This window comes from Myxocyprinus asiaticus, chromosome 40 (assembly GCF_019703515.2).
Source record: "Myxocyprinus asiaticus isolate MX2 ecotype Aquarium Trade chromosome 40, UBuf_Myxa_2, whole genome shotgun sequence".
Classification (NCBI taxonomy): Eukaryota; Metazoa; Chordata; class Actinopteri; order Cypriniformes; family Catostomidae; genus Myxocyprinus; species Myxocyprinus asiaticus.
Genome location: NC_059383.1, coordinates 26,931,883 through 27,076,061, shown reverse-complemented (window position 1 = coordinate 27,076,061; position 144,179 = coordinate 26,931,883). Strand labels below are relative to the sequence as shown.

The window sequence follows — 144,179 nt, the reverse complement described above, 5'->3', positions numbered from 1 at the left end:
TCTGTTTACAGTCAGGGACTATATCTTGTAGCGGAAGAATGGTAATTATTGATTTTACTTTAAAAAAAAAATTAATAAACATTTGTGTCCTTAATATTTTTTATTATATGGTAACCATATTATAAAATCAATAAGGCACTCGAAGCTGTGCCATATTGTAAATTAGTCATGGCTGCTGCTGAAGGGGTATGCACAACATAGCACAGCCTCTCATACCTTACAAAACATACAAAAGTGTCAAATGTATCTGAGAATCAGTCAATTAAAAACCCATTGATCACTTCTGAATACTGGCAGGGACATGTCCACCTTAATATATCTATAGTGGTTAAGACCCTGCTTGTTTGAGCTAAATCTAGAAAAATTGGGCATATGTTGCATGCATTTGCCCCCACCTCCAACCCCCCAATTTTCATATCCCAGGATTCTGTTCTGATGAAAATGCAAGCCAGTCAATAAAATCCTAATTATCATAGTCTCATTCTCTTCTTGCAGTAACAGATGTGGAATGGGATTATTTTTATTTTTGGGTGAACTATCTTATTATTTACTCAACCTCATGCCATACCAGATTCTTTCTTGTGTAGTCAAAAAAGGACTTACATTTTTATCTGTTTCTCACCCACACCTATTATATTGCTTCTGAAGATATTGATTTAATCACTGGAGTCTTATGGATTACTTCTGTTTCCTTTATGTGATTTTTGGGGCTATAAAGTTCTGATCACCATTCACATGTATTGTATGGACTTACAGAGATGAGATATTCTTCTAAAAATCTTCATTTGTGTTCTGCTGAAGAAAAATTAAAATCTAGGATGGCATGAGGGTGAGTAAATGAAAGAATTTTCATTTTTCGGTGAACTATCCATTTAAATGTGGCTCACTGTGTGGTTCTGCTAATCATGGCTTTAACCTTGTACTCACTCACATCATGCTGAATAGAGATATTGACAGCATGAGTAGCTGATGACTCCCCTACAGCTTAAGTTAGCAATTACTGTCAGTTCACAGAGGAGAGATGTTCGTTGATTAGGGAAGTAAGAGGCATTTAAGGAGACCCACATGCTCAAGCATCCAATTAGTAAACACATTAATTGCCAAGCCAAATTCTGTGAATGGTATTGAGAGTTTTCATACCATACCCACAAAGAAGTTTTTGTAACTAGCCTAGCTGCTGGTAGATACCTGTAATAAACAAAAGCACATACTCAGTGAAGATAGTATAGGGAATCGCTAACGCTAACAGAGCATTTCTATTGCAGGGAAATTAAGCCTCTCTCCATTTGCACTCAGTGCCACATCTTTGCCGTCATTTTAGCGTATTCACCAGGCTGATTGCCATGACCTGTGTCTTACCGCTAATGTCAGGTGATTAACATTTATCAGTCTCTGGGTAAGACCTTTCTCCTGAGGAGACGTTTCAAATGGCCTGCTCTTTTCTTGCATCCTTTGACAGTGTCTCTCTCATTACTGGTCTCAACCCTGTTAAGAAGAGCAGCTAACCGACTCATGCACATATTAGGGAAACTAGATGCCAGTGTCTGTGATGCTTGCTGCAGCTTATTATTCAAATAGACAGTTGCGTGAATCTTTTCTGCTGTAATAGGATCAGAGTTTTATGGGAGCAACTGCTGTGTGAGATTTAAGTCAACATGAAAAAAAAAATCCTATTTACTTTCTTACTGTACTACATGTTCCTGGTCTTATTGTGCATGATTCCTCAGTGCATGTTATTCAAAAAAAAAAAAAAAAAGGAAAAAAAAAGGAAAAAAAAAGTTTTTGTAATCTTTCATCAAAATGTAATAACTTACTCCGCTTCCCCTACAAAGACAAGCTTTATTCAGGTCCATACTGTTTAATCTTGGTTTGGTGCTAGTCTAGCTGGTGGACCAAAATTGCAATGTTAAGAATATCTAAGCTGGTTTACAAAATAAAACAATTGTCCTTTTCATATTCAACTGCAAGCTCACATTTAGGCCTTGCTCCATTCAGGTATAAAATGTTCAATTTTCACGATCCAGTCTTGACGGATAAATTCAAATGGATAAAATCTTGTTGAATGTTGTCTCACACTTAGATATGTATGGGGTTATTTTTGTTTCATATTAACATACAAATGGAAAGAGATTTACAAATAAAAAGTTGGTTCACAAATAAATTGAACCAGATCCACAAATAAAAGGAGTTTCACAAAAATTAAATGAATTAACAAATAAAAAGAATGAGATTTGCAAATTATTATTTTTTTATTTACAAATGTATTTTTTAACTCACAAACACAACTCTGTCTAGCATTCATTTGTGAATCGCGCGCATTTATTTGTGGATCGCTTCTTGTGCATTTGCGGATCACTACATGCATTTGTCGATTTTGAAACAAATCTAGCGTCAAAACGTGCACACAAATCTACAAATAGGTGGACTCCATCCATCATCTACTCAAGCCAATCAGATAACGGCCACATTACTCTGACCAATCGTAGCACGTTCTATCTTCAACCAATCACGCTTCATTTTACTATCAGGGCGGGACCAGAGTCACAGCGCTCTCATGAGCATGGAATCAGTTACATACAGATAAGCTCCAAGGCCGCAAATGATAAATGATACAAACCTTAAATCACAGTATTCCTCCGATGGTGTCTGTTTCTTTAAAAGTTTGCGGCCTTGGAGCGTATCTGTATGTGCTTGATTTCATGCATATGAGAGCACTGTGACTCTGGTCCCGCCCTATGATTGGTCTGAGTAATGTGGCCATTATCTGATTGGCTTGAGTAGATGATGGGTGGAGTCCATCTATTTGTAGATATGTGAGCACGTCTTGATGCTAGATTTGTTTCAAAATCAACAAATTCCAGTAGCGATCCACAAATGCACAGGAAGCGATCCACAAATAAATGCGCGCAATTCACAAATGAATGCTAGACAGAGTTATGTTTGAGTTAAAAAATATATTTGTAAATAAATTTTTTCATTTGCAAATCTCATTATATTTATTTATGAATTCACTTTATTTTTGTGAAACTCCTAACATATGTTTGTAAATCTCATTCTTCCTATTTGTGAATTCATTTCATATTTGTGGATCTCATTCAATTTATTTGTGAGTCAACTTTCTAATTGCAAATCTCTTTCTATTTGTATGTTAATATGCAACAATTCTATCTCCATAGATATGTCACAATACAGAAGTAAAATAGACTTTAAATACCGTTTCATGTTTAAAAGTGGTTTAAAGTAGTGAATGTGTTTAATATGCAATACAGAGCATGAGAGTAGTAGGGAATTTGTGCACTATTCTTCTCTAGATTGGAGTTTTTCTAGACGGATGTACAAAGGGTCAGACTGACATTTTTAGTACCTGTGACACTGAGGTCAAAGAACAGTAGTAATGTACTATTTTAGAATAGAATAGTATGCTTTACTGAAGAAGAAGAGGAAGAAGAAAAAAGAAATAGAATTAGGAAGTGGCTGACTTAGAGTGCAGGTTCAATTTTTAGTGTCTTGTTTGAGTATTGTTTTACTGGTTACATTTAATTGGAAGGTTTTTTTTTTTTTTTTTTGTCTTTTAATAATTTTGCATGTGAATATATTAATATATTTATATATATATATTCATATTAATATTGAATATATTGAATATTTAGGCTGTGTAAACAATGCTTTTCTGTGACTGCATGTATTTAACATACAATACTAGCCACCTGCAATGGGATTGGAAGAAACATCTGTGCCATTGTGATATCATAATTATAACAGGTGTTTCTTGTCACTTAGCCATCAATTTTAACATCCACAGCAATCGGTCAAATTTCCCTTGGGTGTCAGTTAATTGACGGAACGAAGCTCAAAGAATTATTTGAGATTTCTGTGTCGGCTAGCATATTAATCTGTTTATTTTATTAGTGTACTGTAAAAATAGATAACCTTGATGACAGAAGCTAATTAATGTGGTCATTTATTCAAGGTTTAATACACACATGACTGCCTAAAGACACTCATTTTGTCTCAGAAGTTGTACAAGCCAATTATTGTGATGCCTCTGGGAACAGTTTAAGACCCCAAATTACAAGACACGTACTATTATAATTAACAGTTCAAAGGAGTTTATGTTCTCTGTTTATTACATTCTATGTCAACAACGCATTCAGTGTCTGTATTATGTTGGTAAAACATGAACGTATTAACTAAAGATCATAAACATTAGATCACATAAATGGGCGTAAAAAATAATAATAATAATAATAATATTATTTAACTTCACAAGTCACCCCTCTGCACAAAGAATTATACCAATCTGGATAAAAAGAAAGTCAGTAACTCTAATTTCTAAATCAATGGCAATTTGTATTATTATTTTTATTTATTTATTTATTTTTTAATTATTATTATTATTTTATTATTATTATTTATTTGTGAGAGTTTGGTGCATTGGTAAGGATAGTTCACCCAAAAATGAAAAAAATCTGTCATCATTTACTCACCCTCATGTTGTTCCAAACTTATGATTTTTTTGATTCTGTGGGACATAAAATATGTTATTTCAGTAACCATTCACTTTCATTGTGTGGAAAAAAAGAGCATCATCATCATTGTTCAGTATTTCTCCTTTTGTGTTCAACAGAAGAAATGAAGTCATACAGGTTTGGAATGACGTGAGGGTGAGTAAACAATTACAACATTTTCATTTTTGAGAATACTCTTTAATTAACTTTTGCATCAGACCTATTTCAGTGCTTTAAAAGGATAGTTCACCCAAAATGAAAATATTATAAACATTTACTCACTCTCATGTTGTTCCAAACCTGCATTACTTTCTTTCATCCAAAGGAACACAAAAGGAGATGTTAAGCAGAATTTTAATCACACAGTTAATATTCAGTTTCATTGCATCTTTTGTCCATACAGTGAAAGTGGCATGAATGTGCATAAATTATTTTAAAAAAAATTGTAATTTTTTTTTTTTTTTGGGTGAACTGTTAAGTGGCCCGTTAAACTGGATTGCAAGTGGTTAGTGAATAGAACAGAACAGTTTTTTGAGCTGAAATAGCACCTGCAAAATTGGTGCAACTGTTTAGGGAATTGAGATTTTTTAACCGACCCATTAGACATATCACATTTTACCCATTTGACAAATCGCTCAACGACTTTTGGGCCGATTTCACTTCCCAGCCCGCCCCTGCTTTCTTTCTTATTGCGGTATTAAGAGAGTGGATTACTGTTCTCCACTATGAACTACTGGCACTGTGAGCCACAAAAGCTTTTCACCCATGGGCTAAACAATCTTTCTCAAAAGTAACCAAGATGGACAAAAATAGATTGCATTGTGCCCCTTGTAGCCCTGAAACCTTAAAATCTCTCCTTGCTAACCTAATCAGTGGCACTTAGAGGTAGAAAGCAGGCATCCGTGAAAATATATTGGTTGATGTCAATCAGGCATTTAAATGGGTGGAACTTTAAAACCAAAAGGAAAATTATTTTCCTGGTGCATAATCTGGGAACTTTTTCTGAATATTAACCAATGAGAAAACAAAAACGAAGATAAACTCAGCCAGTTATTTTCAATTTAAAGTGTATTATTGAATTAACAACTGTTAGTTTGGTCCTCTAATCTGATTGGACAAGTTCCAAGAATTCAGATTATTTATTATAACAGTATTGGGACAGTTTCATGACAACTTGTAATAATAATTTACACGAGATGGTGAAATCATCAGATATTGTTTGACTTGGCTCAAATGAAGAGGTACAACTTTTATTTCCATATAGAGACCACCCAATCAAGAAGAGAGTTTTTATTATGCAATACAAATGAATGATATATGTCAGTATTTTGTAGTACATTTCCCTCATCTCATTCCAAACCCCTAATGTTTTCTTTCTTCCGTGGTAACACAAAAGTTATTTTCCTTTTAAAATTGTGATTAAGTTTAGTTTGGGTAAGGGGTTACACTTTAAGGTTAGGTTTAGGTTTGGGGTTCGGGTAAGGGGTTACACGTTGTGATAACATTGTTCGTATATGCGTTTATTTCTCAAAGTGGAGTAAAAGTTGTACGTTTTTGTACGACCCAACATGTAAGAGACCCAACAGGCCCTGATTTTGCATCTCATACTGTTGTAAAGACTTGTCATGATACCAAAGCGCAACAGTTGATACTTCTTTAGCTTCGTTTGCAACTATGCATATGAGGGGCAAAAATAAAGGAAAAATTCTACCTTTTTTATTTTCTTTGTGTAACTGTATCATATAACTGTTAGCAACATCACACTCACAATCGTGCTGTTGAACAGAATGTTAGTACGGCTATGATATTGCTAAATTAGATTTTGAATGAGATTTTTCTACTGATTTTCCCTGAATATTAATGCATACTTAAAAACCACAGCAACAAACCCCACAGCAAACTTCATTAGAACTATGTATCCTTAATCGGAAACTTGGTGTAGATGAAGTGTTTACCCATTGGTCCTGGCCTCTGTCAGCGTGAAATATGAAAGTGCTTTACCCCTGTGAGCTTAGGGAATTGCAGGCAGCCCAACGGGTGTTGAATTGCAGGGGTTGCATGTTTATAATGAGCAGAGCAAACTGCTGCAGAGCATAAAGAAGGAAGTCTGTTGCACATTAAGAGGCTGAATGTTTTACAGAGGGTAATAAACTCCTGCCTGGCTAATCAAATTTGCAGAGAAAATACCATCCTTCAAGTCTTCAGAAGACCAAGTTTAGTATTTTCTCTCTTATTCTTCAACGGCATATTCTTTATTGCGAGTCAATGCAGCAACACAATTTACCTGATTACAAAATGCATCTTCTTGCTGATTTTCTAAACAATTTAGCAAAGTTTAATGGATTACCCAGATTGCCCTGGTGTGCTATTCTGCTGAATTAGAATTATGATTTGGTGATGTTCCTTATTCTCGGGTTTGTAAACATGACAGGAGCTGTAAAAGCATTAGAGGAAATGAATAGGAATTGTGATAATTAACAGATAAACACTTCTTTGTTTCTAGTTCTGTATTTCATATAGGAAGTTCTGATTTATCATGTCTGACATTTAACATTTGTCCCATGTGAGCAGCACTGCGTTTATCATATTTGTTCACATGCACCAATAATAGCCTTATCACTATTAGAAATGGTGAGGTAATCACACTTATTGTTCAAATGTCTACAGATGTCCACTCAATGCATGATTTAGTGAATCTTATGATTAATTTGGTTCATAAGCTTGCGTGTAATTAAGGTTTCAATTCATTGCAGGGAACATCCCTTCCACTGAAAGACAAGAGAAGGCCTTGGCGAAAATGATAATGCACCATTCAGAATGGAGTTTGCATGCAAATAAAATCCATCTTTTAATAACTGTTCATTTTTACATTGGACTGTTTTCTTCAAGGGTTTCTATTTTTCTTTGAAGTCTCTGTCAGTGAGCCTAGACAATTTCCAGAAGTACTGTACTCATCCTCCCAGTAAAAAGTAATTTAAAGGGATAGTTCACCCAAAAATTAAAATTCGTTCATTATTTACTCAAATCATGCCATCCCAGATGTGTATGACTTTCCTTCTTCTGCAGAGCACAAACAGAGATTTTAAGAAGGATATTTAATCTCCTCAGTCCTCACAATGCAAATGAATGGAGACCAGAACTCAGAAGGTTCAAAAAGGACATAAAGGCAGCATAAAAGTAATCCATATGACTCTAGTGGTTAAATCCATATCTTCTGAAGTGATATGATATGTGTGGGTGAGAAACATATCAATATTAAAGTCCTTTTTTATTATCAATCTCCACCTTGGCTAGCCCCAACCAGTAGGTGACTGAATGTGAAAGTGCAAGTCACTTCCACATAGCATTGCAATGGTATGAGATTTTCACGGAACGATAACCGTCTCAGAAAATATCACGGTTTCATGGTATACGGTATTGCACAATTATTATTATTATTATCAGTTGCAATGACCCTTATAGGAATGAAAATAAGAAGGTTTTTTTTTTTTTTTTTGGTTGAACAAACACTTTATTATAATTGAAACTTGAAACAATTTTTTATTTTTAATGGATGTGTAAAAAAAGTCTCCCTTTCGAAAATAAATAGAATAAATAAGAAAGCTAACAGAATGATAATAATAAACTGAATTATAAACATGATAAAAAAATAGCATGTAACTATAATGTATGTTAGTTTACGTGTTCGCATAGCATGTCAGATTAACTACTAAATGAAAAATAACATCAGCTGTGTGAGCTTTTAAAGTAATGTCCTATTATTATTAACAATTAACATATACTGTAGGTGCACGACAGCACAGCCAGACTGCTCCTGTCTGTACCTTTAACTCACACACACACATACTTAGTTATGTCATTTTTTGCAAACTGGATAGCAGTCCTTGAGGACAACCCCCTGTTCATTTTTGGTATATCCAAAGTAATCCCACGCTGCTGATTTTAAGTTCTTTTTCAGCGGGGGATGGAGATTGGTGACATCAGCCTCGTTTCTCTCTGACATTTTCTCAACTGTAATTGTGTGTGTGGCGCAAGTTGACGAGCCTGACAGGTAGTCGAGGAGGAAAAGAGAAGCGCACGCGCAGGTGAGATTCTCCGTCCAGTTGCATTTTTTTTACAGTAGATAAGCAAATGTACATGGTATAATAACCATCAATTTTTAAACCATGGTATACAGTGAAACTGGTTTACCGCTGCAACCCTACTTCCACACTTGAATATTGAAGTGAATGTGAAAGTGTAGATTTACAGTAAAACAGAAAGACTTAAAAATGTATCTGTTTCTCACCCACGCTTTTCATATTTCTTCTGCAGACATGGATTAAACCACTGGAGTCTTATGGATTACTTTTATGCTGTCTTTATTTCCTTTTTGGAGCTTCAAACTGTTGGTCACCATTCACTTGCATTAATTGGACCTACAGAGCTGAGATAGTTTGTGAGTAAATGATGAGATAATTTTCATTTTTGGGTGAACTATCCCTTTAATGTTTTAATGAATTTATGGAATGTACAAATGATAATAAAAGAATTATTGTGTGGTCCACAACTATGCATGAAATTGAAACTCTCCAGTTCACTAACCAAATCCTCTTGTAAAAAAACAGCCAATATTCAGACCTATCAAACTGCTGAGTTAATATGAATTAATCCATGCCTGTGGCTCCACTGTGAATTTGCAGATTCAGCTCATAAACGTTAAATGGACAGGCACCATCTTTATACGTCCTCTTCATCTCACACTCGATTAAAACAAAGGATTAAAGGTGAGTTAAGAAGTGAGTTAAATGTAATTGTGAAGGAATCCTTTTATTGCAATACATTTCTTGAATTATAATATGAATGTAACTGTCATAAATTGTGAAAAGGTATTAAGTAAAAAGCAAAATATTCAATATCAGATTGAGCCAACATGATCTGATAACATCTTAGTACATTTATAATTCTAATTCTGTGATGCAGTTACTGATATGATATGTATTAATTATTTGTTTTTAGATTTCTTTGTTTTGCTGCTCTATTTTTTAAGAGCTTTTCATGAACTAACTTTAAACTTGAATTAACTAGTTTTTAATTTGGTATGTCATCAGTATGTTTTTAGGATCCCAACTTAAATAGCAAAGAAATTTGTATTTCTAGAATGTTTTTAATAGCTTAGACCCAGTAATTTTAGGGTTGATATTGTGTAAATATAAAGCTGGCATCAGACTTTACTGGTGTTTCCATGAAGATGTACACTTGAATTTTGTTTTCTCAGTCATAAATCATGTTAATTTGCTAGTTAGTGTTAGTGTGATCATCAGGCAGAAATTTAAGCTGACATAAGAGACAGAGTGAATGAGGTGGTTATTTTAGAGGCAGCTCTCCGTGATGAGTTGCTGATATGATATAGGATAATTTAGCAGCATCCTATCATGCCATAACTCTGTCTGCGCCTTTTAGAATTGCATATGAGGAGACACTGCAAGCAAAAAAGAAGCTCATTTTATAGTAAAGAAATAGGTCACTGTAAAGAGGAGGCGAGAAGCAGTTTTCCTGGTTCAGGTAAGGGTTTATTTTCTCTCTGTAGTACAATTGCAGTCTCAGAGTCTTTACTTTATTCACTAAGTTAATCTATAGTCTCACACCGCTTCACAAAAATAAACTCTCATCATTTATACTACAAAAATTTCTTTGCTTCTTAATCGGGTCTGTGGTGCCCAGGCTCTCTCTCTTCTACTTGCGGTGTGGCTCTATTTATGCCGCTCTCCCCGTGCTCACTGAAATTAGAGACAGGTGTTAGACATAATTTAGCTCAGGTGTAAGCGCCCTTACCGCTTTCTCTCTCTCCGGAGAGATGCTTGACCACGCCCCCGCTGCCACAGTCACCTAAACATGGAAATACTAACATTTATTCACCCTCATATTGTTCCAAACATGTTTTTCGTAGCTTGACTGCAGCTTATCATTGTCTACTGTTGTTATTTTGGTTATCTGCAAAATATCTCTTCCATGGAAGAAAGAAAGTAATTCGTGTTTGGAACATCAAGAGGGTGAGCAAATGATGACATTTTTTTTCATATTGTGTGAGAATTATTCCTTGCTGATACTGACCTAATTTGAAGTACATTTTATTAGTGTGTGAATTACATATGCTGATGGGGCATGATGTAACAAAAGGACAAAAGGTCGTTTGTTAAGTGAACTGTATCTTTTTTTCAGGTAAATGTCTATGCAGAAGCTGACTTTCAGAAATTTTAACCTACCCTAAAAAATATTCAGTAAAAAGTGTAACAGTTAGTCCTGTTGTGCACTATTTATGCAAGTATGTTTGTGTGCATGTGCTGTGTGAACAGTGTTGGGTGAGTTACTCAAACATAGTAATCTGCTAGAAATCTATTACAAATTACATTTCAAATTTGTAATCAGATTACTTTACTGATTATGTCATGGGAAAAGTAATTATGTTGTGTCTTCAGCTGTCACAGAAACATAGACATATGTATATAATTCACATTTTAAATGTGTTCTAAACAAGCAATATTATTTTTGAGATCTGTATCCCATGTTATGCACTTTAAAGTAGTAAAATTAATCAAAAATCAGTAACTGTAATCTGATTACAAGAATTTAAATTGAATTTAAAATAGATTGGCTTAATCAATTGTAGTCAGATTTCACCCAACACTGTGTGAAACAGAGGACATCTGAAAATTACAATCACTGAGCTTAAAGCTACCGCAAATAAAATAAAAATTGTCCACCATTTGCCACAATTACCCAGGGAGAGCATCTTATCTGTGGCCTCATGTCCCTCATCCCCTCTTTCCTCAGCACTGGCAGCAAGAGGGGGCTGGAGCCACGAAATCCATCATTCCACTTTATCTGTAGCACTCTCCCTTTCTGATCAATGATAGCGCTAATAATAACTGCCACATAGTCACCTCCAGCTCGCTGTCTGTCCGGCACAGCCCTGGGCCCCCCCATCCAGATTGCCTGGTCCGATTAGGCGCCCATTACAGGGGCTGTTTACTCATAATGTCCGTCAAACCTGGTCCGGCTTTGTTTGCCTGTCTAGAGATCCAAAGCTGACGAGATGACTTTCTGAAACTTCAAAAGGTATTTTTTTCTCAGACACTTTCAGGTCCCTTATTTTGTCAGTGATTATCATTGACAGGGGACATCACTGAAATGTAAATAAGAAAATGAATATCACCTAAGATAATATTGTTGACTTTCAACTAAAATGTTTGCATAGATTGCAGTTTTCATGAAAATGGTAAGACATGATCAAAAAGATTACTCTCGATATTTGTCTGTAAGTCAAAGTCAAAATATTTTTTCCACATTTTACAAGAATTTCACATTTAAATTTGCTCCAAGACTTTTGCTCCACTACCGTCACCTAATAGAATTGCACTGTTTTGATAGTGACATAGAGCAGTGTTTACACTTTTCTAGGGAATCAACTTACAATTTACTTTATTTTTGTTTCTGCTGCTGAGATCAGAAAAAGTATTAACATAAAATAAATTACAAACTTCAGCTTTAAGTTGCAGTCACTGGAAGTGTGGATGTCCATTAGTATTTCTGCCACTTTTGATTTATCATCATACGGACATATGGCTGAAGTTGGTTTTCACTGAGCGTACAGTCCTGCCCTCACCTAGCCAAGGGCCAAAGACTTTAAATCAAATACACTGTGACATCTGACCCCATTACAGCACTCAGCTAAAGTAATCATTTGAAAGAGAAGATGGACTGCCTCTGCCTGCCCTGTCCCAGACCTCTTCTGTCCCATTTGATCCACATTACCAATCTCCCACCCACTCCTTTAAATGAGCAACAGAGAGGAACAAATATTTAATTTCTCTTGTTAGCTTTAGTGATTTATTTATTCACAAGGAAAGTGTTTTTTTTTTCCTTCAGATTTTAAATATTTTCTTTGACTTAATTTTTCTTGATTTGTTTGTTTGTTGAACAATATTTCCATTGCATCTCATAAATGTAGGAATATTGTGAATTGACAGTTATCATAAATCAGCCAGACATGGTAAAACATGCATTTCATTGACTCACTGTCATTGCTGTTGAGAATAGATTGTTGTGTCATCTCATTTTGATGCGATTATTGCAGTGAACCATGATTGGACAGATAAAATGGTTGACTGCTCTTTCATCAAAGCATTTCATACATTATTGATATTTTTCACATGTGCCAGATTGCAAGGGAGTAAGCAAGGTAAATATGATTTAAAATGTGCCAGAATATTATCAATGTAAAAATCACAAACTTCAATGTACTATATTGTACAATCCTATATAAAACTATACTATAAATTCAATACAAATACATACTATAACATCAGATTATAACTTCTTATATGCATGATTACATTGTGTCAGATTTCCATAAAGGGGCAACATTTGCCCCCTGGAGGTTTTAGAAGCATTTTTTGCCACCTTGTCGATGGTACATTTTTTCAATTCAGTTATTTACTCAGTCCAGATAATTAGACTATTCCCTAAATATTGAAATCAACATCCACTCATATTGTATGTCATAATATGTATAACTAGCAGCAGTATTTAAGAAATGTTTCAGATTTTATAAAAGTGAAAGAAAGTAATTCTGGCAACACATTTTAAATTTTTGAGTAATTTTTGTCACCTTCAGTGACATTTCGCTCGAATGCCCAATTACTTTATGACCCTGTGGTGCACCTCTAGAAACATAATTTGTTTTTTGTTTTTTTTAAATGACTTGGGAGAACTCAGGGCCATTTTTCAAGCTCTTTCCACATTATTTCACCATAATCCTGTTTGTTCTGATAAGAGATAAAAAAAAAAAAAAAAAAAAGATATATATTTTGGTCCATGTTTTCATTTACAAGCCCTCCTTCCTAGTCAAATCCTTTAGGGTATTCAGTGCTAGCCAACATCTGGCATTATATGCCAGCTGCATTTTGACTGAACAGAAGAAAGGTCCGTTTCCACACCTAGGGAATGATAACGCCACACACAGAGTTGAGGAAATGGCTCCAGCTTTACAGAATTGCTTTTTTGTATTTATTTGGTAATTTTAGAGCTCTTTTTGCTGGATGGGTGGGCCATAAACATGCTGTGCTCTGCCACTTTATACAAATTGCTGTTTGAAATAAGCCAGAATTCTGAAAATAGGGGGTTGAACTGATTTCAAGAACACACTTTTCAATAAAAATGTTGATTGCTACTGTATTGCCTCTTGTTGGTTTGTTTGTTTTTTCATCATAACAACATTTTATTTTTATGGAGAGGATAGCATTACATAAAGCGGACCTCTTTTCCAAGTCAGTTGTTTATTTGTTGTTGGCTGCTTCTCAAAATCAAGAAAATTATAGAGATCAAATGTTTATCTTGTGAAGACTGAAATTTGTGGTGATTTTAAATTTAAGCCACCTGTTGTACTAAGAAATTTAAGCCACCTGTTGTACTAAGAAATTTAAGCCACCTGTTGTACTAAGAAACTGAACCCAGCAAACTACAGTATTAAAAATCCATGAATGCATGGCTTGGGTACTACATTGGATGTAAAAACCCATGACAGCCTAAATCTTGATTTGATACAAAATAAAGATATTACAGTACACACACACACACACACACACACACACACACACACACACACACACATATATATATATATATATATATATATATACAGGTGCATCTCAATAAATTAGAATGTCGTGGAAAAGTTCATTTATTTCAGTAATTCAACTCAAATTGTGAAACTCGTGTATTAAATAAATTCAATGCACACAGACTGAAGTAGTTTAAGTCTTTGGTTCTTTTAATTGTGATGATTTTGGCTCACATTTAACAAAAACCCACCAATTCACTATCTCAAAAAATTAGAATATGGTGACATGCCAATCAGCTAATCAACTCAAAACACCTGCAAAGGATTCCTGAGCCTTCAAAATGGTCTCTCAGTTTGGTTCACTAGGCTACACAATCATGGGGAAGACTGCTGATCTGACAGTTGTCCAGAAGACAATCATTGACACCCTTCACAAGGAGGGTAAGCCACAAACATTCATTGCCAAAGAAGCTGGCTGTTCACAGAGTGCTGTATCCAAGCATGTAAACAGAAAGTTGAGTGGAAGGAAAAAGTGTGGAAGAAAAAGATGCACAACCAACCGAGAGAACCGCAGCCTTATGAGGATTGTCAAGCAAAATCGATTCAAGAATTTGGGTGAACTTCACAAGGAATGGACTGAGGCTGGGGTCAAGGCATCAACCACACACAGACATGTCAAGGAATTTGGCTACAGTTGTTGTATTCCTCTTGTTAAGCCACTCCTGAACCACAGACAACGTCAGAGGGGTCTTACCTGGGCTAAGGAGAAGAAGAACTGGACTGTTGCCCAGTGGTCCAAAGTCCTCTTTTCAGATGAGAGCAAGATTTGTATTTCATTTGGAAACCAAGGTCCTAGAGTCTGGAGGAAGGGTGGAGAAGCTCATAGCCCAAGTTGCTTGAAGTCCAGTGTTAAGTTTCCACAGTCTGTGATGATTTGGGGTGCAATGTCATCTGCTGGTGTTGGTCCATTGTGTTTTTTGAAAACCAAAGTCGCTGCACCCGTTTACCAAGAAATTTTGGAGCACTTCATGCTTCCTTCTGCTGACCAGCTTTTTAAAGATGCTGATTTCATTTTCCAGCAGGATTTGGCACCTGCCCACACTGCCAAAAGCACCAAAAGTTGGTTAAATGACCATGGTGTTGGTGTGCTTGACTGGCCAGCAAACTCACCAGACCTGAACCCCATAGAGAATCTGTGGGGTACTGTCAAGAGGAAAATGAGAAACAAGAGACCAAAAAATGCAGATGAGCTGAAGGCCACTGTCAAAGAAACCTGGGCTTCCATACCACCTCAGCAGTGCCACAAACTGATCACCTCCATGCCACGCCGAACTGAGGCAGTAATTAAAGCAAAAGGAGCCCCTACCAAGTATTGAGTACATATACAGTAAATGAACATACTTTCCAGAAGGCCAACAATTCACTAAAAATGTTTTTTTTATTGGTCTTATGATGTATTCTAATTTGTTGAGATAGTGAATTGGTGGGTTTTTGTTAAATGTGAGCCAAAATCATCACAATTAAAAGAACCAAAGACTTAAACTACTTCAGTCTGTGTGCATTGAATTTATTTAATACACAAGTTTCACAATTTGAGTTGAATTACTGAAATAAATGAACTTTTCCACGACATTCTAATTTATTGAGATGCACCTGTGTATATATATATATATAGTATATATTCTGTACAAAGTTGCAAAGGCAAAATGTGAAAGGATGGTTCTTCAAATATGGGTCACATTGGTGGATAAAGATACCCAGATATTCTTGACTATGTTACAAATTATTTATTTACTTTAAGAAGAGCTAAAATGACCTGAAGACATTAGACCAGTTAAAGTTGAATGTATGACAGTAATTATGATAAAGAATACAAACATAAGTCATCCTTTTCTTTTCTCCAAAGACCTTTGATGGTTCTTTTGTGGGATGTAATTTAGATAGCATAATTGCATTGAGTCGTTTATTATGACATGATCAATGGCATTTTGTCATTGCTGACACAATTCAGCTGTTTTATTTGTGTGCTTTTGAAGATTATTTTGTCACATCTCCATCAGAAGAGAAAACCAAGGGCATAAATTATAAATAAACAATTTTAGTAAGAACCACATTTTTATTAAAACAGGAGTCCTCACTTTACTTGCTGTATTTGCTGCTCTCCATTCGGAATGGCTTTCTTGGTCTATTTGCATTGACCTGTATAAGATGAAGTTGAAGAAGACAGAGAACAGCCCTGATTACTAGCTCCCAACGTGACTTTACACCAGGTGATCTGGTCAGTCAAGGGTCAAGGGGTTTACATCCATCAGCCCAGCTACGAAAAAATTTCCTCATGCCAGGTTCTTCTCTTTCTAGCTAGAGAGTGATGACGGCCTTGTTCCAGATAAGAGGCCCGATCCATTGGCCTGATTTGTGGCCAGCAGAGCAATTTCAATACCCGTCTTTGCATTGATAGATGAGGCGTGCCTTTGATAAAGGGCCAATTTACCTTAGGGGCAATTGGGATGAAACTGCAGCAGTTGCCTATATTTGTCTTCTTCACAATTCAGAGTGAGGAAAAAAAGAGGGAAAAAAAGAGAAAAAAATTATGTAAAAAGTCAGGGTGAGAAAAAAGGTTAGATGGCAGAAGTTTTTATTACTATCCAATACAAAGATGTCAAGTGTTTTGTTGGATGAGAATTTCTCAAATACAGCTCTTAGTTTGGAAGGAACACACATATAAAAAGTGTAGGTTGAGTAAAAGTACAGTACAATTACTTTTTGTGTCCTATTTAATCCAATGTAGTTTTTCACTGTACTGCATGGTAAATTAATTAACTGTGGACCAATTAACAGGGTTTTACTGTGGTATTTTTTTATTTTATTTTATTTTTTTAATGTTGCAATTATGTTCTCACACAACGGACATCTCGCAGGATCAAGATGGCAAAGGTCCAGTCGATAGTGACAGCGAGCTTCATGACGTAGGTCGGGATATCTCAAAGATTATGCAGCGCTGACAAAAATCTCGGCCGACATGGAGGGCCTCGCAGAGATACGTCGAGCAATCACATCTATGGAGACGAAACTTTCCATCCTGATTACAAGAATGGACGAAAGCAACCCGCTGAAAAATGGGCTGAGTTTCTGGAGTCGCTCAAAAGAGAGCTACAGGCTAACCCGCCTGCTTCCAAGGCTGATGTGGAACGGGTGTGGGAAAAACTAGAGGATATGGAAAATCGGAGCAGGCATAATAATGCTCCTTTCATTGGAATCCCAGAGGGAAAGGAAGGTCGACAAGATATGGTGAAGTTTTTGGACCGTCTTATTTGATTTACACAGCAGACCCCCAGCTCAAAATTGAGCGCGCCCACAGAGTTTTCGGTCAGCTTTCTGGGGCGGGTGATCTACCCTGGCAAGATTCTTGCAGTCGGCTGACAGAGACTTTACTCTGAAAGTGGTGAGGAATAAAGGCATGTTGTGCTTGGAGGACCACAACATTATGTTTTTTTTCCAGACTTTGCTAGATTGACTCAAGCGAAGCGGTACGGATTCAAAGAGTATAAAAAATTGCTGCACCAACAGAAGGTAAGCTTCACACTGCTCTATCCGGCTAAGCTGAGAATTGACTGCAAGGATGGACGTAAGGCTTTTACATGCCCACGACAAGCTATGGCCTTCATTAAATCAATGGTGTGAGTGGGTAATTTTGCCTGCACTTGATCAGCAATACAGACTACACATCGTGCATTTTGCTGATGCAGCCAGAGAGGGTTTGTTTTTCTGATGTCTGCCCACTGACCCCTGCCTGACTTTCTATTTTTTTCCTTTCTTTTTTTTTTCTCCCTTTATTAACTTGCTGTAGGGCACATTTGCTCACATTGTGGGTTCGATGTTATTGTTTACTGGGGCCTATTTTATTTTTCATTTTATTGAACATATTAATGTACAATTTAATGGCAAATTTTATGTTAAGAAAAAAGGAAAGAAACATATATACAGTATATATATATATATATATATATATATATATATATATATATATATATATATATATATATATATATATATATATATACACAATATATTGTATATATGCTGTATATAAATGAGCGATCTGGTAGCAATAGTGTCGCGGAAAGTCTTGTGAGCGTGCATGGACCATCAGATTTCCGAGTGTTGGATACCAGTTGGGACTGTTATGCATGAGGTTGAAGCACTTTTTTTTATTATTATTCTTTTTCTGTGGGTTATTATGGATATTATGGTTCCATGGTTATTTTTTAAATGTTTATTCCACTACAGATTACAGAATACATACTGTAAAATATAATTTGTAATGTATTCCGTTAGATTACTCAAGGTCAGTAACATATCCCCAAATTCAATTATTTACTACTGTCTCTGCCTCTAGAAGTTCCTCTTTCTTATTTTAAACAATTTGATAGAATCAAGTCTTTTATTTGGAATGGTAAATGACCTCATGGTTGCATTTCAGTAAGTTACATCCTCCTCAAAATTGGTTTTTATTACTATGCTTTTAAGCTCTGACACCTAGCCCATTGGTCTCTTCCACCTGAGAGAGCCCATCCCTGGTACAACATTGAATGGGCAGTGCTTACTCCAATCTCACCATTGCAAAGTCTTTCTATCAAATTGCCTAGAGAAGTAAAAATGCATCCCATTATTTCACACTTACATACAGTATGGACAAAGGTTTCTTGTGTTTAATTTTGATACTTACCTATGCTTCCTCAAGCATATGGCTGAACCCCAAATTATGTATTAACAAGTCCCCTTTTTGCTGGAAAGAATGGATTGAGAGGGGTGTTGCTACACCTTTATGAAAATGGAGCTTTGAGATCATTTCAAAATATAACCCAGCAATTTGGGATTTCTAGGTCTCAATTTTTCAGGTGTTTACAGTTGCACCATCTACTTTGTGGTAGTACACAGCCCCCTAAAGCTGCAGACACTCTCTGTGTGGTGCTCACAGCTTTTGGAAAGGGGCATGAATCGTCAGTGTATTATTCCTTGTTGATTCAGAGTCTTGGTGACGGGGCCTTAACTGCTCTTAAGAGGTTGTGGGAAAGAGATTTGAACTTGGTATTGGAGGATGGGGAGTGGGAAAGGATTTTAAAAAATATTAAAGGGATGCAATGGTATGCCTTATTTTTTATTGGACTCCCTCTGGATTGTTTAGGCTTGGTTTAAAAGACACACCTACCTGCTGGCGATGGCACTTGGAGGATGGAAACATGGCCCATGACGTAGTTATGCACTAAGATTCAAGGATTCTGGGTAAGAGTCCAGAATTTTATCTGTGAGGTTTTAGATACTCCAATTTTATTCTGCCTCAGACTATGTATATTGGGTGATGGGGAGGTCATTAAAGTAGGTGACAAATTTACAAAAAGCTGGGTCCAAACTAGTGTAATGATTGGCAGACAGATAATTCTTAGAGGATGGAAGTCAATTGGTGTTCCCTCATTTCAAGGATGGTTCACCGAATTGGGTAGGGTGGTGGCAGTTGAAAAGATGTCATATAAACAGCTTGGCAAAATAGACTTGTATGGTAAAAAAAAAATGGGATAGGTATTTGGCACATCTGGAGGGTTCTCAGTGAGGACCATGTGAAGAGAAACAGAATTCTGGTGGTAATTGTAAATTATATTCTTTGTGGAATTTCTTTTCTCTTTGTTTGTTGATTTTTATATTCTCAGATATTTTCTTTTGTTTGCTTGTTTGTGTGCATGATGTAATTTAGGCTTTGACCACAAGGATATTTGTTGAGGAACAGGGTGGGGTTGGGGATATAATGGGAGTTAAGTTGATTCTGTCTATTCCATATTTCACTTAAGAATCAATAAAAATGTTGCAAATGTAGCAAGACAATGAAAACTTAGGGAAAGACAAATATCAAACCATCAAATATACCTATCATTGAGTTTGAGTGAGAATGGGGAGAGATCAGAAAGCTGTTTCTAATACACAACATTTTGAATATTTTCCCTTTGCTACTCCAAAAGCAATCCTCACTTGAGATGATTAACAGATTCTGCTCAAACAATAATAGATGAAAACAGAGTGAGATACAACTTACATATTTCCCCCATCAGAGACATTGTTTCAATATAGACCTCATTCTTATTTTGTTTTATTTCAAATGCAAGAAGAGCCTTATGTAACGTTGGGTACGTAGTGTGGAAGAGGCAGGAGTAGAAACTTTAAATCTTTTAATAATAATCGCTGGAGTGGAACAAGCTATAAAGTTATACATCAAACTAACACCACAACGTAACATTTCAAGGAATGACAAAGTGAAGCTGGAGGCTCGGAGTGACGAAGCGTAGCTGAAGGACTGGAGAGCTGAGGCGGAGCCAGGTGACCAACTGACCAAGGCGGAGCTGGAGGGACGAGGGACCCCACAGAAGCCGATTGGCTGAAGGACCACGATGGAGACAAAGGGAAAGAGCCAAGGTGGGACAGAGGGAACGAAGGGCCAAGGTCCAGGGCTCAGAGGGTTTGAGATTCTCCTTGACTATGGTTTCACAGGGAGCAAAGGTCGAGCCGGTGATGTGGGAGGAGCTGGCTGACCAGGAGGAGGAGCAAATGTCTTGAGTGGAGCCAGTGGATAAAGGGACAGGGCACTGGCCGGAACAAGGGTTGTCCATTATGCTTTCTGGAACCAGCAGAGGATGAAGGGTAGTTAGGGTGGGAACTAGGGCGGGGAGCAAGTCCAGGTCTATTAACCTGGCAAGAGCTGGCTCAGGGGCGATCGAAACCACGGGCGCTGGGGCGGTCGAGGTCACTGGTGCTGGCTCATTGATCGTGGCATGTGTGGGTTCGTTGACCGTGGAGCAAGGAGCCGTGGAAGGCGTGGAGCAAGGAGGTGGCACGGGGTTCCCACCATAACCCACAGTGTGAGGGGAGAAAACTGGGAGAGAGTCAACTTCTGTCATACATGTCGATGCAGGCGAGGGGTAATGGAGGTTCAGCATGGCTCAGACGTATTCCAAAAAGTGAAGATTCTCCACTTGCGGAAGAGCTATAGGACGATGAAAGTTCAAACCCATTCCGTAGATGGCACAGTGGTAGGGGTCCGAGATAGTGGTGGAAGTGACGAGTTGATAGAACTTGATGGTATATTCAGGGAGAGGAAGGTGTTGTTTGAATAAATCCATAAATAAACTGGTAAACTCCATGATTCAGGTGAAAGTGGTGGGTGCTAAGTCCGTTTGTAGGTCACTCCTTCTGTAAAATTGGGTAGGTGGAGTGGAAGAGAGGCAGGAGTAGAAACTTTAAATCTTTTAATAATAATCACTGGAGTAGAACAAACACTGGAGTGGAAGCAAACATTAAAGCTCAACAATAGTATTCACTGGAGTGGAAAGAAACAATAAAGCTCAACAATAATATTCGCTGGAGTGGAACAAACTCTGGAGTAGAACAAACTATAAAGCTATACATCACAAACTAACAACACAATGTAACACTTTAAGGACTGACAAATGAATGGGCAAAACTAAAGGATATTTCTACAAAAGGGACGTGAACTATGGGAGATGTAGTCCATGGGATAACTTCAAAATAAGAGTCCTTGAAGAACACGAGGGAGACAGACTGTGACATATAAAGCAATTACTAACCACACTCAATAATTAGGCTACATACATAGCTGTTTTCTATATTAGAAATGAGAGGAGGGTCATGGTTCTTTGTTATGTTTGTATTTTGCAGGAGCACTATTAACATTTATTCCAAAACTGAAATAAATTTGAGAGCTAATGTAATACAATATTTGTAGATTAAAGAAACTGACTGATTATTGCTTTTCTTATTCTGCTCTAACTTACCCAGATTGCCATTATATGTTACCTGTTATGTGAAAAAATTCTTATCCAAACTGAATAAATGCAGACATTAAGTCGAGAGTGTTTCGATTTTATCTGCAACAATTCTTAAGGCTGTTGGACATAATACACATATTTCATGTGTTGTGTTGTTTGTGCTATCAGTGTTACACTGCCTCAGGCACTTTTTGAATTCTATGCTTGGTGACAAATGATTTCCATAGATTTACCTTTATTTCTTTTTTCTTTTCTTTTTTGGCTAACATTCTCATGCTCCCACCCTGGGCTTGTTGTCCCTCATTCAGCACATTTTACTCAGATATATTTAATAAAATATTTATATTTAAAGGTTTTGCCAATTCGGTTATGCAAGATGCATAATTTAAATGCCAAATTTTAGAAGTAGAATAACAGTATTATGTCAGAAGTGCCTTCACCAGCAGGGCTTTTGCGAATTGGATGAAATGTGGGAACGATTCTAGAGGCCAACAGAACCAGTTTATTCGAAGTCATAACAGACATAACAAAATTGTCTTTTAACAATATATTTTCACTATATTGTATATATATATATATATATATATATATTATTATTATTATTATTATTATTATTATTTAGAGTGCATTCATAAAGAATTCAGACCCCTTCATTTTTTCACATTTTGTTATGTTGCAGCCTTATGCTAAAATGCTTTCAATTATTTATTTTTTTCACATCAGTCTACACTCCATACCACATAATGACAAAGCAAATAACTGATTTTTGATAATTTTGCAAATGTATTTAAAAGAAAATAACTGAAATATCACATTGACTTAAGTATTCAGACCCTTTGCTATGACACTTGAAATTTAGCTCAGGTGCACCCATTTCTCTGGATCATCTTTGAGATGTTTCTAAACTTTTATTGGAGTCCACCTGTGGCAAATTCAATTGATTGGACATGATTTGGAAAGGCACACCGGTCTCACAGCTGAAAATGCATATCAGAGCAAAAATCAAGCTATCAAAGGAACTGCCTGCAGAGCTCAAAGGCAGGACTGTATCGAGTGGCCACCATAATTGTTAAATGGAAGAAGTTTGGAACAACCAGGACTCTTCCTAGAGCTGGCCGCCCGGCCAAACTGAGCAATAGGGGGAGAAGGGCCTTGGTAAGAGAGGTGACCAAGAACCCGATGGTCACTCTGGTTGAGCTCCAGAGATAGTGTGGAGATGAGAGAAACTTGCAGAAGGACAACCATCACTGCAACACTCCACCGATCTGGGCTTTATGGCAGAGTGGCCAGACGGAAGCCTCTCCTCAGCGCAAGACACAGCCCGCTTGGAATTTGCAAAAAAGCACCTAAAGGACTCTCAGAATATGAGAAACAAGATTCTCTGGTCTGATATAACAAAGATTGAACTGTTTTGCCTCAATTCCAAGTGTCATGTCTTGAGGAAACCAGGCACCGCTCATCACTTGCGCAATACCATCCCAACGGTGAAGCATGGTGGTGGTAGCGTCATGCCGTGGGGGTGTTTTTCAGCGGCAGGGACTGGGGGACTGGACAGGGTTGAAGGAAAGCTGAACGCAACAAAATACAGAGATATCCTTAATGAAAACCTGGTCCAGAGTGCTCAGGACCTCATCCAACCTAACAAAGCTTGAGAGGATCTGCAGAGAAGAATGGCAGAAAATCCCCAAATCCAGGTGAGCAAAGCTTCTCGCATCATACCCAAAAAGACTTAAGGCTCTAATTGCTGCTAAAGGTGCTTAAACTAAGTACTGAGTTAAGGGTCTGAATACTTATGTCAATGTAATATTTCAGTTTTTTCTTTTTAATAAATTTGAAAAGTCATCAATAACCTGTTTTTTCCTTTGTCATTATGGGGTATGGAGTGTAGATTGATGTGACTTTTTTTTATTATTTTTTTTATTATTATTTAAAGCATTTTAGCATAAGGCTGCAACATAAAATAATGAAGGGGTCTGAAAACTTCATGAATGCACTGTATATATTTTTACCATACATATAGTTCATATATTGTATACATTGCAGTTCATTGTACAACAGTAGCCTACTTTTCATTTTATTTACATGTTTGTCACTGGCTTGGCTGCTATAATGACTAGCATCTTCAAGATCACAGGTAGTAGCCAAGGACATGATGTAATATGCAATATAAAAATGTAATATGCAGCCATCTATCTTCATAAAATAATTAAGTATTATTGTATTAATAATTGTGAAAGTATTATGTTGTGGTTAGTTGTGTTCTGATTTGTTCCACTGAACAAATCAGTCTTAAACCAAAGTAGGGCTGAAAATTAGTCGACATTATAAAAAATTACTATAAAAAAATTGTCGACAAAAATGTTTGTTGTTGAATAGTCCTTTGATCTAATTTAACTTAACATGAGATCATATTAAACTCTAATGATGGTGCATGAGAGGAGCACTTCAATTTGCGCCTTATTGAGGAGAGGAAGAACATAGCTCACAGTCCAGACTTTCCAAACAGATTCAGGTGATGTAGATCACAAAGTATTAGGACATTATACAAAAATACAAAATAAGTAAATACAGAAGCACTCTCATTTAGAAATAAAGTGGAGCCGGAGCTGCCGTTCCACTTCAGCAAAATTAGAATGTCAGAGCATCTTTAAAGGAAACACCTCGCCTTTATATCTTTAATGCATCCTTTATTAAAAGTTCAAATAATAAGGAAGCAGGTCATATAAATCAGTACAAACTCCGAAACTGGCATTTCTCTGTGCGGTCAGTGCTGCTTCTATGATTCGCGTGAAGTGACCCGATCTAAGGGGGAGAGACTGAAACTGCACCTGGCTGATGCACAATTTGACGCAGTGATGCTCATCCCTCGCGCGTGCGCTTGATGCAGCTAGATGAAAACGTGATGGCTTGCGACATATCGAATCATAATATATGTGTCATGGTGTGTGTCTTATCATAAAGAAAACTGACAGTAGAACAAAGAGTTTTTTTTTTTTTTGTGAGTTAAAGATGAGGTGAGAGAGGGTAGTCTTCGCCCCGTTATACACTGCAACAAAATACGTTTTTGATTTGTTTTTGTTTTGGCTTGTTTTCCAATAGGCTATAAATATCTAAAACTCATTTATAACAATGTACATTTACTTTAGGAGCTATACTGCAGAAGAAAAAATTGTTATCTGAGAATGTTGAATATAATATTACATATTTTAATATTTTAAAATATTTAAAATTCCTTAAAACAACATACATTTAGGCTACATAAGCAACATATTACATAACATCATATGAGATATTTAGACTTGCTTTCAGAGAATATATCTTGAATATAAGTATATTTTTACTTTTCTTCGCTGACAGAAGTATAAACAAGTTAAATAATACACTTATATACTAAATACACTTATATTCAAGATACATTCTCTGGAAGCAATTCTTAATATCTTATATGTTGCTTCTCAAGTAAATGTATCTTGTTTTAAGGATTTTTAGATATTTTTAAATGGAAAGCAAGACAAAAACCCTTGATAACAATATAGTTGTTTGCAGTGATTTTTTTACTGAATTAAACTTAATAAAAATCTTTTTTCTTTAATTCAGTGAATATCATTTAGAGGTATTTAGAAAATATGATTTGATCCTTTTAATTGTTAGTAAGCACGTTTAATGCAACATTTTAAGTCAATGCACAAGCTGAATAGTCGATTAAGAGCTAATGATTAATCATTGCAATAATCATCCGAATAGTCTAATAATCATTCTTATAATCGTTAGATTAGTCGATTATCAAAATAATCATATATTGCAGCCCTAAACCAAAGTGAGGGACTGTAGGGATTGGATAGGATGGGACGATATACAGACTTATAGGGAAAAAATCATCAATATCTACTGGATTACAGTGTGACAGCAATAAAAACCTAAAATGTACAAAAATCATTACAATCTGGAATGGATTTAGATATTCTACATTTTTGAATAAAAAAATATAAATAAAAAAAAAGATTACCAGTCAAAATAACAAATTTGGATTTGATGTCAATATTTATATTCCCATTAACTAAACAATATTTTTAACAGTCAGTGCTAGAGTAAATAATTTTTCTCAAAAAGGATTTCTATAATGTCTGTGTATTTGAAAACCATAAAACAAATAACAACAACTCTTTGCTAGTTGTACAAAAATAATATTATTTTATAGAATCTGCAATGTTATAAAGCAAATTCTCTGTGGAGTTGCTACTAAAATATTTTAATGCATTTATCTTGCTTTATTTGAAATTCAAAACCTGTAGGGCAAAAAGACCTTCCAGTAATATAGTTAAGACTGGACACTGGTTATACATATAAAAAAATATTTCAGTCTGTTTTTAAGATTTTTGCATTAATTGTATGACAAATTTATATAACAAACTGAATAGAGTATCTTTAACCAAATGTTGGTAGGCTTATATATTGCAGCATGAATTAAGTATGTGTGAAGTATTTAATTAAACATAAATATTCCGCATCATCTACTTGTATGCTTCATTTATAACAATGTAGATTAGATGAAGATTACTCAATTCAGTTTGATGGAAATGTGTCTTACAACTGAAATGGGTAAATCTAAAAAGTAGACTGAAATATTATAACAATGAGATTTACATGAACATTTACACAAAAGCACTGTAAAATTCCAAACATAAGTTACATTACTTATGTATCAAATGGTTGCTGACATGAGACATAGGATCTATTTGCAGGCCTTAAATATGACAGTGAAACAAAACGGGAACACAAAACAACAAGAACTGACAAAAGAATGCAAAAACTAAAGGGTATTTATACAAACAAAAGCTAATGAGGGAATGGAACACTTGAGAACAATCAGGAACAGATGGCAGTGATGAGGGCAGTGCATACTGGGTAACGTAGTCCGGGGGAAATGCTTCAAAATAAGAGTCCTAGGAAACACAAGGGAGACAGACTGTGACATAACCCCCCTACCTGGTGCCCCAAAGATGGCTGATGGGGTAGGAAGATGACCAGGGAGGAGACCCCAGGGTAAGGATTGGGTCTAGAGGTCTGGGAGGCGGCCACAGGGCAGGGACTGGGTCAGGAGGCCTGGGAGGCGGCCACAGGGTAGGGACCGGGTCAGGTGGCAGAGCCACTGGAGGAGGTGCGTGTGGAACCGCTGTAAGAGGAGTCTCTGGGGGAGCAGGCGGAGCTGTGGAAGGCTCTGAGGGCAGAGCCAGGAGAGGCCCTGTGGGCGGAGCCAGGAGAGGCTCGACGAGAGATGGAAGGTGTCCTTTTCCTTCTCCTTTTCCGGACAGTTGGGAGCGTAGTTACAGGAGTGGTCGAGGCCACAGGCGTTGGCTCTGGGATGGTCAAGGCCACAGGCTTGGAGCAAGGAGCCGAAGATGCAGGTTTTGGCCCAGGGTTCCCACCATAATCCACTGTGAAAGGGGAACCGCAAAGTTCCAGAACCTTCTCAACATATTCACAGAGCGTCCAGTGAGGATCAGCCGGAGGGATTAGTTCCTTCAGTGCACTACTCAGATCGGTCCGGAAGAAAACCACCAGAGAGTGGTCTGGATAGTGCACCAAATTCGCTAGTTCTAAGAACTCACGGACGTGATCCTCAACTGGACGGTCCCCTTGCTTGAGAAGCAGAATTTGGACAGCCGCTAGATCCATGTTGGGTCAGTTCTTCTGTATCGAATGGTTGCAGAGATGAGACAGGAGACATAGGATCTATTTGCAGGTTTTAATAAAAATTATGACAGTGAAACAACAAACGGGAACTCAAAACAACAACAAACAAGAACTGACAAAGGTATGCAAAACCTAAAGGATATTTATACAAACAAAAGCTAATGAGGGAATGGAAAACAGGTGAGAACAATCAGGAACAGATGGGTAGTGCATACTGAGTAACTTAGTCTGGGGAAACACTTCAAAATAAGAGTCCTAGGAAACATGAGGGAGACAGACTGTGACAACTTAAAGGGGATTTGTGAACATATTAACATAGTACCTTGCAAAAGCTTTTTATTTTTTTATTTATTTTTTTATCCCCTTTTTCTCCCAATTTGGAATGCCCAATTCCCACTACTTAGTAGGTCCTCGTGGTGGTGTGGTTACTCACCTCAATCCGGGTGGTGGAGAACAAGTCTCAGTTGCTTCCACTTCTGAGACAGTGAATCTGCGGCTCTTATCACGTAGCTCGTTGTGCATGACACCGCAGAGACTCACAGCATGTGGAGACTCATGCTACTCTCCGCAATCCACGCACAATTTACCATGTGACTCTACTCTCCCTAGCAACCGGGCCAATTTGGTTGCTTAGGAGACCTGGCTGGAGTCACTCAGCACGCCCTGGATTCGAACTCATGACTTCAGGGTTGGTAGTCAGCCTCAATACTCGCTGAGCTACCCAGGCCCCGATTTTGTTTTGTTTTTTGTCTTGAAAACTAAAAAAAACAAAAAAAAAAAAAAGTCTAATTCCACAATTAAAATACAGACAGTTGGGGATACCTGTACACATTCTGCTTATGAATATAAAATTTAGCTAACAAAATAAATAGGTTGACAATAAATTCATGATCCTTATCTTCCTTATTTACATTTAATAAAATTATTTCACCGTAACCTCCGTTCTCTTTCACCCTCACGCCTTTCCACTGCTGTCTCTACCTCTCCTCATACACTAAATGTATTTTCCAAGCTTGATGTAAACACTCCCACAGACACACTAAGCTCTACTTTAACAACCTGTCTAGACAACATCTGTCCTATCTCCTCTAGGCCAGCACGTACTACACCACCCAGCCCCTGGCTGTCTGACGTCCTTCGTGAACATCGGACTGACCTCAGGGCAGCTGAGAGGAGATAGCAGAAATCTAAAGATCCAGCAGATCTAGGTAAATATCAGTCTCTGCTTGCAACTTTTTCAGATAACGTTAAATCTGCAAAAACCTCCTATTACCAGAACAAGATCAACAGCACCACAGACACTCACAGCTTGTTTAGAACATTCAACACACTTCTCTACCCTCCCCCTCCACCACCTGACACATCACTGACAGCAGATGTCTTCACCACATTTTTTTCAAACATCTGTCCCCTGTATGCAACTCTTCTGTCTCTATGTTCTCTCCTCTGAGTGACACTGAGGTCTCTAAACTCCTCCTCTCCAACCACCCCACCACCTGTTCCTTTGACCCCATTCCTTCTCACCTTCTCCTGGCCATCTCTCCATCCATCCTACCTGCACTCACACATATAATTAACACATCTCTACTTACAGGCACTTTTCCCACTACATTTAAGCAGGCTCGAGTAACCCCGCTGCTGAAGAAATCCGCACTTAACCCCACACAAATAGAACACTACAGACCAGTCTCTCTCATCCCATTCATGGCAAAAACACTTGAAAGGGCAGTTTTCAATCAAATCTCTGCCTATCTCTCACAGAACAAGCTGCTGGATGACAATCATTCAGGCTTCAAAAGTGGACACTCTACTGAGACTGCCCTGCTGTCTGTCACTGAGTCGCTGAGACAGGCGAAAGCTGAATCGAGATCATCCATCCTGATTCTGCTGGACCTTTCTGCAGCTTTTGACAATCAACCATCAGATCTTACTCTCTACCCTCTCCGCGCTGGGCATCACAGGAACTGTGCTTGACTGGTTTAACTCAGGTAGGTCCTTCAAGGTAGCCTGGAGAAGTGAGGTATCCAAGCCACATCAGCTACTTACTGGGGTACCTCAGGGATCAGTGTTTGGGCCACTTCTCTTCTCTATATACACAACATCACTGGGACCCATCATTCAGGCACATGGTTTCTCTTACCACTGCTACGTTGATGACACACAACTCTACTTGTCTTTCCAGCCCAATGACACCACAGTAACTGATTGAATTTCAGCCTGCCTGGCAGACATCGGCCTGGATGAAGGAACACCACCTGCAATTCAACCCAGCCAAGACTGAACTTCTCTTTCCAGCCAACCCTGCTGTTGAACACAACATTACTGTGCAGCTGGGTGCAACTACAGTAACGCCTTGTAAAACGGTCAGAAATCTAGGGGTAACCATCGACAACAGACTAAATTTCACAGACCACATCTCATTGACCGCAAGATCATGTAGATTTACACTCTACAATATCTGGAAGATAAGATCCTTCCTCTCTCAACATGCCGCACAACTGCTTGTCCAGTCACTTGTCATAACTAGACTGGACTACTGTAATGCTCTCATTGCAGGCCTCCTTGCATGTGCAATTAGACCCCTGCAAATGATCCAGATTGCAGAAGCACGTCTGGTCTTTAATGAACCAAAGAGAGCGTATGTTACACCACTCCTTGTCTCTCTCCATTGGCTGCCAGTTGATGCACGTATCAAATTCAATGCTCTGATGCTGGCATACAGAACAGTCACTGGGTCTGCTCCAGCATACCTAAAATCATTTATGCAGAGCTATGCGCCCACTAGAAGCCTGCAGTCGGCTAAGGAACGTCACCTTGTTGTACCAACAAAAAGAGGCACCAAAACACTTTCCCGGACATTCAGCTTCATCATACCACGATGGTGGAATGACCTTCCCAACTCCATCCGTGAAGATGACTCATTCTCTGTCTTCAAACAACGACTAAAAACACATCTTTTCCATGAGCACTTAACCAGTCATTAATAATAAAAATAAAAATAAAAAAATAAAATAAATTTTTGCACTTTAATCTGTTTTGAATACTATTCTGATGCTAGTGAAACTTTGTAGTATGGCACTTTTCATACCACTGTCTCCTTAAGATGATTCGCTTTTGTTTTCCTCTTTTAAGTCGCTTTGGATAAAAGCGTCTGCCAAATGAATAAATGTAAATGTAAAATTATGTCTTTCCATGTAAAATAATAATTAGCATTCACCGTACTAAATAAAAATTTTGCCATTTAAATAAAAAAAATAAAAAATTAACAAACATTAACAAACATACAGTCAAAAAAGGAACGTGTCAAAGATTTTTTCTCATTATTGCAAAAAGTAAAAATGTAATCAATTTCAGTGTATTTTGCAATTAAAGACCCAACAGGGTAGATGGTAGCCTCTGTACAATTTTTAACTGTATTTTCTTTACTTTATTTGTAATGCAGTACTTAAAAGGAAGTAACCATGCACTCTTCCATGTAACATTAGCAAATAAAGAATTACTGTTTTGGAAAACTGTTCCGAACATGTTTGTTATTTTAAAAATTAAAAAAGAATCCAGTGAAGTCAATACCATTTTACATCAATTTGTAGTAGGCTAATAACTGTTGAGAGATTATAACATAGATTACTTTATATAAGTTGAATAAGGCCTGATGGAATAGGTTTAGTAAGCAAATTAAACTCCTAAAAATGTACAGGGAAACTGTGAATGATCATAAATTGTTCATATGTTTGTAAGTTTAAATTTTTATCAAACATATCCATTAGATGAATTAGACTAACGTCATCCTCGGCTCTCAGCCTTTAGATGGCGCTGTTACATTGCTGGGCGGAAATGATAGTATAACTCTTGATTCTTGTTAGATGTAAGCGCGGTCTATTGGAATTTAACAGACGAGAAATTTTATTTTTCCATCTTGCGTGTGAGGTATTGTTACTAAAACTTACTTTTATTTTGTCTTATGTGATTAAGACGCTGACACTGTCGTTAGTTCTTTTGTAGAGCAAACTCAATGTACTGTGCAAGCTGCACAGTTAGCTGACAGTTGAGCTAGCTGGCTAAACTCAAGCCTGCGTATAAACGGAAATATTAGAGAAATATATATTTAATTCCATTAAAATATTGTGTTTACGGAGACAGTGACTTGTAAAGAAGGCATGTGTGACATACATTACTATTCTTTCCTGTTTTCAGTAGCACTTCAGGGAGTCTTAGTTGAACTTTACTTGGTGTGCTACACACAGTTTTTATTGCAGTAAAATGTCATTTTATAAATTGTTCTGGCATTAAATTATTTCAGGTTTGGTGTTGATCTGTGGACTGATCTGCAGTTTGAGAGCATTGTTTTCATGGCTGCGCCTGCTCTACAACAGCCCAGTTACCTTCTGGTAAGAACTTATGTTAAGACTTTACATATTTTATCTGCTAATGCTGATGTGCCTTTTCTAATCTGTATGTCTTTATGACTGCAGGCCAATTTAAAGGCAGACTGGACCAATAAACCTCTTTATCAGAGATGTCACGAGTTGGTCAAAATTATAGATGAGTACCCTGCTAAGGTACATATCTCTGATTTCATGCATGTGAGAATGTTGAAATGCCACTCATGCTCATAATTAACACAGTTGTTATTGAAATATAGTATTTAAAGTCTTACATTGTACATTGTACTTGTAGCCACAGGTATTCCCATAGTCATGGAAAACCTGGTAATATGTGGGGATTTTCATTTCAATACCAGGTAAAAATTAGGGAAATGAATGGAATCTTTAAAAGTCATGGAAATATATACACTCACCGAGTACTTTATTAGCAACACTATGGTCCCAATAAAGTGCCCAACATGGTCTTCTGCTGTTGTAGCCCATCCACCTCAATGTTGGTGTGGTGCATTCTGAGATGCTATTCTGCTCACTACAGTTGTACAGAGCGGTTATCTGAGTTACCGTAGCCTGCATAACCTGTCTGGCCATGCTCCTTTGACCTCTCTCATTTTTTATTTCACTGCCCTTTTCTCCCCAATTTGGAAGGCCCAATTCCCAATGTGCTCTAAGTCCTCGTGGTGGCGTAGAGACTAGCCTCAATCTGGGTGGCGGAGGACGAATCTCAGTTGCCTCTGTGTCTGAGACCGTCAATCCGTGTATCTTATCACATGGCTTGTTGAGCACGTTACAGCGTAGACGTAACACGTGTCGAGGCTTCACGCTATTCTCCGCGGCATCCACACACAACTCGCCACGCGCCCCACCGAGAGCGAGAACCACACATTATAGCGACCACGAGGAGGTTACTCCCAAAGCAGCCGGGCCAACTTGGTTGCTTAGGAGACCTGGCTGGAGTCACTCAGCACGGGTGGTAGTCAGGGTCTTTACTTGCTGAGCCCCCCCTCCCCGTTGACCTCTCTCGTTAACAAGGCGTTTCCATCCACAGAATTGCCGCTCGCTGGATGTTTTTTGCTTTTTGCACCATTCTGAGTAAACTCTAGAGATTGTTGTGTGTGAAAATCCCAGGAGATCAACAGTTAAATAAATAAATAAACCAGCCCATCTGGCACCAACAATCATGCCACGGTCCAAATCACTGAGATCACATTTTTCCCCATTCTGAAGGTTGATGTGAATATTAACTGAAGCTTCCTGACCTGTATCTGCATGATTTTATGCATTTCACTGCTGCCACACGATTGGCTGATTAAATAATCACATGAATAAGTACATGTGTTCCAAATAAAGTGCTCGTGAGTGTATATAAATACACGCAATATGTTTCGCTGTAAATATTTTACTGGCTTGAAATTACTCGTTGTGATTGCAATTTATAAAAAATGATTATTAAAAACCAAACATATCCAGTACTCACAAATGACTGAAAGTCATTAATCAATAGCAGATTTATCCAAAATGTATTTTACACCCATGACAGTCACAGTACAGGAGTTTTTTTGTTAGGTTGGTCAGAGTTGAAGCGTAATCCATTGAGGCAGCTGCACTGTTGCCCATGTATTAAAGATTTAAGGAAGTGTCATCTGCTTGGCACGTGGCATGGTACCAGCTGCTGTCCTGCTGGTGCCACTTTACCCTCTTCTTGACTGAACTCTGTGCTGTCTGAATGGATTATTTTTATTCTGTCCTGAACTTGGCTGTGACGCTGTTTGTGTGGGCTGTATATTTCTACGCTCTTGCTTTATTTGTCCACCAAGTCACTTTTGAATTCCTTGGTTTACATGGATTAGTTAATTTGAGGGTGACATACAGTATGTGCCACCTAAAGGAAGTTATGAAGGAACTAAATTCTGTTGATGTTCATGTCAAATTCAAATGTTTGATTAGGAGCTGCATGCAATCTTTCCCTGGTTGGTGGAGAGTGTGTTCGGAAGCCTGGATGGAATCCTTGCTGGCTGGAATCTTCGATTTTTGCAGGCCCGCTCAACTGAATACAACATCGTCATGGACTTCCTGGATCCAAGGTTGACAGTCCTTTTGTTGTTTAAATGTGTGATATCGTGTGTGTGTTTTATGTGTAGTTTATAGAGCTCTTCCTCCTGTGGTTCGTCATATGGGGGTTCTAGGCTAGCCATAGTGAGTAATGCCAGCTACAGAATTTCCGAATCTGCTTGTTAATTCATTAAACTGCAGAAAAGATAAGAATGCGCACAAAAGGGGGGCCTGGGTAGCTCAGCGAGTATTGACGCTGACTACCACCCCTGGAGTCGAATCCAGGGTGTGCTGAGTGACTCCAGCCAGGTCTCCCAAGCAACCAAATTAGCCCGGTTGCTACGGAGGGTGGAGTCACATGGGGTAACCTCCTCGTGGTCGCGATTAGTGGTTCTCGCTCTCAATGGGGCGCGTGGTAAGTTGTGCGTGGATTGCGGAGAGTAGCATAAGCCTCCACATGCAGAGTCTCCACGGTGTCATGCATGACGAGCCATGTAATAAGATGCGCGTATTGACTGTCTCAGAAACGGAGGCAACTGAGACTTGTCCTCCGCCACTCGGATTGAGGTGAGTAACCCCACCACCACGAGGACCTACTAAGTAGTAGGAATTGGGCATTCCAAATTTGGAGAAAAGGGGATAAAGGAAAGAATGCACGCGTCAAAACAAGGATCTAAACTGTCCATGCATAATTTTAGGGAAAAGAAAAGTTTGTATTGATTGTATTGGCATTGCCCTAGTCATTTGTGTATTATGACCACAGTTCATCAGAGAATGGCTACATCTGATATAAATATGAAAAGTTTCATTGCTCTTTTGTGATTAATTTGAAATGCTTATTCAACAGTGGCCCGATGATGAAATTAGTGTACAAGCTACAAGCTGAGGAGTACAAATATGAGTTTCCAGTCAGTTATCTGCCGGTAAGAACTCTGTAGTTTCAAAAGTTGATTTCCTATTTCAAAATTTCACTGAAATGTATCTTTAATTGTATTCTATCCTTCACAGGGGCCTATAAAGTCATCCATTCAGGCTGGAGTTCTTCCTGATTGTCCTCTGTTTCATAATAAAATTCAGTTCCCCACGTCAGGCCTTCTATTGCTCAGTACGTGTCCATTATATACAGTGCTGTGAAAAAATATTTCTGTTTTTGTGTATAACTCATACTAAATTGTTTCGAAAATTCAAACACAATCTAACATAAAACAAAGGCAATCTGAGTAAACACAAAATATAGTTTTTAAATGATAATGTTATTTATTGAAGCAAAAAAGTTATCCAATACCAACTGGGTATGTGTGATAAAGTATTTGTTACTAAATCCCCATAGTGGGGTTTGGCTGGACTAGACACACACAGGCCTGATTACTGCCAGCCCTGTTCAATCAAATCAGCACCTAAATAGAACTTTTTCAGCAGCATTAATTTGGCTAAAAGGTCTCACCCAGTAGCACACTATGCCAAGGTCGAAAGAAACTCCAGAAATGATAAGGAAAAAGATGATTGAAATATATCAATCTGGGAAGGGTTACAGAGCTATTTCAAAGGCTCTGGGAGTCCAAAGAACCACAGTGAGAGCCATTATCTCCAAATGGAGAAAACTTGGCACTAGTTTTGTCAAAAGTACCGGTACTTTGGTACCAAGTTGGTACTAAAATAAAAAAGATGTAATGATACCAGTGTTTCTGCAGTACCGATAGTACCGAGCACGAACTCTATCCGGTGCCAGCGCGCAGTATGACTGACACACGATAGCATTAAAATGCTCACATGCTTATTTTGAATGCGTGCTCTGTTAATCCTTGTACACTGAAATGGACAATTAATCAAATTAAAATCGTGACATGTCCAAGTGTGATTTATTAAACCGCTGAAGGTTGCAGTCTTGGCGTGGATGAGCTGCGTACTTTAAATAAATTCGACCGCTCGTCCACTAGAAACTCCAAAGACATTGAGAATCATTCATGTTGTATCAGATGACACAGCAGAGCACTTATCCATTGTGAACCACGCAGCACATGTAAAATATATATTCATAAAATTAAATCACAGCATTTGTGCTTTAACCTCAGCTCAACTTTATTTATATAGCATTTAAAACAACAGAGTTGACCAAAGTGCTTCACAGTAATAACATTTAAAACATAACATTTTAAAATGACCACAAATACCAGTAATCTAAAATACAAACACTCCAAATCTGTGTCCTACATTTCATTTGGCAGACTTGAAGGCCAGACGTGAATTAAGTCGCAAACTGTTTATCCGGAAAAGTAAAGCTTTTGGCAAAAAACACACGTCATAATAAAAGCACAATTCAAAATAAAAGCTAGATGCCTGAAATTGAAGAAATTAAATATTACAACTGTATAGTAAAATGTAATATTCACTGTAATAATAACAATAATAATAATAATAATCAAAATATCTCAAGCAGTACAGCTGTTGAATAAGTTTGGCAAAAAAAATGCAGACATGTTGAAAAGTTATATTTTCACTTGTTATAAAGTTTTAAGAATTTATTGATTAGACACCATTTTTATGATGAAATTCAACTTAAATGTTCTGTAAAGTTCTGGCAAATAATTATTATAATAATTATTAAATAATTAAAAATAACTAAAATGGTGTGTTCAGTAGCACATTATCATATTTTTGCTGAGGTATCGGAATTGGTATCGAGAACTGTTTAATTTCACTGATATCGGTACTGACTACTGAAATGTTGGTACCGTGACAACACTACTTCGCACAGTAGTGAGCCTTCCCAGAAGTGGCCAACCTTCCATAATTCCTCCAAAAGCACAGCGACGACTCTTCCAGGAAGTCTCAAAAAAGCCAAGGACAACATCCAAGGAACTGCAGGCCTCACTCGCATCAATAAAGGTCACAGTTCATGACTCCACTATCAGAATGACACTGGCCAAAAATGCCATCCAGAAGAACATTAAGGCTCGTCTGAATTTTGCCAAAACACACCTTGATAATCCTCAAAGCTTTTGGGAGAATGTTCTGTGGACTGATGAGTCAAAAGTGGAACTGTTTGGAAGACGTTACATCTGGTGTAAATCAAACACAGAATTCCACAAAAAGAACATCATACCTACAGTCAAGCATAGTGGTAGTAGTGTGATGGTGTGGGGATGCTTTGCTGCTTCAGGGCCAGGGTGACTTGCAGTATTGAGGGAAACAAGAATTCTGCTCTCTACCAGAAAATCGTAGAGAACGTCCGGTCATCAGTCCGTGAGTTGAAGCTCCAGCACAACTGGATTATGCAGCAAGACAATGATCCAAACCATAGGAGTAACTCCACCTCTGAATTGCTCAAAAGAAGCAGAATTAAAGTTTTGGAGTGGTCTAGTCAAAGTCCTGACTTGAGATGTGGTGGCAGGACCTTAAACGGGCAGTTCATGCTCAAACCCTCCAATGTGGTTATCTCGTTTGAAGGTCTAAAACAATTTAGTATGAAAAATACACAAAAATAGAAGAAACTGTAATAAGTCTCTATTATATAACTTATTACTGTTACAAGACTATTTCATCACTCTATATCTTTCACATAATTATGTTTTTAATCCTCTCAGATCCTTTTGAATATTATATGTTCAACTTTGCCTCCAGTCTCACTGCACCAAAGGTAAGAGCTCATCTGATGTCAAAGGGGAATGTGTTTTTCAAGAACAAATATATCATAGGTGGTATTGGATTTTTCGAACCCCGATTTCAACATTACAGAACTTTATTGGCTCTTTGTTACAAATGTTTAATCATCTTTTCAGAACTACCCCCCAGGGCCACATGGCTGTTGCTCAGACAGTGCATACTTTGTGCTTGTTGACATCTACCTCAAGTACTTCCTCCCTACAGAGGGCAATGTGTCTCCATCACCTTTCTCAGACACCAGGGGCACTGTGGCCTCTCCTGTTCCAAGGTATCATACTGTAATGAAACTGCTTGTATAAATGAAAATTATTTTCTCTGTAATAAGCAATTAATCATAAATAACACTTTTAAATAGGATTTAAAGCAAGTTCATATGCTGCTTTCCCAGGTCTTCTAATGTGCCTTATGTTGGATATGGTAGTCACAGCAGCAGTCTATTGAAGCGTCATATAACCCATCAGCCCTCAGTCAACGCTGACCCTGCTGCTCAGGAGATCTGGAGATCAGAGACGCTTCTACAGGTAGGACAATACAATAGGTCCATGTACAATAAATCAGCTTTTATTAGGTTACTGATGTGTCTAGATTCTTCCTCTCATGTGAGTGAACATGATTTTAAACATTTTTCAAATTTACTCATTTCTTTAGGGGTACAATTTTTATTGAGGAACAAATTACTGAGTGAATCTTTAAAAGTAAAACACATAAGATCAGCTTATTTATTTTCTTTTTGTGTTAACACCCTACTCGTGTGTGCCTCTAAAGGTGTTTGTGGAAATGTGGCTCCATCACTATTCTCTGGAGATGTACCAGAAGCTGCAGTCTCCTCAGGTGAAGGTAAGAGCCTGGCACAGGCCTTCAGAACAACACACTCCCTTCCTCCTCCGCACGGCTGGCTGGCTGAACACCACCACCCTCCAACTCTTCACCCCTGCATTGCATAGGGACTGCTGCACGACACCCACCCTGACTCATGCACTCCCTCTCTTTCTGTGAATGGCATACATGCACAGTGCACTCTGTTTACGGAGTTCCCTTTTGTCTTTCATTTACACAAAATTGTGAATCTTTTTTGAGTTTCTAAGACAATAGCTTTTAATTTTAACTGACCCAATATCAAGCTTTGGACCAAAGGGTGTACACATTCAGAACTCTGGGTTCAATTCACATTGCACATCACCTCTGTCTTTCAAAACATGCACACAACTTATTATCTTGATCTGTTAGTCCGACTTCACAAAAAAACTAAAGCGTTTGCGTGACAATTTAAGATGATTAATTATTGTGACTTGTAGTCAGACTGAAATCAAACTTTCAAAATGCACAATGAATGAATGATATGAGTGATAGTTGACAATCTGAGGCAAAATAAGGTTACGAATGTGGGTGATGGGACAAAGTTGAGTTTATGCAAATGAGCAGTGACGTGGTGACTACCAATCGGAGTGAAGACAGTAGAGCTCACATAATCAGCCTCCTGATACAGTTAGATATTGCAGTCTGTTAGGAGCGCCTACTTGCTTCCAACAGTACTGCGACTTGCAGACCTCCAGCAATGAATTTTTGCTGGGATTGAACACATTTCCATGTATTTGCTACTATGCATTTTGCCAAACATTATTACAAATTTTCTAAACATTTTCAAGACAATAAGAAAATAAAAGAATAGAATATATTCAGATTTTTATGTTTTATCTTTCATGTATCAAAGAGATGATGCAACAAATATAAAACTTCTTACAGAGTAAAATTTAATGTGACGCAGCTGGCTGTCAAACACACATTGAGCAACAAAGAAATATATCCTGCGATAGTAAACTTATGTAGATATGAAATAATCATAAAAATATGATTTATGGAAGTGTTAAAAAAGCGACACTATTTAATATCTCTGGTCTTTAATGAACCCATACACCTTTGGTAATTAAGCAGTTATAAATAAATAATAGTTTGTTTTTTTGCAATTTTGCCATTTTTTGCTACACTATTCGGAAGAGAAGGGTTGAGGAATACTAAAGAGGTGAAAGCATAAAGGCCGATTTATACTTCTGTGTCGTACCTACTGCGGTAATGGCGTACGCTACGCCATAGCCTGACGTGTACCTCTTCAAAAATGTGATTGTGCGTTGCGTCGACGCAGACCACAACAGTTGTGATTGGTCCACTTTAACCAGAGACCACCCCCCAGGATGACGATAAGGATATCTGAGGTAGCGTCGCATTTTATCCAAGTTTATTTGAATATCTATGCATTATATTACATAGTATTTGGACTCTGGACCGTTAAAGCAATTGTCTCAATCGGGAGCATCTGCTGTTTTTTTTTTTATTTTATTTATTTATTTTTTATTCTGTTTGTATTTCATGAAGTTACGAGTGAAACGTGACAAAAGATATCTGTTTTCAGATTATAAACTCTGGAAGCTTTTTTTTTTCTCCGGGCCTTTACTTGATAACTATTTTAAATGTTAGTGAAATAATATGTTTTGTATTCTACTCGCAAACTTTCCGATCGGAACGATGATTTGACCGTATGTTTGACAGTACAGTAAATAATCATATTTCATTAATTATCAAAACGGAATACGTCTAATTTGTCAGCAAATTAAACAGCACCTGGTAAGAGTTGTTATATTGCCTTTATGCATTGTCAAGTCTTTAAAACGACACCCATTTTGTGTTATTTAGGCGAGTAGTTATTAATTTGATTTCTTTTTCATCACTGAACATCAAAAGTAGCCTATGACAAAATACTTAGGCCTATGTATTATTATTTAAGCGACTCAAAGAGCAAGCATACAGTAATTTCCTCATTTTATGCCTGCAAAGGCAACATGTATAATAAATATGTACCTAAATTCCATGTTCACATACTTTGAGCTCATTTTTGATGCTACAGTAATTTAATAAATATTTTTAAATCCAGAAATTACATTGCTTGCATTGCTTTTGTTTATTTACATATAACATATAGTTAACATTTTGGCTGTGTACTAACAGAACGACGCAGAACTATAAATGCAAACCAATGTGTTGGCCACTACACAGAGCCAATGCCGTAGGTTCGACACAGAAGTATAAATCAGCCTTAACTCCAAAAAATGAATGAGCTACAGGGGGTGGAATGAGGTTGCCGCATCAGTAAAGACCCAAGGTATGCATTAAAGGCTTAAGCATGTTGTTGGTAGTTCACATTCTTTTAGTCATCTTGTGCAACCCTCAGAAAGATTGCTGTGGCCCCCTAGTGGTTTGTGGCCCCTGTGGCTGAGAACTACAGTTGTAAAACAAGAATTTCCCTTGTATTGTTTTTTCCTCAAAGACTTACATGTTAAAGGAGGCATAATCAAGCCAAAGATATGATCACTGGAAGTAGCTAGGAAAAAGGGGGAACATACACCTTTTAAATAATGTCTGTTTCATTTGTTGTCAGTTTTTTTGGTCATGTGAGCAAAAGCACAATTAGCACACTGTAACAGTTTGGCATGCGAAGTGGTAGAGCTTTTGCTTCCTTCATGCATGTCTGCAATGCATAACGCAGCCAGATGGCTCTTTGATATTTCTTCTGTCTTTGTTCTTCAGCTGTGGGGTATACAGTTGAAGTCAGAAGTTTACATACACTTAGGTTGAAGTCATTAAAACTAATTTTTTAACCACTCCACAGATTTAATATTAGCTAACTATAGTTTTGGCAAGTCGTTTAGGACATCTACTTTGTGCATGACACAAGCAATTTTTCCAACAATTGTTTACAGACAGATAGTTTCACTTTTAATTGACTTTATCACAATTCCAGTAGGTCCAAAGTTTACATACACTAAGTTAACTGTGCCTTTAAGCAGCTTGGAAAATTCCAGAAAATGATGTCAAGCCTTTAGACAGTTAGCCAATTAGCTTCTGATAGGAGGTGTACTGAATTGGAGGTGTACCTGTGGATGTATTTTAAGGCCTAGCTTCAAACTCAGTGCCTCTTTGCTTGACATCATGGGAAAATCAAAAGAAGTCAGCCAAGACCTCAGAAAAAGAAATTGTGGACCTCCACAAGTCTGGTTCATCCTTGGGAGCAATTTCCAAATGCATGAAGGTATCACATTCATCTGTACAAACAATAGTATGCAAGTATAAACACCATGGGACCTCGCAGCCATCATACCGCTCAGGAAGGAGATGCATTCTGTCACCTAGAGATTAAAGTAATTTGGTGCGAAAAGTGCAAATCAATCCCAGAACAACAGCAAAGGACCTTGTGAAGATGCTGGAGGAAACAGGTAGACAAGTATCTGTGTCCACAGTAAAACAAGCCTTATATAGACATAACCTGAAAGACTTCTAAGCAAGGAAGAAGCCACTGCTAAAAAAGCTAGACTACAGTTTGCAAGTGCACGTGGGGACAAAGATCTTATTTTTTGGAGAAATGTCCTCTGGTCTAATGAAACAAAAATTGAACTGTTTGGCCATAATGACCATCATTATGTTTGGAGGAAAAAGGGTGAGGCTTGCAAGCCAAAGAACACCATTCCAACTGTGAAGCATGGGGGTGGCAGCATCATGTTGTGGGGTGCTTTGCTGCAGGAGGGACTGGTGCACTTCACAAAATAGATGGCATCATGAGGAAAGAAAATTATGTGTATATATTTAAGCAACATCTCAAGACATCAGTCAGAAAGTTAAAGCTCGGTCGCAAATGAGTCTTCCAAATGGACAATGACCCCAAGCGTATCTCCAAAGTTGTGGCAAAATGGCTTAAGGACAACAAAGTTAAGGTATTGGAGTGGCCAACACAAAGCCCTCAATCCGACAGAAAATTTGTGGACAGAACTGAAAAAGTGTGTGTGAGCAAGGAGGCCTACAAACCTGACACAGTTACACCAGTTCTGTCTGGAGGAATTGGCCAAAATTCCAATTTAAAATTAACAATTTAAAGGCAATGCTACCAAATACTAACAAAGTGTATGTAAACATCTGACCCACTGGAAATGTGATGAAATAGAAATAAAAGCTGAAATACATCATTCTCTCTACTATTATTCTGACATTTCACATTCTTAAAATAAAGTAGTGATCTTAACTGACCTAAGACAGGGAATGTTTTCTACGATTAAATGTCAGGAATTGTGAAAAACTGAGTTTAAATGTATTTGGCTAAGGTGTATGTAAACTTCTGACTTCAACTGTATGTAAGCTTTGGGAATCTCTGGCTTATGACTCTATTTCTCTGTCCATGTTACTGCTATTACATTCAGTATATCAGTGCAAATCTCCCTCCAGTCAGCCCAGAGCATTTGCGTGGCACCATTTATTTAATGTACATCTTGTTATTGTGGGGATTGTGAAATGGAAGTCACCAGTTTACTGAGAATTACACTCTAGTGTCGTGATGAAAATCCACCTTGCAATTATAGAATTGCATGTGTATCGACTGAATTTGTTTAGCGAAAATATCAATACTTTGAAGATTAAATTGGTGACTCCTTTATATTTCATTGTTAAGACTTAACGATGCAGTTTCTTTTCTTTCATAAGCTCTTGAAATATTTTGGTTTAATTTGAAAAAACATACAGAGATTGGACAGTACTCCAAAGCCAAAGGTAGTTTATCTACTTTCTTAAACAGACATCTCTCTTTGGAATCAAGGCCAATGTTTTTAATAATATTCCTTGGTTTCCTTGACTTAATTCTCCATACTTGCCAGAAGGGCAAACTATTCCACTAATTACCATACATTTAGTAGTTAGAATCTTCAGTCCCAAAGTTCACAAAGTAGGCAGTAGTAATTCAAAGCTGTTAGACACCCCTTTCTCTTTAATTTTATTTAGATTGGACCCTAACAGTGGCGAAATTTCAACGTGCATATAATTAGATCATCCGAGTCACTCTGTTTTAAATGTCACTTACTCTTAGTAGCATTACAAGAGGTTTGGCTTAGGTTGTGAAAAGGACTACTGCATCATCTTCATGTTCATTGCATTTGTGTCTTTTGTGGTCAATATCGATTTGTCTCTTTCTTTTCTTTTGTACACCCCCATTTCCGTCCTTACTATGTCCAACTATTTTTCTTGGATTGCACTGTCCTTTTTCCTTTCTATTCTCATATTCACTTCCCTGCTCCTTTCCCCTTTTTTCTTCCTTTCTCTCTCCCCACTGTGTTCCTCTTTTCCCCACCCTCCCCTCCACCCATTTTTGATGGGTCCTTCAGCTGGCGTTGTTGCAGTACCGCCTCAGTATGTCCAGCATGCTGTGCCAACCCCCTGCCCCACCAGGCTCTGGGACCCTCCACACATACCAAGTACTTTAACCTTTTCATTACGTTCCACGGGCTTCCTGGAGGTAACCTGAGATTAGATATGGGTTAGACTAGGGGTTGGTTTTAACTAATCTTTTAGGCAAATCTTTTAGGCAAATCTTTAAGTCCGTGTCTCCCAAGGTTGGGAGATTTGGTCTGATTATTATAATGTGTGATTTGAATTAATATGACTTATTATTTGTCTCATGATCTCCTAAAACTGTTAGGTGATATTGTGATGCTGACGGCTTATAAATGTGAGATTTGTTTTTGTGTGTGTGTGTTTGAAGCATGCCTGTTTACACAGTGATTTTAACACATTTTGGTGTTGATTTTTCAAATTTCTCTTTTTTTTTTTAATTAGGCCTATTTTTTTTCTTTTTTGGGGGGTGGCTGTTCTTGTCCTTCAACTATGCAAACACTTCGACACTAAACTGAATATCCAGACCAAATTGCCCAGAAATCTTTTTGTGGCATTGTATTTGTAAACACCAAAGTTGTTTCAAAGAACTTTATTTAAAGCCGCATGTATGATGGCTTCACTTAAAAGCTTTGCACTGTAGATGCTGCATAAGGAGTTTGTTTGCTTCATATATGATAGGATTAGGGCTGGGTAAAAAAAATTTATTTTCCAATTAGTCGTGGTCTGCATTTGAACGATCCTGATGTCAATTCATAAAGTTACAAGATTGATCTTTTACTCCACTCTTGCGGAGTTGTGGTAATGTGGATGTGTGCGTAAACTGTAAAATACATTTCAAAATTCTGTGAAAATGCCCGTCTTGGTGAGATATTAATGTAAATACAGTAATTTATGGCTAAAGAAAACGTAAACAGTGGGACAAAAAGCGGATTTGAATCAATATGTAAATACAGCCTAATAGACCTAACCCTGGCTAGTAGCCTATGATATTATTATTAATCAAATAACAAGAAACTGCTCTTGGCTGGATAAATTTAGTTCCTTTAAAAAGTATTAAAGGAATATTCCGGGTTCAATACAAGTGTGGCTCAATCTACATTATTTGTGACAAATTGATAACCTCAATTTATTTTGACTTGCCTCTTTTTTTTTTTTTTTTTTTTTTTTTTTTTAAGAAAAAAGCAAAAATCTGGGTTGCAGTGAGGCACTTACGATGGAAGTGACTGAGGCCAATCCGTAAATGTTAAAATACTCACTATTTCATAAGTATAGTTACAAGACAAACAATATGCATGTAAACATGATTTTAGAGTGAGACAAACACTTACTAACCTTTTCTGTGTAAAGTTATAACCAATTTTACAACTTCATTGCCATGACAATGTAATGTCAACAAACCCTAAAATGACTGTAAAAATTTCAATTTTAACAACTTTACAGCTCAAATAATACATGAGTTTTAACATAAGAATTAATGTAATTGATTTTATAAAATTATAAGCTTCACATTTCTGCCTTTTAAATCCTCCAAAAATTGGCCCCATTCACTTCCATTGTAAGTGCCCCGCTGTATCCTCGATTTTTGCTTTTTTTTTTTAAAGAAAAGATGGGACAAGTCTAAATTTATTTTTGTGGTAATCAACATTATGCCACAAATGCTGCTGACTGAGCTTAACCCGGAATATTCCTTTAACAGTATTATAATCATAGAATGAAGATCAGCTATTTAAGTAGTTTGTTGCATTTCATTCATTTTTCAATATCTAAAGGTTTACTTAAATACTTAATCTTTTTGAATAATTGTTTTTATTTGTTCTATTGCTTGTAATTTGTTTCTTTGTTCTTATTTTATTACTGTTTATTACTGATTGTTTACTTGTCTTAATTATGTGAGAAATTAAAATAGTTTACTCATATTAGTTAGTATTTTGTTGTATCAGTAATTGGTATCGAGAATCATCATATTGCTTTCATATGTAAACAAAATGGACATTATAACTGAAATATACCCAAATTTATCAGAATCGAATCGGGTAATCTGTATCGATACCCAGCCCTAACTGCTATTAAATAATCCAGAGCACTGTCTGACTTTGTTGTTGTGTGTTGGGACAATATTTCAGGAGCCCTACATGCCTTCGGAAGAGCACGTCCTTGTTGTCCGTCTCCTGGTCAAGCATCTACACACCTTCTCCAGCAGCCTGAAGCAGGAGCCAATCTCCTCCTCGCCCTCCACCCACTCCCACAGCAGTCCCCTGGAGGAGCTCAAATGGTGGGTTTTTACAGCCTGAAAGCATCTGTCAACTTATCCAGCAGATCACACTATATTGCTAAAACACGTCTGTAAATCTAAGGTGGCAAGTCGTAAAGAGATGCGTTCTACCCGATCAGGCCCCGGTGGCTTGATTGAGCTGTCTTCTGTTTTACTGCTCTGTCAATATGGCTTCACTCTCTGTCTCCCACAGTGTGGTGGTGCAGAGGTTTGTCCAGCAGAAGCTGTATGTCTTCTTACAACACTGCTTCGGTCACTGGCCTTTGGACACCTCTTTCAGAGCGGTAAATGTCTTTGAATGTTAGTGGGGCTCTTCAGTGCGCACAGTGACTTTTGCATTCTACATTACTTAACGTTTTTTTGGAGCAATTAATTATAAAAGCTCTCAAGTAAAAAAATGATGGTAAAGAATGTAATCTTATTAATTCTAACCCAATGGTTTTGATAAATTTGTCTTTTTAGGTATTAGAGACATGGCTTAGTTACATTCAACCCTGGAGATACACTGGAGAAAAAAACAATCTGCAAGCAGATGGCCAGAACAAAACTGTTCCTGATAAATGGTATTTCACATATTGGGTGTATTAAATCTGTGGTTTCGAGGAGATCATTTAATGTTCTTTGACACTTTGTGACCATCGTAGCAAGATGTACCACAAGGGTTTTTATCATTCACAGGGCATCATTTGTCCAGGAGAATCTGCTTATGTACACCAAGCTTTTCCAGGGCTTTTTGAACCGAGCCATGCGGACAGACTTGGTCAATGCCAAAAATGCCCTGATGGTCTTTAGGGTAGCCAAAGTCTTTGTTCAACCAAACCTAGCAGAGATGATCCAGAAAGGTATGTGAGAAAAGCTGTCTTGAGTTTTTTAACTGTAAGGGGAGAAATTCATATTATTCTCACAAAAGGTGACCCTATTTTGCATACATCAGGTTCTTTTAAATGGTTATCTTTCAAGGGCTTCTGGGAGAGTAAATATTGTATATCACAATAATCTTGCTAAGACCATGTTTTGGTTAATTAAGAGCAAATGGTTAAAAGGTTTTATGACTCCAGGAGAGCAGCTGTTCTTGGAGCCAGAGCATGCTATCCTGCAACGTCAGAACCGTATCTTCCTAACACCTTCACATGGCGGCAGCTTCCTTTCTTCCCGCCAGCCAATAGGGACAGACGTTGTCTTTAAGGTCAAAAGTCATGTGTACAGCCTTGAGGGGCAGGACTGCCAATACAAGCTGATGTTTGGCCCTGAGCTACGAAATACCGTAAGCTATGATGACTACTTGTGCCACATATGCCTTGAATTGAGGCGAGATGTGCTAACTCTTGGAATTTTTATTGTCGGAAGCATGTGATGAGCTGGGATCAAGGGATAGTTCACCCAAAAATCAAAATTTTCACCCTCATGTTGTTTCAAACCTGGTTGACTTATACCATGAACATATGTCTTTCATGGAACACAAAAGTTGATGTTAGTCAGAATGTTAGCCTCAGTCAGTCACCATTCATTGGATTGCTTGGATAATTTTTTCCATACAATGAAAGTGAAGGGTGATTGAGGCTGTCATTTAGCATTTTTTGGGTGAACTATCCCTTAAAAAAGAGAGAGATAATATAAATGTATTACTTAATTTGTCCAAATTCCAGGTATTAAAGCTGATCCAGATTATTGCCCAAGCCAGACAGACAGGTAAACGAATATCAGATCACTCTACAGAGATGGCTGCAAACAACTCTTTTCTCTCGTGGTTTGGTGTTGGCTCCTCAGATCATAACACCTTTACTGGTGGAGAGATGGATGATATGGGAGAGGGTGTGAAAAAGACTCACGAGTTCCTAGACAAAGCCCTGGAGTACCTCTGTCAAATATTCCGGGTCAGTCTAGATCATTTCTGTTATATAAAGGATGCACATCATATTTGCACTTGTATTTAAATGTACTGTATTGTTGTCCTGAGAAATCCAGTTTATATAAATTAACATATTTAAAAGACCTATTTATCAATAGGACTCAATTTTATGTTGTATAGTTGAATGCAGGACAGCTGTCTCAGCTGATGGCTAATGTGGCATCAGTAGATGATAATGGGGGGTCTAAACAACTTCCAGACTGCATGCCGAGTGAGAATGGCCTTGTGTTAACAGACTTGGGCAGGTTGCAGGTGAGCTTTAGTATGGCGGTCTTCAACATATCCATTTTTCAAATCACAATGATGATATTCTACATGTATAATTTATGTCTTCATCTCATGTTTTGCAGATCATCAATGGTCTTCGCAGGTTTGAAATTGAATATCAAGGAGATCCAGAACTTCAGCCTATAAGGAGCTATGAAAATGCTTTTTTGGTACGACTGCTGTTCCAGATATCATCTTTTATCAATGCAAGGGTAAGCATATTGTTTAAGCCTACAATGTTAGACAAAAATAAGTCAGTAATTAAAATGCATTAGCGACCGAACACATTGAAAAAGTGGCAACACGGCACAACGGTCAACATTTATTTGGCCGTATGCAAAAACATTTTCAGTGTGAACACCCATTTTTTGATCCAGTTGCATGTGGGAGTCATTTCATCCAAATGGACAATTGTATTGTTTGTATTCTGTGTTCAAAAGTTTGGAGACCACATGGAGGCGCTGTGTTCTCGGAAGGACTTCCTGGGCAGTGTAGGAAGACACTATTTGACCAGTTCCTCAGCTGTGGCAGAGCAACGGCGGAGGAGCCCGGTGACGGGTCAGATGAGAGGACATCCACAGCGACCCTGGCTCAGCCTGCGGGTACTGGCCAGCTATCGCACACTCCTCCTGCTTCTCCTGCTCTACATTGTGTTTGCACTACTCTCTTTTGGTGTTTTCTCCAGCACTGGACTCATTCTCATTGTTAGCTTTCTATACGAGCTCATGTTGAATTTCCTCTGTGAAAAACTAAAGACTCAGTAGTTCACTTTGTTTGCTGCCTTTTATTTGCTCTTTTTTTTATGTCAATACAAAACTCCCAGTGTCCTGTTGTTAAAGGTTTTTTTTTTTTTTTAAATGCAAGTGCGATTTGGTACTTTTAAGGACAAAAACAGAACAGGAGCTTGGTATTAAGGGAATACTTTAATTCACAGTATCTGTAGGTATATTTTAAACCATACTAAAGTGGTTAAATTCAGCTTTTTTGACATTGTTCTTTTAAAATTGCATTGCTTTAAGAACAATCCAAAATTTGCACTGCAACTGATTGTATTTCATTAAACAGACATAATGAATGTCTAATGTGTAATTACTGGATTTGCATGATTGGAAATCGACAAACATGGATATCTATCAAATCTCCAGGTAAGGTCAAACTGAGAGTGGATTTAGTGTGTTAAAGGAATAGTTCACCCAAAAAATGAAAATGTATTTCATTTACTCACCCTCATGTCATCCCAGATGTGTACGACTTTCTTTCTGGTCCATACAATGCAAGTGAATGGTGACAAAAATTTTGAATCTCCAAAAAGCACAAAGTCAACATAAAAGTAATCCATATGACTCCAGTGGTTTAATACATGTCTTCAGAAGAGATCCTATTGGTTTTGGGTGAGAACAGACCAGAAAGTAAATCCTTTTTCACTATATACATTGCCATTGTAGTCTCTAGGCACGATTATGATTTCAAGCTTGATTGCACTTCCTAGCGCTTGATGCATACACAGAGCGCTAGATGGTGCTACGAAGTGTAATTAAGCTTGAATGTCAAGATTTAAAGTTAAAAAGGAGTTCCAGAGGGGGTCTGGGTAGCTCAGCAAGTACTGACACTGACTACCACTACTGGAGTCGCAAGTTCGAATACAGGGTGTGTTGAGTGACTCCAGCCAGGTCTCCTAAGCAACCAAATTGGCCCAGCTGCTAGAGAGGGTAGAGTCACTTGGGGTAACCACCTCGTGGTCGCAATTAGTGGTTCTCGCTCTCAATGGGGCGCTGGTAATTTGTGCGTGGATCGCGGAGAGTAGCATGAGTCTCTGTGATGTCATGCACTACGAGCCACATGATAAGATACGTGGATTGACTGTCTTAGAAGCGGGGGCAACTGAGGCTTGTCCTACGCCACCCAGATTGAGGCGAGTAACCGCTCCACTACGGGTACCTACTAAGTAGTGGGAACTGGGCATTCCAAATTGGGGAGAAAAGGGGATAAACACACACACACACATATATATATATATATATATAAATAACGTTACATTTTAGTCTGGGCTCATCTGCAGTCGATTAGATCGCTTTTGAAGACATGGATTAAACCACAAGTCATGTGGAAAACTTTTATGCTGCATTTGTACTTTTTGGAGCTTCAAACTTTTGGTCACCATTCACTAACATTGAATGGGCCAACAGAGCTGAGATATTCTTTTAAAAATATTAATTTGTGTTCTGCAGAAGAAGGAAAGTCACATCTGGTATAGCATGAGGATGAGTAAATGAGAGCATTTTCAATTTTGGGTGAACTATTCCTTTAAATCAGCTCTGCTGTCAAGGAAGTAGTGCAGCTGTTACCATAGCAACCTCTGTAAGGTTAAAAGTAGATGTAGGAAGGTGTACACTGTATTCTGTGATGACAAATAAGCTCGATGCACAGAAATGCTGTTAATAAACGAAAGTCTGTTTTGGCGGAAATGGGATAACGATCTAAACACGTATTATGATGCAAACATAGTGAAACGTCATCAGCTTGAGTGAACAGATGCATGACGTAACGAACAGTTCGTTTGAAGTCTTGGAAGGGAACATGTTTCACAGCGAAAAGGATACGCAAGTCGTCTCGCTGCAGAGGAATATTGACTGATAAAAGCAGCACGGAGAAACGCTGGAGAAGTTACATGACGAAATAGAGCGTTTAAAACGGGAAAATAAAGGTAAATTGATCACCAAAAAAAAGTTCTGATATTTAAAATACACTGTCCATGTAGTTTTCTTATTTGTGTCTTATAATGTACAATACATTTCAGTGGTGGGACAAAAAAATGTGCATTAATTATCAGTTGTGTGATATGGTTTCCTTAGTTATTTTATGCTTTTCTTATGATTTAAGCTTTAGACATTACTTCCAAAAATACTTGTAATTTATGTTTTTTTCCTGAAAAGTTCCTATAATTCCTATGCTGCAATTAAAATCTCTCTGCTTGCAATAATATATGTGTTAATGAGGATGGGGCAACTGTTGACAGGTGTAACAGGTGATACTCTGGTTGCCTGGTGACCGAGAGTTGCTGAATGAGGAAAATGAAAGACTGGCCTATGCAACCTCTGTGGGTGGCATAGTATCAATTTACAGAAGACAAACGTTTTAGTGTTTTGTTTGTGACTGAAAATCATTGTAAAGTGCAAATTAATTACTTATAAACGACCGTGTGAAAGAAATGCATGAGATTATAAATTATATTCTATCCTCTAATACATACTCCAATATCATCATAATTGTGTAATAGCTGTTGGGTTGGGTAATACAACTTTTGATTAAAAAAATAATAATAAATATTATTTGGTGAAATTAACTAAGATTAATAAATGCTGTAAAATGATTGTTCATTGTTAGTTCATGTTAACTTATGTTGTTAAAGGAACAGTTCACCCAAAATGAAAAATTATCTAATCATTTACTCACCCTCATGCCATCCCAGATGTGTATGGCTTTCTTTCTTCTGCTGAACACAATTTAAGATTTTTAGAAGAATATTTCTGCTCTGTAGGTCCATACAATGCAAGTGAATAGGTGCCAAAATGTTGATGCTTAAAATAAATAAATAAATAAAATCACAAAGGCAGCATAAAAGTAATCCATATGACTCCAATGGTTAAATCCATATCTTCAGAAGTGATATGATAGGTGTGGGTGAGAATCAGATCAATATGTAAGTACATTTTTGTAGAAATTATCCTCCCTGCCCAGTATTCATGCAGAATGTGAATTGCCAAAAACACAAGAAGAATGTGAAAGTGAACGTTAAAGTGGAGATTGACTGAGCAGGGAGGAGAATCTATAGTAAAAATTGACTTAAATATTTATCTTTTTCTCACCCACACCTATCAAATAAATTCTGGAGACATTGATTCAATCTCTGGATTCAAATGGAATACTTTTATGCTGACTTGTGTGATTTTTGGAGCTTCAAAATTTTGGCACCATTCAATTGCATTGTATGGAACAAAAGAGCTGATAAATTCTTCAAAAAATTGTAATTTGTGTTCTGAAGAAAAAAAGTCACACTTCTGGGACAGCATAGGGGTGAGGAAATTGTAATTTCTGGGTGAACTATTTCTTTAACAAATGTTAACAAATCAAACCTAATTGTAAAGTGTTGTCATTTTAAAACAAGTGTAGTGGAAGATAATTATTTTTTAAAACTTTAGATAGTCTTCCATATTTCAAACAAATCCTATTGTGACAACGTACCCCATATAGTGTGGCAGCATGCCCCATTAAGGGTATGTTGTCACAAAGGTTCAGTGTGTGTTAAATGAACAGTAGCCTATCTTTTTTTTTTTTCCTAGGCAATAACAGTCTTCAAAAGCTTTTTTGTAGTCAAGACTTCTGTCTATTCAGAAACTGACTTTCAAAAATCAACCCTGAGAAATATTCACTGGGGTTAAAAAATGACAACTAACCCCAATCTCCCCTCATGAATTAAACATCATGATTAAGTTCTCTTTTTTTCAATAAATTGGTTACAGAGTTGCAGTTCAAACTGATCACGGAGCCTCCAACGTCAATCAGTAAAGGTTGTCATAATTCTGTTCTACTTCATCTTTTCTTCATCAAAACTAATTATAGTCCTGTCATTCAAGTGAAGGTTTACTCACAGCATAACCCTGTGACCATGCAGTGTCCAGCCACAGAATCCAGAGGCATAAAACAGAGAGCCACATGTTCCAGACAGATAGAAGGAACTACCTGGAGCAAATACTGGAAAAAACATGTCTACTACAAAGCACAGAACTCAGGTAAGTACAAATATACCTGTGTGTGTGTGTGTGTGTGTTCAGGTTTCAGTATATTTGTGAGTGTCAAATTGAAATACTAATATAGAGAAACTTGTTGAAAATCCACTAGTGAGAACATTTTAGGTGGTCCTCACTAGTAAAAATCATGTTTAGCTTTAAATGATGTGCACAGGTTTCTGTGAGGGTTAGGTTTAGGGGATAGAAAATAGCATTAGCCTGCTATGAAATCAATGGAAGTCTATGAGATGTCCTCATAATGAAACAAACCTCTGTATATATATGGCAACTTTTTTAGGTACACCTGTACATCTACTTATTCATGTGATTATCTAATCAGCCAATCGTGTGGCAGCAGTGTAATGTATAAAATCACACAGATATGGAGCAGGAGCTTCAGTTAATGTTCACATCAACAATCAGAATGGGGAAAAAATGTGATCTCAGTGATTCTGACCATGGCATGATTGTTGGTGCCAGACGTGCTGGTTTGAGTATTTCTGTAACTGCTGATCTCCTGGGATTTTCCAGCGCAACAGTCTCTAGAGTGTGTAGAGAACAGTGCGAAAAACAAAAAACAACCAGTGAGCGCAAGTTCTGTGGGCAAAAATGCCTTGTTGATGAGAGGTCAACGGAGAATGGCCAGACTGGTTCGAGCTGACAGAAAGGCTATGGTAACTCAGATTACCCCTCTGTACAATTGTAGTGAGCAGAATAGCAGCTCAGAATGCACAACATATCAAACCTTGAGGCGGATGGACTACAACAGCAGAAGAACACATTGGGTTCCACTTCTGTCAGCCAAGAACAGAAAACTAAGGCTGCAGTAGGCCTACCATTTGTGTACCTCAGCAGAAATACAGATTTGTCAGACCAGGTGATGTTTTTCCAATCGTCTACTGTCCAGTTTTGGTGAGCCTGTGCCCACTGCAGCTTCAGTTTCCTGTTCTAAGCTGACAGTAGTGGTACCTGGAGGGTCCTTCTGCTGCTGTAGCCCATCTGCCTCAGTGTTCGACGTGTTGTATTTTCAGAAATGCTTTTCTTCATAGCACTGTTGTAGCATGTGGTTATTTAGGTTACTGTCACCTTCCTTTCAGCTTGGACCAGTCTGGCCATTCTCCTCTGACCTCTGTCATTAACAAACTGTTTTCGCCCACAGAACTGCCGCTCGCTAGATGTTTTTTGTTTTTCTCACCATTCTCTTTACACTCTGGAGACTGTTGTGCGTGAAAATCCCCGGAGATCAGCAGTTACAGAAGTACTCAAACCAGCCCATCTGGCACCAACAATCATGCCATTTTCGAAATCACTGAGATCACATTTTTTCCCCATTCTGATGGTTGATATGAACATTAACTGAAGCTCCTGACCCATATCTGCATGACTGTATACATTACACTGCTGCCACATGATTGGCTGATTAGATAGTCACATGAATAAGTAGATGTACAGGTGTACCTAATAAGGTGGCTGGTGAGTAAAAATATACACCGATCAGCCACAACATTAAAACCACCTGCCTAATATTGTGTAGGTCCCCCTTGTGCCACCAAGCAGCACCAACCCGCATCTCAGAATAGCATTCTGAGATGCTTTTCTTCTCACCACAATTGTACAGAGTGGTTATCTGAGTTACCATAGACTTTGTAAGTTCTAACCAGTCTAGCCATTCTCTGATGACCTCTCTGATCAACAAGGCATTTCCATCCACAGAACTGGCGCTCACTGGATGTTTTTTGTTTTTGGCACCATTTGGAGTAAATTCTAGAGACTGTTGCGTGTGAAAATCCCAGGAGATCAGCAGTTACAGAAATACTTAAACCAGCCCGTCTGGCACCAACAATCATGCCATGGTCCAAATCATTGAGATCACATTTTTTCCCCATTCTGATGGTTGATGTGAACAGTAACTGAAGGTCCTGACCCGTATCTGCATGATTTTATGCACTACAGCCACACGATTGGCTGATTAGATAATCGCATGGATGATTGTTGGTGCCTGACTGGCTGGTTTGAGTATTAATGTAACTGCTAATCTCCTGGGATTTTCACACACAACAGTCTCTTGAATTTACTCAGAATGGTGCCAAAAACAATAAAAATAATTGCGGGTTGGCACCGTTTTGGTGGCACAATGGGGACCTACACAATATTAGGCAGGTGTTTTTAATGTTGTGGCTGATCGGTGAATAAATATACAGTATATAAACAGTATATATTAGTATTTTGGCAGCTAGAAATGTAACATTCTCTTAATATCCCCCAACAGTCTTATAAAGTGTAATGAAACCAGATCAAATTCTTCTGGGACGCCCACAGCAGACAGGATAGGTGTTCCTTCAGAAGTCAAATCAGGGTTCATCACTTCTCTAGAGCCTCTAATGATCCAGTGCAGTCCCTCTCTGCCCCCACGACCTCCCACCCTGCAGGAGTGCGAGATCATCATACGTCAGCTGTACAATGCTAATGGCCTGCAGTACCAGGAGGTGAGATTACACAGTACATTTCTAAATATCTAACAATATACAAGAATGCTATTACAACGTACACTCACCGAGAACTTTATTAGGAACACTATGGTCCTGATAAAGTGCCCAACATGGTCTTCTGCTGTTGTAGTCCATCTGCCTCAAGGCTTGATGTGTTGTGCACTCTGAGATGCTATTTTGCTCACTACAATTGTACAGAGGGGTTATCCGAGTTACCGTAGCCTTTGTTAGCTCAAACCAGTCTGGCCATTCTCAGTTGTTCCTGTCCGCAGAACTGCCGGTCACTGGATGTTTTTGGCACCATTCTGAGTAAACTCTAGAGACTGTTGTGCATGAAAATCCCAGGAGATCAGCTGTTACAGGAATACTCAAACCAGCTTGTCTGGCATCAGTAATCATGCCACAGTCAAAATCACTGAGATCACATTTTTTTCCCCCATTCTGATGGTTGATGTGAATATTAACTGCAGCTTCTGACCCATATCTGCATGATTTTATGCATTGCACAGCTGCCACAGGATTGGCTGATTTGATAATCGATAATGATTGACAATGAATAAGCAGGTGCACCTAATAAAGTGCTCAGTGAGTGTATTTTAATTTGCATCTCAGATCCTTCGAGTGAAAGCTGTTCTCCAAGACATTGTTCTCAACAAGAAAATCACTGCAGAGAACTACATTTTGAGCAAGGCTTATCTCACTGATGGTAAAAGGTAATTTATTTTGCTACATTTCCATCTGATGCCTGATAATGTCCCAGTCAAATTTCACCCCAGAATAAATAAAGTATTATATTTTGCATAAAGTCAATAAAGCCTGTACTTGGGACAATTACGTTTTTTTTTTTTTTTGCATTGTGAAATTATATAACAAATACTACCATGTACAAATACCTAATTTAATATTTTTTTCCACATTACAATTTTCATATTTGTCATGAAAATATTGTCACAAGGCAAAAAATGTAAAGGTCCTTTGGCTTCATTTCATTAGACTTTAAAGTGAAATATTGAACGGGATATTTTCTTGACAAGTTTCGTGAGATTCACAAACATAGTCTTAAACAGTTCACCTTTTATTTTTTGGCCAGAACTGAGGATTCAGAGACATTTCCTCAGCTTTCTCTCCAAACACTGCCTAGAGGATTGTAAGCCTTTGCTTTTGAATGGCCGATATATATGTATTATTTTTTTACCAACATGCAACATATCAGTTATGGAGACATCAACCTTTTCTCTGTTACTGTTGGAACAGACCTGTGTCACAGGCGCGTAAAGCCGAAAAGGTGATTCTCCCTGCCCTCAAACAGAGCCTGAACAACAACGTAGCAGAGAGACACTGGAGAACTCAGGCTGTGCAGAGAAGACGTCTAAAGTGGACTTTGCACTGAAGGGCCAGTGTGTATAAATTTGTACATATATATAGACTGTTATAATCAAAGGACTAAAGAATATTATCTGTCCATTTTCATAATGAATTCTGTGCCACTTTGTAAAACAGTTTAGAATGGATCAGCATTCAAGATGACTTTATTGATAAAGCAATGCACAAACTTTAAGGCTTAAGTGTATTGGACTAAACAAAATGGTAAATAAAAAAGACAAAGAAACACAAAAACAAATCATTCATATATTGCCATTGTGCCAAGGAGGTGCATGGATTATATTGGGCTGATGATGATGATCAGGAAACGTATCTCTTAAGCAGCTGAAAGGCAAGCCTGCCTGACGCTTTGAGCCCAGGTGTTCAGCAGAGCCGTCACTGAGTGCTTATCTGGAAGCTGAAGAAGCTTAGAGGTCATGTTCTTATGCACAGTCTGCAAGAACTGGTTGGCCTCTGAAAACACAGAGAGGACGCTAAAAATTTAGAACATGCACATTTTATAATCTATGGATTTTCAATTAAATTGGTCCTTAAGAGGGTTTACATTTTAAAATACAGCCTAAGATTACATGCTGACATATAATGGAAAAAAATAAGCTTAGACTCACCATACTGCTGGCCATCATCTTCCCAGTGGGGGCTCTGATCAGGGTAGTCTGCTGGAATGCTCAGTTGAAGAGGTGGAACACTGGGAAGATTTTTATCATCTAGATGTTGAGAATACCAAAAGTGAATAGTGGGTTTATACACACATATATAAAATGTATAATGTACATTTATAAACAAACTCTTATCTTAAAAACATACATATACAGATAGATCACAGCTGTGGAGCACTGCGCTTCGCACATTGTTCAGGAGGACATATAAGAGCTGTTGGCTCACGGGAACCCAGGTTTGAATCAGGCCTGGGTTATGTCCCAATCCCATTACCTCTTTCTTACCCCTACTGTCCTGTCTACACTCTACTTTCCTATAAATAGAGGCAAAAAGCCCCAAAATAAAATACATTTAAAAAAAAGTTTGCTCTAAATGCATGACATTAGTTTTGTAAACAAATATAAATTATGCCGAAATATGAATTTTTATACAAGACTATTTTTTTTCCTTCCTTTTATGAATAAGTTTAAATGAAAGCAGCCAACAAGTGCTTAGCATACATAGGAACTCCCTCATTACTGTTTAAAAAGCATCCGATTTCATGAAGTTGGCTGAGAGAAGTTCGCAGAGCTGCAATCTAGGCAAAGAGTTGCCACAGTTTCTGAACTCACCTAGTTTGCATATGAGATGTACAGTTCCATTGTTGCTGCAGAAGGATGGGTCCAAATTTACCAGGAATTGGGAATTAAGCCGAGCCACCTCCCCTTGAAGTATGTTGGGGATGGTCTGGCGGTTGTCATCCTCAAACTTCCGTTTAAGGGAAGGAATTGAGGGACCGCTGTAATAAGAATAATATCTCATTTTTAATATGTTAAAGTTAGATCACTGATTACCATAGAGGGAATTTATTAAGGATCCAAAATGTATTGCTTAATTCACGTTATCCATTTTCGGGGTTGAATGAGAAAAAATGTATCTTTGCAGTTGGACTTACGTGATTGGTGGTCCATGAATTGCTGTCATGGCAGGAGCAAAGGTGCGGTAAAGTGAATGGTTGAAAACCGGGGAGCGAATGTTGGCCATGACGGCATCCAGCAGCGGTTGGCACAGGTACTGCTTTTTGGTACATTGCACTGGAGGCGGCGGAGGAGTGGGCTGGAAACCAAAAAGTCAGGTGTTATTTAAGACTTTTGTTCAAATTGTACTGCACCAAAATGACAAAATATAACACAATTTTGACTCCCAAGCTTAAAGAATGCAACATTAGTAACTCACCACGGCCATGTCATTCTTCAGTTTCTCCAACGCTATTTCACACTTCTGTAGAGTCTTAAGAGGACACCTAGTGGAAAAAAGTGGTAATGCAAAATTAAAGACAAGCTGAAAATGGAGAGACCAGAGACAATATTAAACCTGCCTTTTTGCCTACCTTGTGTTTGGGTCAGTCAGAATATTAAGCAAACTCTTCATTTTGCTCAGATCCTTCTTCCTATCTGTAAAAACAAAACACAAAACATAAGTACTACGGTGAAGTTTAAGCAAGTAAATCAGCACCAAGAGGGGGAAAAAAAATCTCTAGTACCTTCATTTTTGTCAATTTTGTTAATCATCCTGCGCAGTGGCTCAATATATTTCGACAGCTGCTTTAGTTTGTCCATGTATAGCTGGTCCTCAGACTGGGAGGCTCCTGCTGGGCTCATCACAGAGCTTGGATTGCCTGTAGTCCAAAAACACTTGTGTGTTACAGATGTATTACTTCTGATACAGTTACTGCAAATTTAATTCCTTCTTTAGAATTCACTTATCTCTGCTGATCCTCAATAACTGACATTCATTAAAGGGGTCATGTTGATATTTTGACATAAGTGGTCACTGTACTATAAAAACATACTTTAAATTACAGAACTCAAAACTTTCCTACTCGCTTAAAGATTTTAATGAAATAAGTGTCCTGAGATATCTCACCGGTCTCTGCAACAGCTGTAGACTTTGTAAAGAGCAAACAAAAATGTGTCCTCAGACCGCAGACATTGATGCTTTTCACCTGTCAATAATTTTGCTCGTTTTCATAGAGTTGTATTTGAAGCAGATCATATTGTTTGTCAGTTGAGGGCACTAGTGTGCCACTGTTGAATTTGACAGCCACAGGAACAAACAATGCTGCTCTTTTGTTCGGTTTTGGTCTCAAAATTATCTTTGGAGGGCAGGGTTTTGGAATGAGGGGGTGTGGCTAATTCAACAGCTCTGTCACGTGGAAGCTTCAGAATGCTAAAATCGCTCACAGCACCTTTAATCCCCAATGCAATAAAATAATTTATTTAAATCAAGCTGCAAAAATGCCTTGTTCTCTACCTCAGCTTCTTCCCAACGTCACTAGGGGGCTCATTAATTCATGATTGCCTCTACAGCAACAACATCAATGCCTATTTTAAATCATCACATCCCTTGGCCCCGCCCACTGGTGCTCAGTTCGTAAACAGAGAGAGAGGGAGCAGGACAGACAGGCCTAGTGTGGCCTTCTAACTATTCCTAAACACAAACAGGGAAATAGACAGGACCCTTTGTGCCCATCTGGACTATTTTGAATTATTTCTGTACATAAACATGCACTAGACAGACGTCTTTGGCCATTGTCATGTATCTCGCGCCGCTTTTAAAATACGTTGTGTCAAGTTATAACTTTTAAAGCAGACCCCATTCAGTTTCATTCAGCTGCTCTGCATCTTGCTGTTTTGAGCAAAAGAAAAAAGAATCCTGGATGTGTTCTTGTGCCCATGTGTGCTATTTTTAATTGTTGGTTTATGTAAGCATGCACTAGATGGACATCTTGATTGTTCTGATGTGTTTTCAGCGATGTGCATCGCATTTTAAGAGCGGTACAAGTGCCTTGTAAAAACATGTCTGTTCTGCTCCATTTCACTGGTACTGCTGGCAAAGAGCCTGCATGCCTTCCTGTGTGTTAACAGACAAGGGAGATGCGACCTGTCGCGCCTGTGAAGACCAGTGTCTCTGCTTTGGCCTGTTGATGCACCCCAACATCAAGAAAAGAGCAAGTGAAGGTTAACAGTTCCTGATTGCGTCAGTGCAGGATTGTGTGTGTGTGTGTGTTTCACCATGGCTTGTATTACATTTGTGTGTTTAGAACATTTCAGCGTAGATTGTAAATGTTATCAGCGTGGACTGTATGTGTTTTTGACTGGTATCAGTGTGGATTGCTGGTGAACCAGTCACAACAGGATTCAAGATTTGCAAAGAAACTTATTGAAAGATGGGGCAGTTAAAATCACTACTGAACTCAACCGCAAAACTAAGTAACCAGTTTCATTCTTTAATGTTTCAAATTTCATGACTGTTTGATATTTATAGCTTATGGTGCTGCTGTGCTTGAGTGAACAGTTTAATACATTCAGATGCAATGTGTTGCGTGTGCGTAAAGTGTAAACCCTGAAATTTTGTTTTATAATGTTGTGGAGCTTTTTCATTATCTTCCGACTGAGTTTCAAATATGGCTACATTGGAGGGCCTGCACGATGCTAGCCAATCATAACAGTGGGCATTAACACTGAAGTCATTAAAGGCTAGTGTTTCAGACAGAGGGCCAGAGACAGGGTGGAAAATGATCATATATTACTAAATTATGACTGTTTTGTTAAAAAAAAAACACAAAAACAAAACAACAACAAAATATTTACTAACATAAGTTTACCTCAGGGAAAATAATACAATTATATATTACAAAAATGTCATGACCCCTTTAAAGGTAAAATATTGTTTGATGATTTGTATATTATTTCTTAAAAACGACTGTGATAGTGAAGAAGCTACTCCTAAAGAGAGTTCATTCAAAAATGAAAATTCTGTCATAATTTACTCACTCTCATGTTGTTCCAAACACGTATGACTTTCCTTTTTCCATGGAACACAAAAAGGAAATGTTAGACACAAGTCACCATTCACTTCCATTGCATGGAAAAAAATATGCAATAAAAGTGAAAGGTGGCTGAGGCTGTCAGTCTGTCTAACATCTCCTTTTCTGTTCCACAAAAGGAAATAAAGGGTTAAAACAAAAAATTAATAAACGCAGAATTCATGTTTTGGTAAACTAAAAATCCTTTAAGTATCATGATAATAAAGCTGAAAATGGCTAAGGTCATTTCTCTTTCTCCTAGCCCCCTTGTTTCCTGTCACTTTCAGTGCTCTCAAATTCAAGGGAAAAAAAATAATAATAATAAAAAGCTGCTCTGTACCTGGGGTGTTGAGAGGTCCAGGTGAGGGTACCTGTAGGGGGTAACTCTGAGGGGTGCGGGAAGAAGCGGGACTCTGAGAAGGCTGTGGAGAGGGACTGGGTTGGAAACCTCCTGGGGAAGGAGTTGGACCAGAACTACAGAAACAAAACAAAAATTTTAATTCACCTCCTGCAATTATGATAGTAAACCTTTACAGTAGAAAAACTGAACTATAGCAGATCTTATTATAGCCTACCTTTGTGTTCATATTCAGATCAGCCCATATGCATATTTATTTTGATTGTTTATAGATGTAACAAAGACATTAAATAAGGATTAACAAAGGCCTTTGCAGGTGTTTTTACCTGACAGAGTTCGGTTGAGAGGAGGGAGGCTGGGGGGATGGCTGAGGCTGTGGGGGAGGCGGCATTGACTGGGGCGTCTGCACCTGAACTGGAGAGGGTGATGACATCATTTGCTGACCCTTTGAAAAAACCAGGAGAGAGGGAAAATCTAAATAGGTTAAAAAAAACATCAGTGGAGGAGAGTTGGCACTGCACTAATGAAGCCAGTAGTCCCAAGATAAAAGAAATTCAGTCAAGATCAGTTTGTTTTGACTGTACCACACCAGTAGATGGTGCTATATAACCAGCTGATGGTTGCTTCATAGTAGCTGCCTTGTATTTAGTGGCTGCATTCAAAAGTTGAAAAATGCTGCCTTCGCAGGCTGTGACAGTTTTATGTCCAATGTTTACATCACAACACATCTACTAATGCATCTACTACTACATGCCTTCATCTGGTCAGTTTATTAAGGCAGCATCTATGTGTCCCGTTCTATTTAATTTTTTTCAACTCATGACTCTATTGAAAAAAATAAGCATTGTAGTTTCTAAATATTTGTTTGGTTGTCTAAATCTCACTTGAAATTGTTTGAGATCATTAGACATGATGTTACATTGCCTTTTACACTGTTGAGAAGAAAATTCTCTCATCACTTACTCAGCCTCATGCCATCCCAGATGTGTATGACTTTATTTCTTTTGCAGAACACAAAGATTTTAGAGGAATATCTCAGCTCTGTAGGTCCATACAATGCAAGTGAATGTTGACCAAAACTGTGAAGCTCCAAAAGCACAAAGGTAGCATAAAAGTAATCCATACCACTCTAGTGGTTTAATCAATGTCTTCTTAGGCAATCCAATCGGTTTTGGATGAGAACAGACCAAAATATAACCCATTTTAAATTTTATATCTTTCCATTGCAGTCGCTAGACACAATCGTGATTTCGAGCTCTATTACACGTGTTTGGTGCATGCACACAGCGCTAGATGGTGCTAGGAACTGTAATAAAGCTTGAAATCATGATCCCCAAGGAGACTGCTTAGATTTATAGTGAAAAAGGAGTTATAGTTTGGTCTGTTCTCACCCAAAACCATTTGATCGCTTCAGAAAACATGGATGAAACTACTGGAGTTATATGGATTACTTTTATGCTGCCTTTGTGCTTTTAGGAGCTTCAAAATTCTGGCCACCATTCACTTGCATTGTAATGACCAACAGAGCTGAGATTTTCTTAAAAATATTGTTTTCTGCTAAATAAATTAAGTCATACACATCTGGTATAGCATGAGGATGAGTAAATGATAAGAGAATTTAAATTTTTGTGTGAACTATACCTTTAAAAGTACATTTCACCCAAAAATTAAAATTCTGTCATAATTTACTTACCATTATGTCATTCCAAACCTGTCAGATTTTCTTTCTTGAACAGAACACAAAAGGAGATGCTTTAATTAACATACCGGTCCATCTTTTCAATGCAGTTGCCATTGATAGTACCCCACTTTAAGTCTTCTGATGTCATATGGTAGGTTTTAATTAGGGCCCAAGCACTGAAAGTGAGGAGGTCCTATTGTTCTTCTAAGGATTATTATTATTATTAGGGCCCAAGCACTGAAAGTGCGGCGACCCTATTGTTCTTCTATGGATTATTATTAGGGCCAAAGCACTGAAAGTGTGGAGGCCCTATTGTTGTTCTAAGGATTATTTTTAATTTTTTTTTCAAGGTTTCAGTGGCTTTTGGGGCAATTAACATGCTCAAAAACTCATGAAATTTTGCACACGTGTCAGAATTGTCGGCCATTAGGGCTTGGCAAAAGTTCATATATGGGCGTGTAGAGGGGGGGCTCTGTAGCGCCACCTCATCAAGCCAGACAACTTTCATGCTGTCATAAGCTCCACCCAACAGGAAGTCGGCCATTTGGATTGCTTGAAAAATGCATGCTCTGCAATTTGAAATACTCCTAGGGGATTCATGTTACAGGTAACAAATGTGGGCGACATCATGCCAAGACATTGACGATGTTAAATTGCGAACTGATTTTTGATATATCAACCGGTGTTGCCATGGTGACGTGATAAAGTAACGGAAAAAAAAGGGAAATAGGAAGTGTCTCATATCTTCTGCGTGCATCGTGTGATTTACATCAATATTGAACCGTATGTTTGGCCTTACGGGCTGATCACATTGATGTGGATATTGTGGGTCACGGACGTAGCACCACCAACTGGAGGAAGTGTGGCACTTTTAACACTTTGAAATATCCCTCTTATGTTTACCTGAATTGCTTAATTTTTTTAGAATAATGTCAAGACAGTGCGGATATAAAATTCTGAAGGGATTCTTGATATTTTAAATAGTATTGCCATGGCAACTCATTAAATGTCATTATTCTTTTTTATGTATATTCATATGTTTTTGAGGTACTTGGCATGCTTGAATATTCATGATATTTTTAACACACATCAGAGTTGTCGGCCATTAGGCCTGGACAAAAGTTAACACATGGGCGTGGCTGGGGAGCATCTTTTGACAAAAGTGGTGGGGTCAGTTTCTTCTACGGTAACCAAACTTGCTACATATATTGTTCTCATCATGCCGGACAACATTCAAAATTACAGTCATTAGCTCCACCCAACAGGAAGTCAGCCATTTTGGATTGAATGTGCAATTTTTGAAAATTGCACGCCCTGAACTTTTGAATACTATTCGTAGGGGATTCATGTCATCGTCACCAAATTTAGGCAATATTATGCCAAAACATTGAAGATGCTAAATCATATCTTCTGTGTGCATTGTTTGATTTAGATCAAAATGTATCTGTATGTTTGGTCTCGGGGGCTGATCGCATGGACTGTGGGTCACGGTCAGAGTGGCACCAACTGAAATGTGGCACTTACAACAGACTTTGAAATAATCCTTTTACATTTACCCAAATCGCTTCAAAATTGTTTAATGTCAGAACACCGCTGATTAAAATGTTTCGAGGGATTCCAGATATATTAGTGTAAATACTATTATTTTCTTTGTATATTCTTGCACTTGTCTTGCTTAACCCTTGTATTCTCTATGTTTTACTTTAAAAGGTATTGGGGGTCAATTTTGACTCCACACACCAACAGTGTGATTGTACCGAAATGAGGAATTTTTTTTAAACAAATATTTTATCACTCTAAAAACTCTAAATTTGTGCTGTTGTTTTTTTTGCCAGATTTACCTCAAAATTACTAAACTATACAATTATTTTGCATATAAAATAAGACATTTATGTTAATCATGTTAAATTCACTTCAGTGAACTTCTATATTACTCAAATATACATATATGTTGATTTTGCCATGTGTATCTTCTGTGTGCATTGTATGATTTTGATGAAAATTCAGCTGTATGTTTGGTAATGGGGCCGATCACATTTATGCGGCTATTATGGGTCACGGTCATAGCGCCATCAACTTGCAGCAGGAAGTATGGCACTTTTAACAGACTTTGAAATAGCCCTCTTATGTTTACATGAATTGCTTCAAAATTATTTACAATAATGTCAAGACACATTAATTGTTATTATTCCTTTTTTCCTATTCACCTTTTCACAGGCAGCAAAATTACCCATTATGCTTAGCGTGTTCTTCCAATGTGGATGCTACAGACTTCCGCTTTACTTAACGTAAATCCCTTTCTCACTAAAGGCCACGTGTGGACTTTTAATTTCGACGGCAATCCCTGAATAGATAAGTACACAATCACACACATTTACATGGTAAAGTTACTGAGCTATAGCGCTCTCTGCACACGCCCTGTGTGAAAGAGAGAGAGAATTTATGTATGATGCGCTAGATTTAATTATGTTTTTTGTTGAGCAGTTCAATATGAAAACAGCCAAATCGCTGACATTTAGGGAATCTAGAAATCCTGACTGGTCGCTTTTTAAGGTAAAAAAATAAATAAATAAAATAAATAAAAAAGAGGAAACGTCTGTGAAAAGAGGACGCATGATCATAATAGGTTCCATTTAATAATCTTCAGATTTGAGGCACGTACCTTTTGCATTATTTCTGCATTAAAAAGTGCTGCCTTCTCATGCACTCTGCCAAGAACAACTTGGTCTCTCCCTCATTCACATACACTCACAGCGCGACATGAAATAAACCTAACCTTGTAAAGATGATTAATAAAACAAAGGCTTTGTTTAAATGCTTTTCATCTTTGTTATCTTCCAAAATGACGGACAGTATATGTAATTATCTGTCAATGTTTTTTTGTTTTTTTTAAAAAGGCAAGTGACAGAGAATTTGTTTAATGCAACCTCTGATTATTACATCTGGTTCGACTCGGAATGTTTCAGCATTGGCAGCTTTTGGGGGGCTTATCGTTGTTACATAAATTTTCCAGTAGTTTTGAAGCCACCTGTAGTTTTTATAACACCCTATAACAGCGCATAATTATCCAGACCCTTAGCTGCTTGCCATCACCATTAGCATTAGTCTAGCTGATAACAACAACTAAGCGGCAATGTGGAGCATCCGAGAGGAAGACTCTCGCCGCAATGGTGCCGCCCATGGAGAGGTCAGGAAAAAGGTGGATATTTGGGTGTTTTTGAGGCACTTGGCATGCTTAAAATTTCATGGAATTTTGTACACAAATCAGAGTCATTGACCATTAGTTCTGGGCAAAAGTTCACGCATGGGCATGTAGGGGGGGCTCTGTAGCGCCCCCTTTAAAATGGGTGTTTAAGACGGACTCTGTAGCACCCCCATTTTCACCTACAGTCACCAAAATTGGTACATATATAGATCTCATCGTCATTATAGTCATTAGGTCCGCCCAACAGGAAGTCGGCCATTTTGGATTTTTTGAATATTGCAGTCTCTGAACTTTTAAATACTCCTCCTAGGGGATTCATGAGATTGTCACCACATTAAGACAAAATTATGCCAAGACATTGAAGATGCTAAATTGCAAAATTTAGATCTTTAGAATCTAAATTTTAAACAAGCAAAACAATAAATGCAGTGCATCAGCGGACATGAGAGGAAGCACATGCGAGAATTTAGAATTTTAGAAATTTAGAGATTTTGATATATCGAATGGTGTTGCCATAGCAAGGCATTAAATGGCGAAAAATGGGAAACAGGAAGTATCTCATATCTTCTGTTTGCAATGTGTGATTTAGATCAAAATTGAGATGTATGTTTAGTATTGGGGGCTAATCACATGAATTTGACTATTTTGGGTCACAGTCATAGTGCCATCACCTGGCAGCAGGAGGTGTGGCTCTTACAACAGACTTGAAAATAGTCCTCTTATATTTACCCAAATTGCTTCAAAATTGTTTAAAGTCAAATGCCAAATGCATGTGTCCACCTTGCATTGTTTTCCAAAAGCCACCGGGTGGAAATGGACCAGTTGTGCTTGGGCCCGTCATTGCTGCTTGCAGTTATATTTTTAAATTTAAGTAGTTTTTCAGTGAAAATCTTGATATCAGTTGCGTGTTCATGAGTGCATGAGAGAAGCTCATTCACAGTGGCACACATTCATACAAGAACTTGCATTACTTTTACAGCTAAACAAAGCAAGTTACCATGAAGACGGATTAGGACATTCATTTAAGCATCTTTTGTGTTGACACTATCGTGGACTAAAACTAGATTTCGCTTGAACGGCCCATCTCGCAAGCAGGGGCTGTGTGAACTACTGCTCTCATGCACTCTTAATGAACACGCACAGGGGAGCAACGGTCGGTCGAGATTTTCACTAAATAAGAAATTAATTACAATTTGTTTCTCACCAAACCTTACCATATGCCTTCAGAACATGAGTCACATTGAATAATTTGTTAGACTTCTGAATTATACTTTTTTGTTCTTTTTGAAGCTTGACGAGGTGGTCACCATAAACTGCTATTTTATGACATCACTGAGCAGAACATTTTGTTTCTAAATTTCTCCCTTTGTGTACCAAAAAAGAAAGTCATATTGGTTTAGAACAAGATAAGGGTGAGTAAATAATGATTTTAATTTTTGAAGTTGACCCACACATCTTGTCAAGTCATTGACATTGACTGGGCAATGAGGCACCTGATTTCAGAGTGCAACTAATGTGTCAATCCTAGTCTATTTAAGAGAACAACAAAACACAGTCCACTTACCTGTGCCACACACTTTTAATTCAGAGCAAATGCTACACGTCTCAAAATTTACAATGTCTAAGTGCTTCTAAGTGATTTCTGACTTAATGTTTCTCATTGTAAAACTGTCTGGGGTGGGGTAAAGGGAGGCAGATGAGTGTAAATCTGAGAGTGGATTATGGACAGCCTTCATGTGGGAGAGCACTAGTGTAAAGCCACCGACGTTGGCACCCAGGGCACTCAGCCCTGTGGTAAATACCTGTGGCATTTGCTGTCCTCCCATGGCAACTGGGTTTTGAGGAATGGCAGAGTTCGGGGTGGCGCGGGGCAACCGGGGTGGAATTTGTATCCCAGGACGGGGCATCATCTTTGAGGAGGACAGAGGGGACAACAGACATGTCACAAGCAAAACAATAAATGCAGTGCATCAGCGGACATGAGAGGAAGCACATGCGAGAATGCACACAGAAATAGATTCAACAGGTCTTGCGAGCACAGATGCACAACACATACGTTCACATTCAATTATGCAAAACAGAGCGGTCTAAAAAAAACAAAATGACGTGCTGGCACAGCAGTATAGTAAGCCTCTTCTGTCATTCCAAGAGCACTTAAAGGGATAGTTCACCCAAAAATATACTCAACCTCTTGTTGTTGTTGCACTTTCTTTCTTCCTTATTTTAGCATCATTTCTGCCTCATTCAGGTTTGGAACAACATGAGGGTGAGTGAATGATGACAGAATTTTAATTTTTGGATGAACTATCACTTGAATAACACTGCTTGTCAAGACAAAGTACGCAAAGACATAGGCCAATGGATTTCATGCTCTCTTTTCATGTACCATAACCATGCAAGGCAAGGAGAGATGCACAGGGTATTTCTGCGTCTCCAACAAGCCTTTCCACTCTCAAGTATGTCTGTGGTTTGCCATCTGCTATTGTACTAATGCATCAGAATGCCCACTTTCTGATGGGCAAGATCACGGGTGGATGCAATGCAACAATAAATTCCTCCCTTCAACATGTATTCAGGAAAACATCTAAACGCTAAAAAAAAAGAAGTATCAATAAATATGTTAGCAATTATTTGATGAGCTTTGTGAGGACTAACCTAAACAGGAACACATTTCTGTTAGGTGCACACAGAAAGGGCTTGTGGGATCAAAACAGCAAGCATGCAGTCACGCTGTTAGCTGCAAAACACGCATAATGCAAATTATATTAAAACTACCACTACTCAAACTTATACTGGCTGCTCAATTGGATTTTACAGCTCTGTGACAGAACAGAGATTTCTCTGGTTTACACCATTCCATCTCTGGGTACAGTATAAACTACTAGGGCCACACGTATGGGACAAGGTGAATGGAAGCAACATGAAGCAACATGTTATCTGTTGAATGCTCACAGATGGGAAGGTAATCGTTTAGGGAGAGATTTGGACTCTAAGGCTCTAATAGAACATCTACTCTGGGCTCATCTTTACAAAAATAAAAAAAGACTAAATATATACCTGCTGATGGAAAGTGCTGCAAAACTAGCCTTCAAAATGTATTTGTATTTTCATTTCAAAACATAAAGGTTTTATATCAATAGTTTGCTTCCTAGTACAAATTTGGACCTACAGAGCTGAAATATTCTTCTAAAAATCTTTGTTTGTGTTCTACAGAAGAAACATTACATCTGGGATGGCATGAGGGTGAGTAAATGATGAGAGTTTTCATTTTTGGGTGAACTATGCCTTTAAGTAGATGTTTAACAGATTTTAATACATTTAAGTAAACCCTGTCCATGCAAAAAAAAAAAAAAAAAAACTCATCACTACAGTCCTTGGGTTTTAGGGGTAGTTTCTAAGGCTTGTTAAGGTGTTCTGGTTGCTGAGTGATTACTTGCTGGACCAAGTCAAAAGAGTCCACCCCAAAGATATTCTCCTCCCTAGATATGGCCTTAGCAATCACTACTAATAATGTAGTTTAGCAAGCTACAGTCTAGAGGTCTTCTCGGGTCCTAAGATTTGTACCCGACCCAAATTGACCTGAATTACTGCTTACCCGAACCTGACATGCCTAAATAATGTTTTTTTAAAGAAAAACCCAACCCGAGACAGACATGATAAAACTAGACCCGAGTCTGACTCGACAGCAATTTTTTCCAAAACTGACTGGACCCGAATGTAAAAGGCAGCAACATCTGCACAGCCTGCACGCACCAGTATCCAGGAGGGTTTGGTAATTTACACATAGAAGCACGGATTGTAGAGAACAGAGAAAAAGTGAGATAATAACGTTGTCATAGAATTATTTAATATGTACTTGTTTTAAATAATATTGTTAAACGCCCGAAACTAATAATGGAAAGTTGGCATATTTAAAAAGAATTCGGGTCTTCCCGGGTCCATTCGGTAAAAGCACATTTATTTAAAATAACCTGAGACCCGAGGCTACTAATATCAGTCCCGACCCGTGTCCGAGGTTTTTGGACCCAAACTCGCGCGGGTCTGGGGTCGGACCTCAGGTTTTCGGATCCAAGTGGACACGTGAAGACCTCTACTACAGTCTCAAAGACGTTTCCACATAACTCCAACACTGGTCAAGATGTCGGTAGGTTAGAAAGTTTGTTTGAAACCCTCAGTTGTCTAGAACGAGGCCTAAAATTTGGCACACATCTAAACTATTTACAAAACAAGATGTGAAAAGAATATTGATGTATAATTCATTTGTTGTTATTTGGGCATTGTGCATTACACTACGGTCCACAACCAGGCAAGGAATCAACAGTTCTGACATCCAAAAGAAATTCACATCTTGTCAAGTGTTGATTTTGGTAGCATGCACTCACTTCACGCTCGATCGCTTTTCTCAATCCTCACCGCAGCTCGCAAGGTGCTTACCTGGCCAGGAACTGCTGAAAGCTGGGCTGCCTGATGGACCTGCTGAACTTGTTGCTGCTGCAAAACTCTCACTTGCTTGAATTCACAAACAAACACAAGCAAACATGAAGACACTGAAAGCATGTTTTCATGAGACAATGCTACAAAATAACATCTAGAAAAGAAATTGTCATTGCTAAATATTTACTTCTTACAACTTATTTTTAGGGCTGTCACTCATATATTTAAACTAAAATATTTAATCACATAATTTTTTCATGTATTGGCACTGTCAGTTTCAAGACTAGGCAGTGATTCTTCAATTCCAATCAGATTTGAAGGTTCTGATCATGTTTTTAGAAATCACACAGAACATAAAACATTATCATGTCAAAATGAATGACTGCGTTAATGTTAATAAAATCAACACATTAGTCATATTTAATTAGTTAACATGTTAAATTCCACACATTAGTTGTTATATATTTCAGTGTTCAGGTAGCAGATCTTCACCTGCATCGCCTTCAGCTGTTGTTGCTGCTGTTGGATCAGCGGGTTAATTTGTTGATGCTGTCCTTGAGTCATTTGGGCTAAAGACTGGGCCAAGACTTGCTGCTGCGAGTGAGGGGGCATCTGACCTGCCACTCCTTGAGCCTGTGCCTGGGCTAGAGCCTGAGCTTGACCTTGTGCTTGTGCCTGGGCTTGGACTTGAGCCTGAACCTGGGCTTGGAGCTGCTGTTGCTGCTGCATTTGTTGAATAGACTGGGCTTGGGCTTGGGCTTGAGCTTGGGCCTGTGCTTGAGCCTGGGCTTGTGCCTGAGCTTGAGCATGAGCCTGAGCCTGGGCCTGTTGTTGCAGTTGCTGCTGCTGCTGCTGCTGCTGCTGTTGTTGTTGTTGTTGTTGTTGTTGTTGTTGTTGCAGTTGCTGCTGGAGTTGTGCTAACTGCTGTTGCTGGATTCTGTTTTGGTGCAACTGAAGAGAAAGCCATCATAACAACGAGTGTCCAAAATAAAAGAAACAACAATTTTCTTTTCTTGAATGTTTTTCTCTCTATTTTTTTTCTTTTCGTTGGTAATTTATATTTGAGCATAGAGTGCTATCGTATGGCTTCAGAAAACTGTATGCTGTCAATGTCTAGAAAAGACCAGTGTCAACATTCTGCGTGTGGGTGAGAAACAGATCAATATTTAAGTCCTTTTTTGGTATAAATGCTATGCATGAAGAATGTGAATCACCAAAAACAAAAGAAGAAAAATGAGGAAGGGAAAGTGGACATTTCTAGTAAAAAAGGACTTAAATATTGATCTGTTTCTCACCCACATCTATCAAGTCACTTCTGTAGACATGGATTTAACCACTGAAGTCGTATGGATTACTTTTATGCTGCCTTTATGTGCGTTTTGAGCTTCTAAGTTCTGGCCACCATTCACTTGCATTGAATGGACCAACAGAGCTGAGATACTTTTCTAAATTCATACACATCTGGGATGGCATGAGGCTGAGTAAATGATGAGAGAATGTTCATTTTGGGGTGAACACTTCCTTTAATTTTTGTTTAACAGATGTAAGAAAGTCATGCAGGTTTGGAATGACATCAGTATATATAAAATAAAGTTATCAATCCACTTTGACACAACTTCTTTTATTTTGTAATGACTTATTCAGTATACAGCTGATGATTGCCTGTCCAAGTCAGTCATTCCATTATCTTTACCTGATTCTGTTGTTGCTGCTGATTCTGGGTCTGCTGCTGTTGCTGATTCTGATGCTGCAGTTGTTGATTCTGATGGTGCTGCTGTTGATTCTGATGGTGCTGCTGTTGGAGTTGCTGCTGGAGCTTCATCTGTTGGACCTGTTGGTTGAACTGCTGCTGTATGGAATTCTGCTGCATAGTTGTTTGTTGCTGAGTCTGCATGGATGGCTGCTGCTGTGTTGGGAACTGCTGAAACTGGATGGACTGCTGCTGTTGCATCATTTGCATCTGCCCAGCAGCTCCTGATGGTGTCAATATTACATTAACAATTGAGACAGAAGCTCATTTTGTCATCTTTCCTAGATCTGCATCAACTTTTAACATCAGCTAACAGCTAATGGACTTACCAGCCTGCTGGCCTCCTGCTACCCCCTGCATGGAAAGCTGACCCATCTGCATTTGCCCCATGGGTCCCATACCACCCATAGGTGCACCAGGTGGGCGCGGTCCAATGCCAATGACACCAGGACCACCTCCACCCACTCCTGTTAAATTCTGCAGGGCATTCATGGGGTCTAAAAGCAAAAATATGTTTTGATACTTAAAGGCCACATGAAATTGCTTGATGAGGGCAGATATCTTTTCTGCGTTGACGTATTTCCTATTGAAACGAGAAGTTGAAAGAAAATTCTAGAGAGTGTTTTATTGCATATCTTACACATGAGTGCAATATGCGTGCGTTAACAATATTACCCAGAAGAAAAATTCTGAAAATTGTATACGGGTTAAAATGTAATTTTGTCAACTTTAGGAATACACTACAATACAGATGGCCTTACAGCTAGCAGACATAGGACTAAAAGCTGAAAACTCAATTTTTAAATAGTCTTTAAATAGTAGATTTAAGTAGTAGTTCTACTATTTTACCATCAGTGAGTGTGGATTAAATTACCTGGACCCCCTTGTGCCTTTTTATCTGCAATGAAAAACAAAAGTTCAATGCACAGTCCCCATCAAAGCTTTGTAGTGCTAATATGATAATGTTACATGAAAACACTGAGAACAGGCTACTTACGAATGTCTCTAAAATGAATGATCAGCCTGGCAACCAAAGACAAATACTCCTCCTGTTCAAAAACAGTCATTTATACAAGAAATGGTTATCCATTGCTCTCAATGCATATAATGATCACACACACCAACAAAATACATTTGGAGTGTAAATAAACACTTACTCGGGTCTTTGCCTTTACAAACACATGGTTCTCCATGTCAGTGCTGGACTTCGTGTGAGCAGTTCCTGCTTTCCTCATAGCATCATCTCTGTGACACAAAGCAGAAGTGCAAGTCTGATCAATATTGTTATCACAACTGAGGCAGACAAGAAATGTTGGTTATTGTTTACTGACACTGTCAATCAATCACAGTAGGCTATCTTATGTATCTGAAAGATGCTGAAAACATGAGCATAATGAACTAAAATGCGAAAAGATCAAGAGTCGTCTATTTTCTTCAATGTACTTTTCATTTCAAAACATAAACAAGGTTTTATATCAATAGTTTGCTTCCCAGTACAAATTTGGCCTGTTCATTGGGGCTAACTTCAACTTAGCGAGCAGCATAGCTAAATAGCACAAGGCATAAATTATAATTTCACTAGATAAACACAATTCAGTGATTATGTTTATGAAATATCATATACCTTGGGCTACATGCATACACTTAATACCTATCACTGAACATTTCGGCACTTTTAAGGCAATCTGTTGGTAACAACAAGCCTGAGCATCTGCTAGTTAGCAGCTACGAGCTAGCATAGCTAGAGTGTTACTTCCACTGTGCGCGACCAGAATCACAGCACAAACAAATAATATTTTTGGAAAATACTTACATTTGAGCCACTACTTTCTGTCGGAAGGCTGTACTTCTCCAGTCGCTTTCAGGACCTGGGACCTCCATTGCTGATAATGCTGAATAACGTTGAACAAGCCGTTTCAGATTTCAAGTCTGTAGAGCGAAATAGCGACAGTAGGAATGACCCTAGACGTAAACACCTAGAAATGCTGCTGAACAGGGAGCGCTGCAGTTAGTCACGATCCCTGTTCTATTTGCTTTACGTCTATACTGATGATATATTTTCACTCCTGAAAAACGAATTACATTACCACATTTTGAATAATACTATTGCCACAAATATTGTCGGATTTTGAGTATAAAGGTGATTAATAAGGTACTGCTTTCTTAAAATTAATGTATTATTCAAGTTAGAAACTATACTGTACCAAATGTTAACAGGGCTCAATTAACCTTATTCAGATTAGCGCCCTGTGTAGGGGAAGTCCCTCAAAAAAGCCATTACTACTCATAAACTGTAATCATATTTGGCTACTTTTATTACTTTGACGACCCACAGGGGGCCGTATGGGTGATGGGGGTGTAGGTGAAAATTGAGGGAAACAATAATAAAAGATTACAGTTTTATTCTGAAACCATGTGATTAATAACGATTATTTTATTTTATTGACAACCATAGTTTAAAACCATAAGAAACAAAAACAAATCTGCATGTACTTTCATGCATTATGAAAAAACAACTACATTTATTTATAAGAAATATGGGTTGTACTTCATAATTCTCTTTAAAGCTGCTTTAAAAAAAAATAATAATAATGCGAAAAGTGCTATACCAACAAATCTGAATTGAACTGACAGTTTTTCTCTTTGGGTTTAAACATCTTACATTGCTATAATAGAAAAAAAGACAACCTGTCAAATGTATAAAAAAGTAGATATTTTCCATATTACATTTTAAAAATATATTTTACTTAAGTGCAATGGCACTATAAAAGCATGTCATTATTTTTTGGCAAATAACATATATTTATAGTATCATGTTAACTACTTTTCTCACACAGGGTGTTACTCACAAGGGCATCATCATATTTGGGGGTCCATGGCATCAAAAAGTTTGAAAACCCCTGCACTACACTATATTTTGTATTAAAAAGTAATTAAATTTACAGTAATTAGTTACCATACTTTGTAATTAGATTACACCCAACACACCACATTTAATTTTTGACAAGAATAAAAATTGTACTGTTGTTTAAATAGGTTTTGAACATTCAGATGACAAAACATCTCTCCAAACATTTCACAGAAGGCAAAAAACAAATTAAACTCTGATGTGATCTAGGACCTTAATACAGTGCATATTGAACATCTCAAAGCCAGCTTTTGTTCCCGTTCAGAATTAAGGTGCTACTCTGAATAAGGTTTATTTAACGTATGAGTTTGATAGTTTATGTATTGGTGCACATCATCTAATTCCTCTCTACAGAAATTAAGTCTGTGTTTTGGTGTCAGATTATTGCTTCTCCACATTCTTGACTAGTTCTTCAGTCTGTGCATGAATTTAACATGGGTACCATTTTTAATTCAGAGTCATTGCAATATTCTGAGTTTTTTTTTTTTTTTTCAGACATGTGCTTGCGTAGGCCCAGCTGAGGTGTGGTTATAAGACAACAGCCCGATGCAGAGAAGCCATGATTGTCTAAAGAAAATTATTCTTACAACTTTTTCACAGATTAGTTATGCAGAATAAATGCTGGCATCCTGCCCAAACAATATTGTATTTCATTCACTATATTATCTGTCATTCTTTTTTCATGTGGTTTGGTGGCCATAGGTCAATAATGCTGATAAGGGCAGCCCCATGTTGTCATGGGGTTGGTGTAGAGATCTGGTATTGAAACCAAAAAGTTTTAAGTTTAACCCCAAGAAGGAATGATCATGTGCCTTTAAACATTCACTGTAAAAAATAAAAAGTTGAGGGAAAAAGGCAACCATTTTTGTTTACTCAACTTCAGACAAATTAGTTTACCAACTTAACAATTCAAGTTGGATCTTAAGTTCCATGAACTTAATACAATAAGTTCAGTGAACTCAAAAATATCAATGATCATTAAGTTCAATAAACTTGATTTTTTTAAGCATAGCTGTCCATAATTTTCAATATTATTGAAAATAATACAATACACATTTTTTTAAGTAGATCTATATTTCAACATAAGATCATGTATAAGCCCCACCAAGAGACCAAAGATTTGATCTAACTTAAATGGTGGTGTAGGTTACAAGACCTTCAAGTTGAGTAAAGATACTTCATCAAAGCGAACACTAATTACACTGATGTATTAAACAAAACACAAAACATAATTAAAAATACAAAAAGGACAAAAACATCTATATCTAAATGTAAAGCCAGGGTCCCCCGTCATGGCCGCCGAACTTGCGCCATCTTCTGCCCTGGATCCTGAGTCTACTCAATGCCATGTCACAGCCCCGGATCCTGAGTCTACTCCATGCCCTTTCAAAGCCACACCTCAGCCTGCTCCATGCCCTGTCACAGGCAAGCCTCAATCTGCTCCATGCCCTGTCACAGGGCAGCCTCAGTCTGCTCCATGCCCTGTCACAGCCAAGCTTCAGTCTGCTCCATGCCATGTCACAGGCCCGCCTCTGCTCCACGGTCCAGGCCCGCATCTGCTCCACAGCCAACGAGCCAGCGCCTCTGCTCCAGGGCCAACGAGCTAGCATCTGCCACAGCCAATGAGCCAGCGCCTGCCACGGCCAACGAGCCAGAGCCTGCCACGGTCAACGAGCCAGCGCTGCAAGCCTCGTCCGTCCCAGAGCCAGCATTGCAAGCCTCAGAGGCCACGTTATGCCATGTTACCATTCCTACCTCGTCATGCCATGTTACCATGTCTGCCACGTCAAGTGGCCCTGCCTTGGTCCTCCGAGCCTCCGGCTCCACCCTGGCTCTTTGAACCTTCGGCTACTCTCCGGGTTCCCAGTTCTCTAGTTTCACCCCTCGAGCCTCTCACGGCTCCACCTTCCACTGGCTCCGCCCTGGTCTCATGATCCACGCCCTGTTTTCGCCAGGTAATGCTCCATGCCCTATCTCACCAGGCCATGCCTCAAGGACCCCGCCACCCCCCACAGCTCCCTATTGAACTCCATGTGTTTTGTTTGGGCGTCGGGAGCCACCCCTTGTGTGTGTGGGGGGGGGGGGATATGTCATGTTTAATGTGTTTTTGTTCAAGTTTTGTGTTCATGTCTTTTATTTTGGAAGTCTAGTTCCCATTCTATAGTCATGTGTTTCCTGGTCAAGTGATATCTTGTTTCCCTCCATGTTCATGTGTCTTGTTTTCACTGGTTTATTGTCTTGTTAACTCGTTATCAGTTCTAGTTTGTCATTGGTTTAAGTTTATTAGTCTTGTTATCTTGTTTATAGTTGTCTGTTCATTGGTTGTCTTGTTACCCTTGTCCATGTATTTAAACCCTCATGTTTGCCATGGTGCTTTGTCAAGTACTCCTCTCTGTTTACGGTTTTTGGATTTCACGTGTATAAATAAACTGCACTTGGTTTCTTCACATCGTCTTCATCTGCCTGTCATTGCCAGCACACGTTACAGAATACCTGACCCACACTATGGACCCAGGAGTTCAGCTCATGCTACATCAGGGGAATTGTCCCCTGGAGGAATACGTAGAAGACTTCTGCGCTTTGGCCAACCAGGCCAGGTTTAATGGGATCGCCCTCAAACGCTTCTTCTTGGCAGCCTTGAATGAGCCGGTGTTCTATCTGATGCCTGGCGGTCGGAGTACCTTCAGTCTGGCGCAATACATCGACTTCGCTCTGCGGATGAGTGGTTCTTCTTTCACTATAGGAGAGGCTGATGAGGAACTATGCACTCCTACAGTGGCCGCCGAGCCAGGGTCCCCCGTCATGGCCGCCGAGCCAGGGTCCCACATCATGGTTGCCGAGCTTGCGCCATCTTCTGCCCCGGATCCTGAGTCTACTCCATGCCATGTCACAGCCACACCTCAGCCTGCTTCATGCCCTGTCACAGCCACGCCTCAGCCTACTCCATGCCCTGTCACAGCCACACCTCAGCCTGCTCCATGCCCTGTCACAGGCAAGCTTCAGCCTGCTCCATGCCCTGTCACAGGCAAGCCTCAGCCTGCTCCATGCCCTGTCACAGGCAAGCCTCAATCTGCTCCATGCCCTGTCACAGCCAAGCTTCAGTGTGCTCCATGCCATGTCACAGGCCCGCCTCTGCTCCACGGTCCAGGCCCGCCTCTGCACCATGGCCAATGAGCCAGCGCCTGCCACGGCCAATGAGCTCGTCATGCCATATTACCATGTCTGCCATGTCAAGTGGCCCTGCCTTGGTCCTCCGAACCTCCGGCTCCACCCTGGCCCTCCGAGCCTTCAGCTACTTTCCGGGTTCCCAGTTCTCTAGTTCCGCCCCTCGAGCCTCTCATGGCTCCACCTTCCACTGGCTCCGCACTGGTCTCATGCTCCACGCCCTGTCTCGCCAGGCCACGCCCCACACCCTATCTCACCAGGCCATGCCTCAAGGACCCCGCCACCCCCCACAGCTCCTTATTGAACTCCATATGTTTTGTTTGGGCGTCGGGAGCCGCCCTTGTGGGGGGGGGGGGGTTATGTCACATTGAATGTGTTTTGTTCATGTTTTATGTTCATGTCTTTTATTTTGGTAGTTCCCGTTCTATAGTCATGTGATTCCTGGTCATGTGATATCTTGTTTCCCTCCATGTTCATGTGTCTTGTTTTCATTGGTTTATTGTCTTAACTCGTTATCAGTTCTAGTTTGTCATTGGTTTAAGTTTATTTGTCTCTTTTTTTTTTTTTTTTTTTTTTTTACCTAATTTGGAATGCTCAATTCCCAGTGCATTTTTAAGTCCTCGTGGTCGCGTAGTGATTCGTCACAATCCGGATGGTGGAGGATGAATCCCAGTTGCCTCCACGTCTGAGACCATCAACCCACGCATCTTATCATGTGGCTTGTTGAGCGCGTTGCCACGGAGACATAGCGCGTGTGGAGGCTTCACGCCATCCACCGCGGCATCCGCGCTCAACTCACCACGCGCCCCATCGAGAACGAACCACATTATAGCAACCACGAGGAGGTTACCCCATGTGACTCTACCCACCCTAGCAACCGGGCCAATTTGGTTGCTTAGGAGACCTGGCTGGAGTCACTCAGCACACCCTGGGATTCGAACTAGCGAACTCCAGGGGTGGTAGAACTTTATTAGTCTTGTTATCTTGTTTATAGTTGTCTGTTCATTGGTTGTCTTGTTACCCTTGTCCATGTATTTAAACCCTCGTGTTTGCCATGGTCCTTTGTCAGGTATTGTTAATGTAACGCTGTTCGGTTGTCAAGTCTAGTTAAGTCCATGTTTTTGTTTACGGTTTTTGGATTTCATGTGTATAAATAAACTGCACTTGGGTTCTTCACATCATCATCGTCTTCGTCTGCCTGTCATTGCCAGCACACGTTACGAGCCTGGCTTTATAGACTTACAACAGTGAAACTTAAACTTCCATTTCACAGAGGTGCTCAATGTTTCAAATAGGGGGGTGTTGGAGGGTCAGTGATCAAACTGAGTATGTCCAAAAGCCTGTATGTTCTACCTTCACCACCAAACTTGATATTGTATGTGCACACTGTTTAAACATTTAAGTTGCTCTGACTTAAATGGCATAAAAGTTGACTTGATTGATTGTATTAAGTAAACTCACTTTTTTCTAAATTAGTTCAATCAACTTTTAAAATTGAGCTTGTCTGACAAAACTGAAGTTGGATTTTTTACAGTGTTCTGACATGCTTCAGGGACCTGTTGTTGTGACTTTGAACATTTTGTACAAAAGGCCTACAAGTCAGTTGTGTGGCAAATTAAAAGTTATTATTCTTATGATCCTACACATGATAATTTGTTGCTTTAAGTGAGCAGATGTGGCCTAAAATTGGAAGGGGATCGATCAGGTCAGAATGGACTCTAATGCAACAACATCACACTGGAAAAGCTGTGCGTAAGTGGACCTACTGTAGGATAATTAGTGCTGTGCTGTTTTAAAGGTATAGGGCAGTAACACCAAACATTGTTTATGTTTACTGCACTTGGTATGAACTAAGTAGATATATAAAAAATTATTCATAACATCTCCACTATATGACATTTTACACAACTGCCTAAAACTTTTGCACAGTAGCCTACTGTACATGTCAGAGTTTTATTTAACATTGACAAAATACATATCAAAAATGCAGTTGTTAATTCAGATGGTGCTGCTGTTGGAGTTACTACTGGAGCTTCATATGTTGGAACTCCTGCTCCATGGGATTCTGCTGTATAGTTGTTGTCTGCTGAGGCTGCATGGATGCCTGCTGTTGCATCATGAACTGCTGCAGCTTCATTTGCATCTGCCCAGGAACTCCTGATGGTGTCAATATTAAATTGGGAATTAAGAAAGAAGCTAATTTCTCCATCTTTCATAGATCTGCATCACTTTAAGATCAGCTAACAGCTAATGGACTTATTTTATTTTTGAATGTTGATACCTAAAGACCCTGTGTAATTGCTTGATGAGTGCATATTTCTTTCCTGTACTGACATATTTCCTATTAAAGCAGGAAATTGGGCGGACGTTCTCTCAGAAGAGAACAACCGTGAATTTTAAATGCGTATATCTGCTTAAACATAATTTTGTCAACTTTAGGAATACACTACAATACAGATGGCCTTACAGCTAGCAGACATAGGACTAAAAGCCGAAAACTCAATTTTTAAATAGTCTTTAAATAGTAGATTTAAGTAGTAGTTCTACTATTTTACCATCAGTGAGTGTGGATTAAATTACCTGGACCCCCTTGTGCCTTTTTATCTGCAATGAAAAACAAAAGTTCAATGCACAGTCCCCATCAAAGCTTTGTAGTGCTAATATGATAATGTTACATGAAAACACTGAGAACAGGCTACTAAGAATGTCTCTAAAATGAATGATCAGCCTGGCAACCAAAGACAAATACTCCTCCTGTTCAAAAACAGTCATTTATACAAGAAATGGTTATCCATTGCTCTCAATGCATATAATGATCACACACACCAACAAAATACATTTGGAGTGTAAATAAACACTTACTCGGGTCTTTGCCTTTACAAACACATGGTTCTCCATGTCAGTGCTGGACTTCGTGTGAGCAGTTCCTGCTTTCCTCATAGCATCATCTCTGTGACACAAAGCAGAAGTGCAAGTCTGATCAATATTGTTATCACAACTGAGGCAGACAAGAAATGTTGGTTATTGTTTACTGACACTGTCAATCAATCACAGTAGGCTATCTTATGTATCTGAAAGATGCTGAAAACATGAGCATAATGAACTAAAATGCGAAAAAATCAAGAGTCGTCTATTTTCTTCAGTGTACTTTTCATTTCAAAACATAAACAAGGTTTTATATCAATAGTTTGCTTCCCAGTACAAATTTGGCCTGTTCATTGGGGCTAACTTCAACTTAGCGAGCAGCATAGCTAAATAGCACTAGGCATAAATTATAATTTCACTAGATAAACACAATTCAATGATTATGTTTATGAAATATAATATACCTTGGGCTACATGCATACACTTAAAACCTATCACTGAACATTTCGGCACTTTTAAGGCAATCTGTTGGTAACAACAAGCCTGAGCATCTGCTAGTTAGCAGCTACGAGCTAGCATAGCTAGAGTGTTACTTCCACTGTGCGCGACCAGAATCACAGCACAAACAAATAATATTTTTGGAAAATACTTACATTTGAGCCACTACTTTCTGTCGGAAGGCTGTACTTCTCCAGTCGCTTTCAGGACCTGGGACCTCCATTGCTGATAATGCTGAATAACGTTGAACAAGCCGTTTCAGATTTCAAGTCTGTAGAGCGAAATAGCGACAGTAGGAATGACCCTAGACGTAAACACCTAGAAATGCTGCTGAACAGGGAGCGCTGCAGTTAGTCACGATCCCTGTTCTATTTGCTTAACGTCTATACTGATGATATATTTTCACTCCTGAAAAACGAATTACATTACCAAATTTTGAATAATACTATTGTCACAAATATTGTCGGATTTTGAGTATAAAGGTGATTAATAAGGTATATTGCTTTCTCAAAATTAATGTATTATTCAAGTTAGAAACTATACTGTACCAAATGTTAACAGGGCTCAATTAACCTTATTCAGATTAGCGCCCTGTGTAGGGGAAGTCACTCAAAAAAGTCATTGCTACTCAAAAACTGTAATCATATTTGGCTACTTTTATTACTTTGACGACCCACAGGGGGCCGTAGGGGAGTCATTGTAATATTCTGATTTTTTTATTTATTTATTTTTTTTTTTTTTTCAGACATGTGCTTGCCTAGACCCAGCTGAGGTGTGTTTATAAGACAACAGCCTGATGCAGAGAAGCCATGATTGTCTAAAGAAAATTATTCTTAGGACTTTTTCACAAATTAGTTATGCAGAATAAATGCTGAATAAAAACAGCTACACCTCAGCCTGCTCCATACCCTGTCACAGCCAAGCTTCGGTCTGCTCCATGCCATGTCACAGGCCCGCCTCTGCTCCACGGTCCAGGCCCGCCTCTGCTCCACAGCCAACGAGCCAGCGCCTGCCACGGCCAACGAACCAGTGCCTGCCACAGCCAACGAGCCAGCGCTGCAAGCCTCGTCCGTCCCAGAGCCAGCTTTGCAAGCCTCATCCGTCCCAGAGCCAGCGTTGCAAGTCTCATCCGTCCCAGAGCCAGCATTGCAAGCCTCAGCGGCCACGTTATGCCATGTTGCCACATCTGCCTCGTCAAGTGGCCCTGTCTTGGTCCTCCGAGCCTCCGGCTCCACCCTGGCTCTTCGAGCCTTTGGCTACTCTCCGGGTTCCCAGTTCTCTAGTTTTGCCCCTTGAGCCTCTCATGGCTCCACCTTCCACTGGCTCCGCCCTGGTCTCATGCTCCACGCCCTGTTTTCGCCAGGTAATGCTCCATGCCCTGTCTCGCCAGGCCACGCCCCACACCCTATCTCACCAGGCCATGCCTCAAGGACCCCGCCACCCCCCACAGCTCCCTATTGAACTCCATGTGTTTTTGTTTGGGCGTCGGGAGCCGCCCTTGTGGGAGGGGGATATGTCACGTTTAATGTGTTTTGTTCATGTTTTGTGTTCATGTCTTTTATTTTGGAAGTCTAGTACCCGTTCTATAGTCATGTGTTTCCTGGTCATGTGATATCTTGTTTCCCTCCATGTTCATGTGTCTTGTTTTCATTGGTTTATTGTCTTGTTAACTCGTTATCAGTTCTAGTTTGTCATTGGTTTAAGTTTATTAGTCTTTTTTTTTTTTTTTTTTAATTTGGAATGCTCAATTCCCAGTGCGCTTTTAATTCCTCGTGGTCGCGTAGTGATTCGCCTCAATCCGGGTGGTGGAGGATGAATCCCAGTTGCCTCCGCATCTGAGACCATCAACCCACGCATCTTATCATGTGGCTTGTTGAGCGTGTTGCCACGGAGACATAGCGCGTGTGGAGGCTTCACGCCATCCACCGCGGCATCCGCGCTCAACTCACCACGCGCCCCATCGAGAACGAACCACATTATAGCAACCACGAGGAGGTTACCCCATGTGACTCTACCCACCCTAGCAACTGGGCCAATTTGGTTGCTTAGGAGACCTGGCTGGAGTTACTCAGCACACCCTGGGATTCGAACTAGCGAACTCCAGGGGTGGTAGAACTTTATTAGTCTTGTTATCTTGTTTATAGTTGTCTGTTCATTGGTTGTCCGTTACCCTTGTCCATGTATTTAAACCCTCGTATTTGCCATGGTCCTTTGTCAGGTATTGTTAATGTAACGTTGTTTGGTTGTCAAGTCTAGTTAAGTCCATGTTTTTGTTTACGGTTTTTGGATTTCACGTGTGTAAATAAACTGCACTTGGGTACTTCACATCATCATCGTCTTCGTCTGCCTGTCATTGCCAGCACACGTTACGAGCCTGGCTTTATAGACTTACAACAGTGAAACTTAAACTTCCATTTCACAGAGGTGCTCAATGTTTCAAATAGGGGGGTGTTGGAGGGTCAGTGATCAAACTGAGCATGTCCAAAAGCCTATATGTTCTACCTTCACCACCAAACCTGATATTGTATGTGCACACTGTTTAAACATTTAAGTTGCTCTGACTTAAATGGCATAAAAGTTGACTTGATTGATTGTTTTAAGTAAACTCACTTTTTTCTAAATTAGTTCAATCAACATTTAAAATTGAGCTTGTCTGACAAAACTGAAGTTGGATTTTTTACAGTGTTCTGACATGCTTCAGGGACCTGTTGTTGTGACTTTGAACATTTTGTACAAAAGGCCTACAAGTCAGTTGTGTGGCAAATTAAAAGTTATTATTCTTATGATCCTACATGTGATAATTTGTTGCTTTAATTGAGCAGATGTGGCCTAAAATTGGAAGGGGATCGATCAGGTCAGAATGGACTCTAATGCAACAACATCACACTGGAAAAGCTGTGCGTAAGTGGACCTACTGTAGGATAATTAGTGCTGTGCTGTTTTAAAGGTATAGGGCAGTAACACCAAACATTGTTTATGTTTACTGCACTTGGTATGAACTAAGTAGATATATAAAAAATTATTCATGACATCCCCATTATACGACATTTTACACAACTGCCTAAAACTTTTCACAGTAGCCTACTGTACATGTCAGAGTTTTATTTAACATTGACAAAATACATATAAAAAATGCAGTTGTTAACTCAGATGGTGCTGCTGTTGGAGTTACTACTGGAGCTTCATATGTTGGAACTCCTGTCCATGGGATTCTGCTGTATAGTTGTTGTCTGCTGAGGCTGCATGGATGCCTGCTGTTGCATCATGAACTGCTGCAGCTTCATTTGCATCTGCCCAGGAGCTCCTGATGGTGTCAATATTAAATTGGGAATTAAGAAAGAAGCTAATTTCTCCATCTTTCATAGATCTGCATCACTTTAAGATCAGCTAACAGCTAATGGACTTATTTTATTTTTGAATGTTGATACCTAAAGACCCTGTGTAATTGCTTGATGAGTGCATATTTCTTTCCTGTATTGACGTATTTCCTATTAAAGCAGGAAATTGGGCGGACGTTCTCTCAGAAGAGAACAACTGTAAATTTTAAATGCGTATATCTGCTTAGACATAATTTTGTCAACTTTTAGGAATACAATAAAAGGCATAAGACCACAAACCCAAAAGTCACAAAACTCCAGTTTGATTTCATAGTCTTTAAATAGTAGATTTAAGTAGTTCTAATTTTAAAATCTAATATTGTAACAGTAGTTACAATAAGCACATTTTTAGCTGTGCACCAGAATCAAAACAGCCGGCACAAATATAATATTCCAGTTATATATTCTTTTTTTTAATATTTATTTTTCACACATTATACATTTGCACATATACAGTGAAATTCTTTTTTTTTTTTTCACATATCCCAGCTAAGCTGGGGTCAGAGTGCAGGGTCAGCCATGATACGGTGCCCCTGGAGTAGATAGGGTCAAGGGCCAAACAGTGGCATCTTGGCAGTGCTGGGGCTTGAACCCAACCTTCTGATCAGTAACCCAGAGCCTTAACTGCTGAGCCACCACTGCCTCTGATTTGAGTGCATGGTCACTGTAAAAAAAAAAAAAAAAAAAAAATTCCTGTTAAATTTACAGAAAAAATCTGGCAGCTGTGGTTGCCAGAAATGCACCATAAAAATTACAGTAACCACATTTCAGGCTTTACTGGATGTAATTTTGATGCCTGTAATTTTTATGTTTTACGGTGCATTACCATCATTTATATTATTAAATGATAAACTTGATATATTAACCTTTTGAAACTGTAAAAATCTGCTTTTCCCTTTATAATGTATTGTTAATCATTGTAGTAATTACAGAAGGGCACATGATGACATGAATTCCATCAATAATGGCCCTTCCGGAAGCAATGACCAATAAACATGTAGAGACAGTGCTCAGTGTCACTCACATGTGAAATTAAAATAATGCAATAAGAATTAACTAAACTACATCAAATATAACTTTATTAAAAAAAATATTACAATTAATACTATTCCCATAATATATATGAAATGTAATGGGTCAAGGAGGGAATTCTGGTAACGCCCGATTATTGTTTTTACTGGAATTTCACAAACATTTTACAGTTTATTATACATGAAAATCATACTTTTTTTTTTTTTACATCTAAATTGTTTTATTTTTCACCATTTTACTGTAAAACTACATGTATTGTCTTTTTAAATATATAAACATTTTTACAGTATATTTTAAAGGTAACTACCCATTAAGCAATGAAAGTTTTTTTTTTACTGTAGCATTTTTACAGTCTTTTACTGTTAAAATTACAGACATTTTTACATATTTCTTGCGATTGCAACAGCTGTGTAAATATATTCAGCTGCAGAGGAAGCTTTTGTGCCGAACTTTGCAATGTAAAGACGGACGGTTTAGGCGAGTCACATCCACATTGGAAACTTGCAGAGCATGAATGTCTGTTAAGAAACAGCCGTTATAAACAGGTTAAATATGGGAGAAAATACTGCAAAGTCTAGGAAAGGGAAAAAAAACTAAGTAAATCAGAGGTGTTCCAAACGACAACAGAGAAAATAGCTACTGTATAATTTGTGGCTTATAGACATACAGTATGGGCAGCTAGTGCAGTGTGACACGTATTGTAAAATAAAGGCAAATAAATATTTATACCTCACTTTTTAAAAAACATCTCATACAAAGTGATTCACAAAAAAGCTACCAAGTCACAGCTACAGACCTTATTCACAGCAGCGCCATCTTTGCTTTTTGACGGGAATGACAATGAGGCTGTTTGGGATACACGTACAGTCTCTTCAATGGGCTGTGCTGCAGTTTAAACTGATTTGGATTGTTCCGTGGACAAAGCATCGAAAAAATATCTTTCCAAGAACATTAGGTAGACAAAAAACTCCAGACAACATGAGTTGTGGAAAAGTAAATGTAATCTAGCTTTATACCGTGCGCACCATTGAAGAAATGGTAAGCCTATCCCTCACAGCCTCGTTTTCATTCCTGTTAAAAAACAAAGACGGCACTACTGTGAATAAGGTCTATTGTGACATTTGGCTCTTGGAGGAACATGCTGCATTTTTCTTATAAGTTGGAAAGTGGAGGAAATATTGTAGTTGACAGCAAACTGCCTTGTGTTTGGCTTCTGCCTTCCATAAAGAAAAATATCAGCGTCGAACTCTACATCTAATTTAAAGAAACATCTCGAGGTAGAGCTGTTGTTGTTGTCAAGTTGTTGCTGTTGTTTGTCAGTTTTAAAATGTCATAACTGTGTTTCTTAATGTTGCTCCTGGGGCCCATGAGTTGTGTTGTGAGTTGAGTTAACCCCCCCCCCGGGCATATTAATTTTATTTATTTATTGTTGCTTTGGTAACATTGGGATAAAGGGATAGTTCACCCAAAAATAAATAATTCTCTCATCATTTACTCACCCTCATGCCATCCCAGATGTGTATGACTTTCTTCTGCAGAACACAAATTAAGATTTTTAGAAGAATATTTCAGCTCTGTAGGTCCATACCATGTAAGTGAATGGTGACCAGAACTTTGAAGGTCCAAAAAGCACAGCATAAAAGTAATCCACAATACTCCAGTGTTTTAATCCATGTCTTCAGAAGCGATATGATAGGTGTGGGTGAAAAACAGTTTTCCACCGTTAATCTACACTTTCACATTCATAGTAAGTAAAAAAAGGACTTAAATATTGATCTGTTTCTCACCCACACCTTTCACAACGCTTCAGAAGATATGGATTTAACCACTGGAGTCTTATGGATTACTTTTGTGCTGCCATATGTGCTTTTTGGACCTTCTGATTTCTGGTCAAAATTTATTTACATTGTAAGGACCAAAAGAAATGAGATATTCTTCTAAAAATCTTAATTTGTGTTCTGCAGAAGAAAGAAAGTCATACACATATACACACACTATGATGGCATGAGGGTGAGTAAATGAGAGAATTTAAATTTTTAGGTGAAATATTCCTTTGTTCTAATTGTTAATTTTAAATGACATTGTTTAATAAACATGTAATTTAAATTAATATTAATGTCTTGATATTAAATTAGAAAAACAGAATTTGCTGCCCAAATCATGGAGCATTTTGATCACGCACGCACGCACACTAAGTGAATAACATTGATTATATCATTACAATGGCACCTGTCAAGGGGTGGGATATATTAGGCAGCAAGATAACAGTCAGTTCTAGAATTTGTGTTGGAAGCAGGAAAAATTGGCAAGCATAAGGATCCGAGCGAATTTAAAAAGAGCCAAATTGGTTTTGTATTGACGCTGACTACCACCCCTAGAGTCATGAGTTCGAATCCAGGGTGTGCTGAGTGACTCCAGCCAGGTCTCCTAAGCAACCAAATTGGCCCGGTTGCTAGGGAGGGTAGAGTCACATGGGGTAACCGCTTCATGGTTGCGATTATTGGTTCTCGCTTTCAATTGGGCATGTGGCAAGTTGTGCGTGGATTGAGAAGCGGAGGCAACTGAGACTTGTCCTCCACCACTCAGATTGAGGTGAGTAACCACGCCACCATGAGTACCTACTAAGTAGTGGGAAATGGGGCATTCCAAATTGGGCAGAAAAGGGGATAAAAAAAAAAAAAAGAAAAAAAAGAAAAAAGGGCCAAATTGTGACAGCTAGAAGACTGGGTCAGAGCATCTGCAAAACAGCAGATCTTGTGGGGTGTTCCCAGTATGCAGTGGTTAGTACCTACCAAAAGTGGCCCAAGGAAGGACAACTGGTGAACCGGCGACAGGGTCATGGGCACCCAAGTCTCACTGATGCGCATGGGGAGCAAAGGCTAGCCTGTCTGGTCTGATCCCACAAAAGAGCTACTGTAGCACAAACTGCTGAAAAACGTAATGCTGGCCATGATAGAAAGGTCAGAACACACAGTGCATCGCAGCTTGCTGCATATGGGGCTGCATAGCCGCAGACTGGTCAGAGTGCCCATGCTAACCCGTCTACCACCGAAAGTGCCTACAATGGGCACGTGAGCATCAGAACTGGACCATGGAGCAATGGAAGAAGGTGGCCTGGTCTGATGAATCACGTTTTCTTTTAGATCATGTGGACAGCCAGGTGTGTATGCGTCGTTTATCTGGGGAAGGGATGGCAGTAGGATGCACCATGGGAACAAGGCAGGCCGGCAGAGGCTGTGTGATGATCTGGGCAATGTTCTGCTGGGAAACCTTGAGTCCTGGCATTCATGTGGATGTTACTTTGACACATACCACCTACCTAAAGATTGTTGCAGACCATGTACACCCCTTCATGGCAACAGTATTCCCTGATGGCAGTGGCCTCTTTCAGCAGGATAATGCGCCCTGCCACACTGCAAAAATTGTTCAGGAATGATTTGAGAAACGTGACAAAGTGTTCAAGGTGTTGATTTGGCCTCCAAATTCCCTAGATCTCAATCCGATTGAGCATCTATGGGATGTGCTGGACCAACAAGTCTGATCCATGGAGGACTCACCTCGCAACTTACAGGACTTAAAGAATCTGCTGCTAACGTCTTGGTGCCAGATACCACAAGACACCTTCAGAGGTCTTGTGGAGTCCATGCCTCAACGGGTCAGAGCTGTTTTGGCAGCATGACGGGGGACCCACATAATATTAAGTAGGTGGTTTTAATGTTGTGGCTGATCGGTGTATATAGATCAGAATCAGAATGAGCTTTATTGCCAAGTACGCTTACATGTAGTCACCGAAGACTCAGAGGGCAGGGTCGCTGAAGACTCAGAGGGTTGGCAGTGATGGGAAAACAGCCTCCGTTGCCGTGGGCACTGGCCGTGATGGGGAAACAACCTCGGTGGACGTAAACACGGGCAGTGATGGGGAAAACGGCCTCTGTGGCCTTGGGCACTGGCAGTGATAGGGGAACAACCTCCGTGTTCGTGAGCACTGACAGTGACTGGGGAGTAGGAGCCCTTCTCTTCCACTTCCGGATGACCATGAGCACAGCTGTGGGAGACTCAGAAGGCTGAGCCATGGGAGGCTCGATGAAGGAAGTCTCCAGGACCACCGAGGCTGGGGAGAAAGTGGTCTCCGTTGATGGGGAGCTCAGAGACTACTGGAACCATAGTAGCCCACGCCCCTCAAAAATTCCTCCAGGGCTGGAGCTGGCTTGAAACACTGGCTCTGGGATGGACACAGCTTCAGGAAATAGCTCATTGACCATGGCAGGCGTGGGTGTTGGTTTGTTGACCGTGGAAGGCTTGGAGGAAGGAGCTGAGGAAGGAGCCGTGGAAGTATGTTACATGATTTATGGGCTGTGATGGCAGGCTCTGAAGATGAAGAGATTGGGGCCACCGGAGCAGGAAGCGGTAGGGCCTTCATCAAGGGGTAATGGCTCACCAGAGTTGCTTGCACATATTCCCGAAATGAAAGGTTCCCCATCTCCGGAAGAGCTGTATTCCAGTGGTAGTTAAGTCCCATTCCATAGATGGATCTGATGTAGGTGTCAGTTATTGTGGTTGTCATAGCGAGTTGATAAAACGTACTGAATATTCCAGAAGAAGATGTTGCCTGAACAGCTCCATAAACACATCCACAAGCGCCATGCTCTTGGTCGGTTCTTCTGCTGGGTTCAAATGAGGGTCTAGTCTTCTCTCAGCAATGAACCAGGAGAGAAAGAAGTTAGTGAACCCAATTACAGTATTTAATGAAGAAAACAAATATACAAATAACACAAGGCTTGAAGAACAAAGAAACTACTTAGCTTCAATGCTGCTATGGACGAGACTAAACAAGGAATACCTGAACATGAAGGTATAAATAGAAGCAGAAATGAATGTAAACACAAAACAGCTGAACACAATGATGATGAAGGACAGGTGAGGATGATAACCGGGCATCATAAGAATCTCTTGAAGACAGGGGAGGACACAGAACAGTTTGTTACAAGCATCTGCTAGTTAGCAGCTACGAGCTAGCATAGCAAGACTGTTACTTCCACTATGTGCGACCAGAATCACAGCACAAACAAATAATATTTTTTGGGAAATACTTACATTTGAGCCACTAATTTCTGTCGGAAGGCTGGACTTTTCCAGTCATTTTCAAGACTTGGGACCTCGATTGCTGAAAATGCTGAATAACACTAAACCATGGGTGAGGCCAGAAATCTCCAAATGAGTGGAACTTGGTGAAACAGGGTGAACCTCTATTCTTTGCCTAATTTTATCATGAATATAATGAAGCATGCTCCTTTCCTCAGCCTTTATGTGTCAATGTTCACTCATTTACCTAATACTTATATTTATATTTATATTATATTATACTTGTATAATTACATATACAATAACAATAATAAATTACAATAATTTTTTAGCAATTATTAAGTTTATTATTAGAAATATACCTTAATATTGATACAAGTGTAATGGGGTTGTCTCTGCGTTGTGTTGCATAAAGCACTCGACTGACACCATCTCATGTCTTTGGTGGATTTTATTCTGTTTAAACGCATTGAAAAGCGGTGGTCAGTCCCAATAATCATGCTCACACATGTTCCACCACAACCACTCTCTCAGCTGGTGCAAATCTTAATCTTTATGTATGAACAATATAGGATAAGTATACAATTATTACACATATTATTATAAGTATAAAGTCTGTACCTGTGTAAACACACTGAAAAGTGGTGGTCAGTCCCAATAATCATGCTCACGCATGTTGTATAATGAGGATGAACATTAAATCAAACAGTACTTCACATAAAACATGGTAGCTTTTTTTGTTATTAACATTTTTATTGATTCATAAATAAAAAAAAAAAAAAAAAAATAAATATATATATATATATATATATATATATATATATATATATATATATATATATATATATATATATTGAATCAATCACATTAAACATTAAACCCCCACTATATCCCCTCCCCCTACCAAACTCCCACCCCACCTTGACTGCCCCACGACACCCCTGTGGTCAATAGAATATAGACACACACACACACACACACACACACATGGGTGGTGTCTCCATCTTCAGAATGGCATCGCCATCAGATGGGTGTGTCCTTAAGACCAAGCCTATACAATCTGGAGGTGGTCCAATAAAATCTATGTAAAAAATTCAATTGCATAAGGCGAACCCTTGCATCTCTAGATGCAGACTTGACGTTTTTTAGAATCCTAGCCCACACTCCCTCCTCCAATAACAAATTTAAATCTTCCTCCCATAATCTTTTGAGAGAATTTAAAGCTCCGTTCCCCCAGACTCTGAATTAGCAGGGAGTAATTCACTGATGCATCATGACCCTTCCCAAAAGGAGCAATCACCACTCCCAGAGTATCTGCTGCTCTAGGGGTGTGCGTGCTACTCCCAAAAACAGTGCAGAGCAGGTGGCGCAGCTGTAAATACTTATAAAATTGAGATCTGGGAATCCCAAAATGTTAAATCAAATTTTCAAAAGATCTCAATACTCCACTCTCATATAGGTCACCAAGTGTATTAACCCCCCTCACAATCCAATCTGACCAACAGAAAGGGGACTTATTAATACATAGTTTAGGGTTCAGCCATATGCTCGAGGCTACGTTTAAATAAATATCTGAGTTAAACACTCTGGACACCTTTGTCCATATCGAGTGTAAATGCGAGATAACGGGATGTGATTGAACTTCTCCAATTAGTTTGATAGAAGGGCTTTGCAGTGGCGAGATAGGATCAAGAGCTTCCTTTTCAATACAAAATCAGGGAGGGGCTCTCTCAGGTGGAAGCGACCAATGTGTCTGAGACCGAATGCATAATAATAAAACAAAATCTTAGGTAGGCCTAGCCCACCTTTGTCAATTGGCCTGTGTAACTTGTTGAAATGTAACATGGGATGCTTTCCATTCCAAATAAAGGACTTTGCTATGCTATCAAATTGCTTGAAATAACAGAGGGGGACATCTACAGGGAGAGATTGTAATTCATTTTAATAACATTAACCATCCCAATCATCGATAAATGTAATGAAGCCCACCTACCCACATTGCTCGAAAACCTTTTTATTAAAGGATAAAAAAATTAACTCTGTTAATGCCCTGTTTGGGCCATTGAAAGGCACCCGGTTGAAAAGCCATTACTAGGCAGTACGCAGTCAGAGCTAAAGCTTCGGGTATAGACCAATTAACTCTGTATCCCGAAAATATTGAAAAGGAATTGATAATTCTGTGGAGGCTAGGCATAGATCTAGTGGGGTTGGAAATAAATAACAAAATATCATATGCGTGAAGCAGAAGCTTATGCGCCACACCTCCCGCCGTCACCCCTGGAAAATCATCCTCCTTTCTTATCACAGCTGTTAAAGGTTCCAGGGCAAGACAGAACAATAATGGGGAAAGAGGGCAACCCTGCTGAGTGCCCCTATTCAGAGTAAAATAATCTGAAATTAATCCATTTGTCTGTACCGCCGCTACAGGGTGTCTATAAAGTAACTTAATCCATCCAATAAAAGTATTTCCGTACCCATATATTTCCAAAATCTTAAAAAGATAATCCCATTCTACCATATCAAACGCCTTTTCGGCGTCAAGTGAGATGGCAGCGACTGGAGTCTGATCATTCGCCACTGACCACATGATATTAATGAAACGCCTAATGTTGTCAGAAGAGCTGCGGCCCTGAATAAACCCCACCTGATCTATATGTATAAGAGATGTCATAACTTCACTTAATCGGTTAGCCAGAATTTTTGCCAAAATTTTTACATCTAGCTGGATCAGGGAAATTGGACGGTAACCATTACACTCACTTGGATCTTTGTCCTTTTTAAGAATCAGACTGATCCGGGCTTGTGTCGTGGTTGGCAGAAGCTTTCCATTCTTTAATGATTCCGTATGAATTTCTAACAAAAGTGGAGCCAGTTCTGTAGCATAAGATCTAAAAAAATTCAGCGGCAAAGCCAACTGGCCCCAGAGCCTTGCCTGTAGGCAGGGCCTTAATTACCTCGTCAAACTCCTCCAAGGTTATCTCAGAATGATGAGAATTTTTTTGCTCAGTTGTCAGTTTAGGGAGTTCTAAAGGTTCCACAAAATTTCTAATATCTTCATCAGTAGACGAAGACGTGGAACTATAAAGATATACTTGGCCTATATCAAGAGCCAAACTCACTTGGAGGCCGCATAAAAAAGTACATTATGACTTAATCAGCCCGTCAACTTTAGAAATGACGTCCATTATGTGAGCATGTAGATATTTTGCGGTTATCCATAGTGTTCATTCTCAATCTGGCCGGGAACTTCAGTGTAAAAGCGATCTTCCGTCAATGCAAAAGTTTCTTGAAGGAGTTTTGCCACAAAACAAACTCCAGCTGCTAGACAAAGCCAACGCAAAACAAAAAAGAAAAAAAATGGCGCCCAGATTCCTCAGACAATCGAGTCACTGAACAGCGAGTCAGTCCACTAATATAAGAAACATCAAATGGCTTACTCACTCCAAAAGGAGAGTGCCTGTTTGGGACATGTAAATACTTTGCTGCCATCCCTGGTGTCTATTCTCAGTTTGGCCGGTAACATCAGTGCAAAAGCGATCTTCCGTTGATGTGAGAGTTTCTTACATTCCTTGAACCGATCGCGTTTCTCTCTTGTCAAACTCGCAAAGTCCGGGAACAAGAAAATATTGTGACTCTTCCAAGAAAGCTTTCCTTTGCTCCTCGCCTCGCATAACACAAGATCTTTATCGGATGATCTCAGAAATGTGGCCAGAATTGATCGGGGCCTGTCTCCCTCAGCAGACCTGCAAGCCGGGACTCTGTGAGCTCGCTCAATTTCCAGTCTATGGCCTGTTATTTCGAGCAGACTCGGGAAGAGCTCGTCCAGGAATTTCACCATATCTCTGCCATCTTCATGCTCAGGAATTTCAACAATCCGTATGTTATTCCTTCGGCTCATATTTTCGATATATTCAAGTTTTTCCAAAATGTGTTCCAAGTCTGTTTTGGACGCGGGTGGATTAGCGGATAATTCCCTTTCCAACGACTCCAGATAATCGATTCGTTTCTCAACATCTGCGACTCTTGTGACCAACTCAGAGAATTTTGTTTCCATCGCCGTAATCGATCGACGTATTACAGCGAGATCCTCCAAGTCAGCAACAACCTTCGTCAGCATCACTGAGATGTTGGACAGTTGACGCTGAATATCTTCTCCTGACGCGCCATCCAAATCGAGGCCTCAGAGGCCGCAGCTTGAACACGTAAGTGTATTTTATTGTCTCCAGAGTCTGAGGATTTTGACTTCTTTGCCATGTTTCCCTCAAAGAGCAAATTTGTAACTGGGTGTATCGAATCTCACCAGATTATAACTTGAAAATAATTAAAAAACTAACAAAGTGCGCAGAGCTAGTCGCTCACACATCTGCTTTTCGCATGGCGTCATGTGTCCCCCCTCAAAACATGGTAGCTTGAGAAGAGAGCAAAAAATACACTTTCATACATGACAAAACAAAATACATGTCGATGTTATCCCCCCCAAAAATAAGATAAAATTAATTAAAATATTTTTCTGGGGAGCACTCACCCACCACAACCACTCTCTCGGCTGGTGCGAATCTCAACCGGTTCGCTACACAGAACCAGCCAATGGGTGGAGAGTGCAGCTTAAATATAATTAAAGGGTCATACACAAAATTAAGTAAAGCAAGTGGAAGCACCTTTCTGACCCTGTTACACAATGAAAAATGAAATGGCCATAGAAATAAATACAATAAATTAAAATAAGAGATATTGCAATGAACATTATTATTAGACATTTTTCAGTCCTCCTGCTTTTCACAGGTGTTGGCGGGGTAGCACTTAAGTAGTACTCTACGGTGCATTACCCAAAAGCATTGTTATCTAAGTAAAAACTTTTGTAAATTAACGAGAGCTTTGAACCACTCTTAAATCCGTTAAGTGCAACTTAAATGTAACTTTCTCGCATCTTTCACAGTTTATCAGAAACAATGGGACACTTAATAAATTATATTACTATATTTTGATCATTGGAAAGCCATTATACACTGTTTTAGAGGATAAAAAAGTGTGAAAAATCGCACTGAAATCAGCTGGCAGTCTCCACAGTCTGCGCATGCAACGTGATAGGTCTAAATTAGGTCTAAAGATAAATCTAAATTTACATAACACATAATACAGTATAACGTTTTATTGGCCTTATCTGATAATCGTAACTATGATAACAATAGAAAGATTATGTTATTAAACAGATTTCTTTAGACATATGTGAGTAAAGTGACTCTGCAGTTTAAAACTTAAATAAATAGACCTAAATAAATAAATAAATAAATAAATAAAATATGTTTATCAAAGGAGGTTAGAGTGAGTGTGTAATGAGAGATTCCCTTCATTCTGTTTAGAAAGGTCGATGAGTAGTTCAGTACTGATGTCCGTCATTTTAATCCTGTTCTTTGTGCATCTGTTCAGTTTCCAGCCAAAGAAACAACACAGGCTACGTGAGATCCCCTTATTATGATGTGATGCTCATCGGGCATATTCATGTTACATGCACTCCTTGCATCACTTTTATTAATCTCTATAAGCTGAGCAAACTTCTGAAACCCTGTCTTACCAAAGCCATAATTATTTATTTAATTGAATTCTGTAATAGTTAATAAATTTCGGCGCCTCGACAAGGTTACAAACAACTTCCATGTTTGTTAATATTTCTACATTATTTTAATTTTGAGAAGACAAACACCTGGACATATTTTCCAAAGTGATCAGCACCACTGGACCGGACAGCTCCCGTAACGAAGCACTTAAATTCAACTTTATAACGAGCGATCTATGTGCTGGTTTGGGAAACAGGCGTTACTCCATCGTAAAATAATGAACAACGTCAGTTAAGATGAACGTAAAAGCTTAATTTGCAATGTTATCGGGAAACCCAGCGTTGGCTATTTCCCCAAAGATCGAGTCTTTAAAATCTGTCAACTCTCCTTTGGCTTACATTCTGGGCTTCGTGGAGCTTCTGCAATGTCGCAAAATATTTATTTTGGTTAGTAGTCTATGTAAAATAAGAGGTCTGGTGAAAAACGTGAGTGATTCAGATGTTCTATAGATGTTCTCTACAGCTATAGAGTTGGGGAATGTTACATTCAAATGGAGGCTAAAGAGTAGACAAGCATAGAAGAGAAACTTCTTGTTCAAGAACCATTTCTGAGGTTGTAGCTACTGAATTACGGCACATATGACAATTCACCAGTCGTCATAGGTGAATTATGGACCGGGGCAGTGGGGCCAGTGCCTAGGGGCCCTTGACTACCAGGTGCCCGGGAGGGCCCTGGGCTTCAAGGTCTCGCGGCCCATCTACTTTGAAAACAAATATTTAATATAAGCTTGAATATGTTGGCCCCACAGCTTATTCAAGGCCCCCTCAATAGGTCCCTGTGACTATGAGGGCTCTCAGTCCTCTTATAGAACCATTTTTCCTTCCTGTATCTAATAAAACATTTTGAGCCACTCTTTAATCCTATAACGTTGCTTGTATCATATTTGATACATGACTTTCTAGATCCTCTACATCTTAAACATGATTAAAAATTAGCTGAAAACCCTGTTGTATGCAATGCACTAGATGTCTACTGCCTCCTGGTGAAAGTTTCCATGCTCTTCTGGAAGTAGAAGACCTAATAATATATTTCCAAAATGGCTACCTTCACATTGTGACACACTCATTTTTTTGATGTGAAAACAACGCAAAATGAGCAATAATGATTATATTTTTACTGATATTTCAAAATTAGTATTTATTGAATTTAAGCAACATGTGCTCACTTAAAATGTCATTATTTTATAGACAAATCATGTTGAAAATGTTTGTTTCAAAAATGATACAACAGGCTTTTGAGGTATATCTCTCAGTCATCATTCCATTCCATTCATGTCCACCACAATAAAAAAGCTTTTAAAATACCAAAAATAATTTTTAAAGATATATTTGAAGTGTGATTTGTTTTACATATGCAGCTTGCTCTGTCATTATATACATCTTGTGGTTTTTATACATATCTCACGGTTTGTTATTATTATGTGATCTTACTATAAAAAAATAAATTACATTTTAACTTTTTTATTCAAACATCAATATAGTGTTTGGTGTATAAAAACATGATTTTTAAAAAATCATATTGCATTTGAGGTGCTGAATTGTAATGTCATACATTTCAATAGAGCAAGGAGAGGACGTTGTCATGGCCAAACTCAGAAACATTTGGCATCTCTGAAAAGCCCAGGGTAACTTCTTAAGATACACAAACTATATACTATTCATTGCTATAACTGCATGTTTGCCCTACATTACAAAAAATAACTTGGCTCTGGTGGTTGGGAAAAATAGGATTTTGATATTTAATTTCGTATGGTACAAAAGTACTGATTTAACTAGATACATAAAGTTTGTTGAGACAAAATATAATGTTGGTTTGACTAAACCTTGTCTTAAAGTTTTAAAGTGTTTTAAATAGGGTATAAACAGGGTATAGGGATGATCACTTCTGAATGTAATGCTGATGAGTTTGAAAAGATATGGCAGCTAAGCTAGAACTGCCTGAACTCTTTGCAGAGTTTCACCAAACCCATGCATAGATGCTGTAAGTTGTTAAAAATTCTTAAATATTTAAAGTGTTTGATGAATTTAAAATATTTCATTATGTATTATTGCCCCTTTAAATATATGCACATTTACACACGTTGTTACATGCTTTTTTGTATTGTTTTTTAAAAAAAGATTTTATGCATAATTTATAGTATTTACAAGTATTTACACTGAGTTTACATTGATATGTATAACAAATGCTAAAATAATACTGCCTCTTTAAGAACAGTGGCTGTGGGGGCCTGGGTAGCTTAGCAAGTATTGACGCTGATTACCACCCCTGGAGTCGCGAGTTCGAATCCAGGGCGTGCTGAGTGACTCCAGCCAGGTCTCCTAAGCAACCAAATTGGCCCGGTTGCTAGGGAGGGTAGAGTCACATGGGGTAACCTCCTCGTGGTCGCGATTAGTGGTTCTCGCTCTCATTGGGGCGCGTGGTAAGTTGTGCGTGGATCGCGGAGAGTAGCATGAGCCTCCACATGCTGGGAGTCTCTGCGGTGTCATGCACAGTGAGCCACATGATAAGATGTGCGGATTGATGGTTTCAGATGCGGAGACAACTGAGACTTGTCCTCCGCCACTTGATTGAGGTGCGTAACCGCGCCACCACGAGGACCTACTAAGTAGTGGGAATTGGGCATTCCAAATTGGGGAGAAAAGGGGATACAAAAACTGAAATAAAAAAAAGAACAGTGGCTGTTCAGCAAACAGTTGAGCGGTTTCTTTACCACATCCGTGCTGTGCTTGAATTAATCTGACTGTAAATAACAGAACGGGTATTAAAGGAGACTTAAATAAATACACAAAAATGCACTGCGTGGATCTCAGCTTTAAAAGATAATTCAATCTAAAAGATTAATGGATCGGGTCCCTAAATGAAAACTAGACCCAGGGCCCTTGCTAGACATAATCCGCCCCTGCCTGTCGTCCCAATGTCTTTGCATCCTGAGATGGTCTGAGATCATATTCAGTGTTCTCATAGACGATATTCCTGCAAATTGTTCCCAGATTACGAACAGGGAAGAAATAGTTAGAACTCCTCATATGCGCGTGTTCCGCAAGACACGCTCGCGCTGCGCGCGTGAGTGCCAATAAACCTCTAAACACACAGCGAATCAGAGACGCACATCGACGGCTTCTCTTTCATCTGTTTTCCAAAATATGATAAAGTGTGTTTCTTCAAACACGCGTATTTGTGTCTAACAGCGTTTCTTGTCATTTGTCACTCAGAGAAGTCTTAAAGGTCGCCTGCCACACAGTTGGGGGTAGATGACGAGCAAAATTACCCGCTAATTACCTGCCATGTCATCTACAGAAACATCTACCACACTCCCACGTAATATAATAATAATAATAATAAATTAAGTGAGACAAAGCGTGGATACATTATCTTGGTGCTAAGCGCAGTAAGCGGATCTGTTTACAGGCATGAATGTAGAGCGTTGCGCACAATGCGCAGTGCAGAGAAAATGAGTGACTTGGTGAGAAGCGCGCCGCAACCCATTTCTGTTCACCATAATCATATCAAACTTTTTATTTGAAATAAAAACAAATTTTTCTAACTATATTTATAACAGGAATATGATGATTATCTTGCATGATCAATTTTGCGTGCGACAAAATTCAGTTGTTTTTTTTATTTTCAAACTGTTCTTATATTCCTGCAGTTTTGATTGGTTGGACCAGCCATCAATCTGGGTGGACTAGTGCCACTCTGGCCCTTATGTGACTTCGCGCCTGCTTTGAACAAGCCGTTTCAAGTCTGGAGAGCGAAAAAAGGCACAGCAGGAAACGCACTGAATCTGAATCACCTAGAACTGTTGCTGAACAGGGAGCGCTGCAGTTAAATTCTCTATCCCTGCTCTATGTGCTTTAACTCTGTATCAACGGCCTTATTTAATTCCTGAAAAACTAAACTTACATTACAAAATTTTGAATAATACTATTGCCAGAAATATTTTCATTTTTTTTTTTTTTTTTTTTGCAAAAATTCAAATAATACAACAAAAAAGGCACCAAAACATTATGACATACATTTCAACTAAGCTGAGCAGACATCAGCATAATAGTAAGGATGAGAGGAAAAATAAATAAATGAAATAAAAAAAGTAAAACAATTAAATAAAATGAATAGTTTTTGTAAACCAAAGTTAGGTCATTCCAAGCCTTTCTACTAAATTAAATAATTTATGGCATTCTTATCTCAATGAACAGAAAAACAAATGTACTTCGTTCAAAAAAACATTGAAAACAGGTTGGGTCTTCATAAATTTAGCTTTGTGTATAAAAAAATGAGCTAGTATAATTATACAATTTGTAATTTACTGTTTATCTTTGTTACCTATGATAATCCCAAACAGTTTATGTTTATATTATATAGTACAGGCATCTCCATATAAGTCTTGATCCACTCCAAAACATTCTTCATAAAAGCCTGAATATTTTGACATGAAAAAAAGATATGTTCTGTTGTTTCAATGTCATTAATACAGAAAGAACAATTGTTTTGCTCAAAATTAAAATGTAACCGTAGAAAATCAGCAGATGGGTAAATGTCATTCATAATCTTAAAATGAATTTCCTTTGCTTTTGGTGTAATTGGATATTTTAGATACTCTGTTCTCAATTTGTTAACTTCACTTTTCTTAGAATATTTATATATCTCTCTAATATGAATATGCAGGGGATACATTTCTAGAGTTAAGGTGTTTCTTATAAATTGGTTGTTACATTTTTTTTCAATTTTTTTTTTCATTCACAATTAACAAAGGGATATAAGGGTTTACTGGTGACAACATAACCATATTTTTTGCTCGTTGAAGAAACTGAATCATTTCATACCAGTGTAATCATATCACTTCTTAATGACTGTGTTGAATTTTATTTGGACTTTACAAAATATGATTATGTTCTAATTTCAAACATAAATATATTAAGTTGATTTTAAATGTACTGGTTTAGTATTTTCAGTAGAGCTGCTTTCCATGTTTTCAGTGTTCCCTTCTATTACAATGAAGATTAAATTTTGCGCAAAAAGAATCAAATAAAAGAATATTGCCATTGGCATAAGATAAAAGACAAATATATCTTTATCAAACCACTCCTTGTAGAAAAAAGATTTGTTACTTACTGTGCAGTACATATTTATTATTCCATAGAGGGGAGTAAAATTATGTTTGTAAATCAATTTCCAATAGTTATTGACACAAATATTGTCAAATCTTGAGGCTGTATTGGTTCTCAAGATTAATATTTGAATTAAAAGAAAACTATTGTACTGTACCACACATTAAAGGAATATTCTGTGTTCAATATACAAGTTTAGCTCAATCGACAGCATTTGTGGCATAATGTTGATTACCACAAAAATGTATTTTGACTTTTAAAAAGCAAAAGTTTGGGTTACAGTGAGGCACTTCCAATGAAAGTGAAATGTGCCATTACTGCGTAATATGCGTAAAGGGAGTGGCAGTATACTGCCAACGCTAAAATAATCAATGTTTCAAAATAGCCACAAGACATAAATATATGCTTATTAACAGGATTCTAGTGTGATAAAATCGCTTACTTTTTTGTGTTAAGTTAAATCCAATTTTACAACTTTGGTGCCATGAGGACATAACGCTGTGAACCAAAAACGCTACACTCTAAAAAATGCTGGGTTAAAAATAACCATTGCTGGGTTATTTGGTAACCCAGTGCTGGGTAAATATTGGACAGAACACATGCTGGGTTATTTTTGACTCAGCTTGCTGGGTTATTTATTTTAACCAGTGTGCTGGGTTGTTTCTTGACAGGATGCTGGGTTAAAGCGACTTTTTAAGGTTCTGCTCTTTTTAAAGGTTCTTTATTTTAGATAATCTACTACTAAAAATAGTAATAAGCATGTTATGCTTATTTAAAAACATGTTTAAAAAAAACATGTTTCACAAAAATTCAAATAAACAACAGTATACATGAACAATATGAAATTATTTTATTTCATTAATAAATGGCCAGCAAAAATGATCATTTTATTCTGAACCAGGCAGAAAATTAAAAAACTATTAAAAAACTTTTGGATGACAAAATAATAGCAAATAGTTATTTTACAGAATATCAAGTTAAATAAATACTATCAATATTTGTATTTAACATTTAATTTATTTAGTCCAGCATCAAATAATTCAAACAATGTTTAATTAAATTTTCGGAACAAGGCAGTGCTTTAATTATTAAGAATGTACATTAATTACTAAACTGTAGCAAATCAATTCACAATACACCAAATAAATAAATAAATAAAAATAGATACATACATGGATACAAAATACCTGCATTAGTTAGTTTAATAAACAATTTAGTCCTCAGCAGCATAAATGGAGGCACGCAAAAAGCGAATTGTTGAATTTTCGGAACCAGGCATCTCATAAACTACCTGCTGCAAAAACTCCCAGGCAAGGGCACACTGTTTTGGAAAGTGGGTGTCAAAGCAAAAAAAGGACTTAAAACAAACATCTACTGCCTTGAGGAGAGTCTGCTCTTCTAGGGCTTCCCCATTCACCACCACAAAAAACTGTCCACCAACTCCAAGTTCTAAGACAAATGGGAAGGGCTTCTCCTCCCTCTGTTTTAGTAGGTACTGCACCATGTTGGTTCCAGACTAAATAAGAAAATAACATCAAACATTAAAGTGTATGTACTCCTTACCAAAAAATTGTTACAGGTTTAGTGCACTTGATGAACAGCTGTAATTTAAAATAAATAAGTGAGCCTGCTTTGGTGTTTTCACATGTTCTACTTACTGGTTGTACATCAATGAAAGAGGTTCTGGCTTCCTCAATAGTTGGCCGGAAGGTTTTGTTGCCAATCTTGTACACTGATGGTGGAATGATCTGAGGTAAAATTTTCAGTGCCATGGTGCCTTTGGTATCTAAAAGGAGATAAAAGTTAATTGCAGTGATCTGATCACAAGCGATCAGCACTAAATACAGGTGTAAATGGGGCCCAAAATGGTTTGTAACTGGATCACAAAAAGCATATACTATATGGAGGTCATCAAAACACAAGTGACCACATCACATTTTAGGTGTAAACACTCCATCCTCAATGCGTCCTGGACAGTAGCTAAAATACACCTCTCAGCTCCTAAACAACCGCTGCACTAATAAGAATTTTAAATGTTGCTGGTTTTGTGTGGCTTTAAAGGAATAGTTCACCAAAAAGATCTACTTCTTTCACAGTTTTCTCATCCTCATGCCATCTCAAACTCATATGACTTTCTTACTTCTGCAGAACACAAACACAGATATTTTGAAGGAGATGTCTGTTTGTCCTTTTAATACAAGTCAATGGGGTCCGAAACATTCAAGTTCCAAAATTGACCTAATCCATACCTTCCAGAGTCCAGTGGTTTAATCCTTGTCTTCTGATTCAATAGCTTTATGTAAGAGACAGACCAAAATGTAACTTCTTTTTTCCAGGGCTCCAGATTGCAACAACATTTTTCAGCTGGTGCGACAATTTTGTTATAGTTCGCACACATCAACAATAATTTGTGTTTAGCAGAGGAATGAAAGTTATTTGAGTTTGAGCTAAACAGCATTTTAGTGTTTTTAAAAAGTGAGAAAAGAGAAGATCAAGAAGGGGCAAGTACTTTTAATGCAACTGTTTCTTCTACATTTGATTTTACATAATTACTAACCTGCAGACATGTTGTCTAAATTCAGTAAATCCATTTGTCGTCCATTTCTTTTAGCAAAGGCCAGGATCTTGTCAGCAAAGTCAGGCAACCAGGATGAGCACAATTTGTCAGCAGCATCAGTGTGAAGTACACTAAAGTCTTGAGATATCTGTAGTTGGAAATTATGATTATGACAATTATGATTATAACGTCATAGAAGTTTAGTGATAAATTCAATTTATTTTTTATTGTATTTTTATTTTACTCAGTTTTTTAAAGTGATGAAAGTGAGGCTGGCACTTTACCACATGATTAATGTTATTACAGTTATTATTAAATCAAAATTAAAATTCATCTGCTTCAATCTACTGGGCAACAAAGCGAAAAAGACACTGAGGTTATATTGCATTTACCATGCCTGGGGTATCCATTAGACGAGGGAACTCTGATAAAATATCAGATATTGGTTTGGAGCTGTTCTGGCGAATCCAGTGAGCCCTAAAAAGAGCAGTTGCTTTCATATACTGCTCAACCTGGTCCTGTGGTCTGGTATTGTTTTTTAGCCATTCTTTTAACTGAATTGCTCTCTCAGAAGACAAAGTTGATGCTGTTGAGAGGTAAATTGGCAATGTAAAAAGTCATACTGGTTAATTTACATCAGCTGTATATGTACAGTGCCCTCCACAAATATTGCCACCCCTGGTAAATATGAGCAAAACAGGCTGTTTATCCTCTTGCTCTTTCTTTCAAATATTCACAAAAATCTAACCTTTAAGTCAAGTAAAATGATTGAAATATCAAAGTAAATAAATGTGGGGGGAAAATCCACAATATAATTTTACTGGAGTATAAATATAAGGTGACACACAGGCCAAATTTCTACAGTCATAGAATACAGAATTGATGTGCAAAAAAAGGTTGCTGAGCTGCACAAATCAGGACATCTCTAAGTAAGAATAAGTAAGAAGTTTATATCTACTGGTAATGTTAATAAAGAGAATGGAAAAGGACATGTGTCAGTATTGACCCCATACATAGTGAGGAGAATAGTTTGAGTGGCTAAATAATCTCCAAGACAAGAGTCATGGCAGAAGCAGGTAATCACACAAGCCTGTTCATTCGCTCGCTCTCTCGCTCTCTCACACACACGCACCCTTGTTACCCCAATAACTGATTAAAAGCACCATTATTATTTCTAAAGTGACACTATCAACTAGCTATGAAGATTTGTGCCACATTACACAGCAAAAAAAAAAATATTTTTTTACCCAGTATTTTTGTCCTGTTTTACTGTAAAAAATATCTAAACATTCTTAAAACAAAATTTCTTGTCAAGCAAAATGGCATAAGATATTAAGTCTTGTTTTCAAAGAAATCTGACTTTATTCTTACAACGAGAAAAATAATCTGCCAGTGGGGTTAAGAAAAATAAACTTGTTTTCCCAATGAATTTAAGTTGATTTTTCTTACCCCATTAGCAAATAGTTTTTCATTGTTTTAAACAAATCTTACTAAAATTTAGATTTTCTCTCATAACAAGACGTAAGATCTTATGGCATTTTTCTTGTCAAGTAAATTTATGTTGTTATAAGAATGTTTAGGAACTTTTACTTGGGAAAAAAAAATAAAAATAAATTAAGAATCTAATAAAAAAATAAAATAAAAAATAAATAAATAAAAAGACTTTTGTTGTCTACCACCTCTGGTTGTGCATTTGTTTTTCAATAATTCAATGGATCATTATCAATTATTCCTTAAATTACTTGAAGGTTATATTTTAAATATTTTAATGAAAGACTAAGAATATAGACAGGAAAGACATGTTTCCACAGCTTGATTTCCTTATATTTACCAAGGGTGCTGTAGTTGTTTATAAGCAGAAGTCTTACTAGGAATGAAAGTCAACCTCTCCTCACAGACAGGCACCACGGAGGGCTGTGTTCTTAATCCCCGCATCCTCTTTCTTATATTGCGAAGGCGTTCCTCAAGAAATCCTGTGGAAGGCCTGTGTTTTCGCCCCTGGCTGAACCAGGCCTCCTGAAAGATAATGTTTGTTGTTGTTGTTGTTGTTATATAATGTTTCAAAATCTACACAGTATCATTTGCAACCTTAAATCACCAATGTGCAAAAAACACCAGTAATGGTGGACTCACATAAAAATAAAAAATCATAAAAGGGAACGAAAAGTTGACCAGTATAACTCAATATAACAGAAAAGTTAAATGACAGCTGAGATAGATAATGTCGGTCAGCAGAATAAAATAAGATGAATATACTCACAAAGCCATTTCCTTCAGGGTCACGGAGACAGGGAAATGTCTCTACTAGAGACATGGCCATTGCCTTTTTGGTCTCTGTTGATGGTCTGTATTATGATTGCCAAATAAGAAAGAGAAAGTAATAAGAAAGTCTCATTCTGTCTTGATTTGGGTGAAAATACATGCAAATACAACTTATTTATACTCACGTTTCGCCATATTTCTCAATAAGATAAGAAACAGTAATTCGCACCATTGCACGCCTTTGCTTGGTGGTAATTTTATTACTCTCTAGACTCTCCACAATGGAGGGTCCATGTGGTGCTTTCATCAGTATTGCACGGATATCCTGGTACATAGCAGAGTTGTCAGTAAACTACAGTATCTTACTGAATGCAAATAGGAAATGTTACTTTACAAAAAGGTACTGACAACAAATTAAAAATAGTTGTCAGTAGTCATGCTTTTCCTAGTTGTCAGGAAACATACAAACGTGCCACTTCAAGTAGATTGTGCTCTCGACAGTGAGAGATGAAGAAAAAATCAATTCCATGCAGGAAAGGAGAAGCAGTAGCTCCCAGAACCTATTTGACTCTGGGACTAGATCTCCAACCATTAGAGGAAGCAGTCTCAAAAGGCACCACATCTGTGCTGCTGTCTGCTTCATGACCCCATCTTTGTTACGCAGGTAATGCTTTGTAATCAAAGTGGGCTTGTTGTGGACATCACTAAAGCCATAGTCAAAGCTTGTGATCCTGTAATTTAGTGTGTCTACAGTGAAGTGTCCTTCCTCAATCAGTGAGTTTATGATCAGCTTCATCTCATAACTCCCTACACCTTCTAAGATGTCATGCATAATGTCTGGCGCCATGTTTTTGCTGACATCAAAAAAGTGGAGATCATTGAGGGCACTTGCGCGTTTTAGGCCAGTGTCTGAGACACTATCAAAACCAATGTCTCTCTCATTGGACTCAGCAGTTCGGAGAATGCCACGGTCTTCTTTTACCTGTACCCTAAGAACTTCTTTTGGAACACGGCACCACCGGCAAGCATAATTGCTTGCAAAGCTTTCAGTAAATCCAAGAACTGCATTCAGCCCCAAATTATCACCAACAACCTGGCAGATGCTGACTTTTACTGTTCCCTCAAAGGATGATGTTTTGATATCAACACCCTCTTTCTCTAATGATTTCATGTCCTCCACTATGGGCTTTAAAACGGCATCAATGCCATAGGTTTTGGCATCATCAGTTTTGTAGACTGCCAGCAAAAATAGGGAGGTAAGGCTGGAAAGCAGCTCTTTCGGTAAACATTTGATAGCAAAATACATAAATCCTAATTTGTGGACAGATGTCTTTGAGCCAAGGGGATTCACAGTCTCTACATCATCAATGTAAAGAAGAAGAGGAATAGAGACTTCATGGGAGAACAGGGCATGGTTTTTGCAGAGCTCACCGTCACAAAAGTCTTGCAGAGCACCACTGTCTTGCTTCTGCCATGCAACAACCTTAGACATGATGCCTGGCAGTTCAAGTATCTTTTTTAGGAGAGGTCTAAGTGGAATGCGCTGAAACGTGTCACGCACCGAAATTTGCTTAACTGTACCACTGTTGGAATCTGTGTGCTGAACATAGGAAATGCCAGGGAAAGCCTCCTCAACTGGCTGAATGAAGTTGCCAGACTGCATAAAATACTTCATTTGCCTATATTCAGTTTCTAGGCCTTTGAAAGGCTCAGAAGCTACCTCGAATTGACTGTTCAATTCTTGTGCTTCTATGCTTTTGTCTTGTCCAAGATCTTTAAGCAAAGACATTGTTCTTTCCTGAAGCTTGGAGACAATATCAGACAACAGACTTGATGTTTCCTCCACTGTAAAATTAACAGCAGTGAAAGTCTGTGAAGACTTCGATTTCAGTTTAGCCAGGAAAAGAGCTACCCGATCTGTCATATCCTCTTCTTCCAAATCACCCAAATCACAAACCCCACTAAAGTCAGACACTTCCTTACAAGAATGTTCTTGAGCATCAAGTGCCTCAAATATCAAACTGGGAGCCTGGTCAGAATCACACCTAGCTGAGCTGCTGGTGTCATGGTCATTATTGTGTTGAACTAGGTGCCTTCTGTATGATCTCATATAATAAAAAGTCCTTTGACAACCATTCAGATTGCATTCAAAATGTGTAGAAGCACTGTTAATGCTGTGGACTGCCCTTAAGTGTGTAAAAAATTGTTTCAAGTCAGCTATGCTGGCTTGGCAACGAAAACAGATATATTGCATGTCTAACTTACTAATTTTAGTTCTTGGAAATGTTTTAAAAATTTTAGTCGGAGGCCAATTTTTGGGATGAGTGCTGCAATTGTGTTCTCATCCAATAAAAAGAAACTGTCATCATCTATCTGCTCATCTGGAAGATAACAAACAGTAAAAGCAGGCATGGATTACATTATATACATTCTATTGAAACTGAAAAAGATGTTTGTGAATGGTTACCTGCAAATTTTTCAACGAGGCACTCAAGATTCCAGTTGGTGAGTTTTTGTTTCACAAAAATGTCCATTGCTGTACAAAAACACAAGGAAACATCTGATTAGCAATATCTTGACTAGGTTAGCTAGCTACTGCTAACCAAACCTAGCTAGCACTGTTGTGTCTTGCTAGCTAGTTGTTGTTGTTTTTTTGTTGTTTATTTCAGCTATTCTCAAAGACATGAGGTTGTAATATGCCTAACAATTCAACACTGTCAGGGTTTTTAAGTGTACTATTTCGTGTTTAATAAAACATATTGCACCCCTTTTGTGATGCTGATAATATGACGTGTATGCTGGTCATTGGTTTTTACTCAGCAGGTGCCGGGGTTGCTAGCTTACGGGGGGCGGGTACTGCACTTTGGTTGTAGTGAGTCGTCTGCCTAAACCTTACTTTTCTGAATCCTCTTTCCTTGGTTTACTTAACGGTTTCATTGTGGCCTGATATTTTTTCATCTTATCATCGTATAATTTCATCGTTTGATAAGGCTGAAAAACGCAATATGGAAATAACCTGTTTTATACAACCACTAGAGCATTTAAGACGAAAAAATGAATATGTCTAAATAAATAATAATTTAAAAAAAACTACGTCTTGAAACGCAGTAACCATGGATTAAACTGAATAATTGACGCCGTCCTATTGAATTATTGTCATTAACGGGCACCCGAAGAGTAACGGCCACGACGCGATTACAACCTCAGAGTGTTCATAATCTTTGAATGATCACTTTTTCCTTAATTATGTAAATCCCAAAAATATAATACTTCTCACTAGTTGAAATAAAGCTATTTTTATAGATTTATAGCAAAACAAATATCATCACTCACCTTTACTCATATACTGTCCAACGTCGTCCTCCTTTCGACCGTTACGTTTTGGCTTTGAACAGCGCGAGGTGATGAGGAGCTAACCCAAGCGCTGGGTCAAATATTCCAAGTGCACTTTGTGTCACCCAAGGAACCCAAACGCTGGGTCAATATGAGCCATTACCGATAATATAACCCAGCAAAATAGGTTAAAATACTTAACCCAGCGAATGGGTAGAAAAAATAATCCAGCATTTTTTAGAGTGTATAACGACTGTAAAAATGACAATTTAAACTACTTTACAGCTCAAATAATACACATGTTTTAAAAGAATAATTAATGTAAGTGCTTTTATAAAATTATAAGCTTTCTGTATTTAAACCCTCCAAAAATTGTCCCCATTCACTTCCATGGTAAGTGCCTCAGTGTAACCTTGGTTTTCGTTTTTTTTTTTTTTTTTTTAAGCAAAGGAGTGACCAGTCTAACAACATTATTCTACAGATGTTGTTGGCTGAGATTAATTTGTATTGAACCCAGAATATTTATTTAACAGGGCTCAGTTAAACCTTACTTAGAGTAATTAATTTTTGACAGTAATGAAAACTTAACAGGGGTGTACTGTTGTTTAAATTGGTGTTTATCGTTCAGCTGAGGAACCAATGGAAAAAAAACATAATTCCAAAAAATTTTTTTTTTAAATTTACAAAAAATTCAGTTGTCTAAAAACATTAGCTATGAACATTAGATTGGATCTATGACCTTTATACAACTTTTTATACAATGCATGTCATAGGAGAGACTGTAAGTCTATATTTCACAGATTTGTTTTCTTACCATCAAAATAGATGTAGCCTATGGTGCTACTCTGAATAAGGTGAGGTCTGTATAGTTTGGTAGTTTATATAATGGTGCACATCATAAACATACAGTTGTGCTCAAAAGTTTGCATACCCTGGCAGAAATTGTGAAATTTTGGCATTGATTTTGAAAATATGACTGATCATGCAAAAATGATAGTGATCATATGAAGCCATTTATTATCACATAGTTGTTTGGCTCCTTTATAAATCATAATGATAACAGAAATCACCCAAATGGCCCTGATCAAAAGTTTACATACCCTTGAATGTTTGGCCTTGTTACAGACACACAAGGTGACACACACAGGTTTAAATGGCAATTAAAGGTTAATTTCCCACACCTGTGGCTTTTTAAATTGCAATTAGTGTCTTTGTATAAATAGTCAATGAGTTTGTTACCTCTCACGTGGATGCACTGAGCAGGCTGGATACTGAGCCATGGGGAGCAGAAAAGAACTGTCAAAAGACCTGCGTAACAAGGTAATGGAACTTTATAAAGATGGAAAAGGATATAAAAAGATATCCAAAGCCTTGAAAATGCCAGTCAGTACTGTTCAATCACTTATTAAGAAAATTTGGGGATCTCTTGATACCAAGCCAAGGTCAGGTAGACCAAGAAAGATTTCAGCCACAACTGCCAGAAGAATTGTTTGGGATACAAAGAAAAACCCACAGGTAACCTCAGGAGAAATACAGGCTGCTCTGGAAAAAGACGGTGTGGTTGTTTCAAGGAGCACAATATGACGATACTTAAACAAAAATGAGCTGCATGGTTGAGTTGCCAGAGAGAAACCTTTACTGCGCCAATGCCACAAAAAAGCCCAGTTACAATATGCCTCACAGCTTCTGGCACACTGTAATTTGGAGTGACGAGACCAAAATAGAGCTTTATGGTCACAACCATAAGCGCTATGTTTGGAGAGGGGTCAACAAGGCCTATAGTGAAAAGAATACCATCCCCAGTGTGAAGCATGGTGGTGGCTCACTGATGTTTTGGTGGTGTGTGAGCTCTAAAGGCATGGGGAATCTTGTGAAAATTGATGGCAAGATGAATGCAGCATGTTATCAGAAATTACTGGCAGACAATTTGCATTCTTCTGCACAAAAGCTGCGCATGGGACGCTCTTGGACTTTCCAGCACGAAAATGACCCTAAGCACAAGGCCAAGTTGACCCTCCAGTGGTTACAGCTGAAAAAGGTGAATGTTCTGGAGTGGCCATCACAGTCTCCTGACCTTAATATCATCGAGCCACTCTGGGGAGATCTCAAACGTGCGGTTCATGCAGGACGACCAAAGACTTTGCATGACCTGGAGGCATTTTGCCGAGACGAATGGGCAGCTATACCACCTGCAAGAATTTGGGGCCTCATAGACAACTATTACAAAAGACTGCATGCTGTAATTGATGCTAAAGGGGGCAATACACAGTATTAAGAATTAAGGGTATGCAGACTTTTGAACAGGGGTCATTTCATTTTTTTCTTTATTTGCCATGTTTTGTTTTATGATTGTGCCACTCTGTTATAACCTACAGTTGGATATGAATCCCATAAGAAATAAAAGAAATGTGTTTTGCCTGCTCACTCATGTTTTCTTTAAAAATGGTACATATATTACCAATTCTCCAAGGGTATGCAAACTTTTGATCACAACTGCAATTTCTCTTTTGACAGAAATTTGTCCTATATTGCTTGTGGTTTTGGTGCCAGATAATTTCTTCTCCATATTCTTGACTTGTTAATCAATTCGTCCATGAATTCAATATGAGTTCCATTTAGAGAGCAAGTTATCATTGCATGATACTGACTTTCATTTTCAGACATGTGCTAGTGTAGGCCCAGCTGGGGTGTGGTTATTGGGCAACAACCCAATACAGAGAAGCCATGAGTGACATGTCTAAAAAAAAACTTCCTTCCGTCTTTTTCACACATTAGTTATGCTGAGTAAATGTTGGCTTCCTGCCCAAAATGAAATTATTTCTATTATTCACTATATTTTCCATGAATGTTATTTTTTTCCTGTGGTTTGGTGGTCATATTCAATAATGCTAGATGTTCATGGTAGGCTATTGACTCATAATCTGTTTGATCCTCACACAGGGCAGGCCTTTGTTTGCATGGGTTGGCGTTGTGACCTCATCGTGAAACCGAAAGGTTGTAGGTTTATACCCAACAAGAGATGATCCTCTATTACTGCTGTGACATTGTGACTTGACCAAAGCACACTTGCTCCAGGGGTCTGTCCTTGTAATTTTGGTGAACATTGTGTATTACGAAAGGCAGGCTTAACAAATTCTACCACTCAGTCATGTGTCAAATCAGGACTTTTATTCTTATAGTCCAACACTTAATTGATAATCTGCAGCTGCTTTAAGTGAGCATTTGTGGCCTACAATTGCAAGGGGATTGATGAGGTCAGAATGGATTATATGATAACAATATCACACTGTTGATGCATTCAGGTTTTTCTTTGTCTGAACAATGAGCACATCTTTGTCAAGGATATGATGTAATAAAGCATTGTAACATTGTCAGAGTCTGTATATTGATGATTCAATATCCTCTGATTTCCAAAGGAATTTAGAGGCTATGCATTGGGATATGGACTGTGTGCAATATACATTTATTTTATTGTTTTAATGTAGGGACACCCACACACTGGTCATAGCTTCTTCAAGAATGTACACTTAATTGTTTTATTTGACAATCACAAAATACAAATATGTAAAGAAATTAATTGTATTATATCTGAGTCAACAGTATGATCATCTGTTTTGCTGTATATAAGACACATGATGAAGACATAAATGTATGAATATTCTTTATCCAAAGACTTCTCTTTTTAAATGGCCTAGGCTTTATAAGATCAGATGTAATCTTGTAGGTTCAGTTCACATCTAGCTTTTTAAGGCATTTTTGGCTTTGCTTGATTAGACACTCCTGGCAGTCAACAGTGCACAAATGTTCTGACCTACTTTTTGTCCACTGGGGAAAAAACATGAACATTTACTCTCTCTGTGTGCACTCAGGCAAAAAGACTTTGTATCCATAGGCCATGATTCCCACCTTGCAGTAGTGACACAAAGTTTCTCTTATGGTAATGCTAATTTGTTGCACCACTGATTCAGAAAAGGATTTAGAGAACTGGAAATGCACAAGACTTTATGAAATGAATGTAAATCTATTAACATTCAAAGACTTCAGGGGACAATGTAGCCAGGCATTGTACCAGTTGTGGCTTCATCCGGCACTGTAACTAAGAGCTCTTCTATTTTAACCCTTAAACACATGTCTCTGGTCTTTAGTGATCCAGGACCTTATTCTCTCACCTCTTTAGTATTCCTCAATCTTTCTCTTATAAATAGGGTAACACACTAAAAAAACATAAAAGGCACATTTTCAAAAAATATATTTTATATCTATATAAGTTCATTTTCACAGGATACTGTATTTATTTCTTTGTTTATTATAAGACAAACTAGTAGGCCTAATATGTTCATACAAATGACTACTATATCACATTGATTTATTTGTGCAACAATTGGGAATGATCAGTATCCCGTATCTGTGTACACAAATATATTATACATGCTATTTATTACTCAAAGTGGAGCTGTTGTTTCAGTGATTGACTTGATTCACAATTGGCATTGCTATTGCTAACATGGAAGTAAACTATAGCAAGTCCAATAGGTATTTGACAGCCAGTTGTGTCTCATGAAATTTCAGTGTGAAAATCATGATTCCTGTTCTAGATTTGGCCTGATTTGTTGCATCATCTATTTAAAATATGAGAAATAAAACATTGAAATATTTCAGAATATAATTCCATTCTATTATTTTATAATTGCCTTGAAACTATTTTTAAAAATGAACACTATCTTGGCATTTTGTAGATCCATTTGTGATAGATATACTGCACGTGCCGGGTCTCTAAAGACCCGAGTATGTAATAGCGTTTGCTGAAATACCCATGCATTTAAGAGTTGAAGGAAGAAAAGGAGGCCATTTATAAAATGTCAATATGCCAGTCTTGCAAGATGATTTCAGATTCCAGCTTCTTTTATTATTTAAAGTTCTGAATGACAATGTCTGGTTTTATGCCCTGAGTGTCCTCTTTATGCTGTCTTTACCTTTGTGCTCATTCATGTTAGGGCTTTAGGCAATGCAATTTAACAGCCTATGTCAACAACAAACAGCTCCCCAGATGTGAACAAGGTGAGTGAACTTTGCCATCCCAAAAAACAAAAACAAACAAACAAACAAACAAAATAACTCATCCAGGGAGATAGGAATGTGCCCACAACTACAGCACATTGCAACATTCACATTAATACATTATTGCTCACACTGGCCCAACATATTCCTTCGACCCGTCGTTGAGTTATTTGCTTCATTATCTCGGTTCACAGGATTTGAAATGCCGCGTTTGGGCACGACACTCGTTTATTCTTCCTTTAAAGTAACAGCCGCTCAAGGCGTTTGTGACGGTGATCAGACAGACCGGGCGGGAGCGCGCTCAGATCCGCCCTCCAGACGCCATTTCTCAGACGGTGTGTACGCTAACGCTGGGAAAGAACAGAAGACACAGGAAACAAACTAAATATATTTTCGGTCGGGTGGTAAAGTCGTACGTATTAAAAGGGAGCAACGTGTGAAGCGGGAAACTTTTCAGAATTCACTTTACTTGTGAATTCGTTTTGTGTGGAGACGTGTTGCGGGCCGCCATTTTTGTTACAGGCTTCGAAGTCTATTGGGAGTCCAAATAAGAGACAAAACTCTGCTGCACTTTGGTCTAATACACGAACGAGGACTCGTTTTTGGACGCAGCTACCCAATGTCGCCTAAAATCGTCATGCAGAGCGATTTACTAACATAATACGGAAATATTTCCCTCATCTTTGTGCGGACGGTGGCTGAAGACGGCTAGCTGGCTAACGCGTTATATTGTTTCATAAGCTTCTGCTGCTTTCACGGAAGAGAGAGCGGAAAGGGGAACTTAAATTCCAAATACGTGTTTTTGGGGTTCGTTGCTAACTTTTTCGGTTGTTTTAACCTGTTCTGAGCCCGCCGCGATTCTTGTGTTGCTGGAAAATTTTAGCAATGCATCAAAGTTGGTTGGCGCCAGTCGCAGCCTGTCTGGTCAAACGTCAGGTTGCGGTTCAGTAGGACTGTCGATTTGGCTTGCCTTGGATTTGACTGGAGTTCAAGAAACGACTACTAGCTTACATAAGAATCGAAAATTGCCTTTTTAGTTGATCGCTTATTCGTTTTCATCAGTTGTGCAGGTGTATTTATTGCCGACCAAACATGTCGTCTGCACGATTCGACTCCTTGGACAGAGCCAGCTGGTATTTCGGGCAGGTCTCGAGACAGGAGGCGCAGAATAGGTTACAGGGACAGAGACACGGGACGTTTTTGGTGCGAGATTCGTCCACCTGTCCCGGTGACTATGTACTGTCAGTGTCCGAAAACTCCAAACTGTCTCACTATATCATCAATTCTTTGCCAAACAAGAGATTCAAGATAGGCGACCAAGAGTTTGATAATCTACCTGCCCTTTTGGAGTTTTATAAAATACATTATCTGGATACGACCACCTTGATAGAGCCTGCACCAAGGTAAGCACTTCATTTTGTCGTCTTTGCATTGGCACATCAATCTAACCTTCCTGTGAACTTTTCCCCTCCTCTAATTTACCAGTCCGTTCACATTCATATTCAGTAGATAATAGTCGAACCTAAATGTAATTCCCATTAATTATTTTCCTTCCTGTATGTTTATGTTTTTAAAATGTTCTTATTGAGTCGCGCAATACAGAGATATTCAGTCATTTTCATGAAAGATATCAGGAAGTGAACTGTACATGTGAAAGTGCACGTTAAAGGAATAGTTCACCCCGAAATGAAAATACGCTATCATTTACTCACCCTCATGCCATCCCAGATGTGTAAAACTTTCTTCTGCAGAACGCAAACAAAGATTTTTAGAAAGATATCTCAGCTCTGTTGGTCCATTCAGTGCAAGTGAATTGTAATCGGAACTTTGAAGCTCCAAAAAGCACATAAAGGCAGCGTAAATGTAATCCATACGACTCCAGTGGTTAAATCGATGTCTTCAAAAGCGATATGATAGTTATACTATATACACTTTCACCAGCCCTCCTAAGCGCTTTCTTCTCTCCTAAGAGTTCTTCTTTTGTTTCTGATGATTTGCATTCTTCATGCATATTGCCACCTACTGGGCACACAGGAGAATTTATAGTAAAAAAAAGGACTTAAATTTTGATCTGTTTCTTAGGGGTGTAAATCGGATGTTTCATCACGATACAATCATGAATCGATTCTCTTGACCTGCGATCCGATATTTGCCGATACTTCGAAGTCTGCCGCGACACGATTCGATTCAGGGGCCTGCAATCGATATTCTGATATTATGTGCCTACTTTACACAATAAAATTTATTTTGCCCTCAAATGCAACCAAAATATAATTTTATTATTTTATTAAGCTCTCTGTATACACATTGGGACATTCACAACAAAATAAGTTACTTCAGATGTTGAAAAAAATTATAAAGATAAATAATATAAAAAAATAAAGTCACAGTAAGTGATCATCACTCGTTTGATGACAGCTAATTTTTGGTTTAGTCCATTTCAAAGTACTTACATACCCATGACTTGTTTCCAACTATCTGTGCTATCTGTGGTTTTCTTGGCTACAACTTCCACAGTTGTAATGAAAAATTCTGTTACAGTTAACTGGGATAAATGTTAGTAAGGGTGTTGATGTGTAATGCGTAAAGTCTTATAACTGATGCTGGTGCTGAGCAGGTGTTTCTCTTTCCCTCGTTAGTGCTGTTCAGAATGTCGGCGTTGTCATGATGTTTCACATGGTTGAACTTCTCCATGGAACTTTAAAATAGCAAATTCTCATGTATAATTCAAACGGGTCGCATACACAACGATATCGATGGAAGCCCGAATTAATCGTGCATGGGAGCCGCTCTGCGTTTGTCACGAGAGTTCACATTTTAAGGAGTGGCCGGTTGATGCGCTTGCACGGATCCTGTCAATGGCGCTCGCATTTCGTGGGAAGCCCGTTTGACGCGTGCGCACGCTACACTGATACAGAGCACAATTTGGCTTCAAAGACCCCGTGCACATATATGTCCCACATGAAAAGCATATTTAGCGCTCAAAGTCAAATGAATGTAATAACGTTGCTTCATCGCCTGACGGAAATGCGTATGCTCATGGCTGATATGAGAGTATTAAAATAAAAAATCGTAAAAAAATTTCTATATCGATATTTACGCGTTGTATCAATAACATTGGATCAGTGCATCTATCTGGGTCTATGGATCGTTACAGCCCTACTGTTTCTCACCCACACCTAACACATTGCTTCTGAAGACATGGATTTAACCACTGAATTCGTGTGGATTACTTTATATGCTGCCTTTATGTGCATTTTGGAGTTTTAATGCTCTGGTCACCATTCACTTGCATTGAATACCCCAACAGTGCTGAGATATTATTCTAAAAATCTTCATACATGTTTAGCAGAAGAAAGAAATCCATACACATCTGGGATGGCATGAGGGTGAGTAAATAAATTGGGATAACTGTTCCTTTAAGTAGTGGATTGAAATTTACATAATAGCAGTTACCTAGTAGAAAGTGGATTCAACCATTTCTCCTTAGACTGTTGCTGATAAAAATCTAAATCTCATTCATTTGTGTTGCATATAATTCTGAAGCCTCAAATGTTTAAAATCCTTATGCCTGGTTTCTTCAACTATAGGTACCCCAGTACCCCTCTAACCACTGGTCTCATTCAGCCTGCCGGGGGACTCGGAGATGAGAACCAGGAGTATGTGCGAACTCTTTATGACTTCACTGGTAGCGATGCTGAAGACCTTCCTTTCAAGAAGGGCGAAATCCTGATTATTCTGGACAAGCCTGAGGAGCAATGGTGGAGCGCCAAGAACAAGGAAGGCCGAGAAGGCATGATTCCTGTTCCCTATGTAGAAAAGCTGATGAGGTCTTCACCTCACCCTGGTCATCCTGGTCATGGTTCACGCAATTCGAATAGCTATGGCATCCCGGAGCCTTCACATGCCTATGCCCAGCCTCAGACTCCATCTCCCCTTCCCCCTGTCACGCCAGGTGCTGTCATCAACCCCCTGCCTTCAATGCAGAATGGGCCTGTCATGGCAAAGGCTATCCAGAAGCGAGTGCCCTGTGCATATGACAAGACTGCCTTGGCACTAGAGGTAGGTTCTTTCTTTTGTGACTTCGACACTGAAAAATATTGCAAATATAAATTATAGTGACTATTGATTTTTTTGACAAAGTACTTAAAAAAGAAGAATGGCTACAAAGCATTTAAAAATATCTCTTATCTACTGTTCGGTAGAGACTAGATGGGTGAGACTAGATATAGTAGTAGCTTGTGAGGGTAGTGCGGTCTTTGCTTACAAAATCTGGCCTGTACAAAATCTAGGTTCTCAAAATTCTGCAGAAATCTCTGATCACTAATTTCCATAGAATTAGGACACGCATCGTTCACAAATTTCCACACATCCAGCTCTGCCTGTGCTTGTGTATTAAACATTTGAGCTAATTTGAAAATGTATGAAGCAGTCATTAAGACTTGAGTTCTCAGTTGAGTTTAACACATATTGATTTTACCACAGTTTGTTTACTATTCAAATTCATTAGAATTCTTCAGATTTTCCAACAACATAAGCGCAGAAAATGTCCCCCAAAAATTCCATAGATTCCATTTAGGCCTTCTTATTGGTGATGGTTGCTCATGGATAATAAACTGTTGAAAAGACTTGTATAGATTCTTAAAAATAATTGGAGAAGCTTGCAAGTTTTGAAATCATTGAAAAGATCTGTTTGAAATGAATACACATGATCTCAAGGCCTTTAACCCTCTGGGGTCTGAGGGTGTTTTGGGCCCTGGAGAAGTTTTGACATGCCTTGACATTTGTGCTTTTTTCAGTTGCTTCAAAACATATTATTGGCTAAAGTCTGAACACTGTATTCAGCACAAACTGGGCTACAATAATATGTGAACAACATGTATGTACATGTTTGTATTTTTGAGAAAATAATGTTTATGTGTGGTTTATGAAAAAAATTGTAAGTCACTGAAATAAGGCCATATGTCACATACTAAACATTTGTTCACAAGACTTTTGAGAACTGGATCTTGTAGCCTAGAGTTTTTGCTTTTAACTTTTGTAAGACACTTTTAGTGTTAGGCCATATGCGAGGAGGCGTGGATGATCATGAATATTGATGTGATTCACACCTGAGGAGACAAAGACCCCTCCCCTGAGAGAGAATGAATGTGAGGAGACTTAATGATTGAATGTATTGTTTGTAGCTTATTCACAAAATCAAGTTTAAGTTAAAAGAAATAATCTGACTATACATTTTCTTTACATAAAGACTGTACTTTAAAAACTTTAGACCTACACTACCATTTAAAAGTTTTAGATCTGTAAGATTATTTAATGTTTTTAAAAGAAGTCTCTTCTGCTCACCAAGGCTGCATTTATTTGATCCAAAATACAGCAAAAACAGTGAGATTGTGAAATATTTTTACAATTTAAAATAACTGTTTTCTGTTTGAATATATTGTCAAATGCAATTTATTCCTGTGATCAAAGCTGAATTTTCAGCATCATTACTGCAGTCTTCAGTGTCACACGATCCTTCAGAAATCATTCTAATATGCTGATTTTCTAATATGGGAATATTTACAGCACATTTGACACATTTACACCCAAACAGATATTTGCAAGCACAAGTGACGTTGATGATAATGAGGCAGCATGAACACTAGTGAAAATATAATCTAAACATTCATATGTTTGCGTGATAAGTATTCGCGGAATTTCACTTCATTTTTGTGACGTGTTTCAGAAAGATGCTCGCGGAGACAGAGACGACTGAAAGCACACCCTGTTTATTTTCTTTATTTTACAAAAGCACAAGGGTTTGTTATTGTGAGTGTACACAAATAAAAGTAGACCCTTTATAGTTTCTAATGATGTCTTGCACTTATCTGTATGCCCAAAAATGACGGCGTATTTTAAGTTGTTTCCGCTGTTACGCGGAAAAAAACGTCGACCCCAGAGGGTCAAATGGGGATTAATCTAGACATTATTGTCTGTGAGTACAGTATGTGTTGGAGCCAGTACCTATTAAAATATGGATTCCATTCAAAAGCATGATGCATTTGCAAGTAGATGTGCTCAAATAAATAAATGAGAATGATATCAAGATAGATATACACTCACTGAGCACTTTATTAGGAACACTATGGCCCTAACAAAGTGCCCAAAATGGTCTTCTGCTGTTGTAGCCCATTCGCCTCAAGGTTTGACCTGTTGTGCATTCTGAGCTGCTATTCTGCTCACTACAATTGTAAAGAGGAGTAATTTGAGTTACCATAGCCTTTCTGTCAGCTCGAACCGGTCTGGCCATTCTCCGTTGACCTCTCTCATTAACAAGGCGTTTCCGTCCGCAGAACTGCTGCTCACTGGATGTTTTTTGTTTTTGGCACCATTTTGAGTAAACTTTAGAGAATGTTGTGCATGAAAATCCCAGGAGATCAGCAGTTACAGAAATACTCAAACCAGCACATCTGGCACCAACAATCATGCCACAGTTGAAATCACTGAGATCAAATTTTTTCACTATTCTGATGGTTGATGTGAATATTAACTGAAGCTTCTGACCTGTATCTGCATGATTTTATGCATTGCACTGCTGGCACACAGTTGGTTGATTAGATAACCGTATGAATAAGTAGTGGCACCAGTGTTCCTAATAAAGTACTCTGTGAGTGTAGTTTCCATTTCCAATGTTTTTTTATTTATTTATTTACCAGGAATGATATTGGCAACCTTGTGTCCAGTTACAAAACATATTTTCAGTTAATTCAGTTTACTAACTAACTAAAAGTTATTTGCATTCTGTCAGCAGCATACAAGGCCAAATCTGTTGCCATCTATTCTGTTCATTGATTTATACGAATAGAAGATGCAGTGCATCCAAAAATGAAAATTATTTCATCATTTACTCACCCTCATGCCATCCCACATGTGTATGACTTTCTTTCTTCTGCTGAACACAAAGGTTTTTAGAAGAATATTTCAGCTCTGTAGGTCCTCAAAATGTAAGTGAATTGGTACCAAAATTTTGTTGCTCCAAAACACACACAAAAGCCTCAAAAGTAATCTATAAGACTCAGGTGATTAAATCGATATAATCAGAAGCAATATGATAGGTGTGAATGAGAAACAGATAAATAATTAAGTCTTCTTTTTACTATAAATTCTCCTCCCTGCCCAGTAGTTGGTGATATTCACTAAGAATGTGAATTGCTAAAAACAAAAGAAGGAAGTGAAAGTGGAGATTGATAGTAAAAAAGGACCTAAATAGTGATCTGTTTCTCACCCACACCTATCATATCACTTCTGAAGATATGTATTTAACCACTGGAGTTGCTATGTTGCCTATTAGTGCTTTTGGAGCATTTTGGAGCCAAAATGTTAGTACCCATTCACTTTGTGAGGACCAACAGAGCTAAGATTTTCTTCTAAGAATCTTTGTGTTCAGCAGAAGAAAGAAATTCATGCACATCTTGAGGGTGAGTAAATGATGAGTATTTTTGGGTGTACTATTCCTTTAATGGAGCTATTTTTCTGTGGTTCACAAGATTTTACTCATGAAGTGAATATATTTAAAAGAATACACATTATTTTAACCTTCATTACAATTTCCCAAAGTGGTCAGATGGTGCTGATTACTATAATTTCTCTTGATGACACACTTGTCAGCTCTTGTCCTTTTTGCTCAGTTCTACATTTCTTAGGGACTTTCCTTCGAGCAGACCTATCAACTTATTAATGCAAAATTAACTTACTAATTTGTGAAAAAAGACTGATATGCTCCGCATTCATTTGTAAATTCATTAACTGATTTCTGATGAATAAAGTACACTACCTACAAAAAGTGGTATTTTACTTGTTGCTCCTCTTCAAGGTAACTGTTAAATCCATTGATTTGCATTGGCCGCTCATCTCTTTTGGAACCACTTGATAGCTGAAAGCTGAAACATTGTTTCAAATGTACTAAATGGGACTCTGTTTTTAAGACCCTAATGATAACTGCAACATCATAATAAGCACAGAGACTCCTGCCCCTCCAGCTACTGTCCCTTTCAGATCACTTAGAATTGGGAGGACACTGTTTTGAGCCTAGAGTAGCCTAATACAGCGTAGAATTCAGAATTGGTTTGTTCAGGGTTTACAGTGGAAATCCACGCTTAAAGTCATCCCACCTGACATGTTCCAGCACACCTACATCTGTTTCTGCATGTAAGATCTTGTCCATTTGTTAAAAGAAGCATAACCTATGCCTTAGTCAACCTGAGAACATGTCTGTTGAATCAGCAAGGAAAGAAAAACTCCAGAGAAACTCATGGATGGGATCAAATGCCGATTATGTTTTTCATTCAGCCTTGTTTCAGATTTTCTCATTGTCTGCTTTGTTTTACGTATGAGTGCAGCTTGTTTATGGAAACCAGGATTATGACTCTGAGTATGTTATGGCCTAAAGCAAAATGAACTGATTGAGTACAGCTATTTTAAGCATTCTGAGAAAATGGAAGCATGTCTGCATTATAATGCAGAGTCTAGTGAAAATCAGTCTTAAAATCAACCAAGGGGGGCCATCTAAAAGTTTTATAATGCTTAGTGTGGTTTAGGGATGAGCAATGTGAGCAATATGACCAAAATCTTATATCACGATATCACAAATTTTGTATCACAATAACGATATATATCACAATATAGTTACTTTTTTTTTTTTTTTAAATCAATAAAAATTGGTTTATATATAAAACATCCATATTGTAATGCCTATTTTTGAAAAATACAGTCAATTAAATAAATACTTAATAAATGAAAACTACTTCCTCTTAAAAAATGTTCTCTTTATTTGGAACTTGACAAACATAGAGTAAAAAAAAAAATAATAATAATAGTAATCAACCTTACCACAATGCTAAATTTCACATTTCAGTCTGATGTTGTTGACTAGTATTATTATTATAAAAAACTTGACATCTTCTGAAAGTAGTGCAACAAAGGAAATAATCTAGAAGTACAAAAATACCCCCCACCCCAAACAAAACTTTACACTCTTAATGATTTGTCATCTCTGTTGACAATATTTGAATATCTGAAGGCAAATCTGGTTTGTTTTCTAATATCTAACATCATTCAAACTGAATTTTATTAAGGGTGATGTGTAGTTTAAAAAATCTGCATGACAGATGACACAATTGTTGGTGCATGACACATTGTTTTAGCTGTTTTCCTCGTCAGTGTTGGTTAGAATGCCTGACTCTCTCGCGGTTTGAGATGTATGACTTCCTCCATAGCACTTTAAGGGTCATGCAAGTTTTGAAGTTTGTGCCGCAATAGAGAGAAACCAGATTGAGGATCACGAGTGATCACACACACTGCGTTCTCCTGTCCACAGCACAATCTGGAAGCCTGCTGGACTTGCGTGCACTTTCATGCTTCAGAGACAGCGCACGCACCAATCACGTGAAACACAGCTGCGTGTGTGAGATGAGAAGCATATTTAGGTCGTGAGAAAAAATGCCGTTGAATTTGCTTTGCCGGCCTGAGATTTCAATTGGGTGGCCGCAAAAAATTGTCATTACCTGAAGAACCCTGTTTCTTCAGTGCTCTCGGTCTCACGTGAAGCCGCTCCGTCTTCCTCCTTCAATTCTCTGACAGAATGTGTACTGCGTTCATGTTGCGTGAATAGAATGAGGTGCATATTTCTTGCCACATGATGCCGATTTTGTGTAACTGAGATACAGACGATAATCCATATTGTGTACTGGTTGCCAAATTTCTACCGGTTTATAGTGTCTACCGGTATATCGCCCACCCCTAGTATGGTTCAATGCAGAGGTTGCGCTAGAAACATTTTTTTACCTGTCACTCTGACGGACTGATTTGTAAAATTTATGCCATGGTCTATATTCATCCATCATACTTGTTTCCGTCATAAGTGCTATGGCATTTAGGAGTGTAGCATTCATTATAATGGTATATACATGACAGTGGATATATAATAGATTTTTGACTCCTCAAGTGACTGTTGTAAAACTAAGGAGTCCTAGGGTGAAAGTTCTACCTGTCAGTCAACCGCTGCGCTAAAACAAGATTTTAAAACTTTTTCCTGTTACATGCGACTTTACAAGGAAATAATCGTCTGATTGGAAAAGTGCATGCATGCATGCATACATGCTGAAGTTCACAGAACTTTTTCAGCGTGCCTTATATCAACATAGTCACACAGATGAAAAACACACATCTGTAGCTCAGTTAACACAGGTACTCCTTTAAAATAACTGAGGATTCTGCTCTGTGTAATTGGCAGAAACGATACAGCACTTTTTGCGCTTTATCATACAGTAACACATTGATGTAATGATTGATGGATGCTGTTATAAAATCAAAGACCCTTCATTTCAAATCCCAACACAGTTGTCAAAAAAGATGACCTGGTGTAAATTTTGATGGTGCCTGTCCACTTCAGATTGAATTTCCCGAAATGCATCTTTAATACCAGGCAATAAACAGGACACACACATAGTGGGAGAGAAGTCAAAACTGATGCACAAGGTTACATTTATTTATTTATTTATTTATTATCTGTCAAAATGACAGACAGCATTCGGAATTAATCCGTCAATGTTTTGAAAAAATCTGTAAATGATGGAGAATTTTTGGTTAATGCAACCCCTGCCTCAATGTCTTTTCAGATTTTGAAGAGTGGTATTTTAATGCAGAGGGTTTCAGACTGGGGTCTGTAAAGGGGTGCTAATGTGGAAAGCATGTGGCAGGGAATTAACATCATCACGGACTTTAAAGGGAATAAAAACACCGCTGCCTCTCTCCCGGATGAGCTAAATACTTTTTATGCTCGTTTTGAGGGAAATAACACCGCCCTCGCAGAGAGAGCTCTCGCGGCCGAAGCTACAGAGGTTAGTTCACTCTCCGTCTCTGTAGCGGATGTAACCCGATCCTTCCGACGGGTGAATATCCGCAAAGCCGCGGGCCCAGACGGCATTCTGGGCCGCGTCATCGGAGCGTGCGCGAACCAGCTGGCTGGTGTTTTTACAGACATTTTCAACCTTTCCCTCTCTTTGTCTGTAGTCCCCACATGCTTTAAAACATCCACCATTGTGCCTGTTCCAAAGCAATCGAAAATAACTAGTTTAAATGACTGGCGTCCTGTTGCTCTGACCCCCATCATCAGCAAATGCTTTGAGAGACTAATCAGAGATTACATCTGCTCTGTGCTGCCTCTCTCTCTTGACCCATTGCAGTTTGCTTACCGCAACAACCGCTCCACTGATGATGCCATTGCATCTACAATACACATTGCTCTCTCCCACCTGGAAAAAAAGAACACTTAAGTGAGAATGCTGTTTGTAGACTACAGCTCAGCATTCAACACCATAGTGCCCTCCAAGCTAGATGAGAAACTCCGGGCTCTGGGCTTAAACAGCTCGCTGTGCAGCTGGATCCTGGACTTCCTGTCAAGCAGACGCCAGGTGGTTAGAATAGGCAGCAACATCTCCTCATCACTGACCCTCAACACTGGAGCCCCACAGGGCTGTGTTCTCGGCCCACTCCTGTATTCCCTGTACACACATGACTGTGTGGCAACACATAGCTCCAGTGCCATCATTAAGTTTGCTGATGACACGACGGTGGTAGGTCTGATCACTGACAATGATGAAACAGCCTACAGAGAGGAGGTGCACACTCTGACACACTGGTGTCAGGAGCACAACCTCTCCCTCAGCGTCAGTAAGACAAAGGAGCTTGTGGTGGACTTCAGAAGAAAAGACAGAGAACACAGTCCCATCACCATCAATGGAGCACCAGTGGAGAGAGTCAGCAGCTTCAAATTCCTGAGTGTCCACATCACTGAGGAACTCACATGGTCCACCACACTGAAGTCGTTGTGAAGAAGGCTCATCAGCGCCTCTTCTTCCTGAGACGGCTGAGGAAGTTTAGAATGAGCCGCCACATCCTCACACGGTTCTACACCTGCACCGAAGAGAGCATCCTGACTGGCTGCATCTCCACCTGGTACGGCAATAGCACAGCCCACAACCGCAAAGCACTGCAGAGGGTGGTGTGAACTGCCAGACACATCATCGGAGGTGAGCTTCCCTCCCTCCAGTGGACTCAATGTGCTGAAGCAGCGCATATACAGCAGGCGAGTGTATCAAACAGCTAGACAGAGCGCAGCTAAATGGAACAGAATGCAGCGCCTTCAAAACTAAACTTCAACTTATAACGCATATTAAAAACGCCATGGTTATGTCGTCTCCTGCTAAGCCAACCGTGATTTGAAAATAGACTGTTCAGACAGTCACTGAAAAAACTGGTGCACGCTTACTAAGATTACTATGGTAACCTGAAGGAAGAACAGACAGGCGCGTGTTGTGCACATTCTTTCATTGAGTTGGACAGTGAATCTTCAAATAATGATAAAATATGATGCATTATATTTTGATTATGCAATATTTTGTACATTTTGTAACAGATTATTTTATAACAGCATATAATAATGAATAAACGATACACTGGAACAACAAGACACAATGCAGCAGCCAAAGAAGTTTGTCAGACAAGTTATTATATAAACAGTTATGTACATGTCATTGTCCCTCGGGTACTTGACGAGTAATTAGTCCGAGTGCTTGAGTAGACAAAATGCCATCCCGAATACATGGATGCATGTCATAAATTACGTGTTCGTTTACCATTTAAACCTTGCGTATCAGTTTAATTTTGACCACCTTTACTTTGAATTTCTCCCTCAATCTCTGCATGCCCGCTGCGTGTGTGGGGAAAGAGAGAAAGTGTGCGCTCAGTCAAGAGGCCGCGAAAAAAGGCACTTCGATGAACGTCGTATAACAAGCAACTCTGAACGAACACTTTGATGTTCAGAATAAATAAGTCTGAAAATGTTGTTTGTATCTTACCTCAGTTTCAGTGAAATTGATTACATTCTGCTGATCTGTCTGCCACTGAATTTTGAAAGAGGTTTACTGTTTGAAATTGATATACAGTGCTGTGAAGAAGTATTTGCTTCTGTTTTTATGTATATCTCATAAAAGAAAATTTTCTTAAAAAATTCAGACAAAATCAAACATAAAGCAACGGCAGTCTGAGTAAACACAAAATACAGTTTTTAAATGATAATGTTATTTATTGAAGCAAAATAGTTTTCCAATACCAACTGGGCCTGTGTGAAAAGTATTTGCCCCCTTAGTTAAGAAATTCCCAAATCTATGAAACTGCATTCATAATGGGGTTCAGCTGGACTAGACACACCCAGGCATGATTACTGCCAGCCCTGTTAATCAAATCAACATCTAAATAGAACTTTTTCAGCAGCATGAAATTAGCTAAAAGGTCTCACCCAGTAGCACACTATGCCAAGGTAGAAAGAAATTCCAGAAATGATGAGGAAAAGGTTGATTGAAATACATCAGTCTGGGAAGGGTTACAAAGCTGTTTCAAAGGCTCTGGGACTCCAAAGAACCACAGTGAGAGCCATTATCTCCAAATGGAGAACACAGTAGTGAACCTTTCCAGAAGTGGCCGACCTTCCAAAATTCCTCCAAGAGCACAGCGATGACTCATCCAGGAAGAGTGGCGAGGCGAAAACCACTGCTAACCCAGAAGAACATTAAGGCTCATCTGAATTTTGCCAAAACACACCTTGATGATCCTCAAAGCTTTTGGGAGAATGTTCTGTGGACTGATGAGTTGAAAGTGGAACTGTTTGGAAGACAGGGGTCCCGTTACATCTGGCATAACTCAAACACTGAATTCCACAAAAAGAACATCATACCTACGTTCAAGCATGGTGGTGGTAGTGTGATGGTGTGGGGATGCTTTGCTGCTTCAGGGCCAGGGTGACTTGCAATAATTGAAGGAAACATGAATTCTGTTCTCTACCAGAAAATCGTAAAGGAGAACATCCGGTCATCAGTCCGTGATTTGAAGCTCAAGCGCAATTGGATTATGCAGCAAGACAATGATCCCAAGAATAGGAGTAAGTCCACTTCTGAATGGCTCAAAAGAAGCTAAATTAAAGTTTTGGAGTGGCCTAGTCAAAGTCCTGACTTGAACGCTTAAACTTTCACTTGAAAAAGTGAGTTTTAACATTAAAAAATTAGCCCCCATTCACTTCCATTGTAAGTGCCTCAATGTAACCCAGATTTTCTTTTTCTTTTTTAAGAAAAGGAGGGGCAAGTCAAAATAAATTTTTGTGGTAATCAACATTATGCCACAAATGTTGTTGATTGAGCTTCTGTTGAACCCGGAATATTCCTTTAATATTAATCCTAACAATGTGGATATCACATTTAGGGCTGTGCAGTATGGACAAAAAAATTATTTTAAATTTTTTATATGTACATATTGCGATTTGTGATTTTAATTCAGGATCTTAAATCATGATTTTATTTCGTACATCACAGCTAGTGTTTAATCATCACACTCTCTTCAGGAGATGCTCTAAATGGTCCCGAGGTGCAGGTTGTTGATGGCCTCTGTTCATTTGGAGTGCTAACATAATGCACTGTTTGCACTGGAAAATGAGAAACAACATTAATGAAACATGTTCATTATTGCCATTTCTATAATAATTTTAAAATCCCCCATTAGGATAGTATGATGTGATTAGAATATCAAGTGCTCAACAATCGCAGTTCTCTCAGATAATCACAGTTCAAACAAATGCTCACGATCAGGTGATGTAATAATCGTGGAAGGCCTCATATGTGTTTTAAGTTTACAGCTTTATTTTAGTTATACTATTTTAACCTTAACAAAGTTTACTTGTATTGTCTGAGGCAGAAATTTTTAAAATAAAAATAATTAGGGGTCGTCCATTGAACTCATTAGCCATATCTCGGGTTTCACATCTTAAATGCGTTGCATTTTTGTGTGTATTTGTTTTTGCTTGCTAGCTGCATATACAGTTATGCACTAAAATAATTACAGGCAATTGCGTTTGTACAGTCACTGAGACATATTAAACAAGTGTACTATGAGTATTTGTGAGGTTTCACTGCAAAATATCACAAGAAATGCAGAAAATGGTATTGCAGATTTTGAGCAAAGCTGCAGCAAATTCAGTCATTTTTGGCCACAATAATCAGGAAAAAGTGCTGCGAAATCCTGGTGGGACTGACTTTACCTTATTTTAACTGGTAGATGAAATCTCAGTTTGGCATTCTTGTAACCAGACTGTTCGAACAAGCTTTGTTAGAAGCCAGTAGTGTTTTTCTGTCATACTACATTAAATGACATCCTGTCTAGTTTATGTGTGTGCCCAAAAGGTTTTAAGAGATCTGTGCATTATTTGTATTCAGACCTTATCTAATTTATCATGTTTTTCCATAGGTGGGCGACATTGTGAAAGTGACTAGGATGAACATCAGTGGTCAGTGGGAAGGGGAGGTAAACGGCCGAAGAGGTTTATTCCCCTTCACCCATGTGAAAATATTGGACCCCCAAAACCCAGATGAGAATGAATGACTGGGGCCTTGCTCTGTCAGCACCCTTTCAACTCCCTGGCTACCCCACCAAGTCACCACCAGTATTACGCTTGTCTGCCTTGGGGCTCAGCCGTGGCGCATTTCTCATGCAAACCATTTGCGTGGCTTCTGACTGCTTACAGCTCCAAAATCAAACAGTTCTTAATTCCTCCACCTGGTTATAGGCAAATCAGTATTTTTTTTGTTTTGTTTTTTGTGTCTGCCCTTAATGTCCTGATATCTCCATGCGATTGGCCATCTTTACCTGTGCCAAGGTGAGATGAGGGATCCGTCGTGACTTGATCCTTTCTTGCCACTGCTGCCCCAGTTTTCTGCCTTTAGCATTGACTTGCAAGCTAAATATGTTTGTGTGTGAAGAAAGGGAATTGGAACTGTGGATTAAACCCTCTGGCTTGATCGCCAACCGTTTACTTGTTTGGTCCAATATAAATTTTTTCCCACATTGAATTTGTTTGTTTTTGTTACATTTAAACAATCCAAATAACAGTCCTGATAGTTCATTGCTGTGGTAGTTGCTTAGAGACAACTGCACCACTTAGAAACCAGTTACACTGTCTTTTTCCTCAACAAGTAGAATATGTGGGACAAGTCTACTGTAGCCTTTTTTGTTTGTGCCATAATAACTTGAAATCTGTAAATTGCAGTAATAGTATAGCTAGATGGTTGTGGCTGGGGCGGGGGGGTTTAACTTTTAATGGTGAAAGGCTTGCCTGTGGAGCATCATAGCATCCAGTTGTGATACCTTAGTGATGTGATATTGGGTCTGAGAGGAAGAAAGGAAAAAATAATTTTAATGCCATTGGACAAGCTAGAAATTTCACCTGTGCAATTATGAGCTCATCTCTTCAGGATTTGTTCAGTGTCTGACCCTACACTCATCATTGCTTTTAATTCTGGTGTCAGTAAAGTCTATGATCTCTGCTTCTTGACTGTTACTTCAAATCACAAGGTCTTGGCCATGAAGATATTTAACTTTGATGGTTTATGCCCAGTTATGATTTGGTATCTCCACACATCTTTTAGGTTTTGACCATCTGTAACCAGTATCATATTTCTTTTTGACAGCTGTTGAATCAGGCATTTACTGTGTGTTGAATAAACTGGTGTGAAAACTTTGACCAGAGGTAATGTTTCTAAAAAGGGATAAAAATACCTGCTTGTGGCCTCTGTGCATGACCTCCCGGCCAAGAGGATTTTCCCTCTTAGTTTAAAAGCAGCTTCATGTCATGTCTCTTTTCCTGTTTTTTATTTCCTTTTTCCTTTTGAAATTAGTTCATCTGCTGTTTGGTTTTCCTTCCCCAGCATCAAGTTAAGGCTAAACATTCATGTTAAGCAATAGACCCACCCTTATCTTTTAGAATCGCTCAAATAACTTAAGGTTTCAAAAGCATAAGATTTATTTTTTTCTTTTGGAAAGGCTATAACAGTATTACAGTGTTATTGTTTCACATTACAGAATATTCATGCAATCTCATAGGTTCAAAATGAAAAGTTGTGCCTTTTATTTTCTTACACCATTTACATGTGTTAATAATATTTCCCATGGTTAACACCCATGCTGGTATTACCCATTATGTACAGAACAAGTAAATAAAATTTATGTCTACTTCTCTGTGTAAGTCTATGACCAGCCTCACATGTATGCTGACAATGGTTTTCTCGATACTTTGGTCTTCCAAAGTGGGACAATTTCAAGTCCCTGTTTCTACAGACATTGTGTTCAACAAAATGGTGACATCACAGCCTGTTTAGAGACAATGTCCTGTATCTGGAACAGGGGCTTGGTTTCTCCATCTCACTTGAATTTTTATTAGCACCAGTTGTGATTGTGACGATGCCCTGGAGAGAGGAGATAATTAAAGAATTTTAATGAAGTGTTTTAAAAAAGAAACCTGTGCTATGATAACCCAGAGAACGTTATGAAGGTCAAGCATTGCTATTTATTCAGCTAATCAGTTTGGCTCTCTGTGGCCTTGATAAGTGATGTTGATGTGTATTTTATACAACTTCACTTAATACAGAATGTCAAAATGGATTTAATGTGTTTTGTTGCAGGATAGGTTACTCACGACTCTGATTTGGAGAGTGTTTTGTTGTTCCTCTTACCAAAGTTATTTATTTTTTATTTATTTTTTAAAAACAAGTATTTGCAAGTCTTGAAGGGAGAATCTGGGAATCAAGGCTGTGCTTGTTTCCTTGTCTTTTGGCATGGATATATCATGGCAGTTTGCCATAACTATTTGAGGATACTGTGTAGCAACTAATGACTGTTGGTAATGTTGTGTAGTCTTTACACAGCAATTTTCTTCAATACATTTATCAAAGATGAGCTTGACGGCATCAGACTATCACTACAGGACTGTGTATGTGCTTAACCTGACATACGCTGCAATGGTGAGGCTAAAATAAGGCAAATTGTGCAGTTTTGCTTGGCTTTTATATTTTATTACAGGGAGCTGGAGAAATGTAGTGGAGATTGCTTTCAATGTAATATCTAAAGATCTCATTGTAGGACATTTGTTAATTGAGGTGAAAAAAAAAATCTTCTGTTAGTATTAAATAATAGCAATGTATGACAGCAAGACAATGATGAGATTTTTACTTTTTTAAAGTGTAGGTACAAAATTGAAACCAACATTCCAGATTTATTAGAAAGGGCAGATTACTTTTAGTTGTTTTAAGTTCAGAGCAGGCAATGTAAAATGCAAAGTGTGACTGATTCTTTTTGGAAAAGTTTTACTAAAATACTCACAACACTTCTTGAGACCTCACATGCAGGTCTTCCGGTCCAGATTTGTGGCAAAAAGTGAATTACGCTGATAACATTATGTCTTGAGCACAATGCTGCCTTCTTGCTTCAGGACAGTGAGTATTTTGTAGAGAACATGTTAATTGTTATTTTACAATTACATTTATGCATTTGGGAGATGCTTTTATCCAAAGTGACTTACAGTGCACTTATTACAGGGACAATACCCCTGGAGCAACCTGGAGTTAAGTGCCTATCTCAAGGACACAATGGTGATGGCTGTGGGGATTGAACCAGCAACCTTCTGATTACAAGTTATGTGCTTTAGCCCACTACGCCACACCACTTACGATTTTAACTAACCATTAAATTTGAAAAATTAAATGCTATTCCACTCTTTGTGATTGATCCGCTCTTTTTAAGATTTCATCATTGAGTTACTGAAGCGGAGGTCGATGCAGGCCCATTTTAGCCCATTACCAGCCTGTCCCAAGGCTAATTCTGCTGCCATAGACTGAAACTTACCATATTATGTGACTGGCCAGCTCTTAAAGTGATGGCCTCAATATAAGCGTAGAGACTAAATGGAAAAAATGGCACATTTAAAATATGTAATGTTTTAACATACTCAACAGATTTTAGATATAAATCTGCCTAAAGTGATAGTTTACCTAAAATTAAAATCATTTACTCACTCATGTTGTTGGACACCTGTATGACTCTTTCTTCTGTGGAAACCAAAATGAGATGTTGGCATCTTTTTCCTTACAATGAAAGTGAATGATGACTCAGACTGACAATGCTTAACATCTCTTTTGTGGTTTGAGAAAATGTGAATACATGATGTCAGAATTGTCATTTTTGGGTGAACTATCTCTTAAGCCTCTCTGTTTCTCTTTGAATCTATTCAGACTGAGCAATGATAACCTCATCTCAGATTTCAGTGCAAAATATTATCTGTGTGCAGGAAGGCAGAAGCACTGATGTGTCTATATTTAGTATTTTGATTAGTCTCGGTCAGATGAACCTTTGCCATATCTGTACATACTGTAATTAAGTGCATTTTTATTGGAACAACCAAAGCAGGGCTTGCCATACTCGCTGTACCATCATTTTAACTATTGCAATGACAGTAAAGCTTGAAATTATCTATGAAAATTTGATTGTCACCCTCATGTTGTTTCAAACCTGGTGGACTGTCCTATTTATGTTGACCAATAAAGATGATGTTAGGTAGAATGTTAGGAACTGATAGCCTCAGTCTCCACTCACTTTCAGTGTATGGAAAAAACAACAGCAGGCAGCGCCAACGTTCTTCAAAATTTCTCCTCTTCAGTTCCATGGAAGAAAGAAGGTTATAAGTGTTTGGAACTGCATGAGGGTGAGTAAACGACAGAATTTAAATTTTTGGAGGAACCTAACCATTAAAGCCTTCTATTGCAAAGTAAATGTTAACAGCATGCTGTCTTTGTGCTTTGGATACAGAGTGATGGGTGCTTATAGGTTAGGTTGGCTCAGTATCTGTTTAAATAAATCTTGGGTCCTTCCAGAATCTTCACACCCCATTTGGGAGTGCTGACGATTAAACATTTACAGGTTATGCAGTGCTGCCTTCTACTGTGGAAATGAGGCCATGTTGAGTTATTGTGACTCCCCGCAAGCTCTCTGTGTAATCTGGGTCAGATAATGGAGTCAGAACCGGGGCTTGATTTCACCAACAGAGAGCTTGCTCATCTCTGCTTCTCTCTCTACCCTTTGTGCCCTTAACTAATAAGAAACCAAAATGAGAATAATATTTTACTTGAACTTTAAAGTGAGTTTAAATCACTGGTCAATCCTACATTCTTCATAACACATCTTTTGCATGTGTATTCTCTACTTAACGGTAGTACGCTTACACGTTTTGAATGCCTCAACCTAATTAAACACCTCATTTAACACATCAGCTTGACAGTAGATGCTCCAAGACCCGATGGGTGTGTCAGATAAGAGAGACATTCAAAATGTGCGCTGTTGGGGGACCTCCAGGAACATGGGTGGAATGCAGGAATGTGGTGGAATGCATTGTGGTGTAAGAATAACATATATAGATAAACAGATAACCCAATATCCTATAAAAAAGTTTTCATGTTCCACCCAGTGTTATTACAATGCATTAATTTAAAGACTTATGTTATACTTATTTTATAGACTGTCTCAATTGGGAACAACTGAAATGATTAAAGAACATTGCTACCTTCATGAAACACAACTACTGTATGAGATCTCACATGCTAGATTTAGAACAAACTGAATAGATTTTGCCCTATGTTGGCAACAAATAGCATTTCTCTTTATTCTTAAATCAAAATAGAAGAAATGTGTTAGCAGCATTTGTGGCATAATGTTTATTACCACAAAAATCTTTTTGTGGTCGTCCCACCTTATCGTGATGGCAATGAAGTTGTAAATTTGGATATAGCTTTACACAGAAAAGGTTAGTAAGTGATTTTATAACACTAAATCATATTATCAAACGTATTATTATTATTATTATTATTACGTCTAGTGGCTATAATTTGAAACATTGAGTATTTTTTACGTTCATGGATTGGCCCCATTCACTTCCATTGTAAGTGCCTTTTTGAAGAAAAGCAGGGAAAAGTCTAAATTATTTTAGTGCTAATCAACAGTATGCCACAAATGCTGTCAATTGAGCGTAACTTGTATTGAACCTGAAAAATTCCTTTAAAACTTGAATATTTGGTTACATAATTGTTTGTTTCTTCATCAGCATTACATAAAAGAGTGAAATCAAATAAGCCTGAGGAACCCAAGTGGGAGACTTTAGGTTCATAGTCAGTAAGTTCTTTAATTAGACACCTTCTGTCCTGTTTGTGATATCTGAGCATATTTTAAACATCACAAGAACTGACCCATCATCAGAGTGGCATGAAGAAACATTTCCCTACTTCTAAAGTCAACATGAAACAAAGTTGAAATTTACAGTGCATCTGGAAAGTATTCACAGCGCTTCACTTTTTCCACATTTTGTTATGTTACAGCCTTATTCCAAAATGGATCAAATTCATTATTTTCCTCAAAATTCTACAAACAATACCCCATAATAACAACGTGAAAGAAGTTTGTTTGAAATCTTTGCAAATTTATAAAAAAAAAAATAATAAATAAATAAAATCACATGTACATAAGTATTCACAGCCTTTGCCATGACACTCAAAATTGAGCTCAGGTGCATCCTGTTTCCACTGATCATCCTTGAGATGTTTCTACAACTTGATTGGAGTCCACCTGTGGTAAATTCAGTTGATTTGGAAAGGCACACACCTGTCTATATAAGGTCCCACAGTTAACAGTGCATGTCAGAGCACAAACCAAGCTATGAAGTCCAAGGAATTGTCTGTAGACCTCAGAGACAGGATTGTATTGGGGCTCAGATCTGGGGAAGGGTACAGAAAAATTTCTGCAGCATTGAAGGTCCCAAGGAGCACAGTGGCATCCATCATCCGTAAATGGAAGAAGTTTGGAACCACCAGGACTCTTCCTAGAGCTGGCGGCCCGGCCAAACTGAGCAATCGGGGAAGAAGGGCCTTAGTCAGGGAGGTGACCAAGAACCCGATGGTCACTCTGACAGAGCTCCAGCATTTCTGTGTGGAGAGAGGAGAACCTTCCAGAAGAACAACCATCTCTGCAGCACTCCACCAATCAGGCCTGTATGGTAGAGTGGCCAGACGGAAGCCACTCCTCAGTAAAAGGCACATGACAGCCCGCCTGCAGTTTGCGAAAAGGCACCTGAAGGACTCTCAGACCATGAGAAACAAAGATTGAACTCTTTGGCCTGAATGGCAAGTGTCATGTCTGGAGGAAACCAGGCACCGCTCATCACCTGGCCAATACCATCCCTACAGTGAAGCATGGTGGTGGCAGTATCATGCTGTGGGGATGTTTTTCAGCGGCAGGAACTGGGAGACTAGTCAGGATCAAGGGAAAGATGAATGCAGAAATGTACAGAGACATCCTTGATGAAAACCTGCTCCAGAGCGCTCTGAACCTCAGACTGGGGCAATGGTTCATCTTCCAACAGGACGAAGACCCTAAGCACACAGCCAAGATAACAAAGGAGTGGCTCCGGGACAACTCTGTGAATGTCCTTGAGTGGCCCAGCCAGAGCCCAGACTTGAACCCGACTGAACATCTCTGGAGAGATCTGAAAATGGCTGTGCACCAACGCTCCCCATCCAACCTGATGGAGCTTGAGAGGTCCTGCAAAGAAGAATGGGAGAAACTGCCCAAAAATAGGTGTGCCAAGCTTGTAGCATCATACTGAAAAAGACTTGAGGCTGTAATCGGTGCCAAAGGTGCTTCAACAAAATATTGAGCAAAGGCTGTGAATACTTATGTACATGTGCTTTTTTTTTTTTTTTTCTTTTTTTTTCTCGGTTTTTATTTTTAATAAATTTGCAAAGATTTCAAACTTCTTTCACATTGTCATTATGGGGTATTGTTTGTAGAATTGAGGAAAATTATGAATTTAATCCATTTTGGAATAAGGCTGTAACATAACAAAATGTGGAAAAAGTGAAGTGCTGTGAATACTTTCCGGATGCACTGTATTCTGTGCCTGAGGATAGAATTCTTGCCTTGAACATACATTTCTCAACCATTTAAGAACTGAGAAATTCTGGGGCAGAATTGACTGTTGCACAGGTGGAACACTACTCCAAGAATGATCACATGTGAAGTCAGCATTATGTTTCCGATAGTTTCGGTACCCTAGGATCGGCGACTGTATGCTGAGATGCAGCATTCTTATCAGACATGATTGTAGTGGTTTCAATGTGTTTACCTTTCCACCTGGTGCGACTGGCAGCGCGTTGAATCGGCTGCATGGGAGACTAGGATTCAAAGCCAGGCAGTAACCACTTTGAATATGACAAGCATGATTCGGAGGTTTCACTTTTCCCTCTAACATTACTTTTTTACACCACTAATGGTTAAGGTAAGGTTTGGGTTGGGGGATAGAATCTATGAATATATACTTTTCTCTTCATTGTATAACCTCCTGTAAAGCTGAAAACAACTTGCTTCATTATTAGCTTTTGGCGACCTCTCTTGGACATAAATGGAGCTCACACGTGCCCATATGCCCTACAACACTTACCGCTTTGGCCACTGGGGGCAGTGTTTCGAAATTTCGGTCAACGTATACCGATTTTGACAAAAGAAAAGTTTGTCTACCCTTTCCGATTTCATTGTGAGATCAGGCTGTCCAAGAAAAAATTTAAAGGGATAGTTCAACCTAAAAAAGAAAATTCATCATTTACTCACCCTCATGCCATCCTAGATGTGAATGCCTTCCTTTCTTCCTCTGAACAGAAATGAAGATTTTTAGAAAAATATCTCAACTCTGTAGGTCCACGCAATGCAAGTGAAAGGTGCCCAGAACTTTGAAGCTCCAAAAAAGACAAAAAGGCAGCATACAAGTAATCCATACGACTCCAGTGATTAAATCCATGTCTTCAGAAGCGATAATATAGGTGTGGGTGAGAAACAGATCAATATTTAAGTCCTTTTTTACTATAAATTCTCCTCCATGCTTAGTAGGTGGCGATATGCATGAAGAATGTGAATCGCCAAAAACAAAAGAAGAATGTGGAAGTGAAAGGGAAAGGGGAGATAAATTATGTAAGTAAAAAAGGAATTAATTATTGATCTGTTTCTCACCCACACCTATATTATCACTTCTGAAGACATGGATTTAACCACTGGAGTATGGATTACTTTTATGCTGCCTTTATATGCTTTTTGGAGCTTCAAAGTTCTGGCCACCATTCACTTGCATTGAATGGACCAACAGAGCTGAGATAGTTTTCTGAAAATATTTGTTTGTGTTCAGCAGAAGATAGAAAGTCATACACATCTGGGATGTCATGAGGATGAGTAAATGATGAGAGAATTTTCATTTTTGGATAACCTATTCCTTTAATAGAAAAAGGCCCCTACTATGCTGAGTCATGTACAGTGGCCCTAAAAAGTATTTTTGGCTTTGTTCATCTGCTTAGACAGACCAAGTATAGCCACTGGACATACTGTCTGAATTTAAACTGGCCAGCAGGGCCACTTGACAAATCAATACAAAACATTATTTGGTGCCACAAATCTAGTTTCATAAGCCTTTTACCCATACACACAGACAAGATGATTAAAGATTGTGGAAACAGGAGACATTCTTCAATGTACTTGGGTGAACTGCACTTCTTGTTGCTTGCCAATTAGCAGTCATTAATTGTGGCTCATCACTGGTCCTCTCTAGTCTCCATAAACCAAGGCTTCACATAATGATTTAAAATGAAAGTTTTAGTATAACATTTTATCAGAAAGAACCGACTCCCTGTTTTTTCTTCATTCAACACATCAGCTTGACATTAGAGGCTCCACGACCCGATGGGCGTGTCAGATAAGGGAGACATTCAAAATGCGCTCTGTTGGGGGACCTCCAGGAACAGGGGTGGAATGCAGGAATGTAGAAACTCTGCATTGTGGTGTAAGAATAACATATGTAGATATACAGTTAACCCAATATCCGATAAAAAAAGTTTTCATGTTCCACCCAGTGTTATTACAATGCATTAATTTAAAGACTTATGTTATACTTATTTTATAGAATGTTTGGAAACATTTATCTGAAATGGTTAAAGAACATAGCTACCTTCATGAAACACAACTACTGTATGAGATCTCACATGCTAGATTTAGAACAAACTGTTTTTTTTTATTTTATTTTTTTTATGTCAGACCAGATTATTGTGCAATACTTGATGTACAACGACAGATGGCAGTATAGTGCTGATTTTGTAAAGCAGACTTGGACACCCATAATCAAATAATTTCATTGCAGCGTCATTGCTCAACAAAGTTCAGTTACCATGATTTTTTACTTGTTTGCATCTTTATAGTGCTAAGTGCTTGGTATCATGATGCTAGATTGGTATCTTATCTTATTTGTATATTGATACATAATCTGCTGTAATCGAATTAAAGTAATAATTCTCCCATTCATTTAAATTATTTCATTATTTACTCAGTATCATGTTGTTCCAAACCCATATGACTTCCTTTCCTCCGTGGATGACAAAAGGAGAATGTTACAGAATGTTAGGGACTGACAGCCTCAGTCACTATCCACTTTCATTACTTTTTTCCATACGATTAGTCTTCCTACAAAATGAATTAGAGTTTGAGTGGTTTTGGGGTTATGTCTGGTTCCTACTTTGTCCTTTCCCAATCATAGATCCTCACATATGCACACGCACACCCCTGCCCTTTTGTCACAATAAAACCTGAGCTGCTGCTAATTGTGGTGCTGGCAGGTTTCCATAGCCATTATGGGCTGTCTGTGCAGCAGGCTTTATTGAGAGCTCTGACTAAATGAGCCACCACTGCACCACAGTGCGGGACAGCTGCCAGACCGAACTCAGCAACCTCTTTGGTGTGCCCTTTGGGTCAGTTTACACAGCAGTGCACCGTTCTGCTGAAATCCCTGAATTAATGCAGAGAGAAGAGAAGAGGGGGAGGAATGACTCAAGCGAAAAAGGAGGTACACAAAATGGTGGTCACTTTTATTTGCTGTGTCAGAGTGGGGCAGTCCAACTCAAGGGGCTTACAGATAAAGAGTGGGCTGTGCCATGTGTACACTCTCGTTCATTCTGTGGTCTTCAAACAAGATGCGTTGTTTGGCCTGCATTCAGTGGTGCACTCTTTTGCCATAGCACTTTGGGTGTGGGATGAAGTTAAAGGGATAGTTTACCCAAAAATGAAAATTCTGTCATCACATATCGGTTATACCAATTCATCTGTGCTGATAGTTGCTTTTGGAACTATCGGTTATTGCCAAAAATCTATTTTACCTCTGTGGCTGACGCTAGAGGATTCTACTGTAGAGCGGCTTCATTCTACTATTTCAAAGCAGCCTCTAGATGTCAAATAAAAACAAGCATGTAGGAATTTGCTATATTTAAATCTTTCATCATTGACAATATTCATCCATATTTTTATCCTCACTTCAATGCATATTTTGTAATTGTAATGGAGCTAAGTCTCCATCATTTCAAAATAAGTATCCCTTGTGTGTTTTGGACTTGTTTATAATCAAAAGTCCTGCATTATGCACTAAATCTTTTTTTCTGGTTATTATTGGGATTTTGATTGAACAATTAACTGCACCTGAGGTTTTATTCATTTTTTACTTTTGATGCCTCTATGTCTGTGCCTGTCACAGTAAGAAAAGACTAAGAATTGTTTTTAAAATTCTATAAATACATTTTAAAAACTATCAGCTTAATCAGTTACCAGACTTTCCACCACCTTAGTTATCGTATTGGCAAAATCCACTATCAGTCGACCTCTATTATTTACTCAAACTCATGTTGTTCCAAACTCATATGACTTTCTGTCTTCTTTGGAACAGAAAGAGACAGAGGCTGTCCTTCTGCCCAACATTTCCTTTTGTGTTCCACTGAGAAATTAAGTCATATAAACTTTAAATGTTGAGTAAACTATCCCTTTAAGAAAAAGCATATTGGGCGTGTTTCAGTCTCTAGGTCTGTGTCAACTCTTCACTTTTTGACCTTGCCCTGGGCGGCCACAGCCTCCGTGGCTTTACGCACATTTCCTCATCTCCCAGGAACTGCATGGGTTTGATGGGCTTCAGGTCCTTGTCCAGCTCGTAAATGATGGGAATGCCTTTGGGCAGGTTCAGCTCCGTGATGGCCGAATCTGACATGCCTGAAGAAGAAGGTTATCAGCTTATCGTACATACTGCAAAGTTCAGATTCTTAAAGGGATAGATCACTCAAAAATTTTAATTGTGTCATCATTTACTCACCCTCACAAACCTGTATCACTGTATTTCTTCCATGGACCAGAAGAGGAGATGTTAGGCAGAATGATAAGCCCCAGTCTCCATTCACTTTCATTGTATGAGAAAAAGATGCAATGAAGGTGAATGGTGACTGAGATTAACATACTGCCTAACATCTCCTCTTCTGTTCCATGGAAGAAAGAAAGTCATACAGGTTTGGAACAACATGATGGTGATTAAATTCTGACACTATTTTCATTTTTTGGTGAACTATCCCATTTAGGTTAAAACACTCATTCTTTGAACATGCTTGAAGACTTTTCTGAATTTGAAATCCCTGACCTCTATGACCATTAATTCATGCAGTGTATCTTTCTCTAGCTCTCGGGGTAGATATATATATATATATATATATATGTAGCTTAGACCCTGGCTGGTTTATGCTTGTTTCATTTATGTATATATAATTTTTCTTACTGAGGGGTACTAATGTGGAGAGGGGATACTCACCCTCTAAGTGCTTGACGATACCACAGAGACTGTTGCCGTGGGCTGCAATTATTACAATTTTGCCAGCCTTGATTTCAGGTGCAATAATTTCATTCCTGAAATAGTGTCCTTCAAGCTTTCACAGATGGGAAGCTAACTGTCTTTCAGACCCTTGTAGCACATTGACTGGTAAAAAAGATAAATGGAACACCATTCAAATCTGCAGCCATTACACCATCAATGTTTATATGTGTGACATAACAGTAAAGAGTCATGGGGCATAAGCCACATTAATGAGAAATTCTGTCATCACTTACTCACCCTCATGTTGTTTTAAACCCGTATGACTGTCTTTCTTCTGTGGAACACAAAAGGAGATGTTAGGCAGAATGTGGGCCTCACTAATCACTTTCATTGCATCTTTTTTCCATACATTAAAGTGAATTGTGACTGAGGCTGTCATTCTGCCTAAGATCTTCTTTTGTGTTCCACTAAAGAGAGAAAGTCGTACGGGCTTGGACCAATATGAGGGTGATTAAATAATAACAGAATTTTCATTGTGGGGTGAACTATCCCTTTAAAAGTACCACTTTGATGATTTTTACTCTCTTGTCCACAATAGTGCTTTCTATTTCAGTATATGCCTCTATTCCAATTACAAAATAACACAGTCCCTCTTTTTTACCTCACTGATGATCTTGTGGTATGGATGGTCCTTATCCATAGGAGGAGGAGAAATATCAAATGATCTGCGC

At 38.5% G+C, this 144,179-nt stretch overlaps 5 protein-coding genes and 1 pseudogene across 16 annotated transcripts; 3 read left to right on the top strand and 3 right to left on the bottom strand.

Moving 5' to 3' along the window:
- The first annotated feature begins 31,452 nt into the window (after window positions 1–31,452).
- On the top strand, window positions 31,453–49,596 carry LOC127430637 (sphingomyelin phosphodiesterase 4-like). 2 transcript variants are annotated; one of them, XM_051680533.1, is made up of 20 exons: window positions 31,453–31,562; window positions 31,936–32,023; window positions 32,108–32,194; window positions 33,965–34,101; window positions 34,917–34,992; window positions 35,078–35,174; window positions 37,654–37,706; window positions 37,849–38,000; window positions 38,121–38,253; window positions 38,498–38,569; window positions 43,927–44,016; window positions 46,060–46,208; window positions 46,402–46,492; window positions 46,671–46,771; window positions 46,887–47,050; window positions 47,267–47,472; window positions 47,855–48,082; window positions 48,238–48,369; window positions 48,468–48,596; window positions 48,825–49,596. In XM_051680533.1, exons 2-20 carry the CDS (start codon window positions 31,985–31,987, stop codon window positions 49,146–49,148), a joined length of 2,460 nt encoding a protein of 819 aa, XP_051536493.1. In that variant the 5' UTR covers window positions 31,453–31,562; window positions 31,936–31,984; the 3' UTR covers window positions 49,149–49,596. The 2 variants fall into 2 exon arrangements, with proteins under 2 accessions (XP_051536493.1, XP_051536494.1); XM_051680534.1 differs by lacking the exon at window positions 43,927–44,016 and having other exon boundaries at window positions 48,825–49,595.
- A 199-nt stretch (window positions 49,597–49,795) lies between these two features.
- LOC127430640 (coiled-coil domain-containing protein 74B-like) lies at window positions 49,796–57,058 on the top strand. The gene is given in 6 exon segments (XM_051680547.1): window positions 49,796–51,088; window positions 52,905–52,952; window positions 53,057–53,174; window positions 55,441–55,657; window positions 56,273–56,373; window positions 56,915–57,058. Coding segments are annotated over 6 exon segments (792 nt in total). The 5' UTR covers window positions 49,796–50,916; the 3' UTR covers window positions 57,051–57,058.
- Window positions 57,059–57,185: 127 nt separating this feature from the next.
- On the bottom strand, window positions 57,186–83,054 carry LOC127430638 (mediator of RNA polymerase II transcription subunit 15-like). 11 transcript variants are annotated; one of them, XM_051680540.1, is made up of 19 exons: window positions 82,963–83,054; window positions 82,570–82,685; window positions 74,136–74,223; window positions 73,976–74,027; window positions 73,853–73,876; window positions 73,308–73,475; window positions 72,922–73,202; window positions 71,721–72,179; window positions 71,229–71,303; window positions 68,597–68,704; window positions 62,235–62,353; window positions 61,891–62,024; window positions 59,226–59,360; window positions 59,073–59,136; window positions 58,919–58,985; window positions 58,638–58,798; window positions 58,315–58,481; window positions 57,652–57,750; window positions 57,187–57,496 (listed from the first exon to the last, which is right to left on the bottom strand). In XM_051680540.1, the coding sequence occupies exons 2-19, from the start codon at window positions 82,635–82,637 to the stop codon at window positions 57,360–57,362; spliced, it is 2,406 nt and encodes an 801-aa protein (XP_051536500.1). In that variant the 5' UTR covers window positions 82,638–82,685; window positions 82,963–83,054; the 3' UTR covers window positions 57,187–57,359. The 11 variants fall into 11 exon arrangements, with proteins under 11 accessions (XP_051536503.1, XP_051536505.1, XP_051536506.1 ...); XM_051680538.1 differs by lacking the exon at window positions 82,570–82,685 and adding an exon at window positions 74,792–74,907 and having other exon boundaries at window positions 82,963–83,046; XM_051680539.1 differs by lacking the exons at window positions 82,570–82,685; window positions 82,963–83,054 and adding exons at window positions 74,792–74,907; window positions 75,183–75,258.
- A 20,446-nt stretch (window positions 83,055–103,500) lies between these two features.
- On the bottom strand, window positions 103,501–110,805 carry LOC127430740 (uncharacterized). The gene is made up of 10 exons (XM_051680760.1): window positions 110,781–110,805; window positions 109,915–109,983; window positions 109,713–109,828; window positions 107,633–107,772; window positions 107,446–107,530; window positions 107,054–107,201; window positions 105,578–105,771; window positions 105,186–105,333; window positions 104,287–104,414; window positions 103,501–104,144 (listed from the first exon to the last, which is right to left on the bottom strand). Exons 1-10 carry the CDS (start codon window positions 110,788–110,790, stop codon window positions 103,842–103,844), a joined length of 1,341 nt encoding a protein of 446 aa, XP_051536720.1. The 5' UTR covers window positions 110,791–110,805; the 3' UTR covers window positions 103,501–103,841.
- A 5,315-nt stretch (window positions 110,806–116,120) lies between these two features.
- LOC127430741 (crk-like protein) lies at window positions 116,121–132,936 on the top strand. Its single transcript, XM_051680762.1, has 3 exons — window positions 116,121–117,241; window positions 119,429–119,900; window positions 131,172–132,936. Exons 1-3 carry the CDS (start codon window positions 116,931–116,933, stop codon window positions 131,304–131,306), a joined length of 918 nt encoding a protein of 305 aa, XP_051536722.1. The 5' UTR covers window positions 116,121–116,930; the 3' UTR covers window positions 131,307–132,936.
- An 8,198-nt stretch (window positions 132,937–141,134) lies between these two features.
- LOC127430807 (phosphoglycerate mutase 2-like) overlaps window positions 141,135–144,179 on the bottom strand; it is a 3,819-nt pseudogene continuing 774 nt past the window's right edge.

Coding starts and splice junctions, on each gene's coding strand:
- LOC127430741 (XM_051680762.1), top strand. CDS start 116,931: ATGTCGTCTGCACGATTCGACTCCTTGGACAGAGCCAGCTGGTATTTC. Junction 117,242..119,428: donor TTGATAGAGCCTGCACCAAG/GTAAGCACTTCA, acceptor CTTCAACTATAG/GTACCCCAGTACCCCTCTAA. Junction 119,901..131,171: donor AGACTGCCTTGGCACTAGAG/GTAGGTTCTTTC, acceptor GTTTTTCCATAG/GTGGGCGACATTGTGAAAGT.
- LOC127430637 (XM_051680533.1), top strand. CDS start 31,985: ATGGCTGCGCCTGCTCTACAACAGCCCAGTTACCTTCTG. Junction 34,102..34,916: donor ATGGACTTCCTGGATCCAAG/GTTGACAGTCCT, acceptor CTTATTCAACAG/TGGCCCGATGATGAAATTAG. Junction 46,209..46,401: donor CCCCTGGAGGAGCTCAAATG/GTGGGTTTTTAC, acceptor TGTCTCCCACAG/TGTGGTGGTGCAGAGGTTTG.
- LOC127430638 (XM_051680540.1), bottom strand. CDS start 82,637: ATGGAGGTCCCAGGTCCTGAAAGCGACTGGAGAAGTACAGCCTTCCGA. Junction 73,476..73,852: donor AAAGGCACAAGGGGGTCCAG/GTAATTTAATCC, acceptor TTTTGCTTTTAG/ACCCCATGAATGCCCTGCAG. Junction 58,799..58,918: donor TGAAGAATGACATGGCCGTG/GTGAGTTACTAA, acceptor TTTGGTTTCCAG/CCCACTCCTCCGCCGCCTCC.
- LOC127430740 (XM_051680760.1), bottom strand. Junction 105,772..107,053: donor GAGGTTGACTTTCATTCCTA/GTAAGACTTCTG, acceptor ACCTCTCAACAG/CATCAACTTTGTCTTCTGAG. Junction 104,145..104,286: donor CTTTCATTGATGTACAACCA/GTAAGTAGAACA, acceptor TTTCTTATTTAG/TCTGGAACCAACATGGTGCA.